This window comes from Melampsora larici-populina (assembly GCF_000204055.1).
Source record: "Melampsora larici-populina 98AG31 unplaced genomic scaffold MELLAscaffold_54, whole genome shotgun sequence".
Taxonomy (NCBI): domain Eukaryota; kingdom Fungi; phylum Basidiomycota; class Pucciniomycetes; order Pucciniales; family Melampsoraceae; genus Melampsora; species Melampsora laricis-populina.
Window position 1 is genome coordinate 492377 of NW_006768818.1, and position 143189 is coordinate 635565.

Genomic DNA, 143189 nt, shown 5'->3' on the forward strand with positions numbered 1-143189 from the left:
ATTAAATTCATACTTAGATTAAAGACCAGAGTTGAAATTGAGACGGTATGGGTTCATTTTGGGGTGCAAACCTACAATGAGCAAAGAATATTGTATCAGTATAGTGTGATTGTCAATTGGATACATAGAAGAACCATACACTTACTTATCAAGATCAGAAATCAAAATTGAAATCAAACTAAAACTAAAACTATCAAGATGAAAGAGAAAGTAAAGAAAGAGGGTGATGTGATTAGTATGTAGAATAGAGGTTGATTAAAACAAATAAGATAAAACAAATAAAACAAAACAAAACTTACGTCATAAATTGGGATTGAAGGAATCTAAACAAAAGGGGGTGCTGCAGATCGATCGAGTGTCCTACAAATGAAATCAAAGAAACTGAATAAAAATAAATAAAGTTAGTAGAGTAGGAAAAAAGAAGAGCTTATATTACAGCGCTTCAAGAATCCTTCGGTTTATTTGGTGGTCTTTTTTTTAAAGTTTTGGACAAAACTTGAAAAAAACTCATTTGGACAGCTCAAATTTGACAGATTCTAGTACAAAATCGGTTTCAGCGAGGGTTTTAGCAAGGGTTTTGGACATTTATTTCGTTTTCTTGCGTTAAAAAAAAACCAAAGGATTTTTGAAGCGCTGTAAAAGAAGTCACTTACAAAAAGATCAAAATCGAAATCGATTGAGTAACCTATACAAACAAGAGCTGGAGATCAAAATTGGATTAAAGAGTGAAGGTTGTAGTTGGAAGGGAGCTGGGATTGAATTGATGAATCTAACAAGATGATCGATCTTGAGGTTCAAAGCTAAAAGGAAGAATGAGAGTTGTGTCAGTATGAAAGCAAGATCAGAAGAAAGTTAGTGACTTACATAAAGAATGAAGATCAAGATTGAAGGTTGAGATCGAAATTGAAGGAGGTGAGTAAATCAAGGGTGTAGCTTGAGAGAGACTGATATCGAAATTGAGTTGGTGTAGTGGAGATTGAAATTAAGGCATTGGAGATAGAGGTGGATAGAAGGTGTGTTCTAGAGCAATCAAAGTTGAAATTAAAATGAGAGTTGAGATTGAAATAGAATTGGAGATTGAAATGAAGATAATGTTATGTAGTGTAAGAATGATCAATCAGAAGAACAAACACAATGAAGAAACTTACTTACATGAAGACCCTAAAATCAAAATTGATGAATCAAAGATCATAATCAAAATACAAACAGAATAGAGGTTCGATTTTGAGGTCCGAAGTTAAAACTCATGAAAACAAGAAGAAGATAATGTTAGTAAGACAGAAGAAATCAAATACCGTCTGTACATGAAATGGTTGTAGCATCATCCAATGAGAGGATGAGAGTGATATCGAAGGAAGAGTTGGCGAGGTAAAGGAAGGGAGACGGAAACCAATGACGTTGGAAAGAGTTGACAGTGTCAAAAACCTCTTTGTCAGAAACCTCAAAATCGAAGATGAGAATCGAGATTTGACGAAACCCGTTTATCTTGATATGGGACAGGGAGGGACATGGTCAGGATCTTTAGCAAGGTCAGGTTTCAACTGGCTTACTTGAGATGGGCTTGGTTGCCTTTTACATTTACAAACAAGACTTTTGGACAAGCTTTCATGTAAGGACGGTAAGAACAAATAAAGAAAAGAAATAAAAGTTACTTACATGAAGGTCCAGAATCAAAATTTAAATAAATGAAAAGATCAAGAATGAGATAGTGGAGATCAATTAAAAAGACAATTAAAACTTTACCTTGATGTGATTGAGCAGTGAAAGTCCAATTGGGGATTGAGTTGAAATTCGAAAAGAAGGAGGGAGTGATTTTTTATAAGATGAATCAAGAGATCTTCAATGGCCAGTGCTGAGCACCAGGCGTGAGCTCGGCAGCCGATGCCAGCCTCACAGAGGACCTGGATGGCAGGTTGGTATTTCCTTACTTGACCAACATGTCATCCAGGTCCTAAGCATCCAAAAGAGCTTGGATGATAGGCATCCAAGCTCTTTTGGATGCTGAGGACCTGGATGACAGGTCAGTCTCAGACAAACCTGATGTGCCTACTGATTGGCTGGTGAACCACACTACACCGATGTGCTCACTTTTTTCATGTCATGGCTAGGTGACGGCCTGGGTGAGGGTCACGTGGCCTCACTCACATGCCTGTCACCTAAAAATGTCTTATAATTTCACAGCCCCACCACACAATGCCACTATGCCTCGTTTCAGGTGGGCCCAGTTGAAAGTCACCCCGTGGTGTAGCCGTAAGTCCCTCCCTCGACTACTCGGACGGAAGGGGGACTTTGATAAGTTCAAGTCCAAGAACGCTTGTAAGTTTGTTTGTGTGAGAGCTTTTCATAGTGGGTAATGCAGAACATGGTCAAATCATAAGTTGATGGTGATAGTTGACAAAAATGTGAAAAAAGAGACAAGGGAAAATAGAAGAGCCAATAACCATCCGTAATGTGAGCAAGCAGGCAAAGTCAATAGAGACATTAGGCTACAAACCACATTGTAGACTATGTTAAAGTGTTGATTAATGAGGGTACTCAAAACTTAGATTCTGGCTTTTTCAAAACCTAGAAGATTCAATACAAATATTCACTACATGAATACTTTCATTACCTAAAGAAAACCATGAATACTTTTACAACTTTCTGACTGCATAAATGATAAATAGAAATAAATGAAGATCTTCTTGACAAAACATATATATATCTTAATAATGAATACACGAGTATTGAAACCTACCTGTTGAGTATTATTCATAAGAATTATTCATAAGAAACTTACTCCTCTAATCCGAATATAAATACCTCAATGACTTACCAACCCAATGATCCCAACTTCAAAATAAAGTCTTCAACACCTAATCCAAAAAACAAGTTCAAAAGTCAACAAATTCATCAATCAATCAATCAAACAAATAAACCTTTTCAAGAAAAAAAAATATTCAACAAACCTTTCAAAAACTTTATAAAGATCAGGTAAAGAAGTGGTGAATCTAATCTTTTCATTTAATGATTTAGGTGGTAAAAGGTAAGATCTCATTAATGGGAACAGTTTTTCTTTCAATTGGGTTTCAATCTTTTGATTTTCTTCTTCTTCTTCTTCTTGTTTTGAATTTCCTTCAGTTTGATTTAATAAACTTGATCTTCTTGGAACATAAAAAAACGCTAATTCTCTTAAAAAACTTATAAAACATTCTTCTTCTGAATTCCAATTACACTGTACTGCAAGCCTAATCAAAACTAAAAGAAAACCAAACCAATCGAAAAAAAAACAGATTAAATTAGTTTTCAGCGTATAGATCAATTTGAAATCCTGATCAAAAGAAAAAAGACTTGAAGAGGTGAAAATATATACATACATAATGGTAATTGTTCTAAATTTGGTGTATAACCATTTATCAACATAGGTAAACTTTCAATATAGCCTTCTTGATTAAACTTTAAAGAAAAATATTCATCCAACATTGCAGCCTTGGACCTTAACGTACGACAAATTTTCTTCATAAAACAAAACAAAAGCATTTCAACTTCAACCCTGATCTTCAAAAGAAACCCCATTTTGAATGACTCATCAACTTGAGAAAGAAAAAAAAACTGACTTCTATTATTTTCTCTCGACCATATTCATCCAACTTTTCACTCGGTTCCCTCATCACTGCTAATCTTACTAACCGTTTTAGTTCAGGTGGTGGTGATAATGTAATTCGATGATATGCTCCAAATTGTCTAGCACCAAGTTGATAGAACAATTCTTCACTACAAATCAAATATCAGTTAATGAAGATCCATAGAATGGGGAATATAAGTACGTACCAAAAGATAGAATGCTTGATTAAATATAACCTTGTTTCATGTTGAATCATCGAAAACCCTTTATGAAGATCCACCACACCAACAAAAACATGGCGAAGGATCAAATCACACAAATCTGCCAAAAAAAAAAAAAAAAAAATCAACTCAAGAAGATCAATTACATAAAACTTGATGAAAATTTGTGAATCTAAACAGAAAAAGCCAAAAGAAAAACGAATTTACCTGGATCTTTAGATTCTTCAATTTGTTTTCGAATCTTTTTTACACTTCTCAAAATACATACACTTTCTTCAATCTTAGAAGAAACATTTGTAAAAGTTAAATTATCCACCATCATCTGATTTTCCCTACTGATAACTGATATATCAGGTGGAGTTATACTTCCTTGACGATCTTCTTTTCCCAATGATCGATTACTAGAGGATGTAGACTCTCTTGTATCTTTTGAAAGGTTCGGTCTTACGAACGAGTCAAGTGTTTGGATTTGATGATCTGATCGTACTAATTTTTGAGGTGGAAGTTTAGTACTTTTACTCGAAGATGAAACCATCTCATCCGCTCGATCACGTTGTGACACATCCCGATTTCTGAATCCCATAGACTGTGGAAGAAGTGTCTGAATCATTCAAGATGCCTCAAACGATCAGATCATTCAAGACTTAGGTCAAAGAAGAAGATACAAAACCAAACTTACTTGAACTTGGAATGATCGACTCGAGTTTCTACCAGCAAGTAAGCTATTCAACTTCTCACAAATCTTCTCAATGATTTCATCCTCATTGAGAAACCGAACTTCTTTTTTATTAGGATGTACATTCGGATCCACTTTACTAGGTTCAATCTCCAATGAAATATAAATAAATCCAAAGGCACCTTTTGGTAGGATAGGAGTATAGGTGATTTCGAGTGCTTTTCGAAGTGGACTACAGTCTACTAATCGATCTGAATACTTTACCAATTGTTATTTACTCCAGTTATTAGGGTTGAGAATCTGATTAAGACCACTAACGATTAATGAAGATCAGGGTGACTGGCTTCTTTAAGGTATAATCAGCCCCGGAGCAGTATCCGTCAACTTTGCATTCGAACTCATCATCTTCGAATTGTAACCGAATGAGCTCTTTCTTTAGCTGTTCAGAATACAATCGTCCAATAGTTTCTAGGGTTGTAGCAGTTGCAGAGGTATTGACATCTGGAGTTTGCGAGCCAGCCTAAAACGTTCACCGTAAGAATAGAACATCTTCAATACGAGCTATGGATAGACTTGTATAATCAAAAAGTTTTATAAACCTTTTTACAAGATATGGCTACTCCTTCATTATGGATTGCATACTTTGAGACAACATCTACTATTTTACGATATTCTTCTGCGCCGCTTTGTAATGCTTTACGTCGTTGAGGAACATTGTAAAACATATCTTCAACCTGTTGCACACACATTCAACGAGTTCAGCTCCGTTATCATGTCAAGATAGTAGTAGTGACCGCTCACAGTGATCACAGTTCCATCGTTTCCTGCGCAAGCTTGAGGCTCAACTGGACCACCGACCTTAAGTGGTGCGAGTCGACTGTCTGAATATTGCGCTCTATGAAGTTTTATTGAATCTTAGTTAGAACATTCATCAACACAAAAGATAACTTTTTTCCCAATGAATGACATACTCACTTCCATCCAACATTAGCGTCCCGGGTCTTGGTCGCCACAGTAAGATGTGCGACATGAGAGATCGAAGCAAGAGCTTCGCCTCGAAAACCATAAGTCGTAAGAGAAGTAAGATCATCAAAGTTTCGAATCTTCGAAGTAGTAAATCGTTCGCATAGAATCGCCAAATCTTCTTTCTGAAAGTCAAAACCAAAGATGCGATTTTATTTCAGGTCATGAGATGAGTGTGTACTCTATCATTTGCCTGAAATGTGCAATGAGTGAAGAGAGCAAATTGGTTGGCTGACACGTATCCCACTACCATTATCTTGAATTTGCAACATCTTCACTCCACCTTCTTTGACGGTAATCTTTACACTCTTAGCTCCAGCATCGATACAATTCTCTAAAAGTTCCTTCACTGCATTTGAAGGACGAACGATGATCTAAAAGAGTTTCAGATTCTCATGAGTGAGGACTTATATCCAATATCAAAATCTTTTAGATTTTAACCAAAACTTCATTTACTTCGCCGGCAGCGATTCGATTAACTACTGATTCCTCTAGTGCTACAATTGGTTTGGGAGCTAAATCTAAACTGACGCATATTTATCAGATCATTTGATCGATTTGCAATGAATGTGACAAGAGGTCAATAAGGGTACTAACTGGTGGAAGCCATTTAACCGCCTGTAATTCACTGAATCTGTAGACTGAGATGCTTTGGAAAAGGCAATTGTGGTGATTGTTTTTGTCAAATGGTCACTTCGAAACAAAAAATCTTGAAGACGCGACTAATACCCGATGGATCACTTTCGAGCGTCGGGTATTGAGACCCGTATAGGAACATTCGACAATCCCCATCCCTCGGTTTACACACCAATCGAACATTCAAAATGACCTCACGTCGACGTTCAGGTCGTTCAGCAACTCAAAAGATCCAGTCTTACTCAAGCAACGAAGAGGAAGAGGATGAAGCTCAGGAAGAAGAAGAAGAAGATCCACTCTCTGACTTAACTCGACCTCAATTACTTCAAATCAATCGAAGTTTCGATTCAGTCGCGTCAAAAGTCATCGACCGAGCATCTCTTGATACATCACGATCTCCTTTTCCTGATATCTTAGAAGAATCAAATTCAAGGTCAACCTTTCAATCCGGTACAGAAGACTTTGCGCCCGGCGGATTTATATCTGGTGATCAAGCAGAGGGTGAAGATCAATATGACGGTGGTGGCTTTATTGCCATGGACGAAGACGAAGGGGGTGGCGGATTCATTGCGGACGATGAACCTGCTCAGCAAGGCGGCTTTGTGACGGAGGATCGTGAAGGGAGCGTTCATAAGGAGACTCCAAACCCTCAATCCGTATCACGTGATGCAATTCCCGTTGAAAGTATTCCAGAGGCCCTCAAGATTCTAGGATTGCCTTACAAGGATAGCGATATTTTGCAAGTATTCGAACAAGCTGCTTCTTCGGATGAAGATGAATCAGGTTCACGTAGGCAATGGGTCCGACGCCGTCAATTTACCCGTGTATGTGCTGCTTTGATGGCTGATCCTGGGAGCGTGACGGGTGATCAAGATGGGGGTGAAGAAGTTGCTTCTGGTTCCGATGTTTCATTTGTGGCTAGCACATCACGCAACAAGCGAAGGAAAAATGGAAAATCAAAAAGTACTAGCAAATCAGATCATAACTCAACAGACGATGAATCTTTTATTCCTCCCAGTGAATCTGAGGCTCGTACGACTGGAACAGCACGCTCGAAACCTACTCGCGGATCACGTGCAAAGAAAGGCGAAGATATTGATAATCGCAACGTCCTGGAAACATTTCAGCTCTTTTTCCCAGAGTCCGATAAGAAGTAAGCATTCCCATTTATCGGTCTCTGTATCGAGACACACTTTGACAACTTTTTTGATTACCTTCTTGATCAATCTTAGGGACCGAACTGCCATCACATTTCCCGACATCCGACGGATCACTGAAGAGTAAGCTTTGACATTGAGTCCATTAGTTTTATTTGTCCATCTGACTTGACGTGAATTTTTGATCTTAAGACTGGGCGAAAAGATGACGGATGATGAGGTAAGTCCAATGCAGCTATATGAGTATTTTCTATTAGTCGTATTCAAAGCGTTCTTTAGATTGATCGATAACTTGCACTCAAACTCAGATTCAGGAAATGCTTGAGTACGCTTCTGGGACAAAGGATTCATGTGTGGACCTACCAGCCTTTGAGCGAGTATTGATGGATATCAAGGCTGTTTGAAGACCAAAGAATCGATTTGCTGAGCAAATGTAGAACCAATCTCGCGACCGCATTTGTATGATCATTATTAATAATTATATTTGTAACAATATTTTCTTGAAGCAAATTTTGATTGGCCAAAACTCGACATGCCGAAGTACCAAGAGCTATGTGCTGAGAATCTTTGTTGGTATTTCCTCTTGTACCAATTTGTCCCATTCAAGTAAGTCCAAGTGTGGCACCTGTTTTAATAGAACAGCAGAGATCCCAACTTGGCGTAAAACTTTGGGTTTACCGTCCCATGATCCGCCAGGCTACGAGATATAATGTCAGCTTAGGTTGGTGATTCTCTCGAAAAGATTGAAAAAAACTGTACCCTTGAGATTATATCACCCATGATCATACATTGTTCCCCAACACGAGGTAAATTATCTGTGAGAGTAGCAGCTGACATCGGAATCGTACAGTCGACTTCGATTGAGGCCGAATCATTTCCGATCAATATCGTCCATTCACCTTTGCCACTTTCTACCACACTAATCTCACAATACCGATTCATAGAATGCAGTAACGCCAATTAGCAATGCCTATCACCATACGCGCTTGCTAAACATTGTTGCATCACGCATGGCATATTTTCAACAGGCTTTACCCTCACGTTACCATGCGACTGGTCAAGAAAAACGCGTAACAAATCGAGACGGCTTCACGTACCGACCTGCTATCCTGACTCGAATGCCAATATCAGATGTTGATATGGTTTGGATCGAACGTAATTGCCCAGGTGAAGGAGTTGAACCCATCAATATCGGAGGCAAGGATACATCCTGAGTAAGCTTAATCTTGAGTCTCGACTCGCCCTGAAGGCTGACAAGCTCAAGGACAGTTTGGAGTTATGGCTCGGGTCGGGGCATAACCGTCGGATCGGTAGAGGAAATTGAGTGATCGGGCAGGACTCAAGAGGCTTGCAACTTCAAAGCCTTTATCCAGAAATGTCTCTTGTGAGCCACACATAGTGCCTGATCAGACTATTTCATTGACATTGAATGAAGCCCTCCGCAATTATAATCAACAGAATCTCAAATCGGACATATCACAAGAAGTTCTCACAGATGCTCTCAAGTTGGCTTTGGTTTAAAATACGATTTGACATGGCATATCAACATCTTTGGACCACTTCGGGGACACCCCAAGGACACCCCAAGGACACCCCAAGGACTTCAACTTTATTAGAGCTTTGCATTTCTTCAACCGCAGGGTTAAGAAATTCAATTTTTCAAAAAAAGAACACAGCCAAGGGTTCAAACCCTAAAGTTGACATTTACCTACATTTTCTTTCTTGCACGGCCGTTGAAAAACATTCAGATCTTTAGCCATAATGATGTTTCTGTCTGTGCACCATTCAGCAAGGCTTTCCATATCTGCAGAAACAATTGATGGTTCAGTAAGAATGTAAACAAATTCCAGAGATGATGAACTCACCCTGCTGGTTTAGTAGCCTCTTCGTGTTTATGGTTTCCATGTTTATTTTCTTGTCCACTCTTTTGAGAGGAACCTTCTACTCCAGCTCCTGGGCCACCCTCCTCAATCTTTGAAAATTAGACACATTAGATATCATACGATGTCGACTCTTTTAGTCGGTAGAAAGAGCGGGTAAGGTTGCTCACCAGGGCTTCTGTAACCTCCATAATTGAAACAACGACGTTATCTGCGCTCGCAAAAAACAGTTCATACCATAATTATAAAAGAAACGGAAAAGAGTGAGACTCAGACTGACCAACGAGTTCCTGAGAGAAAGATTCCCTAACGACGATTCGTAGAATCTCTTGCTTTTCAAGCTCAGGGGGGAGTTCATAATTTGGCACTAGAAGTTGGATTGGCATGTCAGTACAGGACCACGATACAAGGCGCCTTGATCTGAATATTAGAATTACCAATCCATCCTCTGGCGCGCAACAACGCTGTTGTGCAAGACGAGTCAGTCAGAATATATTTCAGAATTTTTAGACGTTGGGTGATAAAGAGATGAAGCATTCCAATCTGGCTTTACTGACTTTGAATCCATTTTTGCTTCAAGCCGGGATACTATGAATCAAGGATGAAAGAAGTTGAGTTAAATCACATGTATATGTCAGACTCGTGGTAATGAATACCTTGGCTTTGAATTCATCAGTCCAACAAAAGGCAACAACAGGCAATCCAGGGACAAATTCCTCGTACTATCATACAAGAATTGCTTCAATCAGCTGCTCATGTTTTAAAACGGTACAATTGTATAGAGAACATACTCACTTGAGCATCAGTACAGCCATGCGTTTGATCGCGAGGTTTCCCAACATCAGTCTTCTTGCGGTGAATATCGGATATCACCTTATAATATCCACTTCTTTCCAAGGCCCGAGATAATAATCTAGCATTGGACAGATCATTCAAGGCAATCCCTCGATATCCTTCAAATCCGAGTTGTATAAAGTTGAAATATTGGTTGATGATAGGATGTGCTGGTCGTGAGAAATTCAACGAAAATGAATATTCCACTGATCCCAACTGAAATAGCATCGTATGCATCTTAGTACGGTTATGAGACTTTGAAAGCAATGTGAGGAGTCGCTCGACGGCACGAAGCTCACATAATGTAATTCAAAAACCAATTCTTTGGGTAAGTGTGCGTGATCACGCCAGACCACCCAACCACAGCCTACGTAGGTGAGGCCAAACTTATGCCCAGAGGCGTTGATAGAAACCACTCGAGGAATCTTGAAGTCCCATAATAAATCAGGATGAGCAAACGGTGCGACAAAAGCTCCTGACGCCTGAAAATAGAGTTTGCACGAAGAATCAATCTCAGACATATGAAGATTGAAAGTTTTTGTGAGCTCACTCCATCCACATGGATTGGAACCGATATACCCGTTTCAGCTTCATAGGCGTCGAGCAGGTCTGACATCTCTTTGACTGGTTCATAATGACCAGTATAGGTACTTCCGAGAATCACGAATCTGATCCCATATTGAAAGAATGTCAATGGTATTCGTAGTATATCTCTCAGAAAATCAAGCTTACACTCCTATGGTGTTCTCGTCACTGTTATGGGGGAGAGGATTGATACATGATCAAATTTCTATTTTGAGGCAGGGGTTCTCAATAACATCAAGAAAATTGTTGACGAAAGGCTCACACATATTCCATAGCCCGTTTGGGATCAAGGCAGTAGTTAGTTGCTTCCGACACAGGTACTAGTCTCGTCTCCACATCGAAGTAAGCTGCAAATTTTTCTAAAGCGACCTGAGCGCTGCAAGAACGATGTGAGGTGAGTCGCAGGATCCACGGTCTACAAAGTTGATCATATGCCTCACTTTGCTCCCATCACAATATTAGGCCCTGGTTCATGGATAGATTTCCCAGCTGCTTTGCGTTTGGCTTGCCAGGCTTTCTTCATGGCCAACCCACCTAATTGGATAGCTTCAGATGATCCCGTGGTTGCCGTTCCTTTTACAAATCTTTTATGAGTGCTTGGGTCTCAGCAAGTGATTTTCAAGATTCATCTTACCAATCGCATTTTTAGATTCTGGTGCGTGCCACAAATGCGCGAGCATTGACACGCAGCGCGTGTGAAGAGCCTGAATAAAAAGACGCGAAATAATGAACGATCGACTCGTGTGTCTCAAACGTTTTGTGTCATTTACCTGTGTTTGGGGATATTCGTCCTGATTCCCAAAACCGTCACAAAGCAATGAGCACATCAGTCGACCTCTTCTCAACTTTCTATCTAGTAGGTCAAGACAATTCTCGAACCTGGTCAATAAGATTTTTTCCAATATTCTCCATACAAAGCTTAGTGGCTTGAGCCTGGTATCAGCACATCGTCAAAAATAGTCAGTGTCAGGAAACATAAGCTGGTAGTAGTAAATATCTAACTGACGGGAGCCCAGGTGTGAACAAAACTAGCCAAATTTGCTGTCTCTCTTCCATCCAATTCAAGGTCCTGGATCAGGGAAAGATGAGTGAAATATCAGACCAGGGTTTCCTCATAGATTATTAGTTCGAGAGATGACCGACGTCATGAATAAGCTGGTAGGCCGCATCTGCATTGATACCTGTGTGTGGGAGTTGGTACTTTGGTACTTCTTGGTTCACTGCAAAATCGAAAAGAAGACAATAAGCTTAAACATGGAAAACAGTCTTTCAAATTAAGACCCACAATACCGAGAGCCGTAAGCGTTTGCAACCTGATGATGGTTCTCTCTCTCAGTCAATTTTCTACAAAGGCCGACCAAATCAGATTTCAAGTCAATTAGTCCATCAAAATAAAGTCACCATGAGTATATAAGAGTAGTAGATCGCGTAAACGTACTGATGTTTATGTTCTTTAACAGATTTGAGAAGTTGCTCGGGCTTGACCTGGTGATCAGCAATGTATAAAAAGTGAAATGACGCGATTAAGTGACTTCAACATTCATGATGTTGATGAAAATTGAAGTCAATGAATCACGTACATGTTTTGATAAAGACATGGTAGGTTGATAGTAATCAAGAATAATTCAAAGGACTACTGAGAAGTACTTGAACCAAGGTAAACAGTCGGATTTAAATACCCTTGGATGGTTTATAGGAGCAAGTGTGACATCATCACAATTTACATGCTTCTTTGTATTCGGCCTGCGTACAATTTCAGATGAATACAGTCAATTCAGAAAAGCTTGTCACAAATTCAGGTGCACAAATTCCCCACCAAGTTGCTGGAGTTTTGCGGGCAACTTTGGTCAAGCTCTTATAAATTGACTGGATATAGCACATGCCACACACTTCATCAAGGATTCACGGTTGAGGCTCATTAGAGATTTCCCACGGTTCACAGCCTCATCACTCTCCTATTATGCCGGTTCTATGCTTTTGATTACTTTCCCGAGCCCTTTAGGCCGGCGGGAAAACGTTTACTACATTCCATCGCTGCTTCGGAACTTCAACGTCCCGGTTGACCTTCAGTACTCTTGTCTCCATCATCAAGTCCGTGTGCATGGTCATACGAGGCAATTAGGTTGAAAGCAAGCAATGAATACTTTGGGCCCATGTCCCATTACAACGTGAGGCGCTTCTCACAGTTTTGCAGGGAACCATACCTTTATTTCTCAAGTCTGGTATGTATAGTATATATATATCAACTTGAGAAATCTTCAAAAAACATTGTATGCTTCACACATATATACATAAAAATGTAAATGATGTTACAAGACAATCGGTACAAAACACATTAATACATGAGCCAAAAAAGAAATTCTACAAATCCAAAATGAATCATTCAAAGATAAAAGTACGCTTATCATCTTACACAAAAGAAAAAAATAGGGAAGAGGAAAGAAAAAGAAAACTTTTTGAAATGGTTATTGAGAGGTAATGAAGGGATGATGAAAGAGAGGTTGGATATGATCATATAAGACCTTTCAGTTCTTCATCAATGATTATTTTCCCTTTTACTTTCTTATCTTCATTTTCAGTTTGTGTACTCGGTGATGGAGAAGATGGATCAGGTTCATCATCTGAATGTTTTTCCACAATCGATTTAAAGGTTAGGTATAAGACTTCCGCCTATCACAGAATCATACAGAAAGACCAGATTTATATGTATTTATATAATTGTTCAGAAGGTACAAAACAACTTACCTGGGCTAGTACTTCATCGCAATCGAGCGTCTGTGTGAGAAGGGAGCAAAGATAGCCAGTAGTTGAGAGATCCAGATACAATACTTTCACAAAGAGAATATCATTCAGACGAAAAGGACAAACCATTGCAATGTCATTGACATATTTTAAGACCTGTGATCATAAGCTTTCATCAATAAATAGATACAATGACAACGAAATACTAGATTACGCACCTCATCGAATTCTCTCAAGTAGCGGATAATCGGTTCGCGATGTTTCTCCAATATGGCCAAAGCGATAAAGAGATCAGTATGTGGTCCACAAATGTCTGACCACATCTGAAATTCCAAAATCAACACTCATTGGTAGCATTAGTTTTTGTATCTTCATGTTAGAAGTGAGCAAGGATGAAGTAGAGAAAAATCACACACAGCTTCCCAGACTTTCATAACATCCTGAAACACAAATTCTCTCTTAAAACCAATTAAAATCCAGCGAAAACAAATAAACAAATTCAAACTATTGGTTTTATCAAAATGTCGATATAATCCTGGATCAATTAATTTTAAAAGTTTTTGTAGACGTGAAAGTTCATCTTTCATGCCCTGTGAAATAATGGGATGGGAATTGGGAAAATTAACAGGACTCGGATAAGTGTGTTCTTGAGTACCACGATTACATACGCTTTGGTCTCTTAGGAAATGGTGTTTCTGAGGACCAGGAACAAAAATGCCAGGTTGTCGATTTGTCAACTGGTGATTTGAACTTAATGCGAGATAAGGCGAAAAATGTGATGAGAAGACTCAGTTGCTTACCATTCGGTCCATCAACTTGACAAAAGCAAAAAAGGTGACTGCTTGATCGGCCTCAAAGACAACATACAGAGGCGCACAAAGATCACTCATGCCTTGCACATATCCTACCAGCATAGAAAGGACACGATCAGATCCAACACATTCGAAGTTAAGCACTTAAAGTGCAAAGAGAGAAAACAGGACAAACCGAGGTCCTTTTCCCAAACATTGTAAGTCATCAGGATCCTTCCCAAGCTCTCAACATGCCTGTTAGTCGAGGGCATACTTGAACCTTCGTCTAGTGGCTCGAGGATATCATCTGCCGAGGAGGGATCAGACGGTATAGCAAAATAAGATTGTTGCCTGTCGGTTCGTCTGCAATCGATATCTGAAGAAGATTTGAAACCGCCAGGATGAGCATTAGTGGGGTTATCTTAGGGAGTTCATTTATAACAGAAAGGGATGGTAAATGGTGTGTCACTGACCAATTCTATGAGCTTCTTCACGAAAGCCAGCTGTCTCTTTCAGGCCGGATTCGTCCTTTTCCCAGCCCTTCTTGAGTGTCTCATATTGCTCTCTATAAAACAAAGTTCAATAAAACACCCTCAATCGCGTGACTTGCAAGTAGACGGCCAATCAGACTAAAACTGACTTCATGAGATTCAACTTGTGTTCTCTCTCAAGTCTATCACTGTCCCATCTGTAAACGCCCAGTAGAAAGAGCCAGATATCCTTTCGAGCACTGACAGCGAGGCCTCGTTGAAAGATTCTCCTACGGCATTCGGATTCTGGCAGTAACATGCGGCCGTTGTCGTCCTGCCAAGCGATGAATTCTTCCAACTGAATAGGTTGCGTAGGTGCTCTATTTGCTCGGACTCGTGGGATTTCATACATTGTCTAGTTCGGGTCAAGATGAACGATTAAGGGGATCGACCTTTGCTTTCAAAAATATTAAAACTTACATAAACAACTTCAAACCCACCGCCCACACCACCGTCTTCTGTCTCTTGAAAATCCCAATCACCCCTTTCAGCACGACGAGCCTGTTCCCCTTGGGCTGCAACTATCGATGCCCATTTGGCTAGGTAAACACGGGCTACGTCGTAACCTTCGACTCCAGCCTGCTGAGACCATCTCACGAGGTCGGGCTCTCCATTGGCCAATGAGGTGAACGGTTTGGGTAGCTGGGAAAGCAAATTGTGGAAGGTTTGAGGTCAGCCGCTATTGACCCGCGGTGCTGATGAATGATATCTTCCGCACAACTCACATGTGGTAATATCGGTTTGGCCAGTTTGTGAGAGAGAACCAGCTGTGCTGCTGATCTTGCACTGCAGAAAAGGTGAGCAAACGAAGCTATCAGCCAAGATGAATATAAATGGACAAATTACCCAAGACAAACTTTTGCGTGATGCGGCTAAAAGAGTTCAGAATGTTGAATGTCATATTATCCATCGATCCAGAAGCACTGCTACCGTTCAGACTCTGATGTAAGATGCTGTTACGAAGACCAAGGGGAATATCGTCATCATCATCACGATCGTAGTGTCTCCGAGGCGTCAGTCGAGAAGGAAGTGGGCTATTATCGAAGATAGAGTCGTCATCAAACAACGGGGTAAGGTGTGCTTCTCGGTCAGTAGCTGATGGGTTGATCAAATAAAGTCCTGGCTCAATCTTGGAAACCAAGACATCCGCAAATCGCCGTAGCTGATTCAGCAGGGCATCTCCACCCCAGCTTGCAGGTAAAGAGGCGCGAGGAGGTTCTGACGCAAGGGCAGCAGGAATAGACTGTCGAGCAAACTGAGCTGAGCCAGATTCGTCATCGTGCATGTAAAGGATGGGCAAGGTGATACCATCGAATAAGTTGACCACCACCGTACCGTACCAAGATCTTAAAGTAGGTGGACGCAGCATCAAGGAATAAATTGAATTGATGGGGATTGAGAATGCGTGAGTACGGCTGCTTGCTGAATGCGTAGATTCCGGTGGGATCGTGACCATAACGTCTGAGGTGGCTATAGACCAGTTGAGGATCAGGACCCGAAAATGACAAGTGATCAGGAAGCTATTGCGTACTTGAATAGGGGTCAGTTTCAACTTCAACCCAGTGTTCACGTTCTGAAGAGCTGTCAAGAAGATACTCTGGAATCCAGCTGAGGTAAAATGATGCGCGGGACTTCATTGGCGAAAATGAAAGATATAAATTACATGCAGAGTTGGTAGTGACGATGAAGGTCGGCATTGCTCACACGTTGTAGTATGCCTAAGTATCCAGGTACGTTATCACGCAGAAATGCCGTAGGATGCTACAATCTCGCATTGAAGATGATTGTAAGTACGTGTGCTTGGTGAAACGTGAGATGAGATGAATCAAAAAAACTGACGACATAGACTTTACTTTTAGACCAACGAAGCTTGTAAGAGCAGTTATCGTCATCTGTCGGAAGTTTATCGCCTCTGGGAAGGTCGTCAGCAAGGATATCAAGGGGCTCTTCGATTGGAGCAGGATCTTGAATTTTGGTGGGTGGTATTCCGGAGCAAGTGACTTCAATGAGATCTTCGGAATGAAGCTAAAGTGTAATATTTTGATAGGAAGACATGAATTAGAAGTCAACTTTGGACACGATTGCAGGAGTTTACTAACGCTACGAGTATCAGGAGACGGTTCGCAGGGAGATAAAATCTCAGATCGATTGATAAGTGAGATATCAGGAGGAGTTGAAGGACCGCCGCCCATGGTTCAAGTTGATTTTGCTTGACTTGAAGTTAATGATACTGGTGTGATCTGGCCTATATTTGTGCAGTTCCTTCTTAAATATAAGTTGGGTTGGTGTTGGTTGGTAAAGAGAATCAAAATTATTTTGAAGGTTCATGAAGTGCTGTGAAGGAAGCTACATGCAGCATTACATCATCTGTCACAAACCGCAAGCCCCGTACTCGAAATCAAGACAAGCGGTGCCGGTGCCTGGAATTGTAATCTACGGTGTACGTATAGACTCATACCGACATATAAACATGACATGGGTTAAACATGTAATTTTTCCATGTCATGTTTAGTCAAAATTCATCCCCGAGCCAAAAACCATACGACATGACTCATACTGACGCACATCGACATGGATTTTTGTTTTCCAAATCCCGTGTCGTAACATGAGTCATCTCGTACATCATACCATCCGGGAAGTGCCATACTGACACAACATGACACCAAATGTAAAATTCTCTATAATCAATCCAATTTTTCGAGTACATATTTCCTTTTCATCTTTCATAACACAACAGAATCAAACAAAGCAACAAAATGAATTCACAACCACAAATTGAATTATATTCAATTTAGTAAACTAGGATTGATGACCAAAGATCAATAAGAAATGATAAAAGCTGTTAAAGAAAGATCAATTCTATAGCCTATCATGTTTCTTGCAGTTCTCTTGGTCAATCACTTGTGAGAGCTGATAACTCACAGAATTGCTCATTTTAATACAACAAAAGTAGTCAAATCCATCTTACATTTTGACTTGTTGAAAAACTTGCTTCCTCTGGCTATGTAAACAATCATCAACTTTAAAATCTCAATGTTTTTATTCAATTCCTTTGAAATTTTCTGAGTAAAACAAAGAAAACAAATCTAATTAAACTGAATACATAGACCAAGAAGTAGAAAAACAGCTATAAGGTCATCTTCAATTGAAGGAAATTTGCTTCAATTGCAGTATAATACATGCTAAGATAAAATTGAATATATATCATCATCATTTGAATCATATACCAAATCAAATCTTTTGTTGATTTTTGTACAAGTAATGAAAGAAAAATTACTAAAAAACAAAAACGAGCCAAGCAAATCTGAACAATTGAACTTTTTGTTCTTTAGAAGCAGGATTCAATTTTTCAATTTGATTGTTTTCAACTTTGAAACAATTGATTTTTCATGAGTGATAGTAGTTGTCAAAGGCTTCCTCATTTTTGATGTTCCATTCACAGGTTGAATTGCATTAGCTACAAAAGTGGATTGATTTCTTTTTTTTTTGATTTTTTCGGTAATAGTTCAAGACAGCAACCCACTTTCAGTGTCCATCCCACACTTGGATAATGATGACTAGGCTTGCATAAGGTCGGCGTCGAACCCTACCCACAAGATTCTGGTGTGTGAAGCCAACCCAGTCTTGGGGAGGACAAGTACAGTTAAACCTCAGCAGTGACCGTACATCATCATGATCCAAAACCAATTTGATAGAGGAATGGCATTGGTGAGATCAAGTAGTTCCGCATTCACATAGTGAAGAATGAACATGCAAGATCCAATTCCATCCTCTATCAAATTGGCCTGTGAGACTTCCCATCATGGAAGAAAGAATTAAGTTTTATCTCACATCATTCTCATGATTTAGATAGATGAATCTAAAGATAACAAAGTTGGATTACTTTGAAGAAATTGAAATGAAGTGTTTTGAATTTAATCAATGAGATTGCTTGATTTGATTAGGAACTAAAGATCCAATCTAATTTGGTTTGATTGGATGATGAGCTGTTGAGATGATTGATTACAGGTGAATCAGATGGAGACAATTGATTTTCATTGAATCAGATGGATGGAGTCTGGAGATGATTGATCTTGATTGAATCGGATGAAAACGATTGATTTCAATCAAATTGGATGAAATCGATTGATTTTGATTGAATCGGATGAAAACGATCGATTTTGATCGAATCAGATGAAAACTATTGATTTTGATTGAATCAAATGGAAACAATTGATCTATCAATTGAAAATGAAATTGTTTTCGTGTCTAATCACTAAAAAAGGTTAAAGCATCGTTTGTTAAGAAATCACAAATGGATTGAAAGGGGGTGGGACCAAGAGGAATCTAAACCTGAGCAACACACAAATCGCAACGAAACGCATCAAAATTTCGACTAATTTCGTTTCGTTGCGACACTATCGAAACGAAATGAGTCGAAATCGAAATGTGAACCGAAATGCTTAAATTGCCGCAGGGGTTGCGATGCGTTATGTAGACCGCATTAATTCGCAACATGAAATGAAACGAAACGCAACCGAAATAAATTTCGGAATTTTGTAGGTACAAAGAGACTCAAAGCAGCTGTTGTTTAATTGACGGGCGCACACAAAGGAAAAGAAATAAAAGAAAGCAACAGACTAGGAATTAGTATATGTATTTAAGGATTATATATATTTGTCTTTGAATCCAAAAATCGAGCATTATTATAATATCTTGTATAGTATTTTGAAGTAATAAGTTTGAAAATCCATATTCTTAGGTCTTTTTGATTCGCTTCGATTTTTTTTTATCTTTTATCTTTTGTATTTCAGCTACGGCCTCATCATATTCAGCTGGAACCTTTATACCTTGATGAAGCCATTGATGGCACCCTACAGCACGCTCAATGGTTCGTGGGGCCAGTCCTCGGTCTGCGCTGGCAATCCTTCCAGCCGCAGAGAACGTACGTTCACACGCGCACGACGTAGCAGTACATGCCAGATAGTCACGAGCCACCCGACTCACCACAGGATACAATTTGTGATTCTCCTACGTGAAAAATTGAGATATCATAGAAGAGTTAGTTGAAATAAGAAAGGTTGGTGAAGTAAGCTATGTAGTACGTACTTTCCACCATGCAAGAGGAGAGACTCCTTTCGATGCAATAGTTTTTTTATCTAAGTATTGCTTGAGTTCCATGTTTGCATCAGATGAGTCGTCATCATCTGATTCATCGCTAAAGTCGTCAAGGATGTCCTCTGAAGTTGGTGGCATCGACGTAACTGGTGGTGGATCTCGGTGGCTCTTGGTGCTGGGCCTAGAAGATATTTCGGCTGCAAAAGCAGCTTTGACCAGTCCTCGGACCCTTTCAACATGTTCGGGAAAATACTTCTGAAAGAACTGCAGTCGGGCTCGGGGGTGCATTGCGGTGGCAATTAGTATAGCGTCACATTCGAGAGCTTCGGCTTGATATGATTCTATTTGATGCTTCATAGCGTCGATGGCCTTGCCGAGTTCAGGATATAAACTTCCATGTTCCTTTTTTGAGTCTTCGAGACGTGCTAGGATGTTGATATATTCCGAAAGGACACGGTAAGCAGTGGGATGGTTACCTTCCATAGCTAAAGTAGTATCTTTGAATATCTGTTAACAAAAAGTCAGTCGCATTATCATAACGGTTTAGTGATTATAATTGACAAAGATGATATATGAAAACTTACTTTTAATACATCAAGTAATGCTTCAACACCACCCCATTCCTCATCAGAGATACGCATGCCATTGAAGTACTGAGCCTTCTTCTCCTTCTTTCGATCCTGGTTCAGGAACTTATTGATAACCTGAAAGAATTTCAAATCAATATCATCAAAAGGCAAAAGTCGTATGTATGAGTGGTGTACTTACATTTTGAGCGTCACAGGCCCGTTTCCAACTATCTAACTTAGAGTTCCATCGAACTCCATAACCATAGATAAGCATCATCCCCTTATATAGAACGCTTGCTGCCACTGTTTCGTATTCCCCACGCTTCGCTGGAGACGATGCTACTGCTTGGCTGACTTGTTTGACCTGTGCATTATTAAATAGAAATCAATACATCAGTGTCATCCTGTGTGCATCAAGGTAAAGAAAGATAATTGTACCTTTTTAACGCCACTTGTAACCAATCCCCACGTCGGTTTTGGGGTAAAACCTTGAGATGGTAAGTCATCCTCACTATCGGGGACATCGACTTTGGTCAAGTCGTTTTCAGCCTCTATCTCTGACTCGGAGGTGGCACCTTCATCACTTCCTTCATCCATCACAATACCATTAACTTTGACTATCGGAATCGGCATTTGGACATCGGGTTGAGTGGTGGGTTTTACATGACCGGCTTTCAGTTCGAGAGTTGCCAATCCGTGCTTGACTGCCAATGCCAGTTTGTGACAGAAGCAACGGATGTGGTTACCCTGAGAATGCCAAAATACTGGTTCGGTCTTGTCTTCTAAGAACATTCGCTCGAGTTCGCGAGCGAGAAATTTATTACTTCCTGCTGAGTCCGTAGTTTGAGCTACCATGTAGATAAAACAATGTAAAACTCAGCTTGGATAAGTAAAACCAAAAAGACAGATTGATATGACAGATCAGAAAAGAAACAAATCTTTGAATGTAGCCCGTGACGCATGAGAAAGGTTCCAACCGGCCGAGCAAGTAATACTCCGTAATGATCCCATATAATTTGTTTGAGAGTGAGATGAATAGTTTTAAATTCCCAGTTATCATCGATGTAACAAGCCGAGACTCCAAGGAAAGCGTAACGGCTGCTCTTGGTAGTCCATCCATCATGGATGAGACAAAACCTACTCTGATTATTCTTAAGAGTAGAAATCGCCTCGTCTTGAAGAGATCGAGCCAGTGATTTGGCGGAACTAGCTATCCAAGTAGGTGATCGTAAGATAGCTTGAGGGTTGGCCCATACAAAGGCGGCACCAAGTTCGTTGTCATCAATTCGGAGCCATGGGAGTGCGTGAAGGAGGATCCACAAGACCATGATCTTGTTCAAGGTCTCGACGGTAAATTTGACAAATGAGGTAATCGAGGATTGTTTGGATTTTGAAGCTAACAGTGGCGGATTCTCCTCTTCCCAGGTGGGTGGACATGTAACACCGTTTTTGATGGCCACGTGGCGTCGAGGACATACCTTACGGGTTTTGCTGCCATCTCGATGGGTCCGTAAGTTGTAATGATTAGTCTCTCCATCTTTGTATTTGCCTCGACACCATTTGCACGTATACCAAAACACCTCTATCTCAAGTTCAACCATTTCCCCAGTTTCCTACAACGAGCATCCTCATTCCCATCTTAGTTCTGTCCAAAGCCACAAAGAAGATACATAATGAATATGTCTTTTAATGTACTTACATCATTTTTAACCTTGTATTTTTCCATTGCTGATCGAGGATTGCTCTCAAAGAACTCGAACAGGTCCTTCACTTTGGCAGTGCGGGCCTTGGCGTTCGAGGCTTTCGTATCTTCTTTCGCCTTTGAAGCTGCATCTTCCTCATCGAAAGTCTGATTTAAGTTCATTCCTTCTGGAACAACAATTACCTATTATTTTTCATTTGATTCAATTAAAAAAAATTAGATAGTGTATTTATAGAGTTGTAGATGAATAAAAAAACACGATATTATACCTGCTGAAGTGCCGCCAATCGCTTCTTCCTCTTTGGAGGTGCAGCATTTTTGGTGCGTTTTTTCTTTTGAGCAGCTTGTGAATCTGCATGCCCTCCAGAAGAGCGGCGTTTCTTACGCTTCTGTGGTTGAGTCGACATTGAAGCTTCTTCTTCTTCGTCGTCAGATTTGATAATCATAGTTTTGGTCTTTGGATTCGAGATGATCTCGGGTTCGTCTCCGCTTCCTTCTTCGTCATCGTCCTCGTCTTGATTGTTGATGTTGGTTGCATTATTTGAAGTGGCATCTTCACCAATTGATTTAGGTGAAGTTGGATCAGGCCCGGGCCGTCTCCAGGATCTTCGCCCATCTGGTGAGCCGATGACAAAGGTTCCGTCCTGCTTAGCAGGACTACGTGGCCGAAGGGTGCGCCCAGGGCCTGGAACTTGCAACATTGAAGGAGTGGAGGTAGGTACATCAAGATTGGAATTTTCGGGACCAGGGGGTGCAAGCGAGGAAGAGTCGTTGGCCATCTTTTCGCGGATGATGAGATATTCTCGTATACAAAAATTTCGGACTAGTGCCTTTCTTTTTGAGTGGATGGCACCCCTCAAAAATTTTCTGCTTATGTTTCATGTATTGAAAGCAGAAAATCCTTAACACATCATCCGATTCCGAATCAAGCGTGGCTCCTTTTTCACATGGAATGGAAATATTTCACCCTCTCTCTACACTTGTAGAATACTCGCAACCAAACGAAACAAATTGCGGTTGGTTGCGAGTTGCGGTTCGCCTGTTCCCGTTCCGATTTGATTGAACCGAAACGGTGTTTTGTCACATCTGATTTCGGTGCGAGAGCACCGCAATGATACTGCGGTTGCGTTTTGGCACCTATAACGCAACAAAACCGCAACGAAACAAAAATATGTTTTGGTGCGATTTGTGTGTTGACCTGAGCAAGAGAACAAAAAAGTAAGGGACTTTTGATGGAAAATTGATGAGTTCCAAGTTGAATATTGTGAGTAATTCAAAGATAGAAGGAGTTGAAATACTTACCCAAAGAAACCAAATTGAGAGAAGGAATGGTTGATGATTTAAAAGGTACTTTACTCCAGAGAAGGCATATATTGCAACCTATGTACCGGTGGTGAATCAGGTAAAGCTATTAGATGTGATACAGTGTGATGTTGTTTGTCAGTATGACACTTGTCGGCCGTCAGCCCATCCACCATGACTCATGTTACAACACGGGATTTGGAAAACAAAAATCCATGTCGATGTGTGTCGGTATGAGTCATGTCGTACGGTTTTTGGCTTGGCGATGAATTTCGACTCAACATGACATGAAAAAATTACATGTTTAACCCATGTCATGTTTATATGTCGGTATGAGTCTATACGTACACTGTAGTAATCTGAGTCTGAGGTAAGAGCACCCACTATCATGAGGATGATTTATCGTAAATTTTGCGTTCCTGAGCGCAAAATTTAATCACGCGTGTTTTACCTAAGTTGGTAAACGCATGAAATCCACTACGGATTGATGTAACGAGTGATTTACCAACAATAATGCATTCTTAAGACACTCTACACTCTATGGCAAAATCATGAACTGACTTATACTATCTTACTGCACCTCACCCAGCTCACCTCTATGCTGATGACCACCTTGGTGACTAGAAAGAACCAAAGTGAAGTCTTCAGTTGTTGACAAGAAACTAGCCAACAAGCTTTCTCACCTCTTGTTTGATCTTGGTGAAATCGATCCCGCGAGATCACTTTTTTTTTCAAAAAAAAAATACCTTTTCAGCAAGTTCAGAGTAAACATTTAATCTTAACAAGCTGGGATCTTGAGGGGACAGGGAGGATTGAAGGTGTGCAAAGCTGGAGGGATGCAGATGGAACATTGGATGGCAGTTGACCAATTGGATGTGTCAAATCCTACGATAAATCAAGTTTTAAGCTTTCGTAGATTTGAACAAGCGCGATGCAAAATTTGATGCAGTCGTAGGGACCGCAAGTGTAAAACAGGCCCATAGTGGACTTGTGTGCAATTTAGCGGTAAAGTTACAATAAATCACCTCGTTGCCGCAACCATAGTGGGTGCTCTAAGCTCACACCACGGGAATCAATAGGTTTGCAACCCGATTGAAGAAAGTTGCGGTGACCGGGTTCGCAACTTTCTTCAATCGCGGATCTCGTTCGCGATACGTTTGCATTACGTTTGCTGACCTCCCTTGAGCAAAACCCACAAAAGGAAATGAAATGAATCACAAACTCAATTCACCTCGCCTCGCCTCAGTGCTCACCATTTCGCTTCCTCACCCACCCGACTCTCCTACAAACAAGTACACCTCAACTTCATTGACTTGATCATGTTATAGACATTGGATGAGCTGATAATAACAGGAGGCAAAATCTATTTCCGATCCCATGATTTCGAGTTTGAGGAGATAAGCCAATGATTCACCTACGCGATGATTCCAGAAGTGAAAAAAAGAGACATATGATCAATTGATGACAATACAAATTGTGTGTTATGAAAAAGGCCGCTTGAATTTTTTCAACGCGAACAATCAAAGATGCTGTACATAGAGACTATGTACAGATATGCCTCTCGGTTAGATTTGGAGTCAACAAAAGTTTCATTGCAAAGGTGTGATGAGGATGAAGTGTTTCAAGGAAAGGTGCTAAAACTGGGACAGAAAGAGGGAGGTCAGCAAACGTAATGCAAACGTATTGCAAACGAGATCCGCGATTGAAGAAAGTTGCGAGCCCGGTCACCGCAACTTTCTTCAATCGGGTTGCAAACCTATTGATTCCCGCGGTGTCACAGTGAACAACATCCAAATTTGGCAAATATATCACCTTTTTTGACAAAAGAGAATATGGACGCTGCTTGGCTGGGGTTCCTGACCATCAGCCCCATGTGAGGGTTAATGTCAGGGTTATGACTCCTGCTACATATAGAATTACATACCATCAGCTGTGCTGTGGTGTGGTAAAAATATAAGAATCAACTGGTGCAAAATTCATTCAACTTTTGACCAATTTATGTTGGCAAAAGTAGGAAAATTAGACTATTTCAGAGAACTTGTTTGGAAGCTGAGCCAGCTAAGAGATTGGGGTTTCAAACAAGACACCTCTGGGGACTTGTCCAGCATTCTCTCAAAGCCATTTATCTGCTTGTAGTGCACATTGGTATCTTTGAATTGATTTGCTGAAATATGATGAGTGTGCTTGAACTTGGAAGTTGATATCCTGCTTGAATGCTTGTGATATATAGCCCAGAGACTGTAATGTCAGCCACAAGAACTTGGCTCTAGGTTCAGAACCCTACCTTTGCACATAACAATGTGGCCATTGAAACACCCTTCATGATGTATAAATATAAACTTCAGGTCACAAAGGAAAATCAAAGAGATTAAATTCCCACCTGGAGCAGCAAAACAAGTGAAGAAAGCAAGGTAAAGATTCAAGAAAGAGACACCATTCCTCTGCTGCTGCAGTGAGTTTATATAGTGAAGGGGAAGGCAGAAGAAATGTGGGCAGTGCATGCTGCACACCAGACCTATCAACTCCGATTATCTCACAGGACTTGCAAGTACAGAAAATAAAACTCAAAGAATATACCAAAATATTCTTCCACATGATATCAGCTCCCTGTATCTTGTGACCCAGCCCTGAAAAACATAAGCCCAAAAAGAGAGCCTCTGCCACCCATCAACATGGAAGGTTTTCCCTCTGCAGTCGTTGAGCTCTACATCAATCAGTAATGTATGTAGTGCTCCAGAGTGACTGGCACATCCTCTGTGAAAGGCTTCAGTAAACCTGAGATGAAAGGTTCAGGATCTGTCCTTCACAAGTATGATTGAATGACCTCTTGCAATCTGTATGGTGTTTTATTGTACTAGGCTCAACTGGGTAAGATCAATATATTTGGGATGTAGGTATAAGTTTTGAAATTTACAGGCAGGCTTTTTTGGTTTGTCTGACCAGGATGTGGGGTGATGATTGTAAGAAGAGATACAATATCAGGCTTTGTGATGAGGGACAGACAGGGAGTGGGAGTTAAATCATGGTTCCTGTGGGGCTAGGACCATGCATTTTGTGTGTGTAAGAGCTTTGTGCATGTTTTGAATCAAGTTTTGACAATTGAAGTGTAAAAGATTGGACTAATGATATGGAGATGTCTGATAGGGTCTCAATTTGAGATGAGAAATTGTCTTCAAGATCTGGAATTTATGGAAAAGGTGGCCTAATTGGATGTGGATTAGGTGTGATTATGACCCATTTATGATATCATGTGTTGATAGAGAACTTTGTGTTTCAGGGAGAAAAGTTCAATATTTTTTGGGAGAGAGCATATTTGCAAGAGAAGCAATTGATCTTACTGGTGGTTGTTTTTCTGTCAAAACTGGCACATCTGGCACAAACCTGTGTAGAATCATTGTTCAGACATTCTTTGAAATTGTGGGGATTGCCACAAGTAGCACAATGAGAAAATTTATTGCATGCAGTATGAGGATGGTACAAATCAAGGCAATTAATACACATGGTGGGACCTTGAATGCATTGTTTTACCAAGAAGTTGACTACTATGGTTCTTCCTTGGCATTCTTAGGGTTTTTAAGCCATCTGCAATACCCGAACCGCTCCGCTCCAAATAGCGGAATCGGAGCGGTTTCGGCGCGATTTTTGGACCCGCTAGGAGGTCCGCACTTGCTAGCGGGGCGCGCGCACCGAAGCCAACACCCGGGTTTATTGGTAGCGGAGCGACCACAACAAAATCCGCAGGGAGCCCGGGTTATCTGATATATAGCGCAGGTATATACAGACCATGGGTGGAGGGCTCAGACTCACTCCACCCCTTCACTCACTAGTTCCATTTTGATCTGATTCAACGCCTCACGCCACCGTTCCCAGGATCATGTGTTCAATCAATCCTGGATTCATCACCTCCCCACCACAGATGGAACACGACCCCTGGATGAGGGTTTGAGGGCCTGCCTGTGGTCCATCCGAGTTCCAAATACTCTATATATTGATTATATTCTGGTAAGTTTCTTTTGACCTTCCCACTCGAATCATAAATAACTCTCACTGACCGATACCTTTTTCGATTCAATTTCATTCTAAATCCCGTCTTGATGGCCATCACCAAATCAACTTCCCAATCCCAAACGTCGTCCAAAAGCGCTGGACTTCAAGTTCCAAGTGTCACCAGTTCTAGAACGCTCAGACCACCCAGCCCTGCTCGATTGCAGCCGGGATTTGTGGCGACTCCCAACGACTCGCGTACCACAATCATCCTGCCTTCCAGCTCAGAGGGCAACCTTGGTTCACCTGGCCCTCTTCTTGATCGGTCCGCATCACCTCGACCACCTGTTACAAAACAAAAGAAACTTAGCAAAGGCACAGTCGCATCCAAACCTAATGGCCAAGGAAAAGTAAGTAGCTTCCTTCTCAGTATGATGATATGAAACCATTTGACTGACCGCATGGTTTGCTTTTTAGGCTCGCTCGTCAACCAGCAAGCGAGCCCGATCACCATCCGGAAGCTCTAGAGGTAACTCAGCCTCACCCCGACCGAAGAAGAAGTCAAAAGACAGTGTAAGTCTTTTGATCACTTCATATGTCCTTCTTACAAACGTACTGACCTCTGATCCTTTCCATATACACCACGGGGCGGCTGGCACATGAAGATCAGGTGAAATGTGACTCAGCCAATAAATCCCGGGCTGTCCACACGATGCCACATCTACTGGCTACACATGAAAGCCAGTGTGACCATCACCCAACATGACCCTGTGACCACAAGGTGATGGCTCACCTGTTCATCACGTGAGTCTTCTTCTTCTCACCTGATGAACAGGTGAGATGACTCACCATGTCAGGGTGTGAGCCAAGCTTTGCAACAACCAGGTGAGACAGCTCACACTCATATAGTGTAAACAACCTGTATTCAGCTGGTGAGCATTGAGCTCATTCCAGTGCTATAAGCTCTTCCAGCCTCATTATGGCTCCATAGCCAGCCCATTCAAATCAGGTAAGGATTTTGTTGGCAATGTATAATGATAACAAATCTATTATTCGCATTGACACAAACTAAATACAATGGCACAGATATGCAAGAAATAATATCAAAAGAAGACAGGAGAATAAAATCTTGGGTGATCTGTTTTTAGTACTTCACAATTTGATTTTATTGATCATTGCTGTGGAACATAATCATCAAGCAATCAATCAATTGAATCAATTGATGAGAGTGAAGAGGAAAATCGAGATGATGGAAAACTTACCACCTAGGAGATCGATCAGTGTACCAGGCTATCAGAAAAGAACAAAAATGATGACCTGACTTCGATATGGACAATGCGAACAGAAGCAATGATCAAAACGACATCAGCCGTGAGGATGATGAAAATGAGATAGAGAAGAAAGGCACACCAAGACAGATTTCTATATGTATCAATCAATCAAATAACTTCAATATGGACAATGCAAACATAATCACTCATTAGAATGAACTCAAACTTTAAGCTGGTTTGAATGAGATCGCAAAGAAAAAGACTTACGGAATAGATCGATTGACCGAAAGATTTTGATGTGAAGCGTGCGAAGAGAAGCACAGTCAGTAAATGTGAATCATGACAGATAACATGAGTGAAAAGAGCAAAGAGAACATGATATCAGTGCAGTAAAGAGATACAGGGAGAATGAAAATGGATGATTACTTAGCTCTGAAGGTGAGTCGTGATTAATGGGATGGTGTAGGGTGTCCTTGACCGCTGAAGTGCGGACTGGGAAGAGTTGACAAACTTCAACAACTAGATGCCTGTGACAGGTGCCTGTGACGTCACACTTGACATCATACCAAAGCCAAAATTGAAGATGACACCAAGCTGTCACATTTACGCAGCCTTCTTTTCAGAACACAGGCTTCAAAAGGTTTGGGTTCAAGTCTTGCCATGTGATGCAACAAATTTTGTAATGCACAACTTGTTACTCCTCTCGCTTCCTCTTTGTCATGTTTAGCTTTCTCACATATTGAGCTGTCTCATCTGGTGGGTTTTTTTCTTCCTCCTTGCCATTCCACCTCCTCAACTTGACACTAACAGACTTGTCTCTTGATTGCTATAGCCATGAAATTCAGTTGTTCTCCACGGCCTTGAAGGTATCATTGTTGATTTGAATCATTCAAGTATTTTCCATTCTCCACATCATCTTTTACCTTTTGTTGTTGTTTGTCGATTGAGTGTGTTTTTATATTGATTGCCCGTCAGTAAGTCTTTTAATCTTTCTTTTTTATTTCATCTTACACTTAATATCTCTCGGCATGATGCAATCAACTTACGTCTTTGTCCTTGTTTGTGTTTTGTGCTTTCTTTTTCAATAGTGTAAGCCATGGTATTGATATAGCATTTTTTGAAAACCCCACTTCGAATGTAGAGCACAATTAGGATGCTTAGGTACACTCAATGTCATTGACATCTATCATTGTTATAATAGAGATGCAGAATATCGAGAATCATCTCAAATATGAACTGTTTTCATGGAGCTGAAGAGACAAAGACAGAGCCGATATTGTGTCATGTGAGATACATCCAAAAAAATAAAAAAGTATCCAGAAACCTGTTTTCTCCGAAGTCTTCTACTTATGTTGTTGAGGAGTCATATTTTTTCAGTTCATCTCTTATGTAGGTTAAGTACAAAAGAATAGCCACATGCTCAGCACCCGATTTGAGATTGTATGACCCAAATACAAGCTTGTTCTGGCGCTGAGCACCTGGGTTTCAGGTCATCCTCACACAAATTGACTCACCCGCCAATCAGCTAGTAAGCCATGTTGTTGTAATGTGTATATATCTGGATGCGTGAAGGCCAGGTGACAGCCTGGGTGAGGGCCACATGGCCTCCATCACGTTCCTGTCACCTGAAAACCTCCTGCAATTTCACAGCCACACCACACGATGCCACTATGCCTTGTTTCAGGTGGGCTCAGTTCAAAGCCGCCCCGTGGTGTAGGTCTACGAGGTACCTCGCGATGTTGACTTGTCTCAAGGCTCTGATATCGAGATAGTCGGGACCAACAATGGACCAGGTTATATGGAGGTTCGAAGTGCTCGTGTGCAGGAACTTCTCAAGTTCTATGAACCACCAGTGGTAAGCCTTCCTCTTGTGTTCAATCTTTCAAAACGTTCCCCTGACTTGTTCCTTGATCTGATGCAATTATCTAGGGTCGAAGTTACAAGTGTCGTTGGTGCAAGCAGTCGTTCTTGCGTCACGACTCTTCCTACTGGAATTTATGGGGTCACCGCGATGGCAACAATAAACGACCTGTGTGTACCATGCGCCATAAAGCAATTCGAGCTGGTTTCAAGCTCCCACCATCCTACCATGAACAGATGGAACTCGAAAATAAGAAGAAATCGACTTTGGACGCCTTCCTTAGTGGACCCGTATTTTCTGTTGATCTATTGAATATGATCCTTGTGATCTGGATTGTGCGTCATGCGCTCCCCTGGATACGATTTCACAACCCGGCTTTGCGTGCCGCTTTCTATTCCGTCAATCGTAGTGCGGTTATTCGATCGACTGCTTGGGCCACCAAGCAGTCTGTCCAACTCCATGTGTCCTTACACCAAAAGGCCATCAATACTCTTAAGGTAAGTAGATCATTCCATCTTATATAATATGACTAACACAGGCTGATCCTGTTTCATCAAACTTATGATAGCAAAACAAAGGGAAGTTTTGATTGATTCACGATGTTTGGACGACGAAAGGGAATCGCTATGCCTTCGTTGGGGCAACAGCAAATTATATCAGTGATGATTGGGAATATAAATCAACCCATCTCACCCTCAAGATGGTGGGATGGCGTCATTTTGGGGTTTTGCTTGCCAGACCGATCGGTCGGTTCTTAGTCCGACATGGACTTCATAAAAAGATAAGTAATCTTTTGTTTTCTTCTTGATCTTTATATTCTTTTTACTCAATCGATTGCTTACCTATGTTGAAATCTTGATTACCTCTTAGCGCGGACAACCGACAGTGGAGGAAATAACACCACAATGGCCTCTGAACTGAAGGCAATGTTTGCAGCCGCTGATGATCCGGTACACTGGCAGAGTCGAACTCATCACGTGCGATGTTACGCTCATAAACTAAATCTTGTTGTGGGGCACGGACTCAAAGCCCTCGGTCAGAAGGTAGGTGGTTCCAAGCCATCTATACCTCATGGGGTATCTCTTCCTATCCCAGGTCTGGAGATCAACAATGGCGAAGATTGCGTCGACTTTCAAGATTCTGATACCAAATCCGAGGATGACCACGGATTACCTCAGCAACCGGACGGCGTCGATGATGAAGATAGTCATCAAGATGGAGAAGAGGAAGAGTACCTATTAGATGAACATGACGTAGTTGCAGTGGCGCTTCACAAGGTCAGTGTTTGCAAACTCGTTTGCTTATCGTTTTCATGAAAACTAATATGCCATCGTGTTTGCAGGTGGACACTGTCTCAGGTCAGATTGCGAGCAGCGCCGCCCGTCGAAATGACTTTAAGACACGTGCCATTCGTTTAGGATACAAGGGGCGCATGTTGAAAAGGCCTTGCAAGACGCGTTGGAATAGTCACTATGAAAGTCGCAAGCTGGCATGTGAGGCACAGGAGGTGAGTTCAATCTTATATATTATATTTTCTCATTCTTTTATCTATGTTGCTTTATTTTCTCTTACTCTCCATTCTCTTTCTAGGTTATCAACTCGATGATTGCGGCAGACCAAAAGGCCTGTTTTTTCAAAGGTGTCACGATATCGGCTTCAGAGTGGCATGCCGTTGAGTTGGTGAACAAAGTTCTCAAGGTTTGTTCATTTCCTTTATCTCTCATTTTTGATTATTGTCAATACTAATTTCACCTCTATCATGTAGACTTTCGTTGATGCAACCGCTCGAGTAGAGGGTGATGGGCCTACTGGCTGCATCCTCTTGGCTGAATATAAGCGGGTCATTAACGAACTCAAGCAACACCAAGCCGAAGCATCCATCCTTGCCAGTCTTGATCATGCCATCGAGGTAATGATCAAGTGGCTGACCAATTACCAAGAAGAGGCTGCCAACTCTGATGCCATAGTCCTCGCCACGATACTCAACCCGCGCTTCCGAGGCAAATTCTTCAACCTTCACTATTCCGATCATGAAGTCTCATCACAGCTGATTATTGAGAACGCATTCAACTCCGTTGTGGACGAAAAGAAGATCCACGAACCAACTCCACCACCTGAGGATGAGAATGAGACTGCCAATGCCGACGAATTTGATGTTTTTGGAACATCAGACAAAGGGCCAACTCAGACTTCAACTTCAGAGCTCGACAAATATTTACAAGGTAAATATCCAATCAGAAGAGACCAAACTCCTCTACAATGGTGGAAGGTATGTTAATTCTTCTTCCTCATTTTCTTTCTTTCAGTCCTGACTAACATTCGATCTCATCTACAGGAACACAAAAGTCATTTCCCTATCCTAGCGGAACTTGCCCGTGATTACTTATTGATTTTGGCTACTTCATGTGCATGCAAGAGGACATTTTCAGCCGCGGCCGATGTGTGTACCCCATCAAGAGGTAGTATGTTACCCAAAACTATGGAGCGCCTTGTTGGCTCCCAAGCGTGGTTGAAGGAGGGAATGGTTCCTGATGGAGTATTTGAAGAAGCTGCCCGAGCGCTTCAAGCCTATGTTGAAGCTATGGCAAAGTCTAAGAAACCCCAATAGATACTGTTCTCTTTTACTGTTATCTTTTTCTCGCTCTACAAAAACGTTTGGTTTTGGTTTTATACTTTTTTTCCCCCAACGTCTCATAACTTTTCCCGACTGTCTTTTATGTTTTAAAGACACATTATCATACATGATATGGAATACATACACAATTAAGTTTCTTGCCTTCTGACTCCAACCTGACCAATGCGCTATATATCGGACAAAAAGCGAATTCTTCGCTTCGATATTTTGTAAGTTTTTTTACCTCAAAAGTAGCGATGTCATAGGGGAGTGAGCCATAGCGCCAACTCCGCAGCGCAATGAAATTGGGTTTATTTTCATTGCGTTTCGGAGCGGTTCGGGTATTGCCATCTGATAGAGTGAATAAAGTTGGTAGGAAGGTTGTTCTGTTCAATTGATTTCTTTGGGAAATCTTCTTTCTTGACCTGGGGATCCAGTTTGAACAGTAATAAAATTTTTGTCAGCAGTTTTTCTCCACAGGTGTTTGTTCTCCAAAAATGATTTTTTCATGAGTCTGTTTTCCATGTTCATGAGAAGATTGCCTGATTTTGAAATTGATGCACTTTTACACAGCCAACAAATTTACCTTGGATTGGCACAAGACAATACTTTGGGTCAAAACATTGGACAAGATCTGCCGGAGGATTTGCACCCAATGATGCCTCAGATTCTGGAGCCTAGCGTTTGTGGTGCTGATAAGAACCAGGGAGCTGTCGACTTCAGCATTGTTGATGCTTTGGACAATCTCAGTGTTTGTCATATCCTTAAAGGGCACTAATCCTGGGGTCTTGAGGATGATGAGTGTAGTAGCTTTGAATTTGCTGATTTTGACATTCTTTGGGAAGTTTAGGAGTCGAAGTTTCCCGAACTTTGAGTGTGTTCAGGGTAGGGATTTGTCGAGGTTTGGCCGGAAGTGATTGACTTGTTGGTGGGGTGTTCAATTGTTTGGCTTTCAGACTTCAAATCTCTTCTGATTGTTTCACATGGACATCATACCATCATTTGGTTGAAGACTTCTTTCCAATAAAGAGATCAGGTTGTACATGATTTGATCTGTGATCATACGGGAGCAGGGGGGATTGGTGGTTTCTAAGAGAATATTTGATGGAAGTTTCTTTTTTAAAGAAGAGAAGGTAAGATGAGCCTGTGAGCCAATATCAATGCAACACCCGGCATTCAAAATAGAAAATGAGAAATGTGAAGTTTTCAAACTCACAAAACTTAGTATAAAATATACTAAAGCAGGCGCAGTGTTTTGGGCAAATCCCAAGGCTAAACGCCAAGGGAGATAAAATTGCTTAAAACAAAACATAAGATCACACCCTACGGGGTGGCTAGCGGAACTTGAAACCACACTGACACAACAACAACAAACAGCCCTTAACCAAAACAAAAAACAAGAACCGTAAATAACTAAAATAAAAATCTGAATAAAATAGTACAACCAGACCTCTTCTCTTCTCACATCTTTTTTTTTTTTTTTAAAAAAAAACTAAATAAACTCGCTATAACCTGAACAAAACACTAAATGACTCAAATAAATGAAAACTAAAGAACTTAAAATTGATAAGAAGCAACCTAATAAAAGGGAATAGAAGGGTGGGCGGGTGTAAAAAAGTAACACTAGAGAAAGAGATAGCTAGAGATTTTGAAAGAAATCGATAGTGAACGCTATGGGAATGAATTTTAAATGAGATTCAGAAAGGTGGTAAACAGCATGACATCACAGCTGCAGATCTGCAAGATATAAACCAAGGTCCGACCCGTTAGTAAAGTTTACACACATGTTCAAAAGCCCGAATCACCATTCACATTCTCATCCGTTAATATCGAGATACCAACAACTAGAAATGTGAAGTTTTCAAACTCACAAAACTTAGTATAAAATATACTAAAGCAGGCGCAGTGTTTTGGGCAAATCCCAAGGCTAAACGCCAAGGGAGATAAAATTGCTTAAAACAAAACATAAGATCACACCCTCTCCGACCCGCCTATAAATCGTATAAGGAGAGTGGTGAAGTAGGAGAGGGTGAAAGGACGTAAAAGGACCAAAGAAACATTGTTAGTTGCTTAATCAAACCTAAAACACTGTACTTGAAAGTACAGAAAGAACAAGGCGTAGAAGCCATTGACCATATCACACAGGCATAAAAGCCATTAACCCGTGAACAAAGTAGACGAGGCATAGAAGCCATAGACCAGTCTAAAAACACGGACAAAACTTACTTTAAGAAAAGATAACTTTTGATCCAACATGAGCAACACTACCAATCACATGGTTCTGATTCTCAGGTAAGCGTAACGCCACATGTCCTCGAACGTAAATCAAAAATGCCTCAGAGGACCAGTGGCCAGCATCTTTGATATAATCCATAGTGGCACCCGCTTGCGCCAGCGCCGTGGCACCACTGGAACGTAACGAATGTCCAGAAAATGATTTGTTGAAATGTGAATGAAACCGAGATAAAAACCAGGATCGAGTTGGAACAGAACCATCCGATGTTACGAAAAGTTCAGATGAAGTGATGAAATCTGAATCCCTCTCTCGAAGGTATGATTTCAAACGTCGAACAGGACAGGCTGAAGAATTGAAAAATTGTTGAATGACCACTGGAGCACCGAGATAATTTTTGTCGCCTTTTGAATAAGGTAGTTGATACTGAAAAAACTTTTTACACAATGATAATTTGAGAGAAGATCGTAAAATGACTCTTCTTTCGTCGAAATATTTTTTGGAATCTGGGATTGTTAGTTCACCTAATCTATGAAGGCCAGCAAACCCAACGCATAACATAGCTAAGAAAAGCTTATCATCATAACTGGAAGATAATTTTAAAACCACTGATTCGAGTTGATCCACGGTGAGGGGATTCTTTCTGACAACTGGCTTTGAATAATTTTGTAAACATGACTTCATTGTGTCCTTTACGTCCTGATGGCTAGTTTTGCAGACGACCGAAGGAAATTCTAACTTAAAAATGTGCTTGATACCAATTAAATAAGCTCGAACGGATCTTGGGGATAACATTTGACAAAAACAAGTAACGAAATCGCAAAGATTTCTCTTGTTGGGAGCTAAAGGAATTTTAAAATGAACACAGAATTTAGTAAACGCTCTGAAACCTGACTTATATTTATCTAGAGAAATTGGTTGAATAGTAGAGCAACGATGATGATCAGATAACTTTTGTAACTCCTCCAAAGAAACATTTGGAATGGCGTTCTTTGGATTCTTCAATACCAGTTTTGTAGACTTGGATCTACCCATAATCGAGCGGAATTGTTGAAAACTGATAAATTTGAATCTTTTCCTCCAGAAGAAAGAGAGGAGTCAATAAATAAACATTCAATAGAACTAGCACCGATTGCATGACATAAGATCTCTAAGTCTTTAGGAGATAAGATTGTGTCCTGACGAGACAAATAATCTGCTTCTGAATTTAAATCTCCTGCAACACGCATAACTTTTACGTCCACCTTTGCTTCCACCAATCGTTTAACGCCATGACGAAACAGAGGTCTCACAATCTTGTTCGGCGCATGTGAGCTGAATAAGTCAACCACGTTCCTGTTGTCCGAGTGAATGAAAATCTTCTTTGAGCCATTGTTAATTCCTAAATCAATTGCCGAAATAACACCTAACAACTCCGCCCAAAAGATATTACGAGGAGGAGGGGGTAAAACGAAATATTTGCCCAATTTTGTGGCTGGTTCCCAAATACCCACACCGGTCATGCACGCGTCCGTAAAAAATTCTGAGTCAGCGTCAGCTAAACCCCAATGAGACGCTTCCAACATTCGAATCCCACTGCTGTTCCTGAAAAACTCAGTCAACCAACGTAAGTCATTCTGATTTTCTTTATTCAACGGAATTTGAAGAAAACGATGATCCTTATTTCCTGATTTTTCATACAGGCTTTGCAAAGCAAATCTCCCCCAAGGCATTGAGGTACATGCCCAGGATGCATGACCTAAGAGAGATTGCCAATCGTTCAAAGAGTGTTTTGGTTTCGAAACAAAATCTTCTAAAGTTTTGACTAAAAGCAATTTCTTGTCCGGATGTAAGCACATAATCATTTTTTGAGAATCAATGATGTGACCTATTATTTCCAATACCGGTCCATGAAGCTGTTTTTTCCATACCCAAGGAAAACCTAAGATGTCGAATAAGTTTAACAATTTTGCCTGTTGAAGCGGAATCCGATGATCTTTGAAGGTGAAGAAATGTTTTGCCGAACACACACACCACACATCGTCCATCATGTTATTCATGTACTTGATGTCAAAAACAAATTCAGCAATCCACAAGACTAAAGAAAACACCCCACACCATATGTGAGGCGAAGCTGAATGACCGAATGTCATGTCGTAATCCACTCTTTTCTTATTTCCCTTAATTCTCAGGATCTGACGCATCTGATATTGAGTGTGTAGAGGAATCGTTCGAAATGCTGTTTCAATATCTGATTTAAACAATGTAACTTCACCAAATTGTTTCTTCATTTCTATCAAGAAAGGAATCCAAGTCTTCAGTGAATCATATGCAACCGGAATATCTTCTTTTTTGACAAGATCATTCGGAGACGGTCGACCGGCGCTCATATTTGTACAGACTCACATCTTGGTTGAATCTTTTTTCGAAACCATCAATAAGGGAATCACTTTCATACCTTCTAATAATGTCGTGAACTCTTTTGAATATCTTCCCTTATCAATCTCCTCTTGACATTGAGATTCTAACAATTCTTGATTATCCGAGGAAATCTGATTTGGTCCATCTACAATTCTTCCATCAGGTAAAGACGAGTTTGGCCAAAAACCTTTCCGCAGACCTTTCATTACTGACTCCACAAATGGACGATTTGGATGATTAATCAGCAATGTTTCAAACTTGTCTACCTTGATTGGAGTGACGATCTTAAATAAATCCGGATATTGTTGAATGGCAAAATCCGCGTGGATGTCTTCTGACAACGGTGGAGCGTCCGGAAAAGGCAAGGCATAAAAACTTGAATTGATTGCTGGCGAATACCCTAGAGGATTAATACCGTCCCAAGAATAGCCTTGAAGAAATTTCTGAGAGATCATTCCCGTATCCACTGAAAGCTGTTCGGACGTGACATTTGAATTCATCGGCCATCTGTCAACAGGATCATAGACACACAGTTCTTGATGGACCATGTCCTCAGACATGGTCACATCCTTTGTGGTCTTTTCGACATCTTTTGACGTTCTGAAAGAGAAACACTCATATGTCAGACAATTAGGAACAAATAATCGCCTGTCTTACAAAAAAGGATAAAAAAGCAAAATACCAACACAGCGGTGGATGCGCGGGCAGGCAGGTTTCCCAAGCTTGCAGTGCCCCAAGTTATGAGCAAAGCAAAATTGTTCGCGGTCATCCAACCCATCTCCATCTTCCACCTCAAACAATCCTTTATGTTTATAAGAAGATTTGTAATGAAGGGGAGATTCCCGAGGTTTCTGTTGAAATTGTTGATGCATTTGATTAGAACGTTGGCGTTGAGGTTGAGAAAATTGCCGGCTACTTGAAGATGCCATCGGTGGCTTTTTGTCGAAAGCTTTAGACATATATCTTGTTCTAATTGTTGCCAGGCTTTGGTGATTCCAATCTGCAAACGAGATATCACGTCAAATAGCAAACTGGCCCCTAAGTGCGGCATCAAAATTGGCAACACATGTCCAATCCGCTTTTTGACCATAAGACATAAACTCCTCTTTGATCCATGTAGCATATTGAAGGAAATATCTGAAACCTTGAGGAAAAGCTTCTTGGTAAGCCTGTTGGAGAATGTCGAAATAATAGAACCAATCTTGGATATCGTCCAATTTATTCGAAACTTTTTTGTTTTGAATTTCGACGTCTTTATCTTTTCCAGCCACCATGAGATTCGTTGAAATACCTTTCTTCTCAGCCATGTATTCACCCTTGATTCTTCTAAGATTGATGAATTTCCCTTGTAAAAGTTCTTTTGATAAATTTGCTGGAAAGTTTGCTGGTTTAACCAGATCATTGAACGATTCGACAGCTTTTGCAATGTTAGGAGCATAACCTCTAATTGCTTTAGCAAAAACACGTGCGGAATCAGAGATGTTCTCAGAGGCCGAAGGCCCCATATCCACTCTTTCAATAAATTCCCAGCTTTTTTGCATCTTGTTCTTTTTGATCTCGGACTCATCCTCGTCAGATTCAATATTGGATTTCGAAGCATTTTTACCCTTCTCCTTATCATTTCTAGCAACAAAAGGGGAGAACGATCTGGAACGCTGTCTATTATTTTGACGATCGAGCATATCCCTTGCCTTCTGTGCATTGTTGATCTGCTCTTGCGTAAGAATTTGAACCTCTTTATTGCCTTGGATACTCTTGGACGGTGAACGGCGAGGAGATTTAGGAGGATCGGGTGGATAGGACGGATTATTGTTGATGTCAAACACATAAACTTGATCATCTTCGGAAACAACTGGACCGGTAGGGATAGGACCCTCGTTTTTATGAATTGGTCTATTAGCCGCCCTGTCCAGTTCGATAAGACCAGTGGCAAATTTTGACCATTGTTTATGCCAGTTCCTGGACGAGTAAGGAACAATCTCTGAATATTGAGATCGGACCCAGGACATAGGTTTGTTGTTGGAGCCACCTGCCGCTTCATATTCAGCGGACAAGGTTGCCAACTTCTTGGTAACCAAAGTAGCAGCTTCGAAATTAAAACTGACATCGCTCATTGATGACTTTTGAACGGTTTTTAAGACACGAAATTTTTAAAGAAAACAGTTTTTGGAATTATTTTCAAAGACTAATACTTGAAATGATGCTCTTGGAGTTTATAACGAGTAAAAAAGTAACACTAGAGAAAGAGATAGCTAGAGATTTTGAAAGAAATCGATAGTGAACGCTATGGGAATGAATTTTAAATGAGATTCAGAAAGGTGGTAAACAGCATGACATCACAGCTGCAGATCTGCAAGATATAAACCAAGGTCCGACCCGTTAGTAAAGTTTACACACATGTTCAAAAGCCCGAATCACCATTCACATTCCCATCCGTTAATATCGAGATACCAACAACTAGTCATGTTCGAAGGATTTCTGGATCAGAATGAAAACCTCTGAACTTACTTCTTCTGCTCAGCATCCATATTTGCTCAATCAAGTTGGTATTGTCTTGTTCCAAGAATCCAAGCGTCTGGTGAACCTTTTTACTTGCTTCTTTTTCACTCAACAAAGCCTACAATTGAAGATGTTCATCATCAGACTCCAGAGTTTTTTCATCCCCAAGAAGTGTCCCAAGAGGTGGTCTGCTGGACGGAACAAAAGTTCAACTCGAGATAAATTTCCATCATCATCGAAATGCACGAATAAGCACAAATCAGGCTTTATGTAGCCGTAGCCTGTAGGTGCTGACTCTGAGTCTTGCTCAAGTGCTCTGAGCTCTCACATGCAAAGCTGCGCAGGATCAAGTTTTCTCGTTCAGATCATGACCCTGCCCCCATGGACCTGCTCGTCTTCCCACAACGTGAGACTTTCTGTCAAGTTTTGCCTTGGCTTTTGAAAGTCAATCAAAAATACATGCCAGACTGCGCTTTATAGACTCAAACGAGTGTGATCTGGTACGTTTGCTTCCGAATTGGAACCAAACTCACACTGACACCAGAACCTCTACTTGCTTATTACTTACTTTGGTAAGCTTTTTCATGATGGTTCATTCTGTTTTGTCTTCAAAATATCTTCTGCAACCAGGCTTTGTGAATTATCACGATCCCAAGGTTGATGGTTTGGTAAGTGGGTGCGTCGCCGCTTCTACCCCGCATACATACGCCTCTCGTTTTCCACACTTTATCCCCTTTATGGCTTCATCATACTTCATCAGTATATTATTATCATCTGTCTTGGCGGACTACATAGAACCAAAATGAAGGATGGCGGCAAGTCATCTACCAAACTGTGGACGATCAACAACGCCAAACTGGTGGCCTATCTTGTGAGTGATGAGAACGTTCGTTGTGTTCAAGTTGATGTGAATTTTGAAAAGCTGAGTCCCCATGACGGCACAGGAACGCACAGGGTTGAGCCTGAGGAGATTTACGATGAATGATTTGGATGTGGACTTGATCAGTCTCGGACTTGACCGATTTAGTTGATTGTCTTCAAGGGAACCAAACTCCCAAATTCCAATATGAATTCGATTTGTAGTTGAGTTTTTTAATTTTCTAATTTCCTCAGGGTTTTCGCCAAATTTTCATCATACTCTCACTTTATACAAACTCAGCTTGGCTTGTTTCGACTTTCGCTTCCCTTTAGGCTTGAGCAACTCGCAACCACTGATCGATCAAGCCAAACCTACTCAACCACTGAACGATCAAATCAACCTTGAATGAAAGACTAATCTAACTGAAGCACACATCAACATCATCACTGTTACTTCCCTTACGCTCTCTAACTTTCAAAAACCGGTTCACATCTTTCAAGACCACTTTCCAAACAACTCAATATGGACGTTGACCCTCACACCACAGAATTACCTTCCTCACCTTCACCTGTTCCAACCGGCCTTGATTCTCAACCCTCTTCAGTGCCATCTTCCTCGATGCAAGCTCCCGTCATCTCTATGTGTACAGCCCCAAATCAGGACGTCCACCTTGAGGAAGTCAAGCCACATTTCGAACTCGAACTAACGACAAGAACTGATGAATCAATCACACCCAAAGAGAACTCCCTGACGTTGGTGCCTATGGGGGATCAAGACCGCAATCTAGCTGAGGCCGGTGAGGAAGAATCCTCTCAACATGATCAAGCACTAACTCCCATCGATCAAACCCATCGCCCTGGTCTACATCCTCTAACGCCCTCTAAATCTCCCGATTCGACTTCTTCCTCCTCTTCTTCTGATTCGATGACAGGGGATGATGATGTAGATGATGACGGGTTCTCAGACGATAGTGAAAACGAAGAAGTCGAGGATTTACAACTTAAAGACCTTTCACTCCTCGATTCCGATTGCTCACTTCCACCTCACTCTACCCCTTGTGTTACATCTACTACCTCACTTACTACACAACGTCAATCAAAGAAAAAGAAGGCGGACGCAAGACTTGCAGCCTGTACGACACCTGGGCCTACAGCCACTTCATTTGGATCGGGAGCTCGAAGTGAACCTGGACCACCGAGGAAAGCGATGGGTCGCAAAAGAAGTGTATCGGGTCTAGTTGCTCTACGATATCGTTCAACTGGACGAGATGGAAAGATTGATGAAGAGGAGCGTGGGATGCTTGCACTTGATTTAGATGCTTATGTAGGTTTTTTCTTTCTCATTGTCTGGAGCGTCACCGTCAAGCTAAAATCGATCATCTTTCATCAGATCAATTCGAGTGATCATCGAGAAACCTCAGAATCAACCCAGCCCTCCGGACCTCTGTCACCCTCAGCTCTGTTTCCTACTCTACTAACAACTACTCTGGACACTGAGAAATCAAAGATGAAGAACCCTCAACTTCTTACAATTGATACACTTCCTCATAGATCACAATGGGTTGTGGGAAGTGGTACCGGACCTGGTAACGCTCATCGAGGGTTCATACCTGGTGTTCTGAACGACTCCTGATGATATTCTGTTAACCATAATTTACTTCTCTGTCTTATCTTTGGTCTGAGTGAGATCTCTCTTTGACGTTTCTTTTGATGATCACCACATGACAAAATACACTAAAAAAATCTGTTAGACGTTGTGGTTTAGGTTATCTTCTTTTTTTCGATGCTTTAGCTCCTTACTACACCTGTTAGTTTTCTGAAATTGTTTTTTATAGTTTATGTTTGTTTGTATGCAATTCGCAAAAAGATATGAAGGGGGATGAAATGTTGATTGATAAAAACAGATTGATTGTGGTTATACATAGGATCAGAAAGTGATTTTAAGACATTCGGTGCTTCAAATGAATAGGCAAATGGAGAAGGATTGGATTTTTGCTTTGTTGGGTAATGTGGTTAAAGATTGCAATTAAAGACATGCTGATCAAAAATATGAAACCACCCATGGATCATGATGACGGAGGGCATGATCAAGGGCAAGACTGAGCAAACTCTCAAATATGATCCTATTTGAATGGTCACTGTATCCTCACTGTCAGTGTGGGTGGGCCCTGGGGCCTGATTCTGAGACTTATTTGAATAGTTTTGGGCAGGATGTGGAAGTTGTTGAATTCTGGTATACCTGTTGAACCAACCGACATAAAACCCGGATTTTGAGGATTTTCATACCCAAAAATCCCGGACTTTTGGAGCTTTCATACCAAATTGGTTGGTAACATTTCAGTAACAAAAGTGAGCCCCAGGCTACAAAGCTATGTTTTGGTGCCATTTAGTGCCAAAAACGTTGGTATGAAGATGAGATTTTAAAGATCATACCGGGCACGTCTGTAAGATGAATGACTAACAAACCATTTTCATATTAGTTTGGTCGGTAACATGACCAAATCTTGACCACTCAAATCATACCAAACACGTCGGTAGGTTCAAGGGGAGCTTTCCGGGGTCCTGTCAAACCCCTCTAAAGCAGTACCCCTCTAAAGCCTTAACCCGTCTATAGTGATGGTTTTTTGGTTCTCCCAAGTTGGGAGGGGCCAAAATTTGTGAAAAACCCATAGTTCCGTCCAACCCCTTAACCCATACTCAGAATCCAAAAAAAAACCAATCTTTTCAATGTAAAGCCATAGAAAAATGGCCAATAGGGAGGTAGGAAAGGGGATACCTCCAACAGCTTCTGAAGCTTTGAAGGCAGTATCTTTGCTTATACAATTCATTGAAAGTACTGATATGCCCAAAGCAACAGCTGTTGACCCCCTTCTCCCTGCTCTTGAAAGCGCATTGACCAGCAAGATCTATTTTGCCAACAAAATTCAGCCCTCCATCACTTTCTCCTTTAGTAGACATTAAACAAATCTTGTGATGTAGTTACAATTTTAAATGTATCCTTCTCACAAAAAATTAACACAGCAGATACTGAAATATTTGATAGCAAGTTAGACTTTTTCAACAACAAGACCCGTATAAAGTCCTATTTTCTATGGCTGTAGGGGGACCACCCTCTAAAGCCATGTTTCCATGTCTTTAGAGGGATATGTTCTATGGTTGTGGAATGTCCACCCTCTAAAGCCATGATTTTCATATATTTAGAGGGTTTTCAATGTAAGCCATGAATGTATGTCTATAGAGGGGTTCCTCAAGAAAGACATAGCCCCTCTATACCCATAGGTTTCCCCTTCTCCCAAGGGGTATGGCTTTAGAGGGGTTTGACTGTATATGAAAGAGGTTTGTGGCTGTGGAGAGCTTTTGCACTAATATGATGATCACTTGAGTAAGATATGTGCAAACTGTCTCTTGGTTCATGGATCTTCTTCCCTCCTGTAGGCTCATACATAGTCTTTTCAATTTCAGATGATTCAGATATCTCTGCTCAACCTTGGCTAGACCCCAAGCTAAGCTTCCTTAGTGAGTCAACAATAGGGAGGTTCAAGTTGAAAAAATATCTCAAATATCTTTTTAAAACCTACTGATGAAGCCCCCCTGAGAAGCACACTCATGGCATTCTTTCCAAGAAAATATCAATGTTGAAGTGGGAGGCCAAGGTACTCAAGCTTGTAGGCAATTTTAGGCCTGGCTTAACTAGGTCTCACTTGTGTCTTGAGAATGGTGGAGTTGTGGATGGTCCATCATCAGTTACATCAAATTATGAACCTTGACACTTGGAGGTGGAGCAGAAATCTCATCAAATACTTCTTCCAAATCCACCCTAGGATCAACATTCTGAATACCAGGAAAACAAATCACATCAAAGGTAACATCATGTAAGTCTTATTGTTGTTTTAATTTTAGTTGTAATGTAACTCAATCTCATTGTTTTGACAATATTTGTTTTACTCAAATGGTCCATTTCATCCAATCAGTGTGCTAGGTTTTTAACAAAGCTGATAATCTGTTCTTCACAGGTTTCTGTTCAAGAAGCAGGTGGGACTTGGTTAAGTTGGCTTTTTGGCCAACTTGAAGCCCGCTAATACGGCCTTGCCCCAACCCAACTCCCAACATCGGAATCATGCTATTATGAGGTCATCCCTTGAGATTCAAGAAATCTACTTTGGTATGGATTAAGCTTAGACCAATGTGAAGATATTTCACTTGTAATTCGAGCTCACTATAGCCAACTTGGCAATATACCTCAGCCTCATAATCAATACTCCTTCATAGCTCAGATTCATTCTTTTTACTTTTTACCAGAGGTCCTGTGGAATAATGCAAATCAATCATATCCAATGTCAAAATTCTTCAAATGGTATGGATCTTCACAGAGTTGATTGTTACACATGAGATAGATTTTCATTCAGGCTGGGGGTGTCCTTTTTTCAGGAGGCTGCTTTTTCAGTGAAGAACCTCTTTTTTCCCACAAAAATTGTCTTTTGGGGGGATTTTGGAATTTTGAAGGCAAAATCTGATCATTGCCTTCTTGATTCTGCCTCTCCCATGAGCTGTTAACTTGAGTTTTATGCTGGATTTTGGTATCTTCAAACTGATAATGATGCAAATTATAGCTAGACCAATCACTGCCAACCAATCTCCCTTACTAGGAAACAGCTAATTCCACAATGGTCCTGTTGGGCACGCCTACCAGTTTTTGAAGGTTCTGCAGCGCGCCCCCAGCCTGGGTGCAAGGCGCGTCTTTTGGGCGCGTTTTTTCAGACGCGCCCCCAGCCTGAGTTTGTATTGTTTGAAGAACTTGGGATGATCATAGGTATCATGTATCAGATGATTCCAAAGAGTACGTAAAGCACAATGAAGATTGCGACTGCTTGAAGAATGGTCTGATTCAAAGGAAAAACTAGAATATCTAAGCAAGGAATGAACTAAATCTCCAATATGACAAGGAGTCATTTGTTTTCTGGTAGATCTATGGTATGATGGAAGAATGAATTCAGAAAGCAGTAGCAAAAAACCTTAGGGTTTGGTGTTCTTCCTCCACACTAGAAAAATATTATACAGAGGTTTCAAACTTGGAACAAAGAGAAGCAATTTGATCTATAGAGTGTATGAAAAGGAAAAACTAGAATATCTAAGCAAGGAATGAACTAAATCTCCAATATGCCAAGGAGTCATTTGTTTTCTGGTAGATCTATGGTATGATGGAAGAATGAATTCAGAAAGCAGTAGCAAAAAACCTTAGGGTTTGGTGTTCTTCCTCCACACTAGAAAAATATTATACAGAGGTTTCAAACTTGGAACAAAGAGAAGCAATTTGATCTATAGAGTGTATGATTATGGCCCAGGAAAATTACATGCTCAAGGAAGTGCCAATCAATTTTGTGTGGTATTGTTGGTGATGATGAACAGTGATGTGAGCCGTGTGTTTTAAAACTAGTGGTATGGGTAAGTGTTGTGCCATGGGGATCAGATAATAACTTTGCAGTAGCTTGTGATTCTCAATATTTTTTGATAGAATGGGGTTTTTCCTATGCTTGTCTCCCTCTGTTGTGTTCTCATTCTTTCCTTTATCATAAACATCAATGTTCAGTTTAACTTTCAAATGATTCTGATCTCTTGATCAAAGCTGGCTCTACATTTGACTGACCTTGTGGTAAGATATTTGAGTAGCTGACCAATGAGGAAAAACTAATTAATAACTTGGCAAAGACTCAGAATTTTAACTTAAAAAATCAGACATTAGTTCATTGAGTTTCTCTTCTTTCAAAACAGCATTTTCATACTCATGAAAAAACCATAGAAAAAAGAAGCATGTTTGTTTCTAATCATTTGGAAGTTTATGATATTGAAAAGCAGATAATAATTCTAGAAATATAGTAAGTCAAAATTTGGCAAAAAAAATACATTTGACAAGATCAAAAAAAAAACCATAACAATACTAAAGTACCGGGTCAACTATCTCAAATCTTTCTACAGGTAGCCAGTCAGAGGGCATTGGTAATAACAACTGTATAAGTATTTGAAAATGAGACTGTCAATGAGTTGGATGGTATCTTATCTTTCATCATTGACAAATAACACTTTTGACCTTTGAGGATATTGGAAGTAGGCAGTTTTCTTTTTCAATATCAACCAAGTGTTCTTCTCTTTTGGGGCTTTACAGGAATCACATACAGCAAACTTGTGTTATACATTTTGAAAGGGCAGTCCTAAGAAATTTTCTATCATTTGCTATACTTGTAGATTATCCCCTTAACACTCTGTAAATCCTTTGTGGTGTATAAGGTTTTGCTACAATAAGTGTAGTCTGAGTGTATGTATAAGAACCAATAAACAGCAACAAAAAGAGATCTTGTCTTTCTAATCTTAATTAATGAAGACTCCAATTGTAACTTTTTTTTGGTTTTGAGGGATTCAACCATGAGATAAATTGAGCTCATGGAGAAGACTTAAATAGATTTATAGTTTCCAAGTATAAAGCACTACTAGTACAAGTATCACCTAGCAATACTTTCTTTGGACAATCTCTTCTAGCTTAAATTTTGTTGGAATTGGGTTTGACATCAGAGCATAAAAGATCCCACAAGTCTAGCTAGAACTTATAAGACAATTATTGCCATGTGCAATCCCCAAATATTGGTCAACTGAACAAACTGTCTTCAAAGATCATATAACTGGATTTTATGCTGACTCACATCTCAAGTCACAGATCCATTCTTACCTTTGAGAACCTCATTCAGAAGTTTATGTGACTATAGCACCAAAGCTGCTGGCATCCCACAAAAGCTCAGAAATCTATGTGAAAACGCAGTTCCAAACTTTTTGTAGGGTGTGGTTTCCTGTCACTATACCCAGAATACCTGGGACTCAGCTACACATAAATCAGGATAGCTTCAGCAGAACAAGAAACCTTGAGTGATGATAATCTGTGCTACATGCTATGGTCTTACTTCCAAGTGGTGCAGTGTGCCTTATAGTCATCAAGGATGATTGCATTGTGAGTTATGTCATATGGAAAATCAGCTGTGTCATAAGGAACAAGTTGGCATCAACAGTATCCAAGCTTTTGGACAAGGAAGTCCTGAGTAAAATTACTGAATCCAGGACCACATCCATTATTTTCTTAGTGTCAGTTCTTAACATCTTTCTAAATACTCAGGTCCACTCTGGAAAGCATTGATCATCTTGTGCATCTGCCCTTTGTAGTGGCAAAAAACATCTCTGTTGAATGTGGGATCTGGTCAAAATGAATTATAGGGCACAAGACTTCAGCATGTAGTAGAAGCACAGCTTAGAACAATAGATGCAGTTTGGCAAACGAGACACTGTTGTTCATGAGGAAAATATCTTGAAACAATGATCAAACTTTGGAACAAGGGATGTATTCCAGAACAAGAAGCAAAGTTTGAGTCAAAGGGGTGTGGTATGACACAGGTATAATTTACTAAATAATTTCTGGTATGAGGTTTGAAACTGGGTAAATACTGGGATAAATAAGGAATGGATATCTCAATGAGACCTGACCTCAATATAATACCACACAGTGGTTTGAGGTATCAACATACATCCCTCTAGTTCAAGATAAAATAAGTGGAGCACTTTGTGGTTCAGAGTTTTGACATTCAAAATCAATATCATCAATCTATCTGAACTGCAATCTGAAAAAGGAGAACCAACTTCACCCATGATATCATCTACAATATTGCTGATCAGCTTGACTCAATTTCTCGTTCTCCCAGTCATCTCTGTAGGCTTTTTGGATGATCAGAACACAGGGGAATTCTTCTCAGACATATTTGATCTAGACCCAATCATTGAACTTGATACTCCACAACCCAATAGTCTTTTGGCTCTGGACACAATCAAGTCAGCAAAAGCTCTTGACAATTTGGTTTATGATGATCACAGTCTTCTGTATGGCTTGGGTGGTATCTATCCAGATCACTATCATATGCCAGAATTCAATTGGATGAACAATATTCTTCCAAACAAAGAAGCAGGAGCTCTAACTGACAAAGAGACCACACCTCCAACTATTATGCAAGGTAGCAGTATCTTACCAAGCAAAGATCATCTATCAACTGTTGGAATAGTGAATGATTTAGACGGAACCCATCAAGAACAGTTGATTGACTCCCTGGAACCATCTCCACCTCCTTTTAGGGCACAGAAAAACTCTTTTGCCATTGAAAAGAGTTATATCTCACCAAGACACAGGCATCTATCAAATGAGGCTTCTGAAAAAAAATCAGAAAGGATGAATCAACAAGAACATATTGATCACATGCTACCATCTAAAAACTCTCTGCGAGTACGAAAAAACTCTCAGAAAAAAGACAGATCCCATAGTCTCATCAACTTGGATTATCAAAATGAACCCAAGTCAAAATATGAGTCCAGAGAGAACATGAAACGTAGGAAAAATGAGGCAAAGTGTGAAAACTATATTTATCAAAACATATTAAAATCAATCCTGCAATGGCAATGCAACTTGTTATTAGCCAAGAGATACAAGGTTTCTGAAAAAATTGGAAGATTTTTCAAAGATTTGCAAGATTCTCTCACATCCAAGGATAAGATAAATGATGCATTCAAGTCTGATGGATTCAGAACCATAGATGATTTGTGTTTGGCTATTGAGAAGATACGCACAGATTTTGTAATGGGGGTGCTGGGTGCTTTCAAGATCCTTTTTCAGAGACATCTTAAATTGGAATTGATGGAATCTTTGATTCTTGATTTGTGGGAATTTCTTCAAATATATCTTCAAGAAGAGTTGAGTGTTTTACCAGAGGAAAATGTAACCAAATTATCTGAAAGTCAATCAGGAAAAAACAACAACTACATAGAGCCTGGAAAAGCCCTTGATTATGCTTTACACTTGGCAAAGGACTCACCAATCTCAGAAAGATTTGTACACCAAAAGCTTAAGGAATGGGCCACTACAACCAGCTACAAGGATTCTGTTCCTCTTTTTGTACCAGATTACGGGTCATTCATTGAAGAATGTGATATACACTACAAACAAAAAGGAGATGAGAAAACTATTTATCGTGTGAAAGGCCATAAGATAGATAAGGCTAAAGATGTTCAGGATGCCATGGGAAAACATCTTGCCAGCAAAACAACAGGATTGATTTACACTGCTCAAATTGTCAGGTTTCTCAAGGATGTAGGTTCACGTGCCTTCAGAACAGGGGAAGTTATACACTTCTTTCTGCACCTTCAAAATGACATAAAATCTATCACCAAGACAGGAATGAATGCAGCAGATCATTCAAAGATTTTTCTTGACAGAATTGAGGTTCTCAGAAAGGATATGGTCCACAAGGCAGTCTATACTGCACAGCATGAATTGACTGCAGCATTTATGGGCCTTTTGAGGGTGATGTACTCAGAAATGCAATTTGATTCAACTTGGGATGTTATAGCCCACAATGGATGGGAATTCCTGAAAGAATATTTCTCTACATGGAGCAGATATTTCTCAGAAACCAATAATCCCATAGTACTGGCACCTGTAGGACGGGTAAGGGTGAGCAATGAATGGTCAGATTTGAAAGCAACATTGAATTATTTCAGCAAAAAAAGAGTGGTAAACACATTCTCCCTAGGGTTCATTTGGTTTCTGATAGATTTGTGGCATGATGAAACAAAATTTCCAGAAAGCTATGGAAAAGGACCACCAGGTTTCAAGGTTCTTCCACCACATAGGAGACATATCATACAGATGTGCCAAAAATTCAAGGAAGAAAATGTTGGTAAACTTTGACTGGATGGATATGGTCAAGAATGACTTAAGTTCATGCTCAATATAGTGGCTTGTTGGATCTCAGAAGTGCATCTTTGTGGTCAAATGTTTGGAAGACTTTTAGTGTCAAAATGGTGGTGGTGGCAAATGCAGTAAAAACAGGGGTCAGAGATGGGTGTCATCAAAGGGGCTTGCAGGAGCTTGAAATAATTAATTTTTGTTGAATGGATGGGCTCTCTTTTATAGTAGTCTCCATCTTCCTGTAGATCTCATTCTCTTGTTTATTGGAAATTACAATCCTTCTTACTCAGTTCACTATGCTTCATGTACTCCCTGCATTCACAAGCAAGTTAGATACATGTCTCTATACCTTCTCTCTGTGTCATTGTGCTTTGCGCCAGCTTCTTGTTTTTATCTCTCTTTCAAAATGTTGTGACCTGTCCTCTAGCAACAATTGTCCTTCCACACAGGCTGGCATTCACACCTCTCACCTGGGCTAAGGGCCAGTGTCAATTCTTTGCAGAAAAAAGTGACTGTACTTCAACTGTTTTCCACCTCCTCTGACACTTAATTTTTATTTGTGAAATCATGTATGCAAGTAGTATGCAAATATTCTTGTGGCCGTACTTATGCACACCTCTCACTGAAATCATCTTATGCCAACACCACTCACTAAGAAGTTCTTGATGTCAATTTGGCTCTGGCTCCCTACCTTCTTAAACCTTGATATGTCTCACTTCCCTACCTTCACACATCACCATCATCTTCAAATTCTCTTTGGCCACTTTCACAACATGGCTTGATCTGACCATGATGTTATGGAGGACTATGCTAAAACTCCAAAAAGCTTCAAGTCATGTTTTTCATGATCTGATTCTATGGTTGGTTATCTTAATCTTATTCAGTTTTTCATAATGATGGTTCTGTGATGGTTTTGTTAGCCATGTGTGAGTAATAACAACATTTAACATGATGCAGTCCATCTGGTCTTGCAACTTGAGGCAGTTTTGACATAGAGGGAATTTGTGATCTCAGGGACCTTGTTGACATTTTGATTTTGGATCATATAGAAAGATTTTGCAAGTTATGCCAAGATCACTTCGGGTGTCCATGACTGACCATTTATCATGTTCTATGCTTTTCATGCTCTTCATCTTTTGTTGTTTACTTGAATTTGGGCCCAAGATCTCCAAAATTTCAGGGGTTTATACTGCTGCAAGCTACATAATTTGTCAATGATATGTTGGCACTGCAGACATATACAATTGCCTGGGAAGGTATGAGGCAAGGTTGGCCTGAAAAAACAATCCCAAGTGTGATAATGGGCCAACAAAAACCTTTTGGTTTTTTTCATGCTCTTTGCTGCTCTACGCGCCCATCCAATGACACCTGGTCACCTTGGAGGCAATTCTATTGGCGGTGAAGATGGAATTTCGAATCTGACTGATCTGGATACTTTTGGCTGGATACTTGCCCTGACTTTCGAGCAATGGCATCGCCAGTCCATTGGGGCTTGTGGTAGTTGAATTTGAAGCGCAAGACCATCATAAGGATTCTGATGTAAAAGCTATCAAGTTTACCTTTACTTGTTGAGGCTTAAACGGACATCAAATATTAAGAAGCAAAAGCTTTGATAGGGGATATAAGATCTTGCCATCCATACACATTTTCAAGTAAATGAACATTCGAAATCCCATTTGTCCAAGAAGCTATCTCACACATAAGATATTGAGTTCGCATCGAAGAATAGTTGTTTGCTCATGAAAGGTATGCGATTCCAAGGCCAACATGTAGTCCTCTTCTCGATCCATCCCCCTCACGAACACTGACCGGTACACCTACATTGGCTTCGACTCTCACCCCCTGTAGCTGTCCCGCTAAGCCTAATCCGACCGATATGGATGGCCCTCCTACATCGCTCCCTATAAGTCAACGTACCTCAGTTGGAGTCCGACTTTATAGAAATATTGGGGGATAGATAGATAAGAAAAATAGTAAGAGCCTTACATGTATTTGTCAGTCGACCGGCGTTGACAAAGCCGTGCATGCGCAGAGGCCACGTAGGTTTTCCAGGCACGGGTGCTAGCAGACTGAGCCCACCCGCCCAGAAGATTTGACCACCGAGATAGTCATCTGAAGCACAATGTGCATGCAAACACGATGAAATCAGAATATGGACAATATGTGCAATTGAAAATACTCCAAATTACTCAACTGCCATCTTTGGGTCCAAGAGTGTTAAGATTAAACATTCGCACACTTGTAGGGCCACCTAGCCTAAATCGGTCGCTGAATGGCACGAGTCCGCCACCTAGCGAATGCATCCAACCAGCCTGTAGACCCAGAGAAAGGATCTGGATAAAAAGTCGTCAGTTTCACACACCTTCGCCACTGCACAGGAGCAATGTCTCGAAAGGAAGCGAAGACAGCATACATACAGCATTTGAAGAAAACAGCCGATGTGAGATACTTGAATCAATCGATGACTTCAGATAATTTGCCTTGCCTCCTAAACCAGCATATTCCTGTTGATGAGTCCTCCAAGAGACAAATTGTAGATGAAAGCGGGAAACCAAATAGAGGGGAAACCTCAGCGTCTGATGGGTCAAGCGGTGAAGATAATGTGAAGCAAATTTGAGACCTAACTTGCAACAAGCGAAACGAATAGCCTTGAGTAGGAAAGGCAATATGGTCGCGAGTATCAAGTGCCCATGTATGAGCTATGGAGGACTTTAGATTCAGCCCGGCTTCAGAAATCTCGCGTATACTGAAATCAAAGGCCAATCAGCGATTTGAACCGTCGGTATCTGTTAGTATCAGGCGAGCTTCACCTGGTAGATGCTGTTGGAGCAAGATTGCCAATCCGACGTCCTATCAACTCATACCATACTTCATGCTGACCATACCTCGATGCAGTCTGTGCCACACAAAGACATCAGGCGTAAGTTTGATTGGTCTAGTTCAATATTTTGATGAAGTACACTCACCCACCTTAATTTTGGCCACCATTCCGCGTATACTCTCATTACAAGACGCAAATGCGCTGAGATCACGCTCAGCTCCGAATCCCGCGATTTCAAATTTTGCTCCGGCTCCCAGTATCGGCACTTCTCCCCTTACCTGATAACTGGCGCGGGTCCGACTTCCCAAACTCAAGGAGCCCTCGAGTAACTCTCCGCCACCCAACAGATTGCGACCACGTGCCAAGCCCGTCAATGCGCCTTCGCCACTGCCAACGTCTGTGGAGGTCTTAAGAAAGAATCTTCCTCGTTCGGATACCGCCATCCGGAGCTCAAGCTCGTTTTTTTTACCGTCAGACATAGGGTGAAGATCCAGTTTGATGGATGAAAAGAGGTCGAGGTCCGCGAGCCTCGAGTAAAGCTGATCTGTAGCCAAAAGGATATCGGCTAGTTTTTGCGGTTCTTTTGTGGATAACAAAGGTGCGAAGATAGGGCGAAGGAAGTCGGGGCGAGTGAGACTGGCGCCTGAAAGGCGGATAGCGCTGAGTTTGTAAGTTGTTTCATCGTTGACCAGGAGTCTGTTGAGTTGGTGTGTAGAACGCCTTTGATGAGACTCCAAACGATCTTGCAGCCGAGACTGATGCCAAACTAGCTGGTTGTCGACGTCTGACTCGTCAAAAGCAATTTGCGGGTACTCATTCGAGCTGGATGGTTGTAAAGCCATTGAATGGCGGCTTTCGGGGAACAGGCGATGGATGGAATCGCGGATATCTCGACAGCTTGGCTGAGGTACCCCCTGCACACTCGATCAGTCAATGAAGAGTAAAGCGCGGTGTCCAAGTTGGCAAAAGCGTGGTCGGCTTCGATCGCCAGGCGCAAAGAAACGAAGAAGCAAACCAAAAAAGAAAGTGTCAGGCTCGATCAGCGTGAATCATGCGGTACAGTCGAACCCGCGCAATTGCATACCCGCGCAGCTGCATAACCCGTGATAATGCATAGAAAAATTCCTCAATCTTGATGCTTTTTACTGCCAAATTTGACAACGGGATTGCATAACCCGTCAAAATGCATAGGAAAAGTCTTCCACCCAAATTATGTGATTGCGCGGGTTCGACTGTACTTGACTCTTGAATAGACCGGCCCCGGGCATTACAACTACCCGACATCTCATTCTCCCCGGCTCTTGCTATTTCTCAGTGGGACCAGAACTCGCCGATAGCGATACGGGAACCAGCAAAGGTCGCATTGGCAAGTACTAAAAAATTGTGCATGGCCAATGAGGCTGGTTTGAGCTTCGTCGCTTGGCTCATAGCGGCGTGTATTGTAATAGGGATTGGGCGGACACTGCTTGTTGGTGTCCCAAGCTGCAGTTCAAATTCAATTCAATCCAAAAATGACTGGATATCAGCCACTGTTCAAACGATATCAAAGCCAGCGATTTTTATTTTTCATTTTTTTGGAAGAAAAAAAAGCTGTGTGGCGTGACAATAAGAGCAGCATCCCTCTTGAGCCTACTCGCCTACACCAGCTTAAAAACACTCGTTCGGCCAAACAAGCAGCCTTTTCAAAAGCCTCTTTGTTTGGCTGGCTTAATTCCTGTCACAGGTATCCGCCGGGTAGCTCAGTAAAATGAATCAGGTGAATCAGTGACATCTATTTTGATATGAGTAGCCAAGTTCCAACAACTTCGATGGCGCCAGATCCGCTGGCTACAACTCGGTCGAACTTTTCGCCCAATCCCTAATAGCGCCAAGAAATTGACCTGCAAGCCAAAATCCCAATCTGTTTATCTCCATTGAAGATTCACCAGCCTCATGTGGCATATGCCGTTTAGTTCTCGCCCATTTCTTGGCAAGATAGGCGTTCCAGGACATTTAATTTGACCAGGCTATGAAATGGTACATGATTCAAAGTGATGGAGAGGAATTTTCACAAAAAAATGACTAAGAAGGTATGGCTTTATCGCACAATTGCAGAATCCTTGAATATAATTATCAGTGTCGAAATTTTCCAGCACACCTCAGGAACGCAGAAGAAAACGTCAAACAAATTATCTCATGATATATGCGGGAATTATAAAACACCATATATTCCATTCTTCCATTGGCTTTAAAGCATCATCTATCATCCGAAATTTCATAGCATATTGTTTTCGATATGGAGTTGCTGTGATAGCTGTAAAAAGATAAACCCAAAAATGACCACCTCCGATGTACCAAGGTATATATGGAATGATGTACGGTTCTAAGATGATTCCGAAGGCTTGTGTTACGAAGTAAAAAAGGGCTGAAGGGAACTCTACGAAGTAAATATGAGGAAAGGGATGTGGTTGACGAGCAACAGCGTGTATTCCTTTTGTATGTCATACATACATCATCACATTAGCGAACATTACATCAGGACGGGCGATGAAAAAAATGAACGCAAATTGCAAGGCCTTACCATGTTCATGAAGGAGCCCACAAAGAACAAACACTCCCAGAAGCCCACAAACCTGCTGAAGCTTCACTCCACCTCCAAGTTTCTTGGCCATTCTGGTTGCAGGAATCCCACCGCATATTGTGAGGATCCTTCGCAACATTTGATGCCATCTCTTTCCCCAGAGTTCAGTAAGAGACGTTGCCAGATATGGAGAGTCGAAGATTGGCGGACAATCGTTTGGATCACTTAGCTCCAAGATAAGCACAGGAATCGGAACCCATCTTGAAAGACCATATATGCCATAACAAAGTAAGATTCCTAATGACCATGTCACATCTATCGTTGTCAACATCCACAATGCGTAAACCAAAGTTGAAAATGCTTCCATCAAGAGGGTTGTTGGTAATGTAATGGGTACGCTCAGAAAATTCAGTGCTTTGCAGGTGAAATCTTCATCGCGAGCCAAGATAAGATATGCCATTGAAATAGATTCAAGTGTATTGACTAAAAATATTCTTCGAAGAAGTGCAGGGAAACTGAGGACTGGCCGCGTTTCTTTGGGGCCCCAGCCATACTGTAGGCCTCGTAAACTAAGGAGCGTACGAAAAACAAACATGATTAGAAAGATGTGAGAAACCGATATAATAGAATGAGCAAAACAAGCCTACGAAAAGAATTGTTTCGTTGTCCAGGCGGCAACCTCCTTCCAACTGTGTTTCTCCAACAGGATCCGCGGGCTGCTCGTCACAGTGCTTTTCAGGCTACTCGTCGCAGGCCTTGTCGAACATTTTTCCTTAGGGATATCCCAATACTGACCACTCCAAAATCCACCTATGAGTCCCCATTCGAGTGCCTTCATAGCGAAGTAAAAGCCTGCTACAGCCATAGCCAGGTTATTTTTTCCATTTTCTGTGAGCGGTAAAAAACAATTATCAATGCCAAGTGTGATGGCCAAGTAAAAGTTCAGTGGGGTAAGAGACAATCTAACAAAGCGGATCGTTGAGGATTTATCAAATTGAGGGTGTAAAAGAGAGCATTGTAGCCAAATAGGAAGAAAGCGAAGTACTATGGTGTAGGAAGGCGGTTGACAAGCGATTATCTGATCAGAGTGCCAGAAGCTGTTGATCAATGAACTGATTGTCATCTTTATCGAATGATATTGAAGGATGAATAGAGTAGACCTCGGCGTGAAGCAAGACGGATGTCAGGAAATGTAGCTTCTGCCATGTGGCCCGAAACCAACTGAAATTGCTACATTTTTATGCGATCAGTTCAAATTGACCCCTAAGCCTTGTGTGTACTGCCTGAGGAAAACATGACTGCGATTGATGCGTTAAAATATTTGGAAGCATTGAGCGCGGACGCGGCCGCGCGGAGAGGGGATCAGTTAAGCTTACTTCTGTCTTGACTCCTATGAACTTTAGCAAAGTCCCTCTTGCGAGGCCCACCGGTGGCGCGGCCGCGTCCGCGTGCCTGTTAAGTTAAACTCCTAGATCTTTTGGCGTCTGGACAGGCAGTGTGCTGAGTTTCGAACAGACTTTTACGCGACTCCAGGAGATTTCTTTCGCGATAAGACGTAGGACAACAGGGTGGCGGCAACACCTACTTTGATGTCCTCGTTGATCCATGTGTATCAAATCGGTACCGGCGAGAAAGCTCTGCTGATCTGGCAGAGCTTTTCAGCTGATGGCAGCCTAGTGCTGCACTGCTGCCTACGTATCTGCAGCAGTGGCGATTCGCGAGCAAAGAACGTGAGAAAGTATGCGGCACAGCCTCCAGCCTCCAGGCACCAGTTCTAGAATTCCACATCATCTGATTCTGAGTGAACCAGACTGGGAACTGAGTGCCCATCCTGTTGTATCTTTCTACTAGGCAATGAAACCATTCCAGTGAATTAGATTCGGAACCTGGGCTGCTCACTCGACTCTATCGTTTTACTCCTTCTACTTTATCAGCCTTGAGCATTTGACTCCGATGCCGTACACGCCGCCTATCAGAGACTCAAAACGACCTGGGCATAGGTCCTCTCAGACTCCAAGACCATCGTCATTCGATTCAACGGAACGTTTCGACTCGTCGCCGATCACTACTACAAGCGAGTCATCTGTGGTGTCTCATTCGCTGGACTCGCAATCCCCAGATGGTGACGGCTACTCATTTTCACCCGGACATAACAATTGAAGTAGGATATCAGACGTAGTGTTGGGTTATCTAATCTCTTATTTATCTCTTCTTTTCATAGTGATTATTCGTCTCATATCTATGCTATCATCCTCTTACTCATCCTATGATGTCATTTGCTGTGTTGTACTTTTGACCGTCTCTAAGTGATTCTTGTGGTATAAATAGGTGTTGTACTTCGACTACTCTGTACTCTTCTTCTTCACCGATTTCTACCCATCACTCTGAGCAGGTTTGTCTCACTGCTCACCATCGGTCATAGAGATATTGTTATCTCTTTAGTTGCTAATAAAGCAAATTCCCTCAGGTCATTATTATCTCTATTTTGTTTGTTTGTTATTGTGCTGTTAATATAAATCCTAACCGATTTCTACCCATCACTCTGAGCAGGTTTCTTTGAAGCACTGTATACCCCTTGTTGTGCTATTAGTACCACATTTGGCAAGTCCACTGGTAAGATGTAAAAATCTTCGATATAATTGCTGTCAGTCTGATTTTAAATTGTTCTTTAACACTATTTTTATTCACTTTACTAATTTTTTCCTTCTGTTTTTTGTGATTTCATTTTATTTGTTTTTCTTCTAGCCTGTGTTGATATATTTTCATCTTCACCATTTGATTCTCCCATTGAGGGACATGCCAAATAGCTTCTTAAATTCCATAAATGGTGTGTGACCACCAATTTCAAACTTTTCATCAAATGAAACCAATTTCACTACCATTTCTCAACTCAAACTCACAACCATAATCTACCATGGAAACAAGACTACATAACCTCTCAAAACTCAAATTCATGGAGAATTTTGGATGATACTACAGTCTGACCTGCGCAAATGCATACCCGCGCAACTGCATAACCCGTGATAATGCATAGAAAAAATCCTAAATTTTGATATTTTTTACTGCCAAATTTGACAATGGAATTGCATAACCCGTCAAAATGCATAGCGAAAGCCTTCCACCCAAGTTATGCATCTGCGCGGGTTAGACTGTATAAGAGAATTCTGATATTTAGGCTTTGAAGTACCTAATATTGTTAATAATTAGGGGATACAAAGTTGAATCTGGCACCTGTGGCACCTTAAGTACCCGGACTGAGTCCGTACATAAAGCGTGACCTAAGCTCGGAGCGTCTCCGTCTCTTTCAATGCAGATCGGCTTGCCTGGGCAGATTGATATTTGCGACCTTGAAACAGACCAAGTACAAATTAAAAAATTGTCAGACAGATTTATGCCACTAATTTCACTATAGACAATCATGTTTCAACACTCTAATTTCTCAATTTTCCGATTTTTTTCACAAGGGCCTGTCAGACTCGTCTGGAACGCTAGACGAGTCTACAGACGCGTCTGAAGACCCAGACGAGTCTACAGACTCGTCTGAAGACCCAGACGGGTCTACAGACCTGTCTGGGTTTGTCCTGCTCATCCCCGAGCAGACCGACTCATCTAGACTCATCTGGGTATACAGATGAGTCTGGCTCTCACTGCATCTGCAGGGTCTTTCCAGACTCATATAGTCCACACCTGTGCACACCCATCTGACTCTATTTGACTGATTGCTCGCTTTGAGCCAAACTTGGTACCCCACATTTGAGTACACACTTACTCATTGAGTACATACTTACTCAAATATCATATAATGCTTTCATTCTCAACCTCAAGACTTCTCCCGAGTTTGTTTTTTGCCTAAACGTACCCTGTGTTTTAATTGCATCAAACATCCAGATATACATACATACTACAGACAAAACGGGAGAAACAAAAAAACAAACAAAACAAAAAACAAAAAGACGAAACGGAAACCACACAATATCACAGGTCAATGCATTTGGGTGGGCAATAGTATTGACCATGAAGCTAAGTGAGAACAAAAAAACTATAAAGTTTTCAATGAGAAAGCTTACATACCTTGATAGTGGAGAGCGGTGAGGTTAATGTCTTGTTGCTTGTTGATGATTCGGTGAAGGTGAGGTGTAAAGGTGATTAAGCCAAGTTCGGAGTTTCGTGCGATGCAACTATCAGGATTGGGGCGGGGCAGACAGCTGGGTATTGTGATGCACCAATACGTGGTAGGAGTCACAAACAATGATCAAAATCGGCCTCTGGAGGCCTCTTGAGTCCCATGGCTTGTATTCAAACCTATTTACTACCGTATGTAATCCACATGAAGTTGTCACTGTTAAAGGAAATCAACTTCTAAATTTTAACCAGACCAACCACCCTCATGTAAGGTACCGATCTACCAGTCCTTGGGGGTTGGTATCGTATTTTACTGCCATCCTCTGATCATCAAATACAAGCACCATTTACTACGTACACAATTCACTTTCAAATCCACCTCAAGAATCAAATTCACTTCAAGAATCAAATTCACCTCAAGTAGTCTCAACCATGGCTACACGGAATACACGATCTCGCAGTCAGCCCCCCTCAGCCTCAACTGAACGCGGGCTTCCTGCCTCAAGAGGAAGAGGGTCCAATGCACGAGGACGTAAGAATGTGACTCTCACCCGTCCCCCACCTTCTGGTCCAATCGAGGAAGAAGACGCGGCTGTGAATGCTCTCAACGATGTCACTGAAGCCAATCCCCATACCAATGATGGCCCTCCGCCACCACCAGCTAAAAAAACCTGCCGCCGTCCTGTCACACGAACCACTGAAGGTCGAGAAACGGAACTCCCCAATGACTTTCCAACGTACCAGAATTATCAAGAACTCAGAGACTTGTGGCCTAATGGACGTTGCCTGGAGTTGATGCACTCTCGTCGACATCTTACTGTCTCGCGGGCCAGCCCCGAAGCTGTTACGGAGCTGCTGTTAGCGAAGAAGAAGTACGAGTGGTCCATCCACATGATAGCAATGATGTCAAATATAAGTGTACAGACAGCAAAGCAGGAACTGTGAGTCGATCATTCATCATTCATATTTGTTAAGTTAATTCTGTAAACCAACGTTCTTCTTTTATTTGGTTGTTTGTTATGTTCAATTTCAGTAAGTTGATCAATCCTAGTGATAATCCAACAACTGGATACGACCGATGGAGAGCTTATGGCAAGCTATGCCTGGAACATTCCAGTAAGTTTTGTTCGTGCAGTACTGGGACTCATTCCTGCTTCAAGCTGACAAATCACTTGATTTTCAGTGCCCAACAGGGGCAAGTCAAACCCGCCTCTAGCTACACGTAACGCCATTGTTGGAGCCGCCTGGACTAGTCTCGATGCCAACGAGGTGGCTGTTTTTGAGGCTCCCCTTTTTTTTGCTTTAGCAGGCCTACCCGATTACTCAGACTTTGCAACCGAAGAAACCAATGCAACAACCTCTAAAGGCCCAGCGGTCGCCAAGTTGAATGATCGAGAAGAGGCCCTGTACCGGCCTATTTTTGAAAGACTTGTGGATATGGAGCGCGTCACCGCCCGGCAAGGGGAAGCTTTCGACGAGGCTGATCACCGACGCAAATCTCTGCGTGCACTCAACAAGGTACATCATACTGTACGTCTTCCTCTTGTCATAATTGTTCTTGCTTCATTCGGATTTCTATATATCACATTACTGACTATTCTGTGTTACAGATTGCCTGTGCTGCTGACAAAAATGACTGGGCATATTACTTTCTGGTTGCCAGCGCACATCAATCTTCAAAAGCGTCAAAATTAGGGTGGTCAAAATTTTACACCTCTCATCCTGCAGCTGGTGAGTATGTTGAACAGGAAGCGGACTTTGCCAGTACTTTTTCAGCATATGTTCAAGGCCTATCAGCGAAAGATAGGATGGAACGATACTCATCAAATAGCAAGAAAAACCAGGAACCACGACCTCAGGCACCTAGTGATCGACTCAAGATAGACCTCGGAAATGAACTCCTTGATATGCTGAGTAAGTCCACTTGATCGTTTCATATTCTGCTACTCAAACTGATTTTTCCTCGGCTCGTAAGAAACTACACTTGGCTATAAGCCTAAACAGGGTCTTCCACGTGGGCCAAATCCTCAAGAAGTCTTCAAGACCCGCGGAATTCCGATTAAGCTGGTGCAGCACCCTGGCCACGCTTTACCGACTGCTCTCCTAAGTGCGGGATTCAACAAGATGAATTGCAAGGGCCGAGAGCTTTGGCAACAAGACATCAATAATGGACTGTTTACCATGGAGAAGACAGAGCTGGAGGTGATCCCCCGCACTCAAAATCATAACCGAGCCAATAAAAACAAGAAGGTAAAATCACAAGAATTTGTCTCAGACGAGGAGGGCAAAGATGAGACGGAAGATTTTGAGAGATTGGACCAAGAAGACGATGACGATAGCAGTGAAGAGGTTGAAGATTGATATGTAATTCTGGTGGTAAGATTTCTCTCAACTCAGTCATTCTCTTTTAAAATGAACTAACCTCCTTTCGTGCTATTCTTTTGGTTACCTATGGTAATAACACCATATACCAAACTTCATCATCACTCTCAGAATACAAGTACTATGTTACATATTCTTGTAGTTTTGGTTTATTAGGCTATTTTACATTGTTTGGATCCAGCTCAAACTGTCCGCTAAGTTTTCCGCTAAGTTTTGTATGATGTCTGACCGATAAAATTTAAAAATAATTAAATCAAACTCAAATTACCTGTTAATTTTGTTATGATGTCTGACCAATAACATCCAAAAAAAACAGTGTTTTTATGGTTTGTAAATGTGGTTTATTAGGATATAATACATTGTATAGATCCAACCTAATTAGTCTGTTACTTTTCTATCAATGCCCAATAATAAGTCAAACTCTTCAGTGTTATTGATAGATATTGAAATTCATCACGTCTCCCAGGGCAAAATTTAGTTTATGTAGAATGATGTTCAATCAATGTGTTTCCTAGTGAAGGAAGCACACACATAGATTGATTTCCTTTTGCACCAAATGTAAGAGACTTCAATATGCTTTATATTGAAGGAAGATGCTCAGTCTGGGGTTCTGTGCGTGTCAAAAAAACTCATGCTGAAGGTCAATAAGCAAGTAATGATAGTGTGTTTGTAAAAAGCTCATATTAAAATTCATAGCGTCTCCCAGCTCAAAACTCTAGTTTATTTATTTACAATGAGTAAGATCGATGTACTTCGTAGTGAAGGAAGCACACATGATTAATTATTTTTTTCACTTGCCAAATGTAAGAAACTTCGATATGCTTCATAGTGGAGGAAGCTACTTAGTTTGGGGTTTCTGTGTCTCATGTTGAAGGTCAATAGTAATCATAGGTTTGGCAAACAGCTCTTCATTTTTGATGTACGCACAAGACTTCTCGTACTTTAAATAGATACATGGAGTGATCCCACTTCTAAGATGACTTTGTAACGTCAACAAAGTAGACCAAACCCCAGTACATGAACAACAATCAAAACCCCTGTAACCAGTTTGCCAATCAATGTTTGTTGTTGACAGGATATCATTCCTTCATAATCAAGATGAGAATGAGAATGACGAGTTTGTTTTATTGAGGTGATCATGGGGTAAGTAGAGTAAATCAACCAAAACATATATAGCTCAACAATGCTTTATCCACACGGTTGCATTCTGTTAGTACGGCTCAGCAAGCATTCCCATGATCCATCTCACATTCTCTTCTTTATATGTGACTCTGAGTGAATAGAATGTTGACTTTTTCACCCTTGATGTATACTTCAATGGAGAACAAAGTCTGGATTCATTTCACCAATATCTGACTTGATCGTAGGCTTTTTGCATTTAAAATGTTATCTTGAGATGGCATCGGAATGACTGGCAATATTTGTGCATGACCACATTCTCTGACTTATACCGGCGTTAGACAAACTCTATCCAGACATGAGGAATGGAATATAAATGTGACTCATATGTATCAGGCTTTGAGAATCTAGAATTCAACAAGCTTATACCGGCGTTACACATACTCTATCCAAACATGAGCAAATCTAGAGGTCTACTCATATACCGGCGTTAGAAAGAGACTATCCAAGCATGATTGGATTAGCAACATGACTCGGATCATGTTTAAATAATTCAGAGTTCAACACAAAACTGCAAGCCTCGAAAAACCTTGATGATTATGCTTCATCAAGTCAATATATATATGTACTGAAAATCAGATGCTCTTGTTGAAGAAATTGTACGTGATCAATTTTCTCTGATATGTTGTACATATACATTGCCAAGATTCTCAATACATAAACATGCTTGAAAGGTAGCAAAGTTTATGTTGTTTATATGTTTGATCAACAAATGAACATATATTCTACCATGTGGGATGTGATCACGCATTCAGTAAGTGCATGGTTTAATTTTGATGCACGAGGTCATCACACTGATCAGCTGAGATGAGACATTGAGATTTTCAAACATTTCACATCATTGAATAAGATCACGTATGTAGTGCTTAAGTACAAGCAAATTATAATGTGAACATCTTGACTCATCTTACCCGCAGATATACATTATCTCTGCATGATACCTATCTCTTTTCGTTTGAAATTAATCATCAACACTTCAAACAAATCAACATGCCGAAAAATGGTACAGATGTTCCATGCCCGCGAGGAACCCAGAGCAAGAAGAAACGGACCAAGTTGACTCCATCCGAGCAACGACTCGCCGCATTTGAAGCACCCGAAGCCTCTTGGGCAAAGAAGTCATTCAGTCAATTGGCTATTGAACGAACAAAACCCCCAGGCCCCGCTGAAACCGCTCCCGGCCGGCCTCCTGATGGGGAAGGAGACCGTGACGGGCCCTTTCCTGGTTTGGAAATGTGGCTACCCGATCGGGAACCAATTCATCCACCTTCAACCCCTCCGCCTTCGAACTTCAAAGAATACCTTGCCATGCCTTCCTACAAACGAAAACGCATACGAGAAGAACGTCAGTGGCAGCACATCACCAAGGTCATGTTGCCGGAATATCTGAAGTGTAGCCAAATGACTTCTCAATGGGGAAATCTTTCAAAGTGGAACCACGATTGGCATCCAACTTGCTCAAATCCTGCAAGATGTACCAGCCGCCCTCCTCGCGAAGTCGATATGGTCGACATTGCTAGTTAGTACTTATGTTATTTATATCGGCCAAACATGATTGATGATACTTATCCTTTGCATTCACAACTTCCAGTGCGAGAGAAGCAGAAAATTCAATTCTGCGATTGCCAGTCGGATCAAGTCCGATTGCTCCAGATGGGGTATATCGGCGGTACACCAGTCCATCCAGTCACAGCGTATTCAGTTCGCTTATTACGGTCATACCATACTTTATGGAAGCAATCAAGCGTACCAATCTCAAAGTATGCTAATTACTTAGATGAATTTTTAGACGCCTTCTCCCCTCGAATAGTTGTCAAAGGCACGGACAAGGTCAGCTTTTTTCTGATTGTCATTTGTTTATCTTGTTGATTTGAATCAAGTAATACTTAACTATCTGTTTCAAATCATTTATCTTCAGCCTCGGCAGTGGCGTCGAACGCTTTCATGCGCTGTTGATGCCTATAGGGAACTAAACCGATTACAGGACGAGCTTATCGAACGTGCTCTCCAGCTCAATTCGTTGGACAACTTGGCAGGCAATTGCCCACGATGCTTTGGACCATTGCCTGCTTCCGATCGACTCGTGGGGTGCGAGGCAGATTATCATGTCTGCCTCGATGCCAATTTCCAGCAGCGAAGGCACGAATCAGCAAGCGACGAGTATGAAGAGCTCGGAGCAATTCTCACGGATTTATTTTTACCTCAAAAGCGAGTTGATGAGTGGGCTGACAAGTTGGATCGTAGTCCACACCCTGCGGAGGCCGAATTGGTAAGTACCTACTTAACATGTTCTAACTTCTTTGATTTCTTGATTGCTCCGCTGATATTTTTTTGTGCTTTTGCCTAGGATTGCTGCACTACGCAGCACAAAGCTGCTAATGACCAACACACTGGGAAGACCTGGCGTGCGGCCGCTGAAACAGGAGTTATGGGTATGGGATGCCGGCATGACAATCTGCTGTCCCTCATCAGCATCAACACCGGTGAACGGTGAGCTTTTCTTTTTCACTATCAACTTCTATCTTGATTTGTTCTGATTATTTGATATCTTTGTAGAGCTTACTATGCGATGGCGTTGATCGATTGGCTATTGGAACAGATCGCTGAGGCTGTACAGGGTCAAGACTACAAGCGTGTAGGTGTTTTATACGACATTGGATGTAACTTTGAGAAAGGGATCATTTGAGTGAGTTGCATCAGAGTCTCCAAATTGAATTATGTGATCGTTGATTATATCAAGTTTTATCTCTCTGCTTTGATCCAGAACGAGATTTTCGAAGCTGCTCGGGCTCATGGTCAGCTGCAATTCGCAACCAGTCTTTTCCATTCCTACGTCCATCAATGGTCATGTCAACTTAAATACAATCCACGATTAAACATGGGATGGGGACTTACTGATGGTGAAGGTATGGAAAGGGACTGGTCAGACTATAGTGACCTTGTAGCTTGCCTCAGGTATGTTACTCAGGCACATCGTATCAGAGCTTTAACCATCCGAGGTCACCATCTTAATGAAAGGAAGCGTTTAAATTCGGGTGAGTGGTTCCTTATCATCCCTGTTGTACTGAATACTGACCGCACTGACTGCCTTCTCTGACTTACCTTACTTTCAAGCAGCAATCTCATCACACAACTGCCTAACAATCTCCGAACAACTTCGTATTATCAGTGTTTGCAAAATCTCAACACTTGAACTGCAGGGAAAAGGTCAACAATACCTTGCTGAGCAGTGGGACCGACAGCGCCACTGTCAGCTTGAGGCAATGTCTAATGACAATCGCGCACTTCTAAAGAGTGAGCTAGAGACTCTATTGGATCTTGAAGAGCGATTTATTAATGCTCAGTAAGCTGCGTATTTAGTTTCTTCCCACCAATGATTCTACTAAAAACTGACATCATTGTTGACCCTCAGTAAAAAGTTGAAACTATTGCAAGCAAAAAATCGTCGCTCTCGAACCGAGGCTGAACAAGAATCATTGCGCCGACTACCAGATACACTGGTACTTTTTGAGGAGCAGATTGAGTTATCAATGCAAAGGCTTGGTTCAGGAGATTTTCATGAAGAAGTTGGTATAACAGGTGAGAATTGGTTTTCCTTACAGATGTAATCAATACTAATATGCTGAGATGACTTTTGATTGATTTAATTGGGTCAGATCCACAAGGACGGGGTTTGATCAGAATTCAGCTGGCTAAAATGAAGCTCTTGGAGGCTAAGGCGGGTATTGTTGAAGTTCAGAATGAATGGGATCAGCGCGGTTTAGGTACAGTCCAAGTCGTACTTTCATTCTGTCTCATGTATACTGATTATTTCCTTTACAGGGTGCCGAAAACACGAGCGATACCGAACCTTGATGAAAGGTAAACAAGATCAGTTTCAAAAAAAATACAAAACTTTTGAGACACAGATCAACGATTACTCGTGGTTGGTGTTCCATTAACCGAGTGGAATACGGTGTACGCTGTGGTCGAATAGAGGAAGCAGTAATGAAATTTACGATCAATTGGATGGATTTATCAGGGATAGTCTCGTATTCCCGAGTCCTGGTCTAAATGAACTACGAGTCAATTGGTTAGATATGTACTGCAGTGTAGAAGTCTTGTTCTCGCACTTTACGTACTTCTCTCTCTCTCCAATCCGTTTCTCATCTAAACCGTCTTACATCCATCATCAACTCTCTATTAGTAGTTTTTCTTACTACATAGTTCAATCGATACAGATCTCAATTTCACTACTGTTTTTTTTTCTTTTGATTGCCCTCCCGCCCTCTCCTTTTTATGCCTGTTTTTCCATGTCTGTCAAAGAAGCGTGTTATATTTCTTTTTCCGGTTCCGGTTTGGTACCATTCTTAGCTCTTTCTACCCAAGTTTTTTTTTTAAAAAAAAAAGGTCTTTTATTAAGAATATGTTGTGGTTATGTCTCTTTTTTGATTTCTTTCTATATTTAATTTTTGCTGTTTATAATTTGTACAAGGTCGTTTTTAATTTGTTTTTATTTTTTATCTATATGTTTTGTTTGGTTGTTCTCTTTCGTTTAGGGAGTGTATTCACGTGTGTGATGGCCTCAGGCCTACCCCATAGGGGCTGATGTTTTCTCTCTATTTCTACTTCTCTCACATTTTCTCACTACAAGAAAGATAATATTTTCTGGGCAGAAAATTAAATTATTGATACACAAAAATATTGAGAGGCCAGGAGAAGGGCAAAAAATAAATAAAAATATGCATCTTGTTCCCTGCGGTGAGAGCTTCACTCTCCATATTTTTCCATATTTTTACAGTCCGTATTGATAAGTGTACTAACAATAAACCTTCACAATCATCCAATTACAACCTGTAACAAGCACTGAGATTTGGCTCATTAGTGTTTAGAGAAACTTTTGATTTCTGAAAATACTCATAACTTTTTCAATTCCGGTCCAAAACGCTCGATTTTGGGTGCATTGGTAAGCTGGAATTGTCCTCCAAATAGTTCATAATAGGACCACACAGCATGCTGGTCTGCTAAAAAAGATATAATCTTTTTTGTACATTTGTACATACAGATCCATAGAATGATTGTCATACTAGCTACATAGTTCTTGACCTTATGAAAGTTTGAGAGGAAGAGTTCAGATTTCTAATGCACTTAAAATCGAGTGTTTTGAGGCAGATTTGACAAAGTTATAGGTGTTTTCAGAAATCAAAAGTTTCTCTAAACACTAATGAGCCAAATTTCAGTGCTTGTTACAGGTTGTAATTGGATGATTATGAAGGTTTATTGTTAGTACACTTATCAATACGGACTGTAAAAATATGGAAAAATATGGAGAGTGAAGCTCTCACCGCAGGGAACAAGATGCATATTTTTATTTATTTTTTGCCCTTCTCCTGGCCTCTCAATATTTTTTTGTATCAATAATTTAATTTTCTGCCCAGAAAATATTATATTTTGTGTAGTGTCTGTTCCAGATCCCGGTTTGGTTTCTCACAGAACGTAATATTACCTTTTCTAAAATGAATGGCACCCCTGGCCCGAAGAAAAAATATTTTTCAGCGCCGCAGTCTCCGCAGCCGGTGCAGTGGACTGTGACAGACAGATGCATTCAGATCAGCTGGCTGACGCGGCCTGCTGAGCACTGCTATTGGCAACCCCTCACCGAACGTTTTCTTTGTGAATCATTAGGGTTTTAATACCAATATGTACCAGTCGGTTTATAAGAAAGATTACCAGCAAAAATAAACGATTGACCATACCCATTCCAAAGAAGAGATGAATCAGAAGTAAGTCATCTTTAACTTGAAATTCATGTTTTTTTCAATTTTGGATTGATTCATCATAATTTCTTCTTTGGGTATTTCCTTTTTAGACCTTATTGACAAGTGGATCTTCAAAAGATTGGGTGAAAATCTCGACCTACACCAAAAGATTGGAATTTTATACCTCAACATAAAAGTAATTCCTATGAAGAAGGAAATGGATAAAGTACACAACCAAATTCATCAGTCAAATCACTTTGTTTTCAATGTTTATTTTGTTTTCTTGAAGAGTTTGAGTTTTTTTGCAATTTAAATTGGTTTTCACATTTTCATGATGATCATTTTGTTTGATCAAGAGTGTTATGAATTTCTTTCAAGATTGGTATTCAAGTAAAGCGCGAAAGCAGGTTTCTTCTTTTGCACACCATTCTTTCATTCAACTTATTTTAATCTTACATCAACTCTGAATTTCTTCAGATCATTATGAAGATTTTCAAAGTAAAGCCAGAAAAATGATGTGATTAATCCAAGGTTTTTATCCTGTGTTTTTTTTGTTATTCCGGTGTGTTCTTTTTGAACCAGAATCAATAAAACAGATAGGAATTGATATAATAACAATAAAAAGATAGACAAGAGAAAGAGAAAAGTTACAACCATAATATGTATGCATGAAGAATCTGTCAGTAAATTAAAATCAAAGGATTTTGATTCAACAAATAAGAGTTCTTTGAAATGAATGAAGAAAGAACGAAGAAGACAAAAGAGAATTTCAAAGATGTCTTCGATTATTACTACCCAAATTAAATTTCTTTGAATTGAGGATTCTTGACGAGTAGCATAAGCTTAATCCGAAATATCATCAGCTAATCGATGAGACGAATGAATCCGATCCCAATCCCCTAAATGATGATCATCGTCTGATTTGTTTTGTTTGACAACATTGCATCTCATGTCGTCAACCCCAGAGAGGAAGTCCCGCTTGATCTACATGGTCAAAAAAAGAAGACAAAATCAAAATCAAAGTCAAAGAAAAGAAAAAGAAAAAAGGTCAAAAATCAACATGAAATAGATGTGATAGAAAGTTGATAGGATGACATACGTGTGATCAATGAAGCGATTAGTTTGAGGCGTCAGGGAAAATGTTGAGGAGGTGGGTGTTGAATGCCCATCGCAGATGAGTAAACGTTCGGTGAGGGGTTGCCAATAGCAGTGCTCAGCAGGCCGCGTCAGCCAGCTGATCTGAATGCATCTGTCTGTCACAGTCCACTGCACCGGCTGCGGGGACTGCGGCGCTGAAAAATATTTTTTCTTCGGGCCAGGGGTGCCATTCATTTTAGAAAAGGTAATACATTCCTGTTCGCGCACCGCTCCGCGGTAGCGCTACACGTACATCACATAGGCTGGTTAAGCCTAGTTTCCACACATAACTGCCACGTAACTACACTACTAGGAACCTATTCCAAGGAGTCGTATCCTGATTCAAACATGGAGCCTTGTCCACCAATTGAAGAACTTCAAGCCCTACCAATGGATGATGTATATTGGATCATAGGTAATCTGAAACATCCTGACGAACCGTGGGCTGGTGATAAAACTACGCAAGAGGGCATCCAAGACTGGCGTAACTTTCAGCGCGCAAACGAGGAGCTTCGAAGAGTTGCAAGAGAGGTTTGCAGGATGCTACAATGGGCAATAGATATGAATGATAAATTGCTCAACTTACGAAATTTGTTTGAAAGTGGTGAGTGCATCAACGCCTACTATGCTGGTTTACAACGAGCTAAAATTCAAGTCTTGTCACTGTATTAAGTTTGGGATGGTTCAAATTCGACTATGTGTACATTGGCACAGTGGCTGTTTCCTCAAATCGATCCGAGCGCTACAATCTGGAATGAGTGTAGGCTAGTTCTCAACTCCTTGCATGACTTGTTGAGTCTGAGGCACTCAAAATTGGTGATGGCGTGGGGAAACGATGCCGCAAACTTACTTCATGACACGACTACATACATGGTCAACAGCTCAGAAAATGACAAAGTACTTCAAACAAGGTGGCTTTCAATGGTGCATGGTGCAAGTGGGGTTTGGGAGGGTATAGTAAAGGGGCAAACTATCTGTTCCACCCAATTAGACGATTTGGAGGAAGTGGAGCTACAGTTGCCACTTGGTGAAGATGGCTAAAATTGTTAGGTGGTTGGTCTCTGTTGGTCTCTGTTTTAATTTGATCCGTCTGTCTACTTGTATTGTTCTTTTATCTCCTTCAATGGTTTCCTGTTGTTCCTCAATTTGTCTTTGTGAGTGATATACATATGAGTCGCTTTGACACAAGTACCAAAGAAATCCGAGTGATAATACATTTGAACAAAACACCTTGGCCAATATCGACCCTCCTTGTATGTTGATAATATTGTCCGTGAGGGAACCTAAGAGTGATGTACAAGCACAGGCTGAATAGCCAGTTGAGTGGACTTACGATGGGAGCCAGACTCATCTGTATACCCAGATGAGTCTAGATGAGTCTGTGTCTGCTCGGGGATGAGCAGGACAAACCCAGACAGGTCTGTAGACCCGTCTGGGTCTTCAGACGAGTCTGTAGACTCGTCTGGGTCTTCAGACGCGCCTGTAGACTCGTCTAGCGTTCCAGACGAGTCTGACAGGCCCTTGTGAAAAAAATCGGAAAATTGAGAAATTAGAGTGTTGAAACATGATTGTCTATAGTGAAATTAGTGGCATAAATCTGTCTGACAATTTTTTAATTTGTACTTGGTCTGTTTCAAGGTCGCAAATATCGATCTGCCCAGGCGAGCCGATCTGCATTGAAAGAGACGGAGACGCTCCGAGCTTAGGTCACGCTTTATGTACGGACTCAGTCCGGGTACTTAAGGTGCCACAGGTGGAATCTGGCCACGCGACCGGATTTTTGACCAGCTCTCATTTGGCTGTAAATTCAAATATTGTGGCCAGATCTTTGGCCAGAAAATCTAAGTTTACAGCCAAATGAAATCTGGCCAAAGATCCGGCTGCATGGCTAGATTCAACTTTGTATCCCCTAAATAGTTATCATTCTTTGTGTGAACACTCCATTGATGAATATATTACCAGAAGAGGCCTTGAAAATGCTCCTACCGTAAGTTCTTTTATACCTTTTATCCCCCACACTGAAAATGCCAATAATAATTCTGATTTTGTAATCCCTGCTACCTCTTCTCCTGGTCCCAATTGGCCAGATACTGGTCCTCCTGCCAATAGTCCACCTGATTTCCTTGATCCACAATTAGTTTCTTACATATTATTATTAGCATATATTAGGTACTTCAAAGCCTAATTTAAGAAAATAATTCTGGATCAATGAAATCCGGAGGAATGTCAGCAGGAGGACCATTATTGGGCAGATTAGAAAAACCAGAGAAGAGGTAGCAGGAGTTATAAAGTTGGAATTATTGTTGGCATTTTCTGTGTGATTGATGAAAGCTATAAATCAACAGATAGTAGGAGCATTCTCAAGACCCCTTCTGTTAATAAATTCATCAATGGCATGCTCATGTAAAGCATGTTCTTATTGTTGACAATATTAGGAACTTGAAACCCTAGATCATGTAATTGTCTAATGGTATCATCTAAAATCCACCATGAATTCCAGTTTTGAGAAGTTGTACAATCTTTCTTCCAGGATAAATTTGGAGTTGTCTAAAGAATGGATTTGATATAGTAAAGTTGGTTTCAGTTGTAGAAGAATTTGACTCTGGTAGTGACACAAAATTTATAGGGTTTAAGAAGCTATTTGGCATGTAAACAGAATTTCTTGAGCTTTCAATAGGATAGTTTGATGGTGAAGGTGAAAATATGTCAACATAGGCTAGAAGGGAAAAAATAGTAAAGTCAATAAATACAGTGTTAAAGAAAAATCCAAAATATTATTAAAATCAGACTTACAGCAATTATATCCAAGATTTGCACATCTTACACATCTTAAGCGGTAAATTGGAGTTTTAGGGTTGGATTGAAGATAGCAAAATTTATGGTCCACATTGAATTGGTCACATGATGTGGAAATAGACAAGGATGCAGGTGTGAGTGCTACTCTACTCGGTTACTAGAAACCGGGTCTGTGGCGCTCCAACAGGTTAAGGCTCAAGCCACAGAGACTCATGTCAGACTCAACTACGAGTGCCAGGGTCCAAACCCGACTCACTCAGGCAAAGTACTCCAATAGGATACTACTTCAAGCGAGTAGACTCTCAAGCCAACTGAGATGGATTACTCATTACTCATGAGTGATCTGGCAGTGATCTGGCTCCTTAAAATCACTCGGATGCAAGGCACAGACGATAATTTTGTAGCTCTTGTCCTGATTGGGCTGAGGTACTTGGCCTACTAGTCGACTAGCTACTTTTAAGTGGCACTGAAAGGCATACATTTTCTGAGAATTTCCTTCAAGTTTTGTTGATCTCCAAGTACTAAGTAGGCCACAAACTCTTGATGGTGTTTTGGTGAAATTTTATTTAGAAGCTTTGCAAAAGAATTCATCATAGAGTGCACAATGGCCTACTTCTTCTATATCCAAGGCTGCATTGGGTTGTGATAGCATGGTAGCAGTTTTATACAAAACATTGAACACCAATATGTGGGTCTGGTCACATCTATTCTATGCAAGTAAGCTCTTTTGAACAAAGCACGTTAAAAGGGACTGTTGGTAGAATCTGGATCATGTTGTTGTCCTTGCGGTTCAAGATTTGCATGCTCTTGATGTGTTCATACTGTCTCAGTCAGAGTCAGAAAATGCACTGTTTCATCTCTTTGAGTAGATATTATGTTTCTTTTCCTTTTGGAAACCGCCCCATTGAGAGGGATAGCTATATTTTGTGCACATCTCCATTTATATTCAACATAGAAGGAGCGCAATTCACAAGATATTTACAATCTGAGATGCAGATAAGAAAATGTCCATAACACTTTTGTGGATGATATCAGTATTCTAATACTAGAACAAGATAAGTATGTTGCACAAATAAATAAATAAATACATATGAAAACTTTTAGTGATGAACATTTGTTAGTGAAAGTTAAATTTTAGACAAGACACCTGAAAGTTTATTTCTAGCACTACCCAAGTAACTGATGAAAGTTTCTGCCACTGGAGACACTGATTTCCAGAGTATAAATCCTTGACCAGCTAATAGATAAAAACATGTCAGATTCTCAAACCATTTTGTTTTGTGAGTTTCTTCAATATGCACAGAATGAAACATACATCAATCTGAATCTTTTGCTGCCCAAAAATCCAACCACAAAGTCCAATACTTTAAAATGGCCATACAAGTACAGCAAGTAGGAGTTGGAAGGAGTAGGTTTTTATACATGTTTGTGCTTTTGAAGACATTCTGGTATCAGAGTATTTAATCAGAGAAAGTTGACCAACTTGTGGTTTGAGTGTCTTGCTAATTACTTTGTTATCGTGCAAATTGCAGTTAGATGATCAAGGGATATTTTCTTAGAAATTTAGATATTTCCACCAAGATAGTTCACAGAAGCTTCTGAGCTGGTCAGAAAGAGGTGGAGAGATTGTTTTAGTATTGAACAGGGTTATGGATACGCAAGCGGATTGGGATATGGCATTGGTGGAGCTCATGTTCCTGAATCGACTGCATCTTATAAGGCATTCTGGGTGGCGGTGTTGGCAACGGTCTGACGATTCCTAAAGACCGAGAACAACTTCGGCTCGGACTCTCATTCCGAGTGAAATGATGCGGGGAAAAATCCAATCAATTGACTTGATGCAATCCGATTTGTCTGAACAAGTGCGTACTTACCTTCAAGCTGGTCATTCGCGGCCGAAATGAACACATATGATTGCAATGATGGGTTCGATCGGGGTGCTAGGAGTCTGGCTCTTACATGTGCAAGCAACATTGGCCAAAGTTCGGTTGGAATTTTGATACTTGAGCCGTGCCGATTAGTCGTCGGTAAAGAATTGCTGATTCGATGCGACCATTGGCTATAATAGACTGTTGAAGGGCGAAGTTGCCGGAGCGTGATTTATATGAAGATATCTTCACCTCAACTACCTCGGTAGTCATGCGCGGACGGGAACATCAACCATCTTGATTTCCATTTTTGAAAGGTCTAAATATAAAACGAAGTGATCAAGTCAATCCTGAAAGCAATAATTGGGAAAAGAAAAATGAGGACCTTGGAAATTAACTCCTGCGGAGGTCCCTGATAGAAAAAATGGTCAGGCTTTGGCCTTTTTGAAAAAATGTCCCTAATGAAGATGATTGATCAGGTTTTGTCAAGTTTGAGACTTTTTCTCAGACTCCTTTAGTCCACAAAAAAAAACCTTAACTGCTCTCAAGAGCCATCAACTTCCTGTGTTATACTGGAGAATTTTGAGAGAGCAAAAGAAATAGACTTCTAGAATAGAATAGAGTATGTAGGCCTTTTAAAATTCCAGGTCTGGTGCCAAACATAGACATTGTTGGAACACCCATGTGAAGCTAAACATGGCTGGATTAATGACCAGGACATAACTCCTTGGAGACAAAGCCTTACAAAATCTGTTTGATGGTGGTAGTGGTACCATCATCACTCAAAAGTTAAAACCCAATTAAGCCAAAGAAATTTCTGATGATCATCAATAATCCTGCCACTGCCAGTCTGATCTGTATAATCATGATAACATTGATCTGAACAAAATCTGACAATCTCATCAAGTTATGGATTCTTTATTTGGCTTGCATTCTGGTTCACCAAAGTGGGAAACACTGTGATCTCTTGAAAAGAGCTGTCCAAAATATCTGTGAACATTTTATGTTGTGACTCATGTTTGCCAGTTGCCCTCTCCACTCATCCACACAGCAGAGTTGATCACCCTTCTCAGAATTTGGCAACAGAGCTGGCTTACATTTTTTCATCACCTTCCACCGGCTCTGACTTTATGTCTATGTGCAGGGATAATTTGATATTGAGTGTAACCTTTGAGAGAAGGCATAGAAAGGTAGATAAGATCATCCTCATAGAAACCTCGTCACCTTGAGTTGACTGGATTTACTCCTCTTGGATCTCCAGAGTCCATGGTCTATTTCCTGATCATCTTCCTGATCTCACGCTCAACCAACGAGCCGTCTCTAAAAACTCAAACTACGATTCAAGAGAAATCTTTGAAAACAATTAATACAATTCAAAGATCCATACCATGTACAAAGATTAATTTCATAAGCCTCCTTAAAAAAAGGTTCAAAATACAAAATACAAACGGAACACAACATGCATATATATATGTGTAATTAGATCGATCGATTTCTTAAATGTTTTAAAATTCAAACAATTCATATTCATCAAATTAAAACTTTACAAGAATCCCCTTCAGTTAGTCTTACATCCATTCCAAAAAATACTTAGATCCAACTTTCCTTTCCTTTCAATTTAAATGCTACAACAAATAATTATTGAAAAGAAAAACCCCCCCGAAAAAAAAGAAACCCATTCTTCAATGGAGATTTATTTAATCCTTACCAAGAACATTTCTTTCTTTACAAAATCACAAATAAGAAAACTTCCAATGATGTTTTTTTTCCTTTATAATCCTTTATCAGCCAAAGATTCAGCTACACCTAAAAAGAAAGAAACAGGTTGAAATTCTAATAAACCAAAAGAAAAAAACCAAACAACTCATCAATTCCTTCAACTTTTTTCAACAAGAAACCAAAAACAAAGAAAGTAAAAACCAAATGAACCTAAAAAAAGAACTTACCAATCCTTTTACCAGTCCATTCAGCATAAGCATATCTAATCATTCCAGTCCAACCCACTAAATCTAAATGGTTCACATTCTCTAATGTACCTTTATATTCACCCCAAGTAGCTGAAGAAACCGAAACCATTCCATCATTTGGACCTATTCCCCAAAAAGAAAAAAAAATCCAAAAAATCAAATCATCAACACATCTTTTTATTCATGTTTTTTTTTGTGGGGAGGGAGGAAAGGTTTAATGATTTACCTTCACGTTCATAAATCACACCCCAAGGAATCCTAAAAAGATTAGTCAAGCCAGGTTCGAAACAAGCACCATACGAAAAATATAAAACGTTGGGATCATCAGGTGTTTCGGTATTAAACCTTTCCATCTTCTTCATCGTTAATTCTTCAAATGCTTTACCTCCTCCTGGAATTCCAATCTTTTGTGTTAAAGTCATAATCTTTGGTAAATGATTGGCTTAAGGTTGAGAAGAAAAAAACCAAATCGTCATCATGGATTTTTGGGTTGAGAGTTGGAATGAAGAAGTGGATATTGAGAAGAAATAAATGACTTACTGCCTAGGAGGTCTAAGACTACGTAGTCTGCAAATGCGCTTCCTCGATGAGGAGTAGCAATTGTCTGAATATTTACAAAACGTATCAGTTTTTGATCATTTAAAACTAGACTGATGATAGAAGAACAGGAATATCAAACTTAACAGTAAGAGATGCTACCTTGAAAGAAGTAGGCTTCAAATGAGTGATCAAAAACCTAGAATCCAAACCTCCCCTAAACCATCAAGCAAAAGAAACCCAAACGAAAAAAAACAAAATCAGTTTTACTCATCAAATCGGAATTAACTTTCTCAAATTGATCTTCAAAAATACTTACATAGAATGTCCAATCAAATTAACATCTCTTCCTGGAAGTTTTTCTTCAATAAACTGAGCCAATATCCTAGCTCTTTCCTATCCCAAATCAAATTTAACAAAAATCATTTCAATTAGATCCAATTCTATCCTCGAAAAACCAAAACCAAAGCAAAAATACATCAACCAAATCAAAAACTTACCTCAATACTTGCACTAGCTGGAACTCTAGCTACCAAAACTTCTACTCCTTCCTAAAAAAACCCAAAGCCCATTTCGATTCATAAATTTTTCAAAAAAAAATCAAGTCTATTCTTGAAAAATTAATACTAACCTTTTCCAAAGCTTCTTTAACACCTCTCCAATAACTAATCCTAAGTGGTGGTAAAGCTTGAGGACCAATCAAATCAAACCCAAACAAACCATGGCACAAGACCAAAGGATGTTTAGGTTTCCTAAACGAACCTGTCTGATGGTTTTCTTCGATTCCTTGGTTAATCAAACCTTCAATCTGTGAATTTGATTCTTTTACTTCAATAGGTTCTTCTGTGCTTTGAAATGAAGTGGTATGAGTCCACCAATTCGAAAATCTTTTGGCTGTTGAAATCTTACTGCTTGTACTTGCTTCACGTCGGGTTGAAGGACCTGATGTATCACTTATATCTGATTCTGATTTATGAGATTGAGTTCTGAGCGGAATAGATGAAGATGAATTGATTGAAGTTAAATTCCTATCGGTTCTTTCATTCGGTTCAAGACTGCTTTCGTGATCATTAAAACCTTCAATTGAAAATAAAGAAGCAACAGAAGACCACCAAGCCGTTAGGTTCGGTCCAGAACCATTCTCATGTTCAGCTTTTGGAGTGCTTTGATTCGATCTTGAAGGTTTAGAAGGTGAAGCATGAGAAATGATATTCTCTAAACTTGCAACACTAGGACTACGAGAGTAATGAGGACCAGGTGTACAATGACCTGCACTCAGCACTGCTGGTAATGGTCTTGAGATATCTGGATGAGTTGCAAGAGAAAGAATAGGTGCTGCGATCGGTGTAGCTTGGTATGGATCAGGATTGACGAACGTATCGAGTGATGAGCCACTGGTTGGTTTACGAGGGAAAAGACCTAGACCGAGACCGAGAGTGGCAGGCGCTTGAAGTGAAGTATGCTTCCGTAGTTGATTGTAGTGAGCTTGATGATAGGACATAGTTTGATGATTTGAAGTTGATGAAGATAAAGGTTCTGAATGGGATTGAGATGAATTGTGAAGTGATGAGATCGTTTGAAGTATTTCTTGACTTGGATCAGGTTCACTTTCAATGGAAAGTCTTTGATGATGGTGATGAGTAGTGGTGAGCTTATCGGTTGAAGTCACTCTCTGATTCTGATTTTGATTTTGATTCTGATTCTCAACGTCTTTTTCTTCTGATTCGTCTGCTTCTGCTTCTTCTTCTTGATTATTCGATTCTAGTGAGTTTTTCATTCTTTGATTGGATTGAGTCAACTAAGAAAAGTGATATGTATCATCTCAAAGTTCGTCAGTGATTGTCAGAAGTGTTTGATAGTTTAAATTACTAAACTCGATAGGAGAAGTGTTTCAAACTGAACTGTGATCCCAATCAACTTCACACTTCAATCACTTCTCACTCTCACTCCACTGAGCTCACTTGATCCGCAATCTTAATTTGAACTCATGACATCATTTCATTTCAATCCCAATCAATCAACTTGCAAATCAAACCAAAAAGGGGCATTCTTCAAACCAAAACCAATCCTTGCCAAACTAAAAATATTCAAACAAAAGAGATGTACAGACTACAAATCCGGTACAAAAAAAACATCATAAACAAGCCATTCAAACAAAGCATGCAAAAAGATTGATAAAGCAAATCTAGAGATCATGAAATCTTTTTTTTTCTCAAATCCTTAATGATAACTTGATTAAGCATAACTTTTAGAAATCCTTTCGATCCATTCTAACATCTGACAAATAATCAATTGACGTTTCTGATCATCAACTTCATCTCTACCGATCCTCAACATAATATGTTCAGTCTAAACTCATCAAAAAAGAAACAAAAGAAAAGAAAAAGACCATGATGATCAGTGATTTGAAAAACAAGATCAACACCAAAAAAAGAAAAAGATTAATCTTACTCTTGGACAAATAATCAAATCTTTATCTTCACTTTTAGCCATCTCAAAGAATTTCTTACTTCCATTCACACTCGTCACCCGATCTGAATCACCATGCATCACTCTAAATGGTAAAGTGATCTCTCCCATATACTTATCAGTAAACAAGAGAGCCTTTTTTCGTTTTGCAATAATCATCAAACCAAAAGTATCAATAACAAAGTTTTAAGACTCATATGAAAAAGTTTCCATAGCTTTAAATATGGAAACCTGGTTCATTTACTTACTTTTAAAATCGCAAGTCCAGTAGAAGCTCTAACTCTACAATGACAAACTTGAGGATCAGTATTATACCGATCTTCACACCATCTATCTTCACTACACAAACCATCAAACCAGCAAACCATCAAAGCAAAAAAAAAGAATCAAAACCTTTCTTCTAAAGCTCATCTTAAGAAACCTTCATTTTCAAAACCAAATCCATCTGATCATGAATCTGAAAAAAAACTTACGAAGCTTTTCCTTTATATCCTGATACTAATGGTAATCTACCAGCAAAGAAATTCAAACATCTTGCAAAACTTTCAATAATGAAATTAGGTCTTGTTTCAGGAGAAATAGCGAGCATTGGACAAAGTGGTAGGATCTATCATTCATCACATTCAGTGATTTTCTTTTCGTTTGTTTCTTTGCTTCAAATACTAAGGATTGGTTTGGGGTAACTTACACCAAGGACTTTGGGGGTTAGACCTTCTGTGGGAACTTTACGTCCGGGCACGTTTGGGGTTTGATAGAGCCTGAGATGAGTTTAGGTCAGGGATGATTGGTTGTTGATTCAATTGGGTTTGATCATAAAAGATAGAATTATCTTTAGAAATATGAGACTTACAAAGCTACCGAAAAGAGAACAAGATCAGTGAAATCGGTATAGAAAAACATTCTATTTCAGAGAAAGATGATGATAGAATATACCATATAAAACAGCACTAAAGCCACCCATGGATTGTCCACTAACAATCACATTTCGTTGAGCACGACCCACAGCCGTGTCACGTTTGATGACATCTGTTAAGATCACTTGAACTGCATGGCCTAGATCGTTCAAATCATTCAGGTAACAATGAAGTCCTGTACTTCTACCATGCTAAAGAACATCAAGATTGGTTAATGAATGAAAGACGATCTAGGTTTGTTAGAAATCATGAGAATCGGTCTTACTGATGGCGAATCTGGCACTGGGATACGAATAGACAAAACCGATGTGGAGATTTTAGTTCATGGTGTCTTTCTCCGAGTGTAAATGAAGTACGATATGATAGGTTATAAGAATCTTAATACTGACTGATCATACGATACTGAAATGACACAAAAAAGAATGAAGATTTCAATGAGATTATATATAGAAAACAACATGATAGAGATCTTGAAGTCCTTACACCTGCATCTAAGAACGGTTTAGCATGTATGGCGAATCCTCCACCGTAATCAGAAATACCATGACCTAAGATAAATCAAATCGATCAAGTCCTCAAAATCAGTTTTTTGGGGGTCAATTCTTTCATTCGATTCTAGACTCAAGAAATCCTTACAAAAACATAAATCCGTTTTAACTCCTAGAAATGTATCAAATCAAGTAGAGTTAGGAATTCTGATGGTGAGAAGTAATTGAAGGTTAAAGGAGATCTCATTCACCTGTTTTTGCGGCTGCTGCTTCGTCCCACCAAACCTATTCACCCAACCACCCAACCACCCATCAAGAGCAAATCGTCTGCAGAGTCAGTTTTTCCATGGAAAATCAAGATCTACAGAAGGTAAGCGGATCAAAAGTTTCACTTCACTCACCTGGTACCAAACCCATCGATTCGTTTTCTCCTCTACAGCTTTCCCAGATCGGTCTAGAAACACTCTAGCGTCCCAACAAGTATAACTCGGATTATCTCTTATAAGTTTTTCGTAAGGTGAGAAAGGCAGTGTGTATCTAAAAATATCATACAAATAGATATTAAGCTCTAGTCTTTTATCAAAGAGTATGAGAATTGAGCATACCGGCCAAAAGTGGGATCAGATGCCGGAGAACGTAAAGAGATTAATTCCAAAAAAGCTAAAGATTTAAATTGAAACCAAGAAACCGAATGTGATAAATTTAAATCAAGAAATCTGAATCTGAATCGATTTGAAATGAATTTCGAAAAAAAAGGTTTTTCTTACGATTTAAAATCACTGAAGTCATGATTGAAATCTTATCATTTGGACATTTAGTTTGATCATAATACCATCTTTGATCTTCGGGACAAATCCATGGTTGACATCCATATTTGGTTTCAAATTCTTCGCCTAGACTTAAAGGTTGATCTATCGGTTTAGGATTTGAAGAATCCATTTTTGATAAAGAGTATTTTTTTTGGGTTTGGTTTAATGAAGTTTTTTTTTAAAAAAGATATCAAAGAATGATGATAAGATTTGAATTTTATTTGATGCTTTGGTTTCTTGGTTTGGATGATCACCGGTAAGAAAAAGAAAATGCAACTATTCAAAGAATGAAGTTAAATCTGAACCCCTTTAGGATTTCAAATAATGCTCAGAATGTAGTTTGTGATGAACGCTTTCAACTCCTGTTTACATTCAACGGGTTGGGAGATATGTATGACCAGATCGTAGGTTGGGGATGAGCTCGTTAAAATGGTTTGGGAGGTTGTTGTGAATTGAGTTGTTGACTTTGGGAAGAACTCCACGGAACAGCGAGTCCTCTTCGATCAAAATTAGTTTGCACAACTGCTGGCAGCTGCATGCACCGACGACGACCAGGCCATACCCCGAAAGCTGTGGGCATACCCGGTTCCGGTATGATTCGAAGCCGGCTCAGCCCGGCCCGGTAGACCAAACTTGAAGAGAGCACACTCACCCATCAGATTTACATACCGGTTTAGCAAACTTGAACAAGTCCCTTGAGGTCCCTTGCTCTTTGCGAAAAATCAAACAAGGGGATTACCACCAAAAACCGGTTCCTTATCTGAGAAGTAAATTGTATTGGCTCAAAATCTGTTACATTGAATTCCCCGTGATGTTACCAAAAAATGGTGTTTAATGCAAAATAAAAGAAGGAAGGACAAGGTCTAAATAGTCAATGCTGTCAAGTTTCTTTCAGTCTCAGAAGGAGGATATATTCAATAAGGTAAAAATTGAAAATTAAAAAACTCGATTTGAAGAAAAAACAATTGTCCAATGTTTCTAAAACCTAGTTCGAGACAGCCATCAATGTGAGCGTCCCAAAGATGCGCTTGGCTCCTCAAAAACTTGAGATCTGAGTGAGTAGGAGTGAGTTTAGAAGTTTCACTTTCAGTTATTAATCAACTAGAGATTGGGCACCCAGCCTTTAAGATAAACCTTTGCTTGGTTTACTATTTCTTCTTGCGCACTTTGTGATGATCTACTCAAATTCACTATTGGCTTGTTTTTTGTATTTCTACAATACTTTACTCTTCTACCTGTAGCTGTTAACATTTATGTATCAATCCAAGTTGATTTTTGATTTTTGGATCCATTCAATTGAAGGTGGTAAATGACTCAATGAAATTCAAACATGATTTTCTGTAGCAAACAATTTTGAAAATTCCTTCAGCTGAACTGCCATCATATTTGCCTTGGGTTGAGAAATCTGAGGCATCATTGGATAAATCCTGTCCAAGGTTTCAATCTGAGCAAATCTTATGTGCCATGAAATGGCTTGGATCAAATCCTCAGACAAGAACTGTCTGAGGGTTTAGACCTGAGAGTACCTTGGATTGAGATATCCAAGCTGGAAATGTTGGCAGTGCTGGTGAATCTCCATGATGAACTTTGAATATAAATATGAAGATGACTCTGAGTGGTTGTGCTACCAAGAATTCCATGGAAATTATGTCATTTGAAATTTTTGATGTGAACAACTCAATTGAAATCTGTGTATTTTCAGTTTCATTAGCTAGACAAAGACAAGTAAGCCTATGTATAGCTTTAGATCTAGATTTTTATAATACTTGGTAAATTGAAGATGAAAACCTTTATACAAACAAGATTAAAGTTGACAAACATGATATTTTGTATCAACACATTGGAATGGTGATTTGATCAAAAGTTGATTCAAAGAGGATCAATAGTTGGAAAGATAAAGACCTAGTCAATTCTTTTGTTGTCAAGTTGTGCTTTTGCTCAACCTACTGCACCGTCATTTACATCTCCTCTAGCTCTGGCTAAGCCTGATTGAAAACATTCCAATGTCTGGAATAAATATGATCAACTGGGATGAAATTGATGAGGATATGATATACAATCTGATAATGATGAATTCTTTGAATTGAGGAGATGGTTTTTGAATAGAGATAGGAGGTGAGGTTGATGAGTCAATTGGATTGATCTCTCATTTGACTGACCAAACAGCTGTTTGGCTACTTGGTTTTCTGAGGTCTTGAAAAATCTCATCAAATTTTATTTGATTGATCAGTTCATCAAAAACATTCTTATACAACCTTTATTTAATTTTTAAAAAGAAATGGTTGTTTTTTTGTTGTGGAATTGATGGATTGGATTTTGAAACTGAGCCTCACATCTGGCTGAAGTAAATGGCACCATTTGGATTTGCTTTTTTAAAAGGATTTGAAGTTGAATGATCAGAAAGTTGAGGACTGAGTAAACCCCTGTTCCAATGCTAACATGTCCGCCTTTGGAGATCAAGCTGACCTCTGCAAATTCAATGAGTCTTGATGCAAGAAGAGGGTGTTTCTCAGCCTGTGCGGCGGGGATGGTCCCACAATTTTTCCAACAAGGTTGATTATCACACAGAGGTTGTGTACCTATTGATCAAGAATGGATGCACTCTTTCGGACTCTATTGTAATGACACAATGCCCTGGTCTTATTGCATTCAGGACCTGATACTTTTGATTGCAGACAATTCAACCCATATATTATGAAACTTCTTGATTGCTGTGGCAGAGACAATGGCTTTCCTCTTGAAATCAACTGATAATCAGATTCACAATGTGTATGCAAAGCAAAGGAGACTCCAAACACCAATTGATTTACACAATCTGATCAAGAATTGAAAAACAGGTGGCCAACCATCAAAGGGCATGCCTATCATAACACAAATGACAAATCTGAATCTGCAACCATCAAGACATGAAGTAAGCGGAGACCAAAGATTCAGGGACCCTTCTCAACCAATCCCGCAACCAGGTTGTCCACAATTTGAAACTTGACTGTTCAAATGTTAAAAGTCAACATGATAGGACTCTGCACAAAGTGATGCAAGGGAATACAGTATTATGCTCCATGACATAATGGTGGGGAAGGGTCAAACGGACCATGACTCAATCAAAAGTATGTACATTGCCTGCTGCGGTGGGGTAATTTGCAATCACCACATCCGCCCAATGGCTGTGTCAAGTTAAACTTTGAAATCAGTCTCTGTGAGAAATTGTTCTGACCCACTACTGGCCATGACACAAGCGGAGAGTGTGTGTTGCAGTCTGCGCGGCAGGGTTGATCATGTAAGGTTGCGGATAAGTTTGATAATTGGGTGAAGGCTACAAATTTATTGATTGCTAACCAATATACCACAAGGTTGTTCTCTTATCACATTCAAAACCTGACACTCATGATTGCAGACAGGTTGCCTGGTACATGTGCTTAAGTGCTTGATTGACGTAGCAACAGTGATGGCTTTCCTCTGACAATTCCATTGAAAATGATGAATTCATATAAATCAAAGGAGGCTCAAAACATCAATTGATATATTCAATCTGAGTGGAAAGCAAAAAAACAGATGGCAAAGCATCAAAGGGAGTACTTGGTATGCAGCAATGATCAACTTAATCTGTTTCCACCAAAATGTGAAGCAAGCGGAGACCAAACATTTGGGGACACTTGTCAACCAGCTTCTCCACAATTTGAAACTTGACCATTCACATGTGGTAATTCAATGTGATACAACTCTTCAGAAGGGGGTGCAAGGTAATATAGCATTATGCTCTATGGAATGATGGTTGGGGAAAGTCAGACAGACAGCAACTCAGCTGGTCTTCATCAAATATAAAAGGTCAACTAATTTCCTGGTAATTTGCTCCCTATCCAATCAGCCCACTGAGTTGTTTGCCTAACGTGAACACTTGCCTGGGTATGTTTCCCAACAATTCTCATCAGCCAATTGTAGATTTTTTCTGAAACCTGCTCATACTTTATGGTCCTTTGCTTTACCCTTTTCATTGATCTAGATACTATCAGTTTGACCTGACCTCAAACAACACACAATCTTTTGAATCCTGTGGATTTAGAATCCTGGTGAGTCTTGAATTATTCAACCAGATCTTCTTTGAAATTCTTTGTATCTGAAACTTGGTCAACCAAATAGATATCATCATGAAACTTAGCATTCTTGCAACCATCTTCATGGCATTTGTATCATTCAATCAAGCTCTTGGTTCAATGACTCACAGCCTCAAGAGCGAAGAAGCAATTGCATCAGATTTGGTCAACCACGCTCATGAATCAGGTGGTCCTCCAGGCATTCCTGATATCTGGATATGTACCGCTTGTGCAGATAGGGGGGGACCTTACAAATGCCCTGAACACAAGAAATAGTGGGCTTAACATGGGTCTTGTGAAAGTGCATGTAAAACAACTTGAATGGCATGGTGGAGTTAGTGATCAAATCTTTGTTAAGTGTACCCATTTTGTTGTCCATTGTTTGGGAGGCAGGAGATACATGATTCGTTCTGCTGGGTTGTCATGGGCCAGTTTACTCTATCCCAATCACACACACATCCATTCCCCAAGCTATAACTGAGTCAAGCAAATGCACACAATGATGCTCAACACCCACTAGACAATGTTACCATCGTCCAGTCTATGAAGTCTTGAGTAAATATGACACAAGGTGTGAAAACATGTCAATGACTTTGATCTCTTGCCTTATCCCGCTTTTGATTTGAATGTGGATGTGAACAACAGATATGTAAGTTGCATAAGATCACATCCGGTATCAATTTCTTTCAAGCTGTGATTGTATTTTGGAGGAGAAGTCATTTTGTTCAATGATTTGATTTTGGGATTGAATTGTAGATTCATTAAATCAAGCTTTAGTTGAATTGCCTTCTATCTCTACTCTGTGGGTAAGGGCTAGGCATACATGCTCTTCATTACTGATATGTCTAGTGTACAAGTATCTACTATACATATCATGTTCTCAGCCTTATGCTACCTAACCTAGGATTTCCCAAGTTGAGAATAGTGTGGGGGTGTTGTCTCAAGCGCAAAAGGGTCCGGGTTCACCTCAGGGCCTACTTTAGAGGCCCTACATGGTCTGACCCGGGGTCCGATCCGTGATCTAAACTACGTAAAGTGCCTGAGACATGATACCAGAGAGATTAGTCCTAGCCTACCTTGCCTTGGGGCATTGGAGAGCCCCGAGCTCACTAGGCCTACTCTCTCAGGTGTCAACCTGGGATCCGACCCTGGGATCTGACGGGGGATCTGACGGGTCCGGGGGTTGGTTAGACGCTTGGAGACCCCCAATAGTTGGACAATCCGGCCAGTTCGGGGGTCGGATGTGGATTAGGCAAAAGTGATGTTATGTTGGATATCCAACGGATAAAGTGATGTATGAGGCGTGCAAAGAGTGTATTTGGTTTGCATTTCAGAGACATCAGAGAAAGAAAGAAAAAATAAAGAAGGAAAAAATAAAAGAAAACTATTAAAGAAACTAGTCAATTATGACTGCAGCAGGGGTAGGAGTCCCAACACGCTCTTCCATATACAATGGACCAAAGACTTGGTACCAGTCTTTCAAACATAAAGCTCCCTCAACATGTCGAGGAACAAGACTAACTCGCTGGGGTGCCAAGATTCTTTTAGCCTTGGTAAACACCCCCTCCTATGGACAGCTAGTTGCAGGGATAGCCAAAAGACTCATAGCCATGTTGGCCAAACCCGGATAGATGTTGATGCGCTCTTTCCAAAATTCTAACACAATCTTGTTGTACCTTTCGAGATTTTTGCCAAGGTATTGGTGTAGCTTGGTGTCAATTGATTGTTCCGCAACAAAGTCTTGGTTGCCAAAGATAGCGTCTTCAAAGTACTGTGAATTAGAAGTGGTTGGTTTCTGTTTTTTGGTGGTAGTTGCAGTGGGGGTTGGGCATTCAACTTCAAACTTCCTGGCCTCTTGTTCGAACATTAACCTAATGTTTGATGGGTACATGTCGTAGTTGGCAAAGATCATCACATTTTGCTTTTTTTGTCATGTTGAAACAAAAGATTAGTATGGTAGCAATGATAGTGAGTGAAATCTTCAAACTCACTTCAAAATATGCCAGCTTGTGGCGCGGATCAAGAATTGTGGCACAGATTGGTGCAGGTTTTGCTAGGACTTTCTTGAAGTAATCTTCAAGTTTCTTTATCATGAGCTTCAAGGACGGAATAAGTTGATTGTGATCGTATCGCTGAGCCACCTAAGATTGAAATCATGTCAGTAAAGATCAGATATAGTGAGTAAAAAAACATTCTTACCGATTTCAGCCCTTGTATCACTACAATGTAGATCGGCACCACTTGGTGCATGGTCGGGTACTTTGATTTTCAAAGTATTTCAGTTGCCTCGGTGAACGGTTCAAGAAATTTGCACATTTGTTTAACATAATCCCACTTGAGAGGTAAGAGCGCGTACTTCTTGAAGTCTTGAGCGCTACAAAAATTGTCACACGCCTTCTGTAGAAGAAGGAGTCTTTGAAACATGTGATAAGATGAATTCCATCTTGTTGGGACATCTGCTACAAGTCGATTGGCAGTACTAGAACGTGACTTGGGCATAGGCATGTCTTCATCAATAGATTGGTCTTCCATTAAGTAATTGACAGCATTTGAAGTGGCAGGATCGAGGTCATCTGAATTGGGAGATGCGGGGTCATTTGAATTCGCAGAATTGGTGGCGCCTGGGTTTGAAGAATTTGCAAGTTGTTGCCTCGCTTTGACAATGGCGGCAAAGGATTGGCCACGCTGAGGGCTGGACCGGGTACACTTGACTAGGCAATGGCATCGGTGGTAGATAGTCTTAAGATTGACTTGACTGGAATCGGGTGGGTCAATAAGGTTGTGTATGTTTGAGGTGAGTTGAGCATCTTTGTTGTCGTTGTCAAGCACTTCCCCAAACACTTTGAGGCCATCTTTGGCAGGGAGATTGATTACATGGGCCACGCACCCATGAACTTGGGTGTTATAATCGAAATTGATTTCTTCTGATAATAAAATGACACGACCAATCGCCGCATTTGTACTGACATTATCTGCTGTCATTGCACACAATTTGCAAGTGAGGTTGATTTTTTTTTAAATAATCTATGATGATTGCTCCCAAATTGGTCGCATCGTGCGCACCTAGACGATAAGGAATGAAAGGAACTTTTTGAAAATTAGATATTGTAATGAATGAAAATGAAGTATAAAAAGACTCACCTTTGATTTCAGCTATGCCGAGTGTCACATCCACAAGCTCCCAGTCCTTAGTGATAAAGTGACCGGTAAGAGACATGAACGAGGCGTTGTTTGGAGACGTCCAAGCGCCTTGAGTTATTGCAATAGCTTTGCAAGGACCGAGGTAGAACTCCTTGACATAATCTTCATAGTGATAGTAAGTTTGGCGCATGTGCTGAGCAATGGCGTGGCGTTTGACAAGCATACCCACGACTTTTGGGTTGGTTAATTTGAGCAGGTCTCGAAAAGATTGTTGTTCCATGACTGAGAAAGGAAGGTCGCATTCCGCGATGAAGTGTGTCAGTGCACTTTTGAGGGAGTGAGAATTGAGACCGTTATTAAACGTAAAAAATCATCGTGAGGTATCTTGTGGCTTGGAAAGGAACTAGAGGTAAAATCAATAAGATCAAGACTTACCGGGTGAGTTGTTTTAATCTTCTTGAAAGATTGAGCAATGTCATATTGATTTAAAAGATTGCCTTCACAAACACCATGCTGAGTTTCAAGATGGTTGCTCATTGATTTAGTACTTGACTTCTTATCACGAGACATTTCTTTACCACATGGTTGTCCGTTCTTCATGATGAAGAAACACTTGTTGATTGGCTTGTTGGGTACCTTTTTGAAATAGGTCCACACATGGCTTGTTTGCCAAACGGTGGTAGAAGTCTCAGTGATATCGGAGTCCTGCGCTTGAGACTCTTTACCAGTAGTCAACGCTGTTGCTCCGGAGGCGGAAACACTGTTTGTGGCTTCAGACATTGTGTAAGATCAATATAGAGATGATTAAACAGCAAAGATAAGGTTTATATATGGTTGTTGAGCGGTGATCTTCAAGTTTTGATATGCATTGAGGTCGAATGAGGTCGAATCTGGCGAGGCAATAGAAAAAAAAAGGAAAATTCTGGAAGGTTTGAGCCAAACTTCCAGAATTTGCAAAAATTTACCGGATATCCAGCTATCCGCCGGATCGGATGTCGGACGCTAGGATTCTCCCTGAAAATCTGACCGAGTATTCCTCCGAGGCCCGGATTTTAGTTTTTATCCGTTGGTCCGGGGGTCAGGCAAGCCAAAAGGCACTGGATTGTGACCGCATCACGGGTTGACTCAGGTGTCACAAGGCTTCTGCTTGGTGTTTGCCTGCAGATCTCCCCCTGTATAACTCAATTGGGTCTGTAATTGATGGGCAAACTCAGAATGTAGTATGGCTTTCCCTTGTTCAATTTGGGCATTTAAGTTTATGCGTTGTGTCTCTCAAGACTTGAGTTCTTTGCGCATCTATAAACTAATTCTCAATAGGTTTTATTTGAATCCTCTTCTCATTTGATTTCCATCTTCCTCAACCACTCTCTATCTTCTTCCAGTCCTTTGTCATCCAACTTCCTCAAATATTGTTTGTATGCTCTCAACTTCCATCTGCCTCTGGTGATAATTTGATTCAGTGGGACTCCTTCGTTCCAGAGGAATGATGCTCCACCCACTCGGAACGAGTGTCCGGTAAGTTTCTCAAATCCATCTTTCGCCCATGACCTCTTTAATAATGACATTACTCCATCCTTTGTTAGTCGGAAGCCTCCGTTCCCGTCTTTTTGGCTATGAGCAAAGAGCGGGCTGTCGTCGCACGATCCGTTATCGAAGTGCTTCTTTAGTAAGCGTTCTACTGCGCTTACTGTGTCTAAGAGCGACGCATGTCTTCGTAATGTCAAGAATTGGACTTCTCCGGGTCGTGCTGTTTTGGTTCCCCTGAGAGCTATCAACATGATTTGTTTGTCTGGTGAGATCTTCACGTCATTGATTAAGATGGTTCTCGATTCCTTTAATGAGGTGAGTTCCCCTCATCTTGCCATCCCCCAGAATGCAACCAGTGCTATTGTGACTGATAGTTCTGTTGCTTTGTTGTTTTGTTGTAGGTTTCTCAACAGACTTGCTAGGTGTTTGATCTGGACTGGGCGTTTCTGTGGTCTGGTCTTTGACTTGGCGTCTAGTAGCTTTGCTGCTTTCAGTGCTAGATTGATCTCTTTAGGTTCTATGTCCGGGAATCAAAGATGGTGGAACAGGTGCCAGGCCTTCAGTCCGGATAAATAGGCTTCAATTGTAGATGGTTTGATCTCGTGATTTGTTTTCAGTTCGCCTTCTACTTTTGGCGCTGCCCATTGGATGAACTGCAATATCTGGGTGTCTTTTGCTGGTAAGATATGATGTCTTTGTTTGCCGTTTTCTTTCCCAAATGTTGTGTATTTGGCTAATGCTGAATTGTATTGCATTAGTGTGTCTTTTGACCAGCTCCCACCAAGTATCATCAGTTTTTGTACGGGGTTCTCGTGCATTGTTACTATTCCTCGTTTGTTACTGAGGAGGTTGTTAATTTTGTTCAGGTCGAGCTCCTTTTTTTCAGGGTTTTCCTTATTGTTCATTCTTGTTGGAGGAATTTGGTAAGGTCTGTTGGGAGTGTGATTCTAATTTTGTTGTTTTTGTGTAGGTCGGTTTCTAGGCCTCTTGATAGGGAGTCTGCGTCGTTGTCTCCAGATGCAACTTGTTCTTGTTTAATGGAGCATTGGTGAGTTGTCAGAAGTTTTTGAATCTGTTTCCATTTGTTATTGACCGCTCGGTCTTTGGACCTGGTGTTTCGGATGGCTGCTTCCGTGGTAGTGTTATCTGTCCACACAATGAACATCTCCCGCTTGTTTCTTTGAGTTTCATCAACACTAAGAGGCCCAGTCTTACAGCTACAGTTTTGATCCATGTGATCTTCTGTTTCACTTGGTTGTCGCCTACGTCATCCCAACCTGGTAACAATTTGAACCGAGCCCAGTTGGATCCTATCAGGACACCTATACCGTAGGATGTGGAGGCATCCCCTACCCATTTTACGTCTTCTGGTTCTAAGTTGGGTATAATCCTCATGTTTTCAAAATTGGTAAGTACTTCCAACCACTCTTCCAAGTTGTCTCTTACTGCTTCTGATATTCCTCTTCTTGCTTCACCGTCACACCAGGCTCCTTTCCACCCATGTAATTCTTTCATATAACATTTCATGTTAGGCATGATGTAGGTGATGTGGCATAATTGCCCTACAGGTTTCTCTACTGGCTTCTTTTTCCATCTCTCACCGTCTAGTAAGGCTTTGACTTGTTTGATTCTTGTTTCTAATTTCTCTAGCGGAAGTCTGACAGTCTTCTCCCTTCCGTTCCATATAAAACCAAGGTATCTTTGTTCATTGGCAAAGTCTGAGTACTTGGTGAGATTTGATTTCACTCCCATGCCGGCACTCAGGTGCAACACTGACTCCATTGTGATGTTTGATTCAGCTTCCCTCAAGATGAGGTTATCGTCCACCCAGCGGAAAATCTTGGGGATGCCTAGGGCTTGTTGCATTATCTCCTTCCAGGCGTCCGCTGCGCGTCCGAATGTGCCGCATCCTTCTACACCCCCAAACCCTACTCTTGTATTGACCCACAGTCTGTTATAGAAGTCCAGAATGAGTAGGTACCTCCACTATGATGGATGGGTGGGGATTTGTTGGTAGGCTTTCAGCCAATTGAATAATGCCAGCTGCCATTTCCTGTCCAATTTCCGTAGGAAGTCTGCCAGGATCTTAAAGTCGTCCCACATTGTTACGAACTCATTCTTAAAGTCGTCCCACATTGTTACAAACTCATTCTTATGCACAAATGAATTAACAGACTATTTGGAGCATTTGGGTCAGTCACTCTATTCCTTTCTGTCCTATCTGTGACTCTGTACTCACCGGTATGTCTTCATTATGCCTTGGGAATGATAGATTATTTATCATACAGAACATCCCATCATTGTTGGTTATGCTACCCATAGGGCTGGAGCAAAAGAACCCGAAGTGTTCATAAACTTCTTGGTGAGTAAATGAGCCGTATAATTTTCCGTCTGCTCTTTCTTTTTCGATTGTCTTTTCAATCTTGTCTCGAACCAATAGGGCTGAAGTTTGGTTTGGTGGTGTGTACCAGGATAAACCTTTGATGGTGTGTTCCGGAATTCCTTGGTCAAAGCCTTCCTGAAGGTTGACTAAGACGTCTCCCCACTCATCTTCGAGATCTAGTTCTCTCATGGGTTCTTCCCATTCCGCAATATTCAATTCACACTCGGCTTTAGTCAGCCATCTCCCTCTTGGGTCAGGTCGTCTCTTGTTTCTCTGCGTTGGCTGTGGGTCATTCAGCAAGTTTGGGATCTCATTGTCTTGTTCTACAAGTGGGCAAGATCTTGTATGGCAAGGTGAGACATGTTTGTCAGTTTTCATTCTCACTTCCTCTTAACAAGGCTTTATTCATTTCACTTCTTGTATTTCATTTCATTTCTATCTATTGTGGACTGTGATACTCACTTCTTTTGGGTCGCATCAACGTTCACGTTTGGTCTGTTTACTTGGGAACTAGAACCACTTTGGTTATTGTTGTCTCCTTCTCCTTGAGACCTCCCCCAGTTTCCGTTTCCGCTTCCTCCACCTCTTCTCATTCCTCCTCTCCCACCCCTATTATTGTCTTTCTTATGGTTGACAACATAGTTTTCTTTCTTTCCTTTGAAGTTTGGATTGATTTGAAAACCACTGTTCTCATTAGGAGCTTGTTGGGAGTAAGATAGTGAGGTGCTTGCCACCGGTTGTGCATAATGGTGGTAAGCTTGGGGGGTGGTGCGTTGGCCGTTGTCATGTGATTCATATCTGTTCTGAGACCACATCACTGATCTTACTGATTGGGTTGAACATGTTGGTTCCAGTCTATCTTCTTTCAGATCAGTTCTGCTAGGGTCATCCCATCTGGTTGATCTGCCTTCCCAGTTCAATCTGTCTAGTGGATCAATAAAACATTTGGTCCCTGTGAAAGTGTATGGCTTATCAAGGAACATGTTGTTGTTGTACCAGATTGTGTCTTGTTCTGCCCTCATTAGGATTGTAGGATTTCTGACACCAATATCGGCCATTGATGTTCCGTCTTCACCAACTTTGAACACAAGGTAAGATTGTCGCATCATCAAGCCGTAGCGGTAAGCTAATACCCAGCAGCCGTTGTTTTCATTTTGTATGTCTAGGACATTATCAAAGTGCTTCTTCATGACCGGTAAGACTTTGGTTTGTTTGTATCTGGCTAAGTATTGAAGGTAGAGGTCTTTCTGACGGTGCCATTGGGCCACCGTCGTTCTCCACTCGTTAGCGATAGGGGATCCGTTGTACGTGTTGGAGTCAGTGTCTTTCGTCTTTGCCTTGGAAGATTTTTTGGACACAAAGGAGATGTCTTGGCGGAGCCAGGTTGGGTCAAAGATTGAAAGGGGGGTGTAACAGTTGAACTCTTTCATAGCAGTATCCCAGTAAGGTGAGAGCGCATTCAGGTAATCATTTATTGTCTCTCCTTTCTGTACTTTCATCACTTCCGCTCCGTTGTTGACTTGGTTGTTTTTGCAACAGGATCAGATGTCGTCGTCTTGTCGCTCTTGGACTTGAATTCGAGCCAAGCTCTTTTCTGCTCTGATAGGCTGTCATAGGCAACCCGATCATGTCTCTCGAAGGCAGCATTTATTTGTTCTCCTAGATTTAAGGTTACGGCATCTGTCGTAGGGTTTTCAGCCTTTGTTTGGTTTGTTTCTGCGGCTTTGTCTGGAGACGTTTGTACAATGACATTCAGGTTAGTTCCTGTTTTTTTTTCTTTTGACCTGAGTCTTTCCCCTTTTTTTTGCAAAGTGCATTGGGATATATCATCTCCTTGGGAGGTATTTCCCTAAGGAAGAATTTGATTTCCCAGATCTGGAGAGTCGGCTCTTCTTTCTTTGGGTTCCATTTGGGGGGGATATTGGATGGAAGTAAGATGGGAATTCTTGTACTAACCTTCTTTGACATCTCCTAGTACTATTCCTCCTACAGTCCCGATCATTTGAGGATTCTGATCATGTCTTTCTCCTAACCACATACCACCTCCTTGGTTATTGCCTTCTTGTGCTCCATCTTCTTCTGACTCATCTCCTGATTGTTCTTCTACCATTTGATTTCTAGGTTGATGAGCTGGAGGGTTGGTCGTTGGTGGAGGTTTCGGTGGGGCTTGTTGATTGGGTGGTGGTTGTTGGTTAGAACTCCCTTGGTTTGTGTTGAGTTGGTGAGTAGGACCAGTCTTTCTCTTCTTCTGACTCGCTTGAGAATTGTCTTGTTGATCTTGTGTCTTCTTTTCTGTTGGTTTCAGCTTCTTGATGTGTATCTGGCCTATGGCTTTTGCTTTGCTGATAGCTGCCGGTGTTGGTGGTGGGAACGGTTTCGGGGCAACTTTCTTTCTCTTGGATTGACAGGTTGTTGGATTTTCTGGTTTTTGACTGGTAGACTTGGTTGGTTTTTCACCTGCATCTTTCCTGCCTTCACCTTCCTCTTGTCCTCCTTCTCTCCCACATTCTTCTTGTACCTTGCTCGTTCCTTCAACCTGATTTCCTTCTTGGTTTTCTACTCCCTTCCCTTTCCCTTTGTCTTGTTCTTTCCTCAAGTTTTTGTCGATTTGCTTATGAAATGATTCGCTGTCCATTTTAGAATTTGACGATTAAGTTCTATGTGGTTTGCGGGGTGGGTAGGCCGGGGAATTAATAAGGTCTGGTGATAGTTATAAGGTTCTGATGGATTTATTCAAAGTTTAAACCGGGTTGTATATCCAAGGAAGAAAGATTTTCTTTTTTTTTGAATGAGGTGTGGGGATTGTTGTACTGGTGGTTTATTGTGTCTGCTAAAGATTGACGCTAAAAATTAAAGAAATTCAATTATTTAGCAACTTGAAGAGCTTGACTGCTCTGCTATCACAACTGAGGTGCAGGAAAAAGATGATGTGGGGAGGAAGGAATTTTCTCCTTCTCTCTCCCTGTATCTTTGGTTCATGCAACCTTGCTGTGTATGTAATATTACATGTGCACCTAGTCGGTCTCTTACCCGTTCCATTACGATAGAAGTCACTTAACATGTCGTGCCTTTGGTGGGAAGTAGCAATCATTGATGAAGGTTGGAACTACTGGAATGTCTGGGAATGGGATGTCTTATAACCATGAGAATCAAATGAATGGTGGAAAGGAATCATATTTGATTAAATTGAAAAAACCTCTGAGAGGTAAGTCTTGAAATCTTCTCATCATCATTCTTTGATTTTTCTTTCACAGTAATTTTTGGAGTCCTTGGTTGAATTGAAAACAAGATGAGATTATTGTACTAGTATCACAATTGCAATTCCTTCAACTCAAGAATTGATTTTGAAAGATTTTGCAATGGAAGGAAATGAAGATAAAATGAGATTAGGTTCAATGATGATTGTTAGAGGGTCAGCTGGTTCATTAGCTTTAGTGACTACAAAAGGAAATTTTAGGAATATGAGCATTAGTAATCTTAGATTTTGGTATTTTCAGGGAATATATTATGCAAAGGTGTGGAATATCATGAGGAAGAAAAGAAAATCAGAAGACTTGTTTTATAATTGTGATCAGAGATGATTCCATGCTTCAAATTGTGGCTTATCAAGTCCCTTGTCTGCCAGTGATGGAAGTAAGAGGTGGTCTGAGCTTTTTAGAAAAACTTGTCTTGGTAGTTAATGTGCTGAACACAGGAGTAGGATGTGCATATTTTTAAAGGGGTTTGAGGTGGCTTGGACAGGTTAAACTTTGATCATTAAATAGATTTCTCTGTATGGTTCTGTCTTTCTTGTTGTGTTCTGATTCCTGCTTGTATGAACAGAATCAATTTCAATTTTGGCTCTTTGTTCATCAAACCTTAGTCCCACTGGTGCATAGTGCTCATAATTTTCACAAACTTCTTTGATTGTGTAGATCAATGTTCCAGTCTTTCTCTATATATGGTGTTCATTCAGATGCACCTCTTCACTTGAAACATTGCCACCAGTCCTCCAGGTTGGCTTTTAGGAGCCTTTGTCAACAAAAGCCTGGGAACTTTGATTGCAATAATTGTTGTGCCCTTGTATGTGTTTTCTCTGTGTCACATCAACAGTCAAGTCTGACAAGTAGTTGGTGTGAGGTCTCAAAAAAGGCCGCATGTACGTAGGCAATTTTGAGTTACCAAGACAAAGTGAAGGAATCATTGAACACCACAAGTATGGCTTGATGTTGTGATCATCAATCACCGGCAGGTTTTACAAGGAGGAAGAAACAGATGTGCCCTAAAAGTCAAAGGGATTATGTCAACGGGCCCAAGACCTATGAAGGAACTAGACATAACAAAATGCATGTGAACATGATATCTTGAATTGGAGGGCATGATGCTTAGTTTGGAGTAATAGAGGATGTTAGAGCTCTTCACTTATATTTCTCTGAGCTCCTTTCATGAGGTTCATGTGCATTGTTTGGGCAGACTTGACCTGTATATTATCAAACTGGTGGACTATATAAAGGAAGAATCTCCTCAATCACAACTGCAGCAACTCTGTATGTCCTTTGAGAGGGGTGGCGGTGCAAGGAGTGTAGATGTTGTGTACTTACCAAAATCTGCTTGACAATACAGGGGTTTTGAACCCCACAGTCATCCTCCAGTCTGGTCATGTAGGGCCCCGGTGTTAGCCCCAGATGGGGTTTTGGCCACATAGTTAGAAGTTTATGGGCCATTGGGGAGTGGAGAGTGTCAAATTATGAATGGAAGGGCTGCACGTTTTATTCATTATCAGCTTATCACAATTTGATAAGAAGGTTTGGTGTGCAAGGGGAAATACAGATTCTGAGCAGAAGCCCTCCCGGATCTCACACTTGAAATTTAAGATAGCACGTAAGTCCCTGGCTGGCGCATCAAGGTACATGGTAGTTGTATTGTTGGGGTTAAAGCAAGTTGGACTTATATAAGTTTGATACCCTCCAGACATCCAAGCTTGCAAGGAAGAAGTTTCTGACTACAGAGGGGCTGAGTTAAGTTAGAGGCTAGATGTACTCTTTTGGACTCTATAGTAATGACACTATCCTGCTCTTATTGCATTCAGGACCTGATACGCTTGATTTCAGACAATTTAAACTGTAACGGCTTGATTGCTGTGGCGGGGGCAATGGATTTCCCCCTGAAATTCAGCTGATGATCACACTGTGTATGCAAAGCAAAGGAGACGCCAAACACCAATTGATTTACACAATCTGATTGGGAAGCGCAAAACAGGTGGCCAATAATTAAAGGGCATGCCTATCACAACACAAATGACAAATCTCAATTTGCAACCAACAAGACATGAACTAAGAAGAGACCAGGGATTCAGAGACCCTTGTCAACCAAGCCTTCAACCTTCTGCACAATTTAAAACATGACTGTACACCTGCTAAAAGTCAACATGATAGGACTCTGTATAAGGCGATGCCAGGGAATAGAGTATTATGCTCCATGACACAATGGTGGGGAAGGGTCAAGCAGACCACAACTCAATCAAAAGTACGTCCATTTCCTGCTGTGGTGGGGAAATTTGCAATTACCATGTCTGCCCAATGGCCGTGTCAAGCTGAACTTTGCAATGATCAGTCTCTGTGAGAAATTATTCTGACCCTGTACAGGCTGCAACACAAGCAGAGAGTGTGTTGCAGCCTGCGTGGTGGGGTTGGTCATGTTAGGTTGCGGATAAGGTTGATAATCAAGTAATGAAAGTGTACATATTTAATGTGAACAGATATACCACATGGTTGTTCTCTTATCACATTCAAAACCTGAGACTCTTGATTGCAGGCAAGTTGACCGGTACATGTACTTAAGTGCTTGATTGTTGCAGCAGCGGTGATGGCTTCCCTCTGTCCATTCCACTGAAAATGATGATTGCATGTAAGTCAAGGGAGGCTCTGAACACCAATGGAGATATGCAAATCTGAGTGGAAAGCAAAAAACAAATGGCAAAGCATTAAAGGGCATACTTGTTATGTGTCAATCAGCTTTATCACAATAGGAAACTTGAACTTCCTACACCAAATTGTGAAGCAAGTGGAGACCAAAGATTCAGGGACCCTTTTCAACCAAACCCACAACCAGATTCTCCACAATTTGAAACTTGACCATTCACATGTTGTAAGTCAACATGATACAACTCTACAGAAGGTGGTGCAAGGTAATACAGCCTGATGCCCTGTGGCACAATGGTTGGGTAAAGTCAGACGGACAGGAACTCAGCTGGTCTTCAACAAATATAAAAGTTCAACTGATTTGCTGACACTTTGTTCCCTATCCAATCAGCCTACTGATTTGTTTGCCTAGCGTGAAAACTTGCCTGGGTATGTTTGCCAACAATTTTCATCAGCCAATTGGAGATTTTTTTCTAAATACATGAACCCAGCTCATACTTTGTGGTCCCTTACTTTGCCCTTTTGATTGGCCTAGATACTATCAGTTTTGACCTGACCTCAAACAACACACAATCTTTTGAATTCTGTGGATTTAGAATCCTGGTGAGTCTTGAATTATTCAACCAGATCTTCTTTGAAATTCTTTGTATCTGAAACTTGGTCAACCAAATAGATATCATCATGAAACTTAGCATTCTTGCAACCATCTTCATGGCATTTGTATCATTTAATCAAGCTCTTGGTTCAATGACTCACGGCCTCAAGAGCGAAGAAGCAATTGCATCGGATCTGGTCAACCACGCTCAAGAATCAGGCTCTCCTCCAGGCTTTCCTCCAGGCTTTCCTCCAGGCTTTCCTGATATCTATATATGTAGGGCTTGCGCGGCAAACGGGCAGTTAAACTCATGCCGTGATCACAAGAAATAGTGGGCTTAACATGGGTCTTGTGAAAGTGCATGTAAAACAACTTGAATGGCATGGTGGAGTTAGTGATCAAATCTTTGTTAAGTGTACCCATTTTGTTGTCCATTGATTGGGAGGCAGGAGATACATGATTTGTTCTGCTGGGTTGTCATGGGCCAGTTTACTCTATCCCAATCACACACACATCCATTCCCCAAGCTATAACTGAGTCAAGAAAATGCACACAATGATGTTCAACACCCACTAGACAATGTTACCATCTTCCAATCTATGAAGCCTTGAGTAAATATGGTACAAGGTGTGAAAACATCTGATGCGTTTGATCTCTTGCCTTATCCCATTTTTGATATAAATGTGGATGTGAATAACAGATATGTAAGCTTGAGCAAATCACTTCCTGAGTGCCATCATACAAATGCCATTGCTATCTCTTGTTATATGTTTTCACTGAGACTGAAGAAATCAAATCAGTTGATTCCCATCAATATTTTATGTGAACTGATCCTTTGGCAACCGCAAGGGGTCCTGCTCTGCTGAACCCCAAGTACATCAACAAGAATCCACTGATCCAATATTTCTTACTTCATATATAAAAATCAAAACCTATACACATTCATCCAATGACAAGTCTATTACTCTAGTTTCAAGAGTGTCAACAGTAATTGTATTACAGGATATAAAGGTATTTGAAATTAGAAAGGTGCAATGATCTCACCATAGTTATGTGTTTTTTAGTTTAGGGATGAAAGTTTGATGCATAATGTTATCATGGCAGGATATATTATCATTATGTGTGGTGCCAGTGGTCATTCAATATCATTATATATAGTTGGTATTTTTGTCTGTGTCTGTGTTTAGGTTTTCATTTCTTATCACAACAATTTGTCATTTCAGACACTGTTTATTCTAGAAATAAAGTTTTCCTTATAGCCTTTCTAATAAACAACAGACTCAGGACATCTTTCTATGAGAATCTGGATTCCATAATTTCATGTTATAGGAATTATTCAATACAAGTCTGTTCATTACATTTTGATTTAATTTCATCATCACTCACAGGGTGGCTGTGGATGGGGCCCCCACTGTCAGGGGCCCTCTGGTGTAATTTTTTTTTCTCAATGTTTTGTCATTTTGACTCAGTTGAAGCGTCACCAAGCAACAATTTTGGTTGAACTGAGCATATATGAGCACTCCTCAATGGTCAGACTGCCTCAACAGCCAAATTAACAAAGTCCCTTGTTTTTGAGCTGTACAGGCCAGCCAGTACAGCTCAAAAAACAAGGGACTTTGTTAAGTTTTCTGAACATCCTGCTAATCAATACTGAGTTGGGAAACCACCAAGAAACCACCAATTTGATCCCTTGATACATATCATGTCCATGTCTTACTACCTCTTAGCAGGGAGGTAGGGGGATTGAAAGTGATTTCGTACAAAATCAACCGTGGCAGACTTTATTCTAGGTAGAATAATGCTATTGCCAGCCTTGCACTTGAACAAGTCAAGCGTGAGGATGGCGAGCTTCAGGGGGAACCTAGAGCCGGTGTTCAGATCTTATCTGAATACCGGCAAGTCTCGCCGAGAACGGGTAAGAGACCCTTTGAACCGTAGGGTGGGAGGGGACGAAGTCAAGAGGGTTCGAAAAAGTGGGACTTCTTACCCGCGAGAAGTGCTCCGTACGTGAGAGAGGGAGGCTGAAGTGAGACCAGCAACAGAGGAGAGAATTGGATCGGGATCTGATTCTCATTCGTGGGGGAAACTTGGCAAGTCTCCAGAGTTCACCACTTGCGTGCCTGGAAGGATGACCTCATCCAGGGCGTGACTGTCACGATATGTCCTCTGTCTCAGGCACAGAACTGAGACTGCGACAGGCAGCTCAAGTGTGAAATCTCATCACGTCGGGAGCTTCTTGGGTCGTGACATGGACAGGATCAATTCCTAGTCCCGGCGTCACTGATCATCAAATAACTCATACCTCCCTGCTTGACATCATGTATTACATATGTACATATAAGGAGCCTTGATGTGTGTCGGGGTTTACATACATTTACACACACTTAAGACTACATTGAAATGAATTAAGGTGGTTCAAGAAGAGATTTGCGAACACCCTGCACGCAGGTTGGCGATCAGGTATTTTAAGGATGGACAGTCCTTAAAATTTGTGTTCGCAAAGTGACGAACACCTCTAATTTAAGTTTTAAGACCTGGGAATTCCAGGGACAACATTTCTAAAAGCGCCATGGTCATTTTTTTTCGTCAATCCAACAGTTTTTTTTTTGTCTTTGCTATTTTTTTTGGTTTTTTTTGGAAAAAATCAAGGCTTCTTGCTGTTCATGAAGAAACAAGATTCTGGTCCATCCCCAGATCTCATCAAACCGGATTCCTACGTTCCCTCACAAGATTTCAACTTCTTCTTGGTTTGGTACCCTTCTTAACCGCCGAATCAGATCGGGATCGATTTCGAAGGGAACATGCCAACTTGGAATGCGAGAAACAGATTATGGAAGACGTACCTGGCTGGGAGGCTGGCAAGAGCGTTTATAACTCAAATTCAGTGCTCAACTCACCTCACATCTTTCTTCATAATTGGATTGTTGACTTATCTTGTTCTCATCTCATTTGCTTTGATCGGATGGATTGTGCTACTTAGAAATTATGTACCCAAAACTATCGTGCCCATGTAAAGATGCCGACATTCTGCTTAGTAACATGGCTCAGTCAAACATAGCCTTGATGTAAGCAGTGTACACACCATAGACAACACTTGAGATCGAGCTCATTCCGAGGTTTATGCATTTAATTACTTTGAGCATAAGTTTGAAGACAATCTATATGAAAATCTGTTGGGCAGGACACAAGATTGAATGACAAAGAAATAGTAGATGAACAGACTCAGACTAATCATGTTGGAGATATTACAAGTGCCAAACCTCCAGGAAACGTTGATTGATAGTGAACATGATTCTATGACTCCTTGACCATCAAGACATACAAAACCAACAAGAGACTATCTTCTAGCATACGGACAATTATCATTCTTCCAAACCGCTCCAGCACCAGTCCTAATCTGGTGCGAGGTCTCCTACAAAGAGTCTAAAATGAGCTGTTTGATAATGGGAGAGAAAATGACAAAGGTAGATGAGCAAAAGGGATCGCTTGTAGGAATGAAGAGGGAAAGCCCGAGTGAAGGTTTATGAATGTATGAAAGTGAAACTCAACCAGGATCCCACTCCATCAAAGTTTGATCTTCCCAAGTTTCTCCACCTGCTTTACCAATCACTGTAGTTCTAGCCTTTCCCTTATTAGCCTTTTGAACAATATGCGGATTCTGAACCGCATCAGGAGTATAGATAGATTGTTGAGCCGCTACGTTTGCATCGAAACTTGGATCGACATTCGAACCGGAAGCACCGGCACCTAAAACTGCTGAAGAAGTTGGATCGTAGTAATTAGACGACGTATGAAGGTTTGGAGCTGATGAATCAGTTTGTTGAGGTCCAGAAGCATAAGATGCTTGATAAGCTTGTAACTAGGATGGAGGATAGTGGTTGTAACCCTGTCCATGCGTGAAAGCCGAGGGTGTCGACGTGACCGCAGGAGTTTGGCCAGACCAAGAAAAGCATAAACCAAAGTGATCCGCCCCGCGTCCGTTTTCGATGAGGGGCTTGATGTGTGTTTGGACCCTCCTTGTTCAAATGATGTTGTTAATGAAAGAGAAGAAAAAAATCCAAAAAAAAAATTGGACAAAAAACTGTTACATCCAGGAACAACTAATGTTTGGAAAAAAGACAAATCGTAATTTTTTTTGCTCAAATGTTCCTGATTCTTTGGAAAGCTTCATAAATTTTAAGACAATTCATGAGATCGCAAAACAGTGAACCACCTCTAAAGGTGGTTCACCAACTTAAAATTTTACTTATAATTTAAGGCTCCCAAAACTGATTTAAAATTTTAAAAAAGGCTGTAAAAGCCCTTCTTGAACCGCCCTATTGTAGCTATTTGTGTGTCAAAACCAATAAGGCTTAAAAGGATGTGTCAAGGCCAAATCAGAAAGTGGTGAGTGGAAGGAATGGAATATATGATGAACAGATTGAGACAAAATTAAATTGAGTAATGTCAAGAGATGTCACCAAGTTGTGGAAATTTTGGAAGGAGCTATGTGATTGGAATTTGCATTGAGTTAATTGAACTACACCAGGGGGTAAACTTCCTTGGCCTGGGATGGTTCTGGAAACATGTCCAGGACTCTTGTTGCAAGAACCAAGACAAAGCGGTTCCGGTAACCAAATGAGGAGAACCGTGTGACAATCAGTTGTTTGCACCGGTTTTTGTGGGTTCAAAACAACCAAAAATCATAGTCAAAGATGGTATGAAGGTTGGTCAAGACTCAGATGAGACAATACCTTGACCCAAGTGCAACCATCTGGTTGTGATGTGATGTGTTTGACCTCGTCAGTCTTTGCTCGGCTGAGCTGTCAATCAATGGGTCCAGCACTCTTGAATACAGCCTGCTTTTCGGTGACTGCTACGTGATGGCAGTGTTTTTGTTTTGTAAAACCTGGAAACCTTCTGGACACATTCGGAAACAATTGAAATGTTGTAACGTGTCCGTAATACTATTGATCCTAGTTTTGGAACATGTCACTTACCCCCTGGTGTAGGGGTTGGGATTCTTTTTGTGTGCAAAATGTTCTGCCTGACAATCTTTCTTAGAAACCTGTCTCTTTTTGTTAGGAATTGTTTCCCCCCATCAAGGAAAAAGGTTCTTAACAGAAGTTGTCACCATTTTGACTTCTGCCTTCTCTAGTGTGTTACTGAGAACTCAACTAGATCAATCCTGTTACACTTCATTGTTTCTCTTTATTCCTCACCTTACTTTTTTATCAATCTTCCCTCCTAGTAGTTCATTATCTATGATCCTCCCCATATTTTCCAGAGTTTTTTTAGTTTAGCACTTGGCTAGTGTTGTTGCCTTAATTGTGTCTTGTCAACATGGGCTAATTATTTTGTCTCAACCTTTTTAAAAAGGTTGATCATCTTTGTAGAGATTAGAGACCCCATTAAATTTGTTTTCTGACAGAATATACATAAGGGGCCAAGTTGTTTCTTGGCAGGAAGCTTGGCCACTCTTCCTTCACATCTCAAAATTAACCAGCAAGTTTTTGAGCCATGGCCCAACTAGAAAACAAAGCACAATTCTTGACACACAATTACAGATCAGGCTATTTACTAAAACTCTTTAGTTTACTACGAAAATAGTTTGCAAGGTATGAATGTCTTTCAAGTTGTGATTGTCTTTTGGAGGAGAAGTCATTTTGTTCAATGATTTGATTTTGGGATTGAATTGTAGATTCATCAAAACAAGCTTTATTTGAATTGCCTTTATTGATGAGGTTTGGAACTACTGGAGGTTCTGGGAATGGGATGTCCTATAACAATGAGAATCAAATGAAATGGTGGAGAGGAATTATGTTTTAAATTGAAAGAACCTCTGAGAGGTAAGTCTTGAAATCTTCTCATCATCATTCTTTGATTTTTCTTTCACAGTAAATTTGGAGTCCTTGATTGAATTGAAAACAAGATTAGATTATGGTACTAGTATCACAATTGCAATTCCTTCAACTCAAGAATTAATTTCAAAAGATTTTGCAATGGAAGGAGATGAAGATAAAATGAGATTAGGTTCAATGATGATTGTTAGAGGGTCAGCTGGTTCATTAGCTTTAGTAACTACAAAAGGAAATTTTGGGAATATGAGCATTAGTAATCTTAGATTTTGGTATTTTCAGGGAATATATTATGTAAAGGTGTGGAATATCATGAGGAAGAAAAGAAGAGAAGAAGACTTGTCTTATGATTGTGGTCAGAGATGATTCCATGCTTCCAATTGTGGCTTATCAAGTCCCTTGTCTGCAAGTGAAGGCAGTAAGAGGTGGTCTGAGCTGTCTAGAAAAATTTGTCTTGGTAGTGAATGTGGTCAACACAGGGGTAGGATGTAGGTATTTTTAAAGGGGTTCAAAGTAGCTTGGGCAGGTTAAATTTTGATCACTAGATAGATTTTTCTGTACAATTCCGTCTTTCTTGCTTGTGTCCTGATTCCTGCTTATATGAAAAGAATCAATTTCAATTTTGGCTCTTTACTCATCAAACCTTAGTCCCACTGGTGTATAGTGATCATAAGTTTCACAAACCTATTTGATCATATGGATCAATAATCCAGTCTTTCTCCATATATGGTGTTCATTCAGCTGTACCTCTTCACTTGGAATATTGCCACCTGTCCTCCAGGTTGGCTTTTAGGTGCCTTTGTCATCAAAAGCCGCAGAACTTTGATTGATATAATTGCTGTGCCCTTGTGTGTGTTTTCATCCCTGTCACATCAACAGTCAAGTCTGACAAGTAGTTGGTGTGAGGTCCCAAAAAAGTACACATGTAGGTGGTTTTGAGTTACCAAGAAAAAGTGAAGGAATCATTGAACACCACAAGTATGGCTTGATCTCGTGATCATCAATCACCGGTAGGTTTTACAAGTAGGAAGAAACAGATGTACCCCAAAAGTCAGGGGGATTGTCTCAACGGGCCCAAGACCTATGAAGGAATTGAAAATAACAAAAAGGATGTGTACATGATATCTTGAATTGGAGGGCATGATGCTTAGTTTGGAGTAATAGAGGCTGTTAGAGCTCTTCACTTATATCTTTCTGAGCTCTTTTCATGAGGTTCATGTGCATTGTTTTTGCAGACTTGGCCCGTATAGGATCAAACTGGTGGACTATATAAAGGAAGAATCTCTTCAATCACAACTGCAGCAACTCTGTTGATGTTTAGGACCTTACAATCAAATTTGATCACGTCGGCTCTTCTGTTGTTGTCCTTCAGCGCTCGCAATGATCAACTTTCTGATCTACGACTTATTATCCATGGTCATTACATTCAATTGCGCTCACGGGCTGTTGTTCTCACCTGGGCTTGATTTGCGATGCCCAGGACAAGATTCATCTTCGTTTTGTCCATGAGACCATGATGAAGTAAAACTTTTCTTGAATCCAAAGACTCCATCATTCTTGAGGGTTGTATGGTCCACGACCCCAAAGACAATGCTACTTTTGAGATGCTCTGGATGAGAGAATCTCCAAAATAACCTCGGCTCCTCATCAAATTGAGTACTTGGGGCCCGCGTAGAATTTCTAAATTCTTCGGACCTTTGATTGTCTTTGGTGTTGTGCACCATCGTTCCGCATGTGTGGCTGTGGTCGATTCTTTTGAGAGGCATTGGACTCAAGTTCGATTTGGGTCGTCCTGTTCAGGCAATACAGGCTACGACAGAGCAATAGGAGACAGTTTGAGAAGACAATGATGAAGTTATTTTTACGGACATCCCCGCGAGTTGCGCTGTAAGGTAGATTTAGCAATCGGGTCGCAGGACGTATGTAGACTCTGTGAACGGTATCCGTTGATTCCCAATAACGTCCTGCCCAGCATAAGGTGAGTCAAAAAGATTTCTTCAAGTCCTCGAATTCGACAAACTGATCCCTGACGGAGCTCCATTTAGCGAAGATTCGGAACGTCAACCACCCACCGACTGCAATGCATGTACCGCGTTGATCAAGCTTACGTCATCGTATCACCACTGGCACTTTGAGTCTCGCCGCTGCTGAGCAGGCTCAGCTTAATCCGATGGCGCCACTGAAGGTCTCTTCGTAAGCCCCTGAAGTCTTGAAGGCGGGCATGCTTGGGATCCGAACCCGATAAATGGGACGCACATCGAACACCTAGAGCAAGATCGCTTCAGCTATATGTATACTGCGGGCGACGTATCTCGGATTGAAATCGTCAAAAGTCCGTAGAAATAAAAGCTTTTCGAAACTCGCAAGAAGGCGAGAAGTCATCAAAGGTTCCCAAGCCAGGTGCCCCCAGATTGTAATCATATGGGGTTCACACTTCGGCGATACATGGCCGTCCTTCAGGTGAGAGCGGAAACAAGGACGCGAACCTGACTAGGATTAATCGGAACAGATGCACGCTCGTTGGGTACGCCACGGTAGGACGTGTCTTACTTTGAAGCACGATTGAGCGCAAAATCCAGAAACCTGCGTGTAAAGTCGAACAAATGATTTTTCGAGCGACGGCGATAACTCGCATTCAGGTGATCAGGAGATGACCCTATCGACAACCGCCCGAGCTATATATATCGCCGAATTGTGAGGCATTGACGCAAGAAAAACTATCAGAAAAACTATGACATTTTTCGTGACGCAGCGTACGTGTCCTACATCATAGGAAACAGCCTTTTATGCTCAGTTCTCAGAATCAAGGCAATGTGCGTAAAACAAGGACACAAGAATTATTTAAATGGATGTCGCCGCTGGTTCACAATCACAATGTTTGAGCGGGTCAAAGACTAGCAACGTTCGCGCAAATCTGATCCAATCATTTCTCGTCGCACCCATGATTCGCGTTCAGGTGATTGCAATGGGAGATGACCCTACTGACATTCGCGCGATCAATCGTTGGATTGTCAGACATCCGTGCGACGAAAAATATGGCGTTTTTCTTTACATATTGTACGTATTCCACATCATAGGATATGTCCTTTTATTTAAACTGCGTTGTTTCGATAACAAATCCAGATAGACATCGCAGTTGAGGCAAAACCAGGATAAGATAATTGTTTAGCCGGTATAGCCGCTGGTCCACAGGCAACACGTTCGAAATGGGGAAGTGCGATGTGATGGCTATGAAGAAGCCCTTCCATCCGACATTAGGGAGTGGGGAAAATGAATGATATCGAACTTTGAGCAAGTAGATGGTCATACTCGGAGCAGAGATTGAAAATCGGAATAAATTTTGATACGTAAACAGTGACAGTTGTTCGCTTTTCGATCGTAGGATGCGTCGTGCGCGGTTCTGCGAGAAAGCCAGAAGTGTTCATGTAAATTCAATCGAATCATTTCTCGAGTCATTGATCGGGAGATTTCCCTATCGATATTTGCTCCATTTATGGCTGAATCTTTAAGCATCAGCGCAACAAAAATATAGCATTTATCACCACGTAGCGTACGTATTTCACATCATAGGATACGTCCTTTTATTCTGACTATCTGATTTCGAAAACAAATCCAGACGGACATCACATTTCTCAAAACGAAGGCTTCTTGCGGGATAAAAGAATTCTTCTGATGGATATAGCCGCCGATGTCCACGTTGAATGTTCGAAATGAGCTGTGATGGCTACTTCATTAGGAAGTGGTTACATTGTATGATCTCCAACATGAATTTGGGAAATGGGCAGAGAAGAGATTGACTATCGGATCAGCGTTGGTACGTCATCTGTAAAATTTGTTCAGTTGGGGAACTTCCGCTTAGGATAGCTGATGTTGAGTCATATGTTAGGTTAGAGAGCATCTCAGGATGCCGTTCATGGGGCGAAGAGTCCTCAGTTGGGACTTCCGTCCGGTATTCGTCCTCCGTCATACTGAGTTGGGCTGAAAAGGTGTCAAGGAGGGTACAAATTTTGATCTGCCTCTAATAAAAAGGGCTCCGCTATCACGCCATAGAATTGGTGAATCGTAGTAGCCTCCTTTGAGGCGGAAATTAAAAGCAGCGAGTCGCACGTTTCTTTTTCGTGTCATGAATATGTTAAAGAATCCGAAATCTTCAAATGACGCGAAAAATCTCCACACGAATCGCTCCTTGTGAATCAGACCATCGCCGCTCAAACATCGTACGGTGAAAATTTCAAACACTGAGGAAGGTCAGGCAAGACTTGTAAGTTCATCATTCCCTTGAAAATGTAGGATATCTTCTAGGACTGATAGAATCTTGTCTCGATACACTATTACAATTCTGCCAGGTAGAATGGCCATCTATGCTCTGGTGTTCATGCTCACGAGGCTAAATGACCTAATGATAATATTTGCGGGGACGTTTTGCCTACATCATCAAGTCATTTTTTGAAGCAGCCGGCAAGGATACAATAGACAGATCAGAATGCCAAGACGATCAGAAATGCGTGTTGGGATTATTTTCAATCGAGATTCATTTGTTTCCTTCAATGGTGTGGTAGGCCTTGTGCTGACCCTCAGCCATCTGGTCTTCTTCCGCGTGTAGTCAAATTAAAAAGGGGGTCATCACCGTTTCTCATTGATGTCATATATGATGAGTTGACTGTGATACCATGGCCTCACGCCTCGAAAAACAGATGGTATATCCTCCGTGATGATCTTCAGATAGACTTATTCACACTTTCATATCCTCTAGCTCTCCACCCACCCATCTTATGCAGAGTATGAGGTAAGCTATGTTTCATGCCCACCTCCTCTTCATTTTATGGGATTAGGACTTAAACTGACCATTTGATTTCTCTTTCAGGATCCAGAAAGTCCCCAAGTCTCCTCACGTTTCTTCACTTTGATGTCTTCCTAAATCACGACCCGCTTATCTTTTTTCAACGCTATCATCATTGTCCCCCAAATCTTCAACTCAGATATCCATACCCCATTGAAGCTAAGTAGCTAATAGAAACCCCAATATCGATCTTCTTCATCTACATCATGTACCTACCAATCCTGAATTCGATCTCACGACCTGTTTCATGCTGTCTGAATTTTTTTTGTGGCTCAAAATCAACCCCACCGACCAGAATTGTTAAGACTGATATAATCCGTTTAGCTGATGTACCCAGCATCACTACCGATGTCTACACGCGTATCTCTCCACCCATTTTGACGATTCGAGCAGAAAACCCCTTAGTCGCATCTGAACCTTTACTGGAAGCTAATCCCGAAGCTATACAGTCATCTGATATCGCATCCCCGTAAGCCTTATGTTTCCTTTAAATTTTTCAAACCGCAGCTCGTACCTGATGTTGGACACCTCAGCTGACAACTTGATCATACTTGATCAGGGAAATTGACCGTGAATCACAAAACCCACCAGATTGGGTTGTGATAGCTCTGGCCATATCGCTCTTGTTCCTAACGATAGGCCTTAGCATGGCGACTTACTGTCACATTCGTAAAGAAGAACCACGTAGACAAGTAGGACCGCTTAGCAATGTCAACAGTGGAGATAGAACCATTCGTTCTAGTAGAAACAGCAGATCCTTTGCAGTAAGTCTGGTTCGGCTTTCCCAATTTCCATTAAAAAAGTCTTAGTCAGTACAGCCGTTCATAAAATCAATCAGACCACGGTCCCCTTAGAATCTCGCCCCCTTCCACCTGGTGTTCACCCTGATCTCGTCGTTCCTGTTACACATCCTTTAAAGTCAAGAAAAGGAAAGGGAATTGCGAGCGCGACCATCAGTGCGCCAAAGCGAATCCCTACCCGCCAACCACGAAACGTCATACCATTTCCAACCTTGATCCCGACACACCGAGCGGAAGGATCCGAGTTGCTTAAAGTCTCTGCATCAACCGCATGGTCTCCGGTGATTAATCGTGACCCGTATGGAACAGCTCGAGTTTCTTACGAACATCTTATACTTTCACCCGCTGCTAGAAAACGACGAGTGCCATCTTTAGCTTGCGATCAACGTACTTTACTTGCTATAGCTTCTCACGAGATCGAAACCCGGGAGTCTGAAACTAAACGTACATCAGGTAAACCTTTCTTATCAAAACCTTTCGCAAAAATAAACGCAAACCAAAAGAAGGAAGAGAGAAAGAAGGCAGAGGCAAAGAAGGAAGAGGCCAAGGAGGGAAAAGGCAAGAAGGAAAATGAAAATGCCGAAGGTGTTGTCATTAACCTGGTTCCCAGGGTGCTTTCATTAATCATTGAAGAAGAAGATTGATTCGTGTGAGTTATTTTATATTTTCCTTCCAAATATTTTCTAAGCCTTTGTCTTTCTCACTGAAATATCTCTTCTTTTTTTCTTAGCTGACAATCTCCGTTCAAGAAAAATGATACCGAATTGAGCTCTACTACTTTTGGAAAACACAATTCATGACTTCTCCGACTTTTAGAAAAAACGACGTGATACCTTTTCTATGTTTTAATGAAAATGAGACGTGGACTTCGCTCGAAAAGAATTGAACCGTGCTTGAAAAAACTAAACCTCAAAAAAATCAAAGCTTGCTTGAAAAAAACCTTAGTTGAAAAAAAATATTAAACTTGCTTAGTTTGTTATTTGTTTTATTTTACATATTCACTTTTTCAAAAATGTGAATCCCCTATCTTCGTTTTATACACACGACTTGTAAAACTGACCCCTTGTGATCGGGGTTCCGTGCTTCCTTGTTCATTTTCAAAAATAACAAAATCTTTTACAAAAAATTGTTTTAGTTTCTCGTTTCATTTTGCTTGTTTTCTTTTTTACAGATTATTCTCATTTACTTATAGTTTTTAACTATTTAGTTAGATCGAGGTATTCGAATATGCTCCCAATGATATCTTATGTTTGTACCCCCCCACCACACCTTTCGAGGTTTTCCATATTATTGGTGAATGTGACACGTGTCTATTTTGGTGAAGTCGAGCGCATCACCCAACCGTTTTTGAAAGATCTCTGTACTTGTAAGGCATGGACTCAGAACTAAGAGTATGAAGGCAACGACAAAGTCTTGTGTTGTGAGAAATCACGACTAGTCACGATGGGTTCGGCATAAAGAATACATATTGTGACTAATGATATCTTTCTCAAGTGGAACTTTTTCAAAGAAACTGATCAAAGCTTTCCCTTTTGCGAGCAAGCTCAGCGTCGAGAGTACCATCTAATTCAGCGACTCGTATGTTAGGCAGACCATCTTCGGTCGCAATGGCTTTTAGTACATGAAACACGCTGGGACTTTTTTTAGACTGTTGGACATGTCTCATCAAAATCTCAACGTAGGATTATGGTATAAACTCTAAAATTCAAAGGTCGGTTTCACAAAGACGTCTCGATGCAAAAACTTGATGCCACTCTACAATCTTGATATTCCAGGCAAAAGTTTTTGAAGTCTCAAAAGGATAACAGGAAGTATGGAATTTGAAAGAGTTTGGACCACAGGTCACTATGGATATTGACATTGTTGAACTCAGGTCTCATCGCAGAGTGATGAGTCTTTTGAAGTTTTTGAAAGAATTCATTTGTCGGTGTGTTTGAGATACACATTTGTCGTACGTGCCATTCTTTTCTTCCAATAAGATTCTCAATGATGAATGGCTCTGGCTATCTCTCGCACAGGGGAAAGAGGAGACTTCAGTCATATGTAGGAGGTCGACTGACATTTTGATCAGTACCTCATATATCTTGAGAATGATGTTGACCTTTCGATGTGATTAGTAGTCGACTCCTGGACGTCATGAGAATGTAAATGCTGACGTCTTGTGACAAATCCTTTGTGTGTGCTGTGACTTGTTGGTTCAATTGGTAAACTTGATTCTATTTTGAGAAATCAGATTGAAATCGATTCGTCAAGATATACAAAAACGCTCTCAACTTCTTCTCATCACTTGGATTCGATTCAGCAGCACACTGAAGCACATCGAAGAAATTCAGACTCGTTGAACTACGAAAACTACGAAGAGAGGATTACTAGTCATCGATTTCCTAAATTTTTGCGATCAAAAGTATTCGAATCATCATGGCACGACCACCATCTTCCAACGTGAGCAAATTTCAATGAGAACAAAGTAAACCTCGTCAAAAACCGATATTGACAACTTCGCGCATACATTTTGATATGTTTCGATGATGCGTTTAGACCGACGTGATCCTCTACATCCTTGCGATTTTTGTTCCCCCTGCATCGGTGTTCTATAAACGTAAGTGTAACTTTCATGACGAAGCTCTCCCTTTCATCACCGATAAACTCATATCCCCAATAACTTGTGTTGTTCAAATTCTTAGGTCAATGTGGGCCCGACTTTTGGATCAATATCTTACTTTTCATTCGTCAGTCTTATTTCTCACAAGTTGATGACTTCTATCTGTTCGATTGACGTATAGCGCTAATGTCTGGCCGGTTTGTGGATTGGATTCATTATCGGAAATAGTTGGTTGGATACCCGGTGTGTTACATGCTTGGTGGATCATTAGCAAGTATGAGACACCAGAGAATGCATATGCCGCTGCACCTCTCAAATGATCTATTTCTTCATACATCCCATAACTCAGGATTTCAGGTCACCGACTATATATCAACCAAATGATGACACTGTAACGAACTCCTTCGAACGTCTTTGCTAGTAGTACAATCTTGAACACGCCATTTTACCATCTCATCTTTCTGTATCGTTTGATTGTTTGCCTCGGGTTTTAATCATCTCTGCACTCGTTTTCGAACTATTGCATCTGTTTTTCTTCTTCTCTTTATGTACATCTTATTGTGTTCCAAGTGACTTGTTTTCCTCAAACTGACAAGGTTTCAAGTAACACTGCTTCATAGGAAGAAGCCTTGAATACTGCTTCGTTTGTTCACACGAACGCGATAACGTGCACTTTTTGAAACGTATTGAGAGTTGTCTCTTCACAAAAGGCTGAGTTCTCCGCAGGCAGGCGCACCGAACCTTTCTTCCACTGCTCCAGCGCATACGGTCTCGATGTCGACAGGGGTAGATAGTCCCACTTTGTTCCATGTTTGTCTGGACTTTATCTTGATTTGGTTCCACCAATATCATATGACTATGATATTGACGGCATTAATATGATGAAGCAGCTACTGGGCAAAATACAACTTGAAAGTATCCCTCTGCCTTCTCATTTGACTTAAAGCACAGTAGACTCGACTGATTCAAAATATATTACAGCAGTACTATTATTGAACACAAAACACTCAATCAAAGGTACATCAAAACTACATCTTGGTCACACCACAATTGAGCAGTCTCAGGACCTATGTGAATTGGAAAGTTGTTCATAACAAGAACGGAGTTCTTTGTGGACCCTGGATTCATCATAGGCAGCTAGAGAACAAAATATCAAAATATCAGCTTGGCGTAAACCATGAGAGTCCCTTGGAGTGAGCGGTCAACTTTATCAGTATGTTCACCAATTGGAGCCCATCACATAGTCCTGTAACAGTACAGATTATGCCTAATAATTGAGGTTTCATTTAGATGCAACAGTTGAAGAAGAAATCCAATCAGATCAGCAAGCAGATTGGAAAACTGCATAGAGAAAAAGACTGACCAAGGGAAACTAATCAATCAATTGGGATGCCTAAGACCAATCCATCTCAGATTGGTTGGGATTGTGAGTCCAACAAATGTTATGAGTCAAGCTAATCTTCTTGCTCAGCTCATGGGAGATGGTTGGCTGTGGAACTTGTGCTCATGAGTACAGTAGACTCTGAGAAAACCGATAGTTGTCAAAAGCGATACTCTGGAAAACCCGATACTTTTTGGGTCAAATATATTTTATGGATGCTGATGCGAGGACACCCCCCCCCTTCACTCGGAGGACACCCCTCTCCCTGTATTACATATGTATTGAGTAACTTAAAGTTACATATGTATGCAGTTGAAAGAAAAAAACATGGCCCACATGTTTTTTCAATCCACTGGAAACCATCCACCACATATTCATCTTCAAAGTTTTCAACTAATGCCTGACACCACGCCAATTGATCCAGTATTACTAGGCCTCGAACCACATCAGCTACCGTACACTTCATGCAAGGAAGCAGAGGATGCCATTCAAGGCTACGCTAATAGTCGTGGATACTTTTTGAACCGACTCCGCTCAAAGAAAAGCAAAACTGGATGTGTCAGAAAAGTGTGGCTAGAATGTGCTCATGGAGGAAAGCATCGACCACAGGAAAACAATATACGAAAAACATCTACTCGGCTCTTAGAGTGTCCATGGTCAGCTGAAATTAAACGCCAAGCAATAATTGATGATGTGTATGAATGGAGGGTTCTAATCACCATGAATGAACATAACCACGAGCCTTCAAAGTCTTTAGTAGAAATACCCGGTGCAAGATCTCTGACAAGCAATCAGCAAGACAAAGTCAAACAGATGAACATATGCGGAACAGCACCTCGAGTTATCTTGAAGAATGTGAAATTATCAGACCCCACTAATTTAAGCATACCTCGCGACATCTATAACTTGAATAGTCGGCACAAGGCTGATTTTCTCCAAGGACAAACATCACTTGAAGCTTTACTCGACACCCTCAAGGAAGAAACTGTTTATCATGCATATGAGAAAGACACTAATAACCACTTGCTCCGTCTTTTCATTGCACCCAATCTATGTGTCTCAGCAGCTAAAACCTACGGTGCTACAGATGTGCTGCTGATGGACTCGACATACAAGAGTAACAGGTGTTGTTGTCTCTTTGATATCTTGATCAAGCAACGGAAACTCATATGAACTACATCTTTTTGGGGCAGATACAAAATGCCACTTCTACACGTTGTAGGTGTCACATCAACACATCAAACACTCTCCTTATGTTACTGTTTCATGCATCGAGAAACTGAAGAGGATTATATATGGGCATTGGAACACGTCAAACTTGCCTACAAATCACTTATATCAAAAGAAGTCGTTGTAGTTACCAATCGAGAACTCGCCCTGATGCGTGGGATTAGTCAAAGCTTTCCCGGAAGGAAAAAACTTGCTGTGTAAATGGCATATTAATCAAAATATCAATGCAAACTTGAAGAAATACTTTCCTGGAAAAAACGGAAACGAAGACAGCGAGGATTGGAATAAATTCAAAGCCAAATGGACAGAGGTTTGCGACTCGATTTCTCCCGAAGAATTCGCAGAACGATTTCAGCAACTTCAAGAATATATCAAGCCGGATGGGTATCAATATCTTGACAAGACTTGGATCAAGTATAAAGAAATGTTTGTCCTTGCCTGGACAAAGGATGTGAAACACTTTGGTCACACAGTTACCTCACGAGCCGAAGGGGGTCACACCAATATAAAGGGTTGGATATTGGTATCTACTGGCGATCTTCAATGTGTTTACATAAAGATTAACCTTGCATGCGAACAACAAGTTAACTTGATATCTCATAAAACCTCATATGATTGCACCCACAATCTCATTCAGCTTCGAAGCGATTTCTGGCATCGGGTCCATCGCAAGATTTCACATCACGCATTGATCCTAGTGTGTAGCATCAAGTTTTTTATGATTCAAACTGTCGTATGTTGGCTGAAATCCTTATCATAATCCATAGACCTTGGAACAGTATCAAAAAGCAGTTTCAATCACAACCACATCAACTTGCACATATGTATTCAACGGGTCTCAAGGTTTACCTTGTTCACATTTCATCCGTCACCTGCTTGATTCAGGTGAATCACTCATGATCCAGCACTTTGATCCACACTGGCATTTGAACCGAGTCAGGCATGACTCAAGTGATCGGTCTACACCAACCACCAGTGAATTATTCCACCATCTAAGAATACAACACGCAAACTTACCTCCACATCTTCAACTCACCCTCGAGAACGGTCTCAGCGACTTACTAAAAAACTGTACAGGATCTATCAGCGATCCTATCCCGATCCAAACTCGAGGAAGGCCTTCTGGGGCCACTTCAAACTCTACCAAAAGAGATCTATCACATTTTGAGCATATGATAGCCGATAAAACTTCAACTCAACCAACAAAGAGAAAATGTGGGCTTTGTCGGGAAGGAGGACATGACAAACGCAGCTGTCCTAATACTAATAGGGCTCTAGAGGCCGAGGCCATTTGAGTCTGAGATGATCATTGCAATTGAAGATTTTACATCCCTTTGAACCAATCATGTGCCACTTGAGAGGTCTTCTATATGTAAGCTCGTCAACAAGGCTTCCGATGAGATTTGAGATCATACATAAGTATAATCTTCATGTCCGATGTAAGTAAATCGAGCGCTGCATGATCGCTCGATTTGAAATGAACGATTTTTTTAAAAATCAGATCATTGAATTGAATACATCTGTAATACAGGGAGGGGGGTGTCCTCCGAGTGAAGGGGGGGGTGTCCTCGCATCAGCATCCTATTTTATTTGCAGTAAAATGGGTTGGAAAACCGATAAACCTGTCAAACCCGATAAGCGATACTTTTTTTTTGGTTTCCCGGGTTTAAAACCGATAATTTAGGTGGTTGTGCGACTTGTGGTTTTCGTTTTTTTGTGCTTCTTCCTGTTCTGTACATCCTTTTTCATTGCAAAAGCTTCACCTGGCATTCACAATTATAAGTTTTCATATCATGCTTCCTAAGGACCTCTCTACATACAACATTTCTCACATTGAGAAAGGATTTGAGGCATTGAAATCCGAAAATGATGCTCGATTAAAACCTTTGAAAGAATTGATGAGCTCAGGAAAAAAACTTACTGAAGCTGAAGAACGGTTCATGGATCAATCAGCTAACCTTGTTGACGAGTGGAAGGTGGTGGAACACATCAAAGAAGTTGGAGATGTTGCTCGTGCTGCCATTGACCTTAACAAGGAGGAGAAGGCTGCATTGGAGGTGCTAATTCTCAAGGCTGATCAAACACGTCCAGTGATGTTAAAAGCAGTGAACAGTGAGTCTATGAACTTTTCATTGTGATCAATCGAAGTTGTCTTTCTCAAATGGATGATGTTTTGACCTTTGAACTGTGTTTCTAGAAAAGCGTAAAAATACGGAAACTTTGAAGCCAAACCCTTCCACCAAAAACAAAGTCAAAAATAAAAAGGCAAAAGTCGTGAAGAAGGTCAACCCAACGCTTGCTCAGCGAATTGAAATCCTAGACTGGCATCATGCTAATGGGGGCAAGCAAACTAAGACCGCTCAAAGATTCAAAGAATTGTATCCCGAGCTCCGATTTGGACAGCCTCGGCTTTCGGAATGGTTGAGGGAAGAGAAAGAGACCCAGTTCCGAGCCGACTATAATTCTGGGGTTGGTCTGAACTCCAAGCGAATCACTTCAACCGAGCACCCTCAAGTTACTCAAGCACTTGAGACTTGGGTGACTCAGGCTGAACACTTGGGTCTTATCTTAAGTGGCTCAGTGATGCGTACGATGTGGAATCGCTTTGCGGACCTCTTCAAGGTACCAGATGAAGACCAACTCCGTCTCTCTGAAGGATGGTTGACCAGTTTCAAGAGCCGAACGGGCCTGCGTTCCGTCAAACGTCATGGTGAGGCTGGTTCAGCTTCACCTGATACTGTTGCTGCAGAGAGGTCTCGTGTGCGTGCAATCACGGATCTATACGATCTCGCCAATATCTATAATATGGATGAGACTGGCCTATTTTATGGGTACGTCTTTTTTACAATAATTTAGCCCTCCTTTCATTTTGCTGATGTACTTTACGCTTCTGTAGAATGCCACCAGACAAGGGATTAGCTTTCAATGCAAAGTCTGGGATCAAGTCAGACAAGCGTTGCCTGACATATGCTTTTGCAATCAATGCCGACGGATCCGATAAGTGTCGTCCTTTCATCATAGGAAAAGCTCATAAACCTGTATGCTTTCATGGGAAGACAGGCGAGCAACTCGGCTTCTACTATTGGAACAACACAAAAGCTTGGATGCAGACTGGAATCTTTATCAAGTGGATTGAATCCTGGGATCAGGAGCTTAGATTGGAAGGTCGCAATATATTACTTCTTGTAGACAACTTTTCCGGTCACTCAGTTGACCCAGACAGACCTTTAACAAACATCCACCTCGAATTCTTTGCTCCAAATCTTACATCTCATGTCCAACCACTTGATGCGGGTATCATTGCCAACTTCAAGTGTCATTACCGATCCAAATTTATCAACTACGCGATTGATCGTTACGAGCTCCAAATCCCAATTGGTGAGATCTACAAGATTCATCAACTGGATGCTATGAAGCTTGCTTCCGAGGCGTGGTTTAGGGTCTCTGACACGACAATCGCAACTGCTGGCGAAAGTCAGGTATTCTGTCCGTTCGAAATCCTGATGGATCGGTCAAGGGTCAGGATAATCATGACCATACTGAAGATTCCAATTCAGATCCGATAATCGATGACGAAGCTACAGAGACTTTAAGATCCGACTTGGACAGTCTTGAAAGGTTGAATCTTGTCCATAAACCAAACCGAATGTCACTCTCTGAGCTTCTCAATCCAATTGGCGAGCATTCAAGTGGTTTAGAAGAATGGACACCCGAAGAGATTGTTGCAAGCATAGAAGAAGAAATGAAAGAAAAGGCTAAAGTTGAGATAACACCACCACCACCTCGACCAACTCATCAAGAGTTCCTCAAAGCTTCAGAGATCATGTTGGGATTTATGGCCTATGAAGAAGATAATGTAGCAAAAGGGTGGGAACGTGCTATTAGGGCCTCAGTAAGACATTACCGCTTAGTCCGTGCCCAAACTGCCAAGCAGCAAACCCTCACAACTTTCTTTTTCAAAGATTCTTAAACTGTTGTTATATATCTTTGTCATAACCGATAATTTTGCTGCAATTTGATTTTTATCGGTGTTCTCAGAGTTTTGATAAAACCAATACTCTGTCAAAACCGATAGGATTGGCCCCAATTTTTCGATTATCGGTTTTCTCAGAGTCTACTGTATTTCTCCAAATTCCACACCGTCTCTCTTTGGACAGAGTCCATTTGTCTGCAATTGTGTGCTTTACCATTTTGTGCCTGCGAGGCTTGATGTGAGTGGGTACACCAAGCGTTGTAGTTTTCTGAAGTTGAGATGACGGAGCCAGTGGCTTGGTACTTGGATAACCATATCTTGTAAGACGTTCTGGAGATCTTCAAGCCGCTCTGTACAAAGATATCCTGGACTTTTCCACCTTGAGGTAGCTACTGAACAACCAAATTGACTTGAGTATAATAAAAACAGCTGTTACTAGCTTGTCTGTAAGATTTTTTGATACGGATGTAAGACTATGCTGCTGAAAATTGTTGATTTGGGTGATTTTGAAGTGATAAAGAGAGAATCATGGGTTCTCAATTCCATTTAAAATTTCAATTATTTCAAATTTTTGAAGGATGAGTACCTTGTAAGAATTTGATAGATAAGTGGTTTGTGATTGTAAGTTTGGTCAGGTTAGGTAAATGGAATACTCATCCTTCAAAAAACATTTCAATGATTGCATTAGGTAGAGCTCTGGGTTACAAACATTGAGTCTGATTGGAAAGAAACAATACAAGATCCATACTGGCCTGATCTGAAAAAGTTTCAGGTTACTAATCATGCCCCTACCTGTCTTTGTAGAAAGTTTGCTTTTTCTTATAGAAAGACTCTAGACCTAGAAAACTTGTGTCAGGAGAATGGAATTGAAACAAACATTATTTGTGTCAAGGATGATGATGATGATATCTCTGAAACTGGTGACGCAGATGAAGATTCAGAATGGGGTATGATCTGTATAATGGTTCAGATGATGGAGTTAGCTTTCATTGTCTTGATATTCAGTTGTAAGTTTTACATCATCCACACTTTGGAATGCAATTCCAATGCCAGTATAAGGACTTGTGTAGCACACCAGAGTCACCTTGGTGTTTTTTACTTCATTTTTTTGCATGGTTCAAATGACTTCATTTCTTGTTGTTCAGAGAGAAGGTCTCCATATATGTGCTGAGCTACCCCATCCAAACATCCATCAAATTTACTATGAGCTATCTGAACGCCCCAAACGCTGATGGTGCAATAATTACCACATCCCAAAGATAGCATTGTAGAAATCTGAATCTTCATCCACGTCACCAGTTTCAGAAATATCATCAGATTCATCATCATCTGTGTTTCTTCAATAGTAAGTCATACACCATTTTTCTTCAAGTTTTGAATGGGTACTTATTTGTGATATTTATGGCTCTCAAACCTGACCCGGTTTTCAAAAACCCAGTCAAGCCAGTTGAATTTTTGGCAGTTACTTTGTGTATCAACTTGACATTTGTTGACAGCTCCCAGCCAAAAATTCCACTGGGTCAACTGGGTTTTTTGAAACTGAGTCAGGTTTGAGAGCCACAATTGATCCTGTTGTGGTCATAAATTATCTCCACCTTGTGCAAGTTGAAGTTTAAAGAATCAAATCTGATAAGTTCAATCAAGTGAGTCTGGTTTGGATAGTTGACTGCTACAAGATGCAAAATAACTACCAAATGGACAAAACCAAAACTTGAGAATATAAATTGAAGTACACTGAGGGGAGGAACTTGGGATAGGTCTTGTCCAAGTCCTCCTTGAATAGTTTCCTTCCTTTGCAGATGGCGGAAAACTTCAGCAGGAATGTAGACCTTCTGATTTAGGTAACATTGATGTGTCTTTTTCTTGGTTTGATATTTTCTTCCATCCGTGTTTGAGAGGGAACCATGGGTCACAGCCCCACGGCTGGCCGCAAGGGAACCGGCTGCGCTGCAGCGCCGTGCGCAATGGCGGCGGCGTCCCGGGCGCATCAACTGGCGCCACACACAGGGTTTTCCCAGGTCAAGCTCCAACTCATGTTGTGGGCGCGGCACAAAAAGCGTGAAAAAGTCGCGCCTGGTAGCGCCCCAAATCTTCAAAATGTGTAGGGGCGCGCCCCATAGTTCGTCCGCGGGTTTTTGTCACCATCTCCATCAGAAATGCCTGAGGAGGAGTCAGGGACTCTGAGGAGTGTCCTTCATCTTGGTATTGAGATATTGGTCCAACAGTCTACCTCACTCTGAGCTGTTGTCACTTGACAGACAGAGTCTTGTCCAAAAGATGTAAGCACTCACTGTAAGAGTTTCATGAGGATAGAGTCGCAGTTGACTTCCATTTACCGTGATATCTCTTGCAATCTACCTTGCAATCAATGACTAGAATTCTTTTATTGGAAACTATGTACTGCTGTAGAAGATTTTTACTTTTTTTCTACTTTTTTGGGGGCAAAGGGCGCGCCTTACGCGCCCCGCTGGCGCCCGCGCCACCCCAATCGAGTTTTTTTGCGCCTGGGCGCGCATGTTTCAAAAAGGACGCGCCCACAACATGAGCTCCAACCAATGAACAATCATGCGCGCCGATGCGCGTCGCAATTTGACATTTCCTACCTTCGCAACAATCAACCATTGCAAAGTTTCTTCCTACCAACTGTCTATGTTCAAACAGCATCTTCAGGAAGTATGCATCACCATGTCCCAAAGTTATTAGCTTTGGATGGGAAGGAGATTTTGAAATGGGAAACATCATGGATCAATACTCATCAAAATAAAACAACTATCAACAATCAGTTCAATTGTGTGTTGCTGACAAAAAACCAAGTCTTCAACTTCTCTGTAAGAAAGAAATGGCGCTCCGTTTTTGATCTCAAATTTCTTTAAATTTGGCCAAAGTTGAATTTGGGTGATGTTGCCTCAATCTTAATTGTTGTAAGATGCATTGTCACTTATTAAGAGCCATAAAATATTCTTTGAATGTCGAAAAGCTTTTTTTATCACTTTATAAACAGACCTTTGAAGTTTGATTGACAATTGACATTACAGATGATGTGGTATCCCCAATCAATGTGATACAGTGATCTTTATCAACTTGTCCATCTTAATGATACATTTAAATAAAAGCTAAGAAAAAAAAACTGAAGACTCGTCGATATGAGGTGATAGTATTAGTATACATATTTTTGGGCTTGTGTTGAATTGGTTGATGTTAGAATGAAGTGAACAGTGAACCTCATGATCATGAAAAAAAAGACTCCAGAACCCAGGCGAAAGTCATTGATCATGAAATAACCTGAACCAAAAGCATGTGAATGAGGGGAATATGATTAAGGTTCAGAATTCACCTCCCAATTATCTTGCAAATTCCCAGCACCACCCTGAAGAAGTTCAAGCAAGTGAACATGTGATTCAGGTATGCCGTGGTCAAAAATATCTTCCTCATCAGTACACGTGCCATTGAAAATCATCTCAACTGAATGTTGTTGACACAAGGCTTCTAAATCATCAACCTCTTTACGACGAAGAAAACGTGCTCGATTCGTGATTTCAAACGTTTTCAAATTGGGCCAAATTTTATCTCGGATTAAGTCTTCCAAATCTTGGCTTCTGAAACTCAAATGGTGACCTATTGAGAGCCACGAGAGGTTTTTCGAGTGTTGAAAAGCTCTCAAGAATTGGATTGGTAAATAGCTCGAAATGTCCAAATTGGTCAACCTAGGTAGATCAAATTGAAATTTATCATCTTTCAAGTCTTGAAGTGTTGCGGCTGAGTCTAAAGTGCTACGGTAAAGGGCGAGATTGATGAACATAATTGATGACAAAGTCGAGGCAAAAAGTTTGATGAATTCATGGAAGACTGGTACTGAGACTCGATCACAGTCTACTAATGATAAACATTTCAATGAACTCTTCCAATCGCATATTGTCCAACTAGAATCTAAACACTCCACCTTATCAAAATGTATTTCAACGAGATGGGTAAGGGAAGCAAGATGAAGGCCAAGCGGAGATCGGCAACCTTCTCGCAGATCTGAAGTATCCGGATGAGTCGCTGCAATCCCTGAACAAGCAAAAGTTTGGAGTCGAGGAATGTTGATGAGAATATCTACTAGAAAGGTTTCTGTGTAAGGTGGTCGATCACTAGGAGAGTTCAGTGAAAGATGAATAAGTGAAGTAAGTTGTGAGATGGGGCCGATAAGTAAGTTCGGCATTTGAGGATGAGTAGATAATGTTGAATCGTTTAGCTGATAGTTTGGAAACAACATCTCTCCAGTCTTGATAGGTATAGAAGATTTTGGATCGAGATCGAGGTCGATACCAAGGATATTTGGGCAAGATGTTAAGATTTTGATTATAACTTCAGATCGAGACTGAGGATCCCATTGTTGATCGCAAACTGGTACATTATTATCTCTTGCATTCATGATTACTTCACGCTCCTTAGCAAGCGATTTGTAGTCTGAGACTCGCCACCGGAGTATTCTAACATGATCTGAATGTCTTTGAATAATTTCTTGTGTGGATTTTAGTCTATCCAAGGTAAAGCCTTGGAAATCTAAGCGCTAGAGAAGATTATTTCATCGGTTAATCAGTGAAAGATGAGGTAGGATGATGATGAGAAACCGATTGCATACCTCAAAAAAATAAGGAGAGAACACTCGATAGAATGAACGGTTGACTGAGGCGAGTGATAGGATATCGATCAAAGGAAGATCTTTGAAGGTACAAGAATAAGTGATGTCAGCACACTGTGTAATCTTTCATCAATGGAGTATTAGACCAGTAAGCAAAAAAGCCAATGCAAAGGCGTTGTGCATGAAAAGTGGATAGGATGGTGAAATGGTCAAGGAAATCGACTGACGGTCGCGTGCTTTTTGAAATTTTCGAAGGCGTTGATTGTCGTCATCTTCAAAGTATTGTTCTATGTGAATCGATTCGGTCTGTTGGTCTATTGGCTGGCTTGCAGGAAGCTGGCGAAGCCAGTAGAGAATGGTTTCCCAAATTTCGATTGGCATAGACAACAAGCCCGCCTGCATGATTTGCTGATGATGTGGATGCTTGAAGGTGAAAGTGAAGGTGAATATGAAGTTAAGATGATTTCTGAAGGTGAAGGTTCCGATGAGCCTAAATTGTCAATGGATTGGATTTCCTCGTGAAGTTGTATTGTTGACCTCAAGTTGCGGATATCTGCTTTGACCATCGATTCTAATCTACGATAGTTTCAATATATACATCCAGGTAGATCCAGGTAGATCCATTTGTTCAGCCTGCAGCACCCCTGCGCTGGGTCTCGGCATCCGGGACTAACACCCATTCCCAACACTCCTTGGCTGATACTTGGGCAAGAACGTGATCAAAGGTATCTTTCATTCCCACGGTGCAAAGTTGAGCATCAAAGAGCTAAAAATGAGCCCTTCTGAGTTTCTCAGCAAGCTCAAGTCACTTGAAACATACGCTCAAATTTGATCAACAATCTTTGTATGCTGCTAGAAAAGAAATTTATGGCAAGGCAATGACCTCCAGGCCCAGTGTTTCATTCGACAACACAATGGCGTATGTGAGAGTTATAGTTATGATTTATCTGTGCCAGCAACATCCAGACACTGTGATACCCTTCCTATTTAGTATCCTGCACCTAACTTGCTAAGTCCCTCTGTAATCAGACACGTTTTCCTTGCGAGCTCGGGTGTCCGGAGAGGGACTTATGAATTATCCACCAGTTTTCATGAGCCAGCTGGCAGCAGGGTGTTCAAAAATTAGGTTTGGCTTGAAGGTTTTTTTTCAAACCCCAAAAGCTCTCACTTCCTCTCAAATTCAATCAACCCCCTTGCCCATTTGAACTGGGTCTACCTGTGACCATCCCCTTCCAATCTGTACTTCCAGATTGCTTGTATCTTGCTTGGGTCTTCTTCAACATGGACAAGAAGTTTTTGGAAGTTGCAATTGGGTGGCATTTGCGCTGGCAAAATGACTGATTTTTGATCAATGGCATTTGCTCAAATACAAAAGTTGTTCATTTGCTTGTTGTGGACATTTTGCTCTGCTCAGAATTTATGTATTGTATCAACTAAAGAAGTTGTGAGACTTTAGAGGATCAGGTCTATCCAAGTTCCTGCTTGTACACCAAAAGTAGCAAGTCCCTCTCCAATGCACCAAGCTTGTGAAGGTTAAAAAAGCCCTGTGAGAATTTGGGACCTGTTTTAAGTTAGATCCTGTACATTGGCAGAGTAGATAGTCCAGCTGAGCTTGGGGCCAACCAAGGTTTACTTTTTCACACTCTTGATTTTTGTAGATTACCCACCCCTTACAATTTAGCAAGAGCAATAATTTGTAAGGTTGTACTCAACTTTGGTCAAGTCAAAAGCTATACTACTCTATATGCCTATACGTTCACCATAACAAAATAAAAAACTGTGATAATTTATTGTGCTGGTCATGAAATTTTGAACTTATTCAGAGAATTGTTTTTGTAATTACTGGTCTTGATAGTCATTTCACAATTGCCTATCAGGCCCTCATCAATTACACTGTACCAAACCTCCACTGGGCCATGACAAAATTAGATTCAAAGAGAAAGAAAAAGAAAACAAAGTAAAGAGCTTCTCAAGCTAGAGGTGAGAAGCGCCTTGTGCCTTGTGTTGAATTACATGCCAATGTTTGAAATTGGATGAAGCACAAGTTACACCTCTGGAACAAACTCTGTCACCTGAACCAAACCCATATGAACTGTGACCTGAACCAAAACATCAATATGGATCATACTCTTCTGGTTCATGATCAAAATCCTTATAACCACCATACACCAGTTTGTCCAATTCTTCCTGATGTTCATTCACAAAAGCTTCAAACATGGCATTGTCAACAACATTTTCATCCTCATCCTCATTATAAACTTTCCCACCAAAAATCATCTCAATGCCATTTTGCTGACACACTTCCTGTAAACTTTTGAAGTCTTCTGGACAAAGAGAAGTCTCTTTATAATCCAGAAATTGAAACTTCTTCAGTTAGGCCAAAGTTGATCTTTAATTAAATTTGCAAATTCATCAAGATCATGAGACAGGTCACCTAAGTAAATCCTTGTGAGGTTTTTTGAACATTGAAAGGATTGTGCAAATTGAATGGGTAAAAAGTGTGTGATTTCCAAGTTTGTCAGAGTCCTTTTGGATAATTCAAATTCAAATTTGTCGTTTCTGATGTCATCCCAAATTGGGCCTACCACTGGGTTCAACTTGCCATAAGCAAAATTACAAAGGTTATTGCATATAAGTGTGGCTAAGCTTGAGCTGAGAGGTTTGATGAATTTATGTAAGGTTGATACCACAAATGAATTACAATACACCAATGATAACACCTACAATAAACTTTTCCACTCAAGTTGACTCCAACTGGATTCCACACATTCAGCTCTGTGCAAGTTTAATTTGACAAGGCTAGTAATCAAAGCAAGATGAATTCCAAGTCAAGATTGACAATTAGCTGCTTGGTTGTCCAAAGCCCTTGGATGTATAGCATCAATCCCTGTACAGCTAAAAGTTGTGAGTTGAGGAAAATGGGTGAGAATTTTGGTGATAAAGGTTTCAGTGTAGGGTGCTCCACAATAAGCATATGAGACTGAAAGATTTTGCATGAAGCAAGTAAAGTGATGGGTCCAATAAATAAGTCTTGTATTGGATTTCAGGTGGTGGGCGCGGCGCGATTTTGGCGCCCTGAGCAGCGCCTGGGAGCGGCGCTCCCGGGCGCGGGTTTTTTTTTGAAAAAAGGGGTGGGAGCGCCCTCAAACCTAAGTAGGTGAGAAAAGGAGGTTTCCACCCTTTCTCACGCCCACCTTCAAGGAGTTCCCACTCTATCAGCGCTGGGGTTGGCACCTTTATTCATTCACCTATCAATTATGTCACCTAAAGCAACGTGGATTGAGCCTCCTTCAGGTAGCGGTAACAAATGGACTGGATTCAAAGCTTTCAGCATTCGCCACCACGGACGACGCCGTGCAAAGTGTAAATTCTGCAAGTTAGAAATGGATGGGAAGCCACCAAAATTATATCACCATATGACTCAATTGTGTAAATCCATTTCAATACACGAAAGATCTAATTACCAACAAATCAATCTTGAAGTTGCACTACAACCACTGAATACGACACCAGAAGAATCAACTGGATCAACACCCGCACCTGTTTCCATTTTAAAGCGACCAAAACTTGATCATGATTTTTCAAATCTCCATCATTTCAGTATCCGTAAACCAGAAGAAAATATGAAAATTTATGAAGATCTACTCAAAGCACTCATTACTGGCCATATTCCTTTTCGATTTCTCCATAACAAATCATTTCTCGAATTTCAACAGAAACTCTCAATTGCTCCATTCACTCCAGCCTCACGATACGTTATGATGGACAAAGTTCTTCCACAACTTCATGCTCGTTATGCAGTTGCGTCAAAAGCGGAACTTAAGCAGAATAGCAATATGACTATTTCATTAGACGGATGGACTGACTGCTCCCGAAACAGTGTCTATGCTGTCCTTCTTTTACGTGGTACCCAAATCAAGAAGCTTATTGATGTTCTAGACTTGGATGAGATCCGACATACTTCAGACAACATCCTGGCTGCTTTGAAAACTGCTTTACACGGGCAAGATGTCACCTGGGAGCAGATAGGAGCTATTGTCACTGATTCACCCAGTTCAATGGTCAAGTTACGAGTAAGTACTTGATATATTTCTTTTTTGTCTTCCTCATTTCTTCTTTTCTTGTGATGCTTAGAAGGCTGAGAGTTTTTTGTTCATCACCAATTGGTTTTACAGAGACTCGTTAAAGAAGAGTATCCTCATGTCATCCCATTAGCGTGTTGTTTACACGTGTTTAATCTCATCGTCAAGAAGTGTCTTGACCACCCGGACATGAAGGACACCGCAAACAACGACCGAACCATTGTCAACTTCTTCAGCTCATCTCACTTCTGGAGCCAGAAGCTATTCAAGTGGCGTATGAAAGAAGGCATAACACACGGACTCCAAACCTTCTGCGAGTCTCGATGGCATTCGATGTCAAAGGTTGCATTATCGGTCGAAAGCCACGAACGAGGTTTTCAAATGTGTCTTTCATTATTGAAAGACAACTCAATCTCGACTCCAACAATCAATAAGAATGTACAAGTCATTATCGAGAATCGAGATCACTTCACTTCAAACTCGATCCTAGTAAAATTAATCCGACCGGTGATTGATGCTCTCAGTAGATTAGAGCAAGCGAATACCTCAGTAGGCAACATTTGGAAAGAGATCATCACAGTCTACAATCAGCTACTGAAGATTGACTTATCGAGCTATCCACGATTCCTTCTTTACAAATCTCATTGTCTCAAGGTCTTGAACGAGCAAGCAAAGATATTCAACGAGCCAATTTACATCGCTGGATTCTTTCTCAATCCCTCTTATTCTCAAGTCGCTGTCTCACGTGCATATCCAATAGATGCCATGATCAAGTTGATACTTTCAATCGCCAAGACATGGAGCTACAAGAAATCTGAAGCACTCAGTCTTAAGAATCAAATAATACAATACTTCAGCGGCGAAGGGTTGTTTCAACCAACTACTATGGTTTCTGTAGCCATGAACTACTGGCTAGCGATTCGCTCGACTCCAAATACAACTATCCTCAAAGCCTTCGCCATCCGAGTACTTGAGCTGGTGGCGCACGCAGCAGGTGTTGAAAGTGTATTCAGCATGATGGGTGCAACAAAAACCAAGAATCGTAGTCGGATGACTGTAACAAATCTTAAAATGATATCACAGCTCGAGCTCCAGATCAAAGCCGAGGAAGCTGTGGATCCAGCTGTCAAGGATCTCAGCATTGTTAACTATGAAGATGAGGTTGAATCAGGTATCTTCTCCGGAGTCGATGAATTGCAAGAATTTGAAGATGGAGTTTTTGCTCAGCATGACTCACATACAGAAATGGATATAGAGGTAGCCTACTCTGGCTTTATTGAAACTTTGTTCAACATTTCTAATTTCACTACTATTGTAAGTAATAGAGCTAAAGTACAAACCATCAATGAAGATGAAGATATTGATGATGAAGATTGGAGCGCAGATGACCTTGTTATTTAGTTCAAAGAAAACCCATCCGATTAGAATCATAATAGAAACTGCTTTTTAGCCATCTTATTTAATTTTTTTAATTTTCTCGCGCCTCTCGCGCCTCTCGCGCCTCCTGCCAAAAAAGTAGCGCCGGGAGCCTGTATGGGCGCTCCTGGGCGCTACCTTTTTCCAGAGTTCGCGCCCACCAGCTGAATTGGATTGCCTCCCAAGCTTGAAGAGTGTTGAATATTTTTTGAGTCTGATGTTTTAGAATTTTCAGTAGGTATGGAAGGTCTTATATCAAGATCTATGTCAAGATTGGTGATATAAGGACAAGATTGTAGGATTCTGAGTAAGATTTCAGATTGTGACTTGAGATCCCACTGTGAACTCCGAGATGGATCTTGACTACTTTCCCCCATATCCAACCATTCTCTATGGTCATCTAGATGGTCTGTGACTCTCCACCAAATGTTTTTGACATGAACTGAATGTCCTCTGATGATTTTGTCAAGTGTGAACCACAATCTATGGACTGTAAAACTGTGGAAATCTCAGGGCTGGAATTCAGATCAAGGATACAATAGGATGACAATAATGGAAACAAATTACCTGGAAAAGATAAGGAGAGAACAACTGATAGAATGGACAATTGGCAGAGGCAGGTTATTGAATCTCTTTCAAGGGGAGACCTTTGAAATTACAGACAAGTGCAGTAGTAGTGTAAGCAAAGTATATGATCATACATAGACATGATATTGGACGCAAAAGCAGAAAATATAATTTTTGTGCAATTGGTTGTGGATGAACATGGGTAGAGGAATTTTCAGGCATATTTACTGACTGCAGCTTGGATTTTGAAACTTTTGAATACCTCAAAGGTCAAGATCATCATCATTTTTGTTTGGAATGTTGTTCAGGATCATTTCTCCAATTTCAACTGGCATAGATGACAGGTTCCCTTGAATGTGAGTGTGTGAAAGCGCGGTGGAGATTGAAGCGATTTCAACTTTCAGCTAATTTGTCTCAGCATTGAGGGGTTCCATTTGATGGCCTGCTTGGCTGCCTTATGAGGTCTCTATTTGGTGACATATTGCACCAACACCGCTAGATATATAACTCTTATTGGACTCACTTATCATCCACATGTTATTCCTTTAACTTATCTTGATCTAGCCTTGTTCTTGGTCTCAATCATCACTGTTACTCTTTTGATCTCTCTATCAGCATTTTTGGGGACATTTAACCTTGCTTTGAATTGAGGTTGGGTGGATTGGGTGGACTGGACCTCTTCATACCAATAAATCATGATAAAGAGATGGCATTGTCATTTGCTTTCATGGGAGATAGGAGTACCTCTTGCCAATCACATTTATTCCCCATTCAGTAATCTTCTTATATGACTGTCATTCTACCATGCATTGACCTTTGACTAATTAGTAGATCATCTCAAATCAAATCAGTAAATAGGGTTTTCTTCTGATGCAAAACTAAACAGAGTACCTAATCTCAATACATCCACTTTTTTGACCACTGTACCATTTCCAAGTTCTGATCATCTTACAAAAGCCACGATAACTTCACATCAGAGATCTCCCTCTTGATCAATTGATCTTGTTACCAACTTGATTTCATTTTTGATTTTTCAGACTGAGAACAAAACTGAAAGGGAATAGAAGAGAGACACAAGAATGCAACAGAACAAGCTAGTCTTATAACATCAAACTCAAAGTTTAGTTCATGATTCTTGCCTGATAGCCCTCAATGACTAAGCAAGTGAATGAAGAGAAAGGTTGAAGTAGCGCGACTTTGACAGAGTTTACTTGTATCGTTTTGTGATAGTCTTGTCGTTAGATTGAATCGTTCTTACCCCATCGTTTCAGATATGATCAGTCGTGTGTACATTTTTTTGAATTTTAACGTATCATCCTCAGGGCAACGGGACACCAGAACAACCTATAAGATTACGATTTGGACGATGATAATTGTTTAGGACATCATACAATGGTTGAGAGATATTTGAAGCTGACTCACGTTCAGGGCTCTTCAAACCGTTACAAAAGTATGTTTTTTTAATGTCTGTGTTGTCTGTGGAGTCGAAGTCTTTACACTCTGGATCATACAAAGTCACATAGATATCAAGTGTTGAGACATCAGCATCCGTCCATCCAAAATCCAACATCTGCAAAAATTTGTTTACTCACCATACTGATTCCCCTGAATTGTATACCAGACGCACTTGACGCCTTGGACGGGTGAGTTGCTGAGATCTTTACAATCGGTGCCCTCAGTAGGTTGACCTGGCGCTAATGTGATTCACCGAACGTCAGTAGTGCCCATTGCTGATTACAGATCGAGAACACTATGTAACCAAAGATGACTTACTTTCCGGGTGGCATTGATTGTTATGGAAAATGTAGCCATCGCAAGCTAATGGACCAGTTCAAGACATGTACGTCAGCACACAATATATCAAAATCAATGTGACGGATTCGTGATCCCCGCCAGAAAAGCTGCACTGACTTGTCCTATCGGTCTCTGTGGTGAATGAAAAGTCGGATATGCAGACCACATCCACAGGGTCAGCCTGTTTGCTTTGATTTACAAGGCTCAAAACAACAAAGATAATCATAACATAGTGGTTATTGAAGAAATTCATTTTCGCGCTGGGAATGTGCTCGAGAGATGATGATGCGCAGATGTCTGGGATGTAAAGCTTGTGGTGGGAATGGATTATAGAGCCTTTTGAAAACTGAATCATCTATAAATCATGTGGTGCAGTACATGTACGAAAAAAGATGCTTGTCAACGGGCCTAACTGCGTTACCCTTGAACGTGTCCCCTCGTGTTGCTTCTGGAGGGTGGGCGAAGGTCACCGTTTGCCATTCAATCGCAGTAGAGACCATTCGTCCATTGCATTGAAAAATCAAGAGAGAATTCGGGTGCAATCCAATCGGGCTGATGGAGGCTGATGGATAAAGCATTCCGGACTTTCCGGAAAGAGTTCAGGTTGGTCGAAGGCGTCTTCGGAGGGAGCACCGGATCTATCTCGATTCTCGACTATACTCGGGCGGGGGGGGAATTTTGATAAGTTGTCTGAGAAGAATTTTCTGAGACTTTGATGATACAGACCTCCGGTACCAGCATATAATATGCCTATTACACATCCCTTGAGATTTCATTTTTATTGCACAAAAAAACAGATAGTGAAGTCTGAGCAAGTAAACAAGAAAGTTAGTAAAAGAAAGAAACATGGAAACATGGTAGGACACATGTTAGTACCTAAACAAGATCAACACATATAAGAACCTGGTGATGGAAGTTAAAGTTAACAGGATTCTCCCACTACACCACAGGGCGGCTGGCAGGTGAGCATCAGGTGAAATGGTCCTCTGCCAAAAAATCCCGGGCTCTCCACCTGAGGCCACACTGATTTGATTTCAGGTGAAACTCAGGGTGGCCAACACCTGATGTGATCATGTGTCCACAAGGTGATGACTCACCCATCCATTATATGAAGATTCTCACTTGTTCGTCAGGTGAGAATCCTCATATAATGGACAGGTGAGCCATTGGATGAGACTGCTCACCTGTTCATCAGGTGAGAAGACTCATATGGTCATGGTGCAAGAAGTCTCATACCATGATGAGGCGAGAAGACTCATAAAGTCTCATACCATGACCATACAAGTCTTCTGGTCCAAAGAGGCTTACACCGTGACCATATAAATCATTTCACCGCATGAACAGGCAAGCAGTCTGGTCCAATGGCTCACCTGTTGTGGTGAGATATTTATACCTCAACCATCTCACTTTTTTCTCCCGAGTGAAGCCATCTTTATCTTTAGTTAATGACAAGTTTTTTTATTTTCTTTCAATTTGATTTCAATCTCAAAGGTACATTATTGAGAATAAAATAAAGAGGCATAGGGATTTTTAGTTTACAAATTAATAGAGAGAAGCTATAATGAAAATCACAAAAAATCAAAAAAAAAATTAATAAGAAGGGAGTTTAGATTTAACAAAAGGGTTCATAGGTGTAGTAGGAAGGAGAATGAGAAATAGGAGAAGAGAGTAGAGAGAAAGGAAGGGGGATCAACTTATATAGCGATCAATCTAAAAGAAAAGTGGATGCAGAAAAGAAATAAAGAAGATCAAGAAAAGATAATACAGATTAGTTAAAGTTATGAGATTGAAAGAAAGAAAGAAGGACATTTAAAACTTACTAGTAGATCAAAAGAAGAACTTGCTGAGATAATAGAGGAGGAATGGTTAAAAGCCTTCTGAATTGATCAAACGAGGTGAAAACTAAAGTAAGAAGTTGATGATGAGAAAAGAAGTAAGAAGATGATCGATCGAGCCAAAACAAGTGAAGAGAAAAGAGTATTGTTGTTAGTTTAAGATAGGACGAGAGATAAGAATAGGAAATGATGAACTGACCAATAAAAGATAGGATAACAAAGTAAAGAGTTGCTTGAGGATTGATTGATTGATCTGGATGAGACTAGTAAATGAAGAAAAGACTCACGGAAACGTTTGGAAGACACTAGCGATAAAGTAATTGAGTGACCGACCAACAGTTGGAAGTAGACATTAGATTTGGAAAACCGACTTGAAGCCTAGAAACAAAATATTAGCAGGAGCAGTGAAAAGAGAAGAGAACAATAAGATGAAGTACCATACAAATTTAAAACAACCAAGTAAAGAGGAAGAAGATACTGAGCACAATACGGATTGAGAGATACAGCTGTTAAAAGAAATAACGGTAGAAACACATGTAAATGTGTTACAACGGGATTTAATTCCAAAGTCCAAAACTCATTTTCAACCGTATTTTCTCAATGGCGTTTGACAGCCTTGGGCTGAACCTGGCCGAACATCCTCTCCTTTGATTCCATGCCCCACGACATCACGACCTCCACCTACATAGCACGCATGTCCATTTCACACCACCTCGCTTTAGGGACCAGTCCGTCATGGATCTGAGTCGTTCAATTGTTTGATCTCTTTTCACATCATCTTTCAAATCGCTCAACCTTATTACCAACTTTCGGTTTCAACTCTCTCAATATCAGCCTTCATTGGATTCTCATATCCCAAATTGTAATCGCTATCCGCCCCTTACGCACGACACTTTTCAACCCAATCTCCAAGGAATCCAGCTGGACCCTTGTCACCCTCGAATACGACTTTCATTTGGCTCCCAAATCTCCAAACGCTGTTCGAATCTGGACATTTTCCTTCAAGGCCACCTCACCTCACTTCTGGATCACAATCTATCTCGAAATCCATCAACTTTATCTTGTTCAAATTGGAGACTTCGACCACGTTCTTGAGGTTGCGCCTGATTCATCCCAACTTTTCAAACCAATCTGCCAGGAATCAAGACGCTCGTCGTGTTTTTCATTGGCTCCTAAGACTCCCAAGGCTTTTTCAATCTCGAATTTTGCCATCAAGACCACCTGACCTGAGTTCAAGATATCAATCTATCTCGAAAACCAACAACTCTATCTTAATCGACATTGAGACTTCAAGCTCGTTTCGGAGCTTCTTGGCCTGTTTGATCACAACCGACTCACGTTTGTGTTCTTCTGACAAACTCTGGCGTTTTGCCCTTCGTTTCTGCGGATTTTGCCATTCGATTGTTGTAGATTTTCCAGTCTCTCGTAGCAGATTTCCAAGTAAGCTCAAAAATTCGTCATCTCTTTGGTCTTTGGTTGCTATAAGAACAGACTGATGAACTTACCAACCTCCCACCTCAAGCAATCCACTAGTCAAGCCTGTCTTTCGGTTCACTTGCTAAATATCATCTTTTCCAAATCAATTTCCACTCAAGTTCAACTCGTCTATAGTCAGTTATATTATCCCAATATATCTCTCTTGTTTCTTTGGGTTATAAGCCAATTCCTTACCTTTTCGCTCGCTTATTTTGTATGCAGCTTGTTCGATTTAGTCATCAATATAGCAATAGTCAGTCATCCCTCTGCTTCGCTTTTTCCTTGTTCAGCAGTAACCTCATTTCTCTTCATTTTGTGTTACTTCAGAAATGTCTGGATTAAGTAACCTCAACGTCACCAACTCACAGGAGTCAGTGACTGGCCATATGAACGCATGTAAGATAATCCTCACACTCCTCTTCATCTACCATGCCCATCTCCGATAACTGATTTGTTCTCAGTGTTTGAGCCTATATCAACCATTTACGAGGGAGATGATGCTCCCGCACGTTTTCATAAAGAGCCGCTATTTCGACTTGGTTCGGATTCTTGCCTTCGTTTCGACAAGTCTCACGAATTCACCATTGGAGTGTATTTCAAGATCCACTCCAATGATGAGGCTGACACAATCACCCCGCCCAGCAACACTCGCGTCACCACCACTCGTAAGACAGCTACTCCCAAGGTCAATGTAGTCGACTCGAAAATCTTCAACGATGGTAATGTAATCGAAATGAAGAGCTGTCTTTACGGGAAATCATTCAATGATTTCAAGAAGATGTGTGCCGATGTTTGTGATTAATATTCGGATGGTATGAAACACCTGATCCTGGAGAGTGATCTAGCTCCTCTCTGTATATGGAAAGGTGTGACTGGTCGGTCCAAGGTGGTCATCAAAGATATCCAGACCTGGCAATCGTATGTTGACAACTTGAACAAATCAAAGAAAAAGGAAGGTACTATTATGATCTTCACTGAAAATGAGGCCGTTAAGGCCAAGAAACTCGCGCTAGTAAGTCATTCCGAATTGCATTTCCTACCTATCAGTTTGACTGATATCTCTTGTTCTATGCTTCACAGGCCTCTCAGGCCAAAAAGGTCATCGCTTCAGCTGGTGGTACTCAACCTGCTAGTCAAGATTTGGACGCGGCAAATGCGCGCGCAGAGGTTTGTCACATTAATTCCCATTTCTAACAATCTCTCTCTTGGATCTCATCGTTTTGCGGCTAACGATCTTTGGGTGATTATCAACCAGGCTTCTGAGCGTATGGTTGCTTTACACGAGGCGACTGCTGCCATCTTTCATCAGCATGCGGAAGAATCATCTTCTGGAGGGGATGGTGCAGTTTTGGTCGCGCCTTGGGATCCAATGTTTCAATATCGTTTCACTTTGAGATGCGCTTACATTTGGGCTCAAGAGGAGGTAAGTGACCAATCTAGACTCCATTCTGCCAAGGCTATGCTGAAGACTGTTGGTATTGCATCACTTTACTTGACTTCCAGGCCAACGGAATGACCACTCGAGCCATTGCGCCCTACACGCCTGATTATATTCGCGAGATGATCAAGGGACGAGTGTTTCACAAGTCCATGAGCGCTCGTGACCGCGCTGAAGCTCGCCTGCCCGCTTGGGCTGTACAAGGGCAAGTAGGTAGTAAACGCTCCTTCTTTGATCATGTCCCCACCGTTCCTGCTCCTGTTGGAGGTTCTTCGGCTCCGGTGAATGGATCCACCGCTGAGGCCGAGAATCCTACCAAGAAGGTCAAAACCGAACAAGGTCAGGCCAATTGTTCAATTTGCATGTGACCTGGTGATTGTATCACTGACCTTGATTTTTTGCACGACATGCTTTCTTCTTGCCAATCCCAGGTCAATCTAAACCCAACATCGTATGGGTTTCCGACTCAGAAGACAGCTCGACCGTCCTCTCAGATGCAACCTCGGACGGCATTGAGGTGATGGCTCCTGAGGCAATGTTGGAAACCTTCTTGATGTCCTGTGGTATTCCACCGGAGGACATCAACACCCGATTGACTTTGGCTAAAATGCACGTTGAGAGTTGGACCGACCTGATTCCCTCAGCCCAAATGACCGAGTCTTCTTTAATCAGCCGCGGTATTGCCCAAGCCATCACTGGCCGCCTCCTTGCGGGGGCCCAAGCTCGCCAAATGCGCTCACGTGGTCAGTCATGGCACGTGGCCCATCTTTCCAGCCCCGAGCTCTTCTAGCGGGACCACTAAACAAACTTTTTCTCACAGAATGAATCCGAGCTTCCCTTCAACACAATGCGAGTGACTAATATAAAGTCATACATATGCATTTGTAGTAGATGTTTTCTTTTACCTTGTTCCTTACTTCCCTGAATCGGTATGAATGGTTCCAAAAATAAACTTGATGTAAGCAGGCTTTACAAATATAGGCGATATAAATCGCTTGAGTGGTACTCCAATCTTCTATTTCAATCCCTTTTTGTGTCTCTTTCCGAAATCGACTGTCTCTCATAGGACCTCACCGATATTTTGTCTTGAATCTTTCTTGTGTGCGAGTTTTGTGATAGTCCTCTCCCCAAATATTGTTGGCGATGTCCGTGAAAAGCAAAGTTATGTTATCTGTCCATCCTTTTGACCCTCAGAGCCTTGCCAATCATCATGAAACTACTCGGATTATAACCTCTATGAATCCGAGTAATTTCATGATGAATACCAAAGAGCTGATCTTCATTCGAACCTTCACACTTGATTGGTCTGCTCCGTGTGACCGAGAAGATCATCAATGAATATCTTCGAAGATCTTCGTGTTTTTTAGGTTACATTCTTCTTTCAGACATGAACGATCTGAATCACTTTTGGAAATCTTTAACTTCTCAATATAATGACAAAGCCAAAGTTCCGCTTCAATCAGAACTTTTGTCCTATTTGTCTTCTACGTGTAACCTGAAGAACCTCGTAGTTCTTTGAATTTTTGGTACAAGCTACAATTCGGTTTGTAGCTCATGTGGCTACAAACCGATTCATGGTCTCTCTCATCTCACAAAAGTTCACTTTTATGTTTCACGATGTTAAATCAAGTGATCAAAAAATCAATATGTTTATTGCGAAGAACAATTTGAAAACATGAGGGACAAAACCACACAGAGACTCCCCCAATCTGGCTTGGGCGAGAGACACCAAAATGAATGGTTTACAAATAACCACACCCGCGAAAAAGGGCAGTACAAAGCGTTTCAGAGAAAACATTCATTGTTGAAATGAAAATACCCGCCTTCTCCTCTGCCAAATTCAAAGCGGTTTGGAGAATTTGGCTTCTTCGCAATCGGGCTTTGAGGATTGAAAAGCCTTTTTTAATCGGATTGAAATCGGGGCTATAAGGCGGAAGATATAGCAGACGAACCCCTCGGTGTGCGCATAGCTCAGCAACACGGCCTCCATGATGTATTGGCGCATTATCCAAGACCAATACGGAGTTCCGGGCCGGCCATGGGTTCATTGCAGGCAACTGGAAAAGAAGTGACTCATGAGATCCCAAAAAAAAAGAAAAAAGCGAGACAGGGAGTTCTGAAATAACTAACTAGATCTTCCTCCAAGAAAGATTCAAAATCAATGCGGGAATAACCACCTGTCTGAACTTTACATGCGAGGACCCCATCCATCGATATCGCAGGGAGTACTGAAAAACGAACGGCCGCTGTTGGCCTTTGCAGTCGAGAGGTTCTTTGACCAACAGGAGCTCGTGCATAGTCACGATATAGTCGACGTTTGCTGATGGCACTCTCATCTGTTTGAATGTGAAAACAGATGATCAGTGTTTCAGATACAAATATGAACTGGGCATGCGTAGAACCAAAAGTACCTGTAAACACTAGGCACCTGGGGTCGATGTCGTGAATGCGCTCTATGTAAGCACCTCGAGCCTCATCTGATCGGTTTGGGTGTACCGTCCTGGATTTTTTTCGTGTCCAGCGAAGCCAATTACGTAGCTCATTCGATAGCGTCATAGTGGTCACTCGTAGGCCAAAAGTATCAAACAGCTTGGTTTGTAACTCGTCTAGGTAAAGAGTTGGGTCGAGACGAAGGGAGTCGAGTATGAAATTCTTTTCAGCTTGTCCCAAACTCGCAGGAGCACCTTGAGCCATGTGGTCCACTGGGTTGGTTACCACAGCTCGAGTCCGCTGATACAGAGAAAACCAGCGGCGAACTGAGGTCAGGGAGAGACCCATGCCCAGGGTAGTGATGATGTCATGAAACCGCATTCCTCGAAGGACCATTCTGACTACGACAACCTTGACATCCGCGCTGAATACGTTTTTGGGCATCTGATAGAAAAAAAGAGGAAGATGAGTGTCAGGCCCATTAGCACATTAGTCAAAATTGGCTCACCACGGCCAAAGTGGTTCCAGGAAGTGGCTCAAAAGGCGAAGTTAGAGTGAGAAAGTGACGGTGGATAACAAAAAATTGGAAAATGGAACTGAGAGAAAGGAAAAGAGATGGGCGGTGAAAGAACTGGAACTTCGTGGGGAGTCAAAACAGTATGTACATACACAACACTGCGGTTATTCCGTCAGATGATGAGATTCGCAGTTTCGACATATGGACAGTAACAGAGAATCGACAGCCTCTGACAGCTCTCACACGTTTTTGGGAGCAAAAAAAGAGTTTCATCGGGTTTTTACCTGTGGAGATTTAAATCCGGGTGCAACACATTTGCATCATTTTCTACCGTTAGTTCTTTTAACAGCTGTATGTAAGATATTATTAACAAAGTAGGAGCCTCAGGAGGAATAGACCAACTGAGATCGAGAGGGATGAAGAGAAAGCATGGATGATGTCATTGAAGTTTTCAAGCATAAGCATACAGTACATCAATTACAAGCATAAATCATGTGATTTGAGTTTTAAACCCCAAACCCGTCCCCAATTCCTGAGAGTCACACACCCTCCCTCCGATTCGGTGCTTACAATTTCAACACCCAATCCGCACATCGAGTGATCATGAATCCATAATCGATAGCTGTTCTCTCTCACATTAACTTCCACTCTTGACTGACCAACTTATCAAATTTGATTCACATACAAATCTGTAAGTTTAAATCTCTTTCATCTCTTCAAAATGTTTTATTTGAATCAACAACTAAGATCTTGAGTTTGCTTTTTTTATTTAGTATGGGGGGATGTCAAAGGCTAAAGCCAAATCTACTGGACTTGAAATTCAATGAGAAGGTAAAGAATTGATTAAAGATAAATCACAACCACGGAGAAATGCAGTCAAGATATATCCATTAGTAAGTGAGCATGAATTTCCTTGGAAAAATGTCATCATCATTTCAAATGCTGATTCTCATGTGTTTGTAAACCTTTCTTGTTTGAAGTCATGGAAGAATCAAGTCACTGGTTTACTTCATCTACAAGTGAATCCATCTGCAGTCAAGAAATTAAATATTGATCCATTTGAATCAAATCAAAATCAATCTGATCGCGCGCATTAATTATACTCTGAAGGAGGAAAAGTAGATGATTTGAAAAAAGTTGAAGAGATCCTATAAGATTTTCAGCCTGAATAACAATGTATCAATGATAAAGCCTTCAATGAACTTTTCCATTTATATTGATTCCACCTGGCATCCAAACATGCAGCTTGGTCCAAATGTAATTCAACGAGGTGAGTAAGCGAAGCGAGCCGTATTCCAAGTGGTGATTGAGGAGCTTTCTCGGTGCCCAGACGATCAGCAGCAATCCTTGAACAACCAAAACTTTGGAGTTGATGAAGGTTTGACAGAATGTCTACAAGAAAGGATTCTGTGTAAGATGGTCGTGTGTTTGGACATGTTAGTGAAAGATGAGTGAGTGAGGTAAGTTGAGAGATGGGTTTGATAAAGATGTTTGGCATTTGATCGTAAGATGATGATCTTGAAGAGTCTTGAAAGTTTCTTGCGCGCATTACTTCCGGAGTTTTGGCAGGCATCGAAGGTCTTGGATCGAGATCTACATCGAGATTGACAAGATTTGGACAAGATTTTAAGATTTTAAGTAAAAGTCCCGATCGTGCCTTAGGACCCCACTGTGACTTCCAGGATCGATCGTAACGAGTTTTATTTGAGCGCAACAGTTCTTCTCGCTCCTCTGAAGCGGATTTAGAGTCTGAGACTCTCCACTGGATTTTTCGAACATGGTCCGAATGTTTTTTAATAGTTTCTTCAAGTGTAGATGTTAATCTATCCACTGCAAGCCCTTTGAAATTTAAACCCTGTAATGGAGATCGAAATCATTACATTGTACTGAATCGTGAGAAGACGATGATAACGAGAGAAGTAAAATACCTCGAAAAGATAAGGTGTGCATATTTGATAGAAAGACCTATTGACCGAAGCCAGCGATCGAATATCGTTCAATGGGTTACCTTTTGAAAGTCAAACATGTGTAATATTGCAGCAGAGTATATAATCACACACAAAGTTCCATTTTTCCCCTTCTTTT

General features: G+C 40.9%; 22 protein-coding genes across 22 annotated transcripts; 10 read left to right on the forward strand and 12 right to left on the reverse strand.

Moving 5' to 3' along the window:
* Positions 1-2535: 2535 nt before the first annotated feature.
* Positions 2536-6059, reverse strand: MELLADRAFT_111529 (uncharacterized protein; the record flags this gene model as incomplete). The annotated part of the gene is made up of 15 exons (XM_007415849.1): positions 2536-2565; positions 2816-2846; positions 2949-3237; positions 3357-3495; positions 3597-3753; positions 3811-3925; positions 4033-4411; positions 4505-4752; positions 4820-5021; positions 5101-5235; positions 5303-5396; positions 5477-5649; positions 5761-5898; positions 5981-6021; positions 6056-6059. The coding sequence occupies 15 exons, from the start codon at positions 6057-6059 to the stop codon at positions 2536-2538; spliced, it is 2175 nt and encodes a 724-aa protein (XP_007415911.1).
* Positions 6060-6348: 289 nt separating this feature from the next.
* MELLADRAFT_117959 (uncharacterized protein) lies at positions 6349-7839 on the forward strand (the record flags this gene model as incomplete). Its single annotated transcript, XM_007415825.1, has 4 exons — positions 6349-7313; positions 7393-7440; positions 7510-7537; positions 7626-7839. The coding sequence occupies 4 exons, from the start codon at positions 6349-6351 to the stop codon at positions 7719-7721; spliced, it is 1137 nt and encodes a 378-aa protein (XP_007415887.1).
* A 1468-nt stretch (positions 7840-9307) lies between these two features.
* Positions 9308-12288, reverse strand: MELLADRAFT_50291 (uncharacterized protein; the record flags this gene model as incomplete). Its single annotated transcript, XM_007415848.1, has 19 exons — positions 9308-9408; positions 9478-9564; positions 9635-9661; positions 9755-9785; positions 9854-9919; positions 9993-10247; positions 10331-10513; positions 10582-10699; positions 10764-10784; positions 10879-10992; positions 11057-11189; positions 11251-11320; positions 11387-11407; positions 11496-11549; positions 11623-11685; positions 11760-11836; positions 11902-11960; positions 12055-12101; positions 12197-12288. 19 exons carry the CDS (start codon positions 12212-12214, stop codon positions 9308-9310), a joined length of 1545 nt encoding a protein of 514 aa, XP_007415910.1.
* An 839-nt stretch (positions 12289-13127) lies between these two features.
* Positions 13128-16871, reverse strand: MELLADRAFT_111532 (uncharacterized protein; the record flags this gene model as incomplete). The annotated part of the gene is made up of 15 exons (XM_007415847.1): positions 13128-13286; positions 13362-13391; positions 13577-13681; positions 13775-13948; positions 14159-14262; positions 14424-14525; positions 14623-14714; positions 14790-15034; positions 15100-15321; positions 15405-15465; positions 15537-16149; positions 16211-16310; positions 16384-16440; positions 16519-16704; positions 16779-16871. The coding sequence occupies 15 exons, from the start codon at positions 16869-16871 to the stop codon at positions 13128-13130; spliced, it is 2343 nt and encodes a 780-aa protein (XP_007415909.1).
* A 24610-nt stretch (positions 16872-41481) lies between these two features.
* On the forward strand, positions 41482-42986 carry MELLADRAFT_79159 (uncharacterized protein; the record flags this gene model as incomplete). The annotated part of the gene is made up of 2 exons (XM_007415826.1): positions 41482-42393; positions 42460-42986. The coding sequence occupies 2 exons, from the start codon at positions 41593-41595 to the stop codon at positions 42700-42702; spliced, it is 1044 nt and encodes a 347-aa protein (XP_007415888.1).
* Positions 42987-48750: 5764 nt separating this feature from the next.
* Positions 48751-50838, forward strand: MELLADRAFT_67540 (uncharacterized protein; the record flags this gene model as incomplete). The annotated part of the gene is made up of 1 exon (XM_007415827.1): positions 48751-50838. One exon carries the CDS (start codon positions 48751-48753, stop codon positions 50836-50838), a length of 2088 nt encoding a protein of 695 aa, XP_007415889.1.
* Positions 50839-52487: 1649 nt separating this feature from the next.
* On the reverse strand, positions 52488-54615 carry MELLADRAFT_117963 (uncharacterized protein; the record flags this gene model as incomplete). Its single annotated transcript, XM_007415846.1, has 7 exons — positions 52488-52739; positions 52825-52950; positions 53033-53171; positions 53256-53342; positions 53464-53584; positions 53719-53734; positions 53805-54615. The coding sequence occupies 7 exons, from the start codon at positions 54499-54501 to the stop codon at positions 52576-52578; spliced, it is 1350 nt and encodes a 449-aa protein (XP_007415908.1).
* A 1212-nt stretch (positions 54616-55827) lies between these two features.
* Positions 55828-57342, reverse strand: MELLADRAFT_111536 (uncharacterized protein; the record flags this gene model as incomplete). The annotated part of the gene is made up of 3 exons (XM_007415845.1): positions 55828-56129; positions 56220-56788; positions 56867-57342. 3 exons carry the CDS (start codon positions 57340-57342, stop codon positions 55828-55830), a joined length of 1347 nt encoding a protein of 448 aa, XP_007415907.1.
* A 3431-nt stretch (positions 57343-60773) lies between these two features.
* On the forward strand, positions 60774-62702 carry MELLADRAFT_92991 (uncharacterized protein; the record flags this gene model as incomplete). The annotated part of the gene is made up of 5 exons (XM_007415828.1): positions 60774-61282; positions 61375-61457; positions 61525-61871; positions 61952-62255; positions 62317-62702. 5 exons carry the CDS (start codon positions 60774-60776, stop codon positions 62700-62702), a joined length of 1629 nt encoding a protein of 542 aa, XP_007415890.1.
* A 2190-nt stretch (positions 62703-64892) lies between these two features.
* On the forward strand, positions 64893-67843 carry MELLADRAFT_92992 (uncharacterized protein; the record flags this gene model as incomplete). Its single annotated transcript, XM_007415829.1, has 10 exons — positions 64893-65421; positions 65494-65732; positions 65821-66171; positions 66250-66392; positions 66459-66537; positions 66667-66937; positions 67017-67245; positions 67315-67481; positions 67559-67666; positions 67725-67843. The coding sequence occupies 10 exons, from the start codon at positions 64893-64895 to the stop codon at positions 67841-67843; spliced, it is 2235 nt and encodes a 744-aa protein (XP_007415891.1).
* A 4028-nt stretch (positions 67844-71871) lies between these two features.
* Positions 71872-74054, reverse strand: MELLADRAFT_111539 (uncharacterized protein; the record flags this gene model as incomplete). Its single annotated transcript, XM_007415844.1, has 5 exons — positions 71872-71954; positions 72111-72297; positions 72764-72891; positions 73571-73605; positions 73906-74054. The coding sequence occupies 5 exons, from the start codon at positions 74052-74054 to the stop codon at positions 71872-71874; spliced, it is 582 nt and encodes a 193-aa protein (XP_007415906.1).
* Positions 74055-77212: 3158 nt separating this feature from the next.
* MELLADRAFT_92993 (uncharacterized protein) lies at positions 77213-79016 on the reverse strand (the record flags this gene model as incomplete). Its single annotated transcript, XM_007415843.1, has 9 exons — positions 77213-77247; positions 77388-77531; positions 77635-77850; positions 77949-78012; positions 78093-78162; positions 78265-78341; positions 78446-78496; positions 78577-78849; positions 79002-79016. The coding sequence occupies 9 exons, from the start codon at positions 79014-79016 to the stop codon at positions 77213-77215; spliced, it is 945 nt and encodes a 314-aa protein (XP_007415905.1).
* Positions 79017-80180: 1164 nt separating this feature from the next.
* MELLADRAFT_92994 (uncharacterized protein) lies at positions 80181-82755 on the reverse strand (the record flags this gene model as incomplete). The annotated part of the gene is made up of 15 exons (XM_007415842.1): positions 80181-80294; positions 80397-80549; positions 80663-80753; positions 80888-81021; positions 81103-81172; positions 81265-81268; positions 81348-81519; positions 81594-81610; positions 81718-81730; positions 81812-81876; positions 81965-81988; positions 82068-82101; positions 82218-82353; positions 82422-82476; positions 82584-82755. The coding sequence occupies 15 exons, from the start codon at positions 82753-82755 to the stop codon at positions 80181-80183; spliced, it is 1254 nt and encodes a 417-aa protein (XP_007415904.1).
* A 4015-nt stretch (positions 82756-86770) lies between these two features.
* On the forward strand, positions 86771-86992 carry MELLADRAFT_124502 (uncharacterized protein; the record flags this gene model as incomplete). Its single annotated transcript, XM_007415830.1, has 1 exon — positions 86771-86992. The coding sequence occupies one exon, from the start codon at positions 86771-86773 to the stop codon at positions 86990-86992; it is 222 nt and encodes a 73-aa protein (XP_007415892.1).
* An 8601-nt stretch (positions 86993-95593) lies between these two features.
* MELLADRAFT_111541 (uncharacterized protein) lies at positions 95594-96402 on the reverse strand (the record flags this gene model as incomplete). Its single annotated transcript, XM_007415841.1, has 2 exons — positions 95594-95616; positions 95724-96402. 2 exons carry the CDS (start codon positions 96400-96402, stop codon positions 95594-95596), a joined length of 702 nt encoding a protein of 233 aa, XP_007415903.1.
* A 458-nt stretch (positions 96403-96860) lies between these two features.
* MELLADRAFT_111542 (uncharacterized protein) lies at positions 96861-97484 on the forward strand (the record flags this gene model as incomplete). The annotated part of the gene is made up of 3 exons (XM_007415831.1): positions 96861-96972; positions 97119-97238; positions 97378-97484. 3 exons carry the CDS (start codon positions 96861-96863, stop codon positions 97482-97484), a joined length of 339 nt encoding a protein of 112 aa, XP_007415893.1.
* Positions 97485-100348: 2864 nt separating this feature from the next.
* MELLADRAFT_124503 (uncharacterized protein) lies at positions 100349-100594 on the forward strand (the record flags this gene model as incomplete). Its single annotated transcript, XM_007415832.1, has 1 exon — positions 100349-100594. One exon carries the CDS (start codon positions 100349-100351, stop codon positions 100592-100594), a length of 246 nt encoding a protein of 81 aa, XP_007415894.1.
* Positions 100595-108944: 8350 nt separating this feature from the next.
* MELLADRAFT_111543 (uncharacterized protein) lies at positions 108945-112383 on the forward strand (the record flags this gene model as incomplete). The annotated part of the gene is made up of 9 exons (XM_007415833.1): positions 108945-109156; positions 109482-109524; positions 109632-109649; positions 109836-109913; positions 110539-110654; positions 110853-110885; positions 111235-111408; positions 111499-111703; positions 111778-112383. The coding sequence occupies 9 exons, from the start codon at positions 108945-108947 to the stop codon at positions 112381-112383; spliced, it is 1485 nt and encodes a 494-aa protein (XP_007415895.1).
* Positions 112384-113975: 1592 nt separating this feature from the next.
* MELLADRAFT_75718 (uncharacterized protein) lies at positions 113976-114981 on the forward strand (the record flags this gene model as incomplete). Its single annotated transcript, XM_007415834.1, has 4 exons — positions 113976-114181; positions 114278-114338; positions 114424-114468; positions 114570-114981. The coding sequence occupies 4 exons, from the start codon at positions 114158-114160 to the stop codon at positions 114659-114661; spliced, it is 222 nt and encodes a 73-aa protein (XP_007415896.1).
* An 8997-nt stretch (positions 114982-123978) lies between these two features.
* On the reverse strand, positions 123979-125951 carry MELLADRAFT_92997 (uncharacterized protein; the record flags this gene model as incomplete). The annotated part of the gene is made up of 5 exons (XM_007415840.1): positions 123979-124038; positions 124260-124518; positions 124630-125477; positions 125550-125629; positions 125777-125951. 5 exons carry the CDS (start codon positions 125949-125951, stop codon positions 123979-123981), a joined length of 1422 nt encoding a protein of 473 aa, XP_007415902.1.
* Positions 125952-132932: 6981 nt separating this feature from the next.
* On the reverse strand, positions 132933-133661 carry MELLADRAFT_67548 (uncharacterized protein; the record flags this gene model as incomplete). The annotated part of the gene is made up of 5 exons (XM_007415839.1): positions 132933-132958; positions 133037-133114; positions 133207-133308; positions 133388-133432; positions 133526-133661. 5 exons carry the CDS (start codon positions 133659-133661, stop codon positions 132933-132935), a joined length of 387 nt encoding a protein of 128 aa, XP_007415901.1.
* Positions 133662-134876: 1215 nt separating this feature from the next.
* Positions 134877-136198, reverse strand: MELLADRAFT_111545 (uncharacterized protein; the record flags this gene model as incomplete). Its single annotated transcript, XM_007415838.1, has 5 exons — positions 134877-134964; positions 135229-135310; positions 135531-135621; positions 135881-135924; positions 136132-136198. The coding sequence occupies 5 exons, from the start codon at positions 136196-136198 to the stop codon at positions 134877-134879; spliced, it is 372 nt and encodes a 123-aa protein (XP_007415900.1).
* Between the last annotated feature and the right edge of the window lie 6991 nt (positions 136199-143189).